Below are 120,147 nucleotides of genomic sequence, written 5' to 3' on the forward strand. Positions count from 1 at the left end.
AACTGCAAAGTTACTTCTAATGAAAGCATCTGGTTGAAGGTTGCCTGATGCTCTGCAGACATATTTTGCAGATGTATTTTTCCTAAATAGGATTTGTAGGCATTCAGGGAGTTGATCCGATAGATGACCCTTTGACGTCCATTAGCATAGCACCTCGTTCTCGTCGTACTTTGTATGTCAGACAATGGGAGTGGACATCTCACCTGCTTTAAAGGTGTGGCGTCTACATAGTCAAGCTAATGTGGCAATCCCAAAACTGCAGATGTTCCAGTTGAACCAGTTCAAGTGGAGTCCTGTGTTGTTTCTCTAAACACAGACTGGAGGCTTGTCATTTCTCATGTTGAGAGATATCTGGTGTTCGTCAAGACTTCATTTAGAAAAGAAATTACAGAAAGACATGTAAAAATGACACTGTCCAAGAAACACAGCCTTACAGCCAAAACAGCCAATATTCCAACTTTAAATGAGTAATCAAAAACAGACGGGGGAGAAAGAGACCTGGAAATAGAAGGGGAATGCAATGCTGAGACAGATCACATCCAATGAGTTAGCAGCACTCTCTGAGTAAGACAGCATTTTAAATAAAACATGAAAGCTGGAGAGGAAGGCACCCGTCCTTATACAGCAACTTGTGACAAGCCATAATATTCTGAGAGACAGCACACTGAGCTCAGACCCATCCCCAGGGAGACCCATCCCTCTCCGTCAGCCAGACTATGTATCAGAACCATCAAAGACTGTCATTCTTCCCACAACATCCACATATTTCCAGTGGAGGTCAGATTGACCGTTGAGGTTGTAAGACACTGATAAGGTAACGTCTTATGAGCAGCAAAAAACTACAACAACCACATTCCCTTTCTCTGCATGTTTGAGTGCCATTCACAGAATGGGACCAGAACAGTCATCAAGATGTCAACCTTCAATCGAGAGAAAACATTATTATAGTCATTAGGCTGAGACAGAGAGGAAAATCCTGTATCAACTTTGATATGAGCATTTAAATAAGTTATAGCTAATCTCTCTCTCCCTCTCTTTCTGTAAAAACCATATGAACATTTTTAGAAATCCCTGAGTTCTGCTGATGTGAAGAAATGGATGAAAAATTCATGCTTGTTTAAAAAATTCAAACAGATGTCCTGGACTTTCACTACATAACCAATACAGCTAAATTATTTAGTACTTAGGATGCAAGCATGGGGAATTTGGGAGTCCGGACTGTGCAAATGAAATGCAAACAAAAGGATTACAACTTGTGTGACAATACCTCCACAAATAACCGTAGTAGCTTTACATGTCCAGCAAAGACACAATATTCTCTCAGATGTTTGACAAAGCGATGGAAGAGGATGGCAGCCTGATAGGGTTCAGGTTTTGATTTCTTGTTATTTTTTTCTCTTGTTTATTTCAGCTGGATTGATGGAGTGTGTTGAAACTTCTGCAGGTGATTCTACAGAGCTGGTCCGTGAACGCACCAGCAGAGGGAGACCACGTCACACGACAGCGCTCTCAATACTGCCGTTTTTATTTCCCTGTTTATAATTCAGCCACAAAAACGGTGCAATTCACAAACCAACTGTGTCAGCGCGGGTTTATAAATTTCTGTCGATCAGATCAAATTGGGGAGCAGATTTAAATATTTTTTTTTTTAAATCGCGACTAAAGAGCAAATTTAACGATCACAAAACTTTATTTTGAAACATTAGGTATTTTTAGTAATCGTTTTACATGGTTTGGTAGTTTATTCTACCATGTTGCAAATATTTCCTAACATTTAATAATGCTAATTAAAAAAAAAATGGATCAACTATAACGATTAAGGGTTAAACTGCGTCGGAAATAACACTCAAATCCGAAACTGTTCCTGATGAATTAGTCGGGTTATTTTTGACTCATTGTCACCGTCTTATTTCAAGTCTGCCCTCCACAGGTTGGTTTCATGTCGTCACAGATTTGGAGGTTTTCCACGACGCGACGCACGGATCACACGCCCGCTCTCCGTACGCTCCTGCGTTCTGCGCACTGCGTCATGGCGACGGCGGAGAGAAAGTTACGCATTTACTAATCGGAGTTTATGGACTATAACTCTGACAGTCAGCACATAGGAGTATATATGTGTGTATATGTAAGTATTCGGTGTTTTTGTTGACTCTGTTTTTCAAACAAGCGCCGTAGTGTTCCGTCTGCTGTGGATGTTTCCTCTGGCGGTCTTACCTGTTCAGACAGGTGAGCTGACATGACACCTGTAAGCAATGAGCGTGTTGTGTTTACTCCCAGGCTTCTTATGGGCTTCCACCGTGTCAGGCCATTTAATAATTTACAGGGTGACTTTACAGTGTTGATGTTTGTGATACAGCTGGAAATAAGTGACATTGTAAGTCTTTGATTGTTGGATTTCTGACTTGTCTTCTTCTCTCCCCTCCTAGTATGGTGGATTACAGTGTTTTAGGTACAAAAGAAGTTGTACTCCAAAAGACAGCTGTCCCTGTTAAAATGGAGGAGCTGCCTTTGATGGCCCTGCTGGAGTGTCCTCTGTGTTTCCAGCAGCTGGACGTGTCAGCTAAGGTCCTGCCCTGCCAGCACACGTTCTGTGTGTCCTGCCTGCAGAGACAAGAGGCATCCCATTCCCAGCTGCTCTGTCCAGAGTGTTCTGCTCCTGTTGCTGCTAGGACAGTGGAGGAGCTTCCTTCAAACCACCTCCTTGTGAGGCTTATAGAAGGGCTCCAGGCCTCATCGGGGTCCAGCAGGGACAAAGACACAAACCGCTACTCGGTGCCGACGGTCAGAGCTGGTTTGAATGTCAAAGAGAAAGAGCAGCAGCAGGAAATCAGAGTGAAAGAGAAGCAGGGGCCCATGGAGGTCAGTACAACACCCCACACACAAACCCAATCCTCCACAAAAGATGATGCATGTTTTAGAGCAACTTTATCTCCACTTTGAGGTGCAATTCTGTTTTACATTATTCAATTAGCGATGTAACAAATAAGTGTTTCTATTACAGTGAGTGTGGAGACATTATATCATCCTGATGGACATAGCTGATTGTTTTACTGTGAAGAAACTCTTCCAATGCAGAGGGGTTGTTGTCTTACAACAAAGAGTGATTTGTTCAGTGGCTGCCAAAATGGGATTAGGTTAGCCTGTTATTCAGACATTACAAAATTGCCGTCCATTTACCAAAACCTAGCATTTTGAGTTGAAAAACGAGTCCTCTGTTTGTGCAACATGGATAACAAGCAAGAAATCTTGAGGATCCCAAGTCACAGGGGCGCTTTATTGATGAAACACAGTCAAAAATATGTTGCTCAAGCTGTCCTTGTTGTTTGGAAAAACAAATGTTTAGAAGATCAAATAGAATTCCTAATATTCCCTAACATGAGAAACGGCACCTCTGTAGGACATGGGAGACGTGACCATAAATTCATGTGGAAAATGTATTAAACAGTTTTTGTCCCACCTGAAAAGTCCTGATCTGAGACAATCACCCTGAGACAAGGAGCTTAAGTAACCATGGTAACAATAAAATTATTCAAATAACAAAAAAATAAAATAAATAAACTTTTATATATATATATATATATATATATATATATATATATATATATATATATATATTTGTGTATATAGTTTGTGTGTATGTATACACATACAGTATACTGATATACTGATGACTGAGTGAGAAGTGGAGACATTTTATCCTGTTGTTATACATGATGTAGTAAAATGGACAAATCAAAAGAATTTCATTGCTTTGATGCACACATCATAAAACTTTATAATGCCTTAAACCTTTCCCATTATATGATTTGTATTGTAGCTCAGAAACTGAACATGCTAGTAATGTTATAAACAGGACAAGCAACAAACTTCTCCACACAAATGAGTAAATGACAGTTGCATCATGGCATTCATGTTGTTTTGGCAGGCATGATAATTTAGTCTTTCAAATAAAGCTGTGTATGTTCGTTCTACTAAATGCTGGTGAACCACTGTGTATGCTCATCCAGTTTACGAGGGGGTTTCCACTTTATAATAAACTTATTATGTTTCTGACTTTTTCTGGTGTAGAAGAGCTGGGTGTGACTAGATGTTTCCTCTGAAGTGTGAGCCAGTGGTATGTTTTTGTCCTAAGAACATAGAACCCCTGTACTTCTCCCTGTTGTGATGAAAGCTGAGGGTCATGGGTGTTAAGAGATTAACAGAGTTAATGTAGAGAACGGACATCTCAAACCAATTTAAGACCATGTAGTCAGAGTTGATCAGTCACATTGACATGAACTGTTAAGTAAGGTAATTATGGTCAGGACCAAACTAAATGACAAAAACAAAACAAACAATAAGCTAAGAAAAATCATAACCCTTTGCTCACAGATTTGAACAAATTTGCCAACAGACGTGATGGAATATACTTTATTTAATGCATTTTCTAACAAGTAAAAAGTTTTGTATAACTGCTTTACAGGTCCAGGGTAGCATTTCCTAGTACACAGAATAAGATATTATTATCCCTTGTGCCATAATCCAATGTATGCAGTATGCTGTATTATCCGACCTAGACATGATCCACCAGATGATGTGCCGAGTCATGACTCTAACAGCTAACCACAGACCGTAGCATATCAGAGGCCTGTACCATAAAGTTTGGTTAACCTAGCCAGGCTTCCTCTTACTTATCTGGCTTCACTTACCGAGACATCCGCCCTCCGGATTTTCGGTACCATAAAGCCGGCTATCAACTCACTAATTCAATTCAAGCATGTCCACTCTAGATCTGTGCGCGCTCACATAAAAAGAGCGGAGTTTGCTGCATACGACCAATCGCAAAAATGCAACAAACAGGCCCGAGCAGCATATTTCACAATGGAGGAGCAAACAATAATAATTAATGAATACGAGCAATACAAATCAATAATCCAGGCAAAAAGCAACACAGTTGCAGCTGCCAAACGGCGCAAGGATCGCTGGCACAAAATCGCCAACTGTGTCAATGCGGAAGTTAGTGCCATTATAATATTCCCCACTATGACTGCACTTGTATATCTGACTACAGTAACATGTGTGTGTTCCATAAATGTATGTGTGTACGACATTTTTAGTTATGGCATGTGATTGTAGCCCCCGCGACTTTATGAATAGCTCTACATACTGTGTTCTTACCGAGGTTTTCGACATCGCCAACAGAATACATAAAAGTACCTATGAATGAATGAATGAATCCATGATTTACTTAAACAAATAATTGATTAATGGCATTTTATCAGTGGCTTGCTTGTAACCCATCCAACGAGGGATTTAAGGACATCATAATAATTACGAACATCACTAAGAAATATATTAACTGGCAAAAAACCTCTGTGCAATGCACACTGTCTGCGGGACTGTCAGCGTGTGGTTGTGGTGGTCAAAGAACGTCTGTGATGCACTGAAACATTTACAATTGTTGATCTGAGACCTCAGACTTTAGTGAGTAACCTTGAAAACTCTTTCAGTTAAATGTACGCCTTACAAATGATATGTAGGTCAGATTTTATCTTGAAGAATGTTTAAGCTATAGTAACTCTGAAGACAGATAAATGGCTGCTGACCTTAAAATGAGAGTCAGTCAGTAATCTGTCTCAGGAATCGTTCACCTCATCTTCAAAGAGTTTAATAAAATACCCTTTATAAGAACATGACATCATAGACAAGAGTAAGTGGTGCGTATTTAAAAATCATTTGTCTGTGTAAAGCAGGTCTGTGCGACACATTGTCTCCTATCAGAGACAATGTGATCAGAGGATGGTGCCTCACAGTGAGTGAACGTCATTGCTGACTATATTCTCTGCTGTTGTGAAACACACAGAAAACTGTTTTCTTAGTTGTCCACGTCTTTAACTTTTGACGTGTTTCTCTGTAACTCTACCTTCAATTGAGTTGAGTTCTTTGCACTAGTGCCAGTCAAAGTTTTGAAAACTCTTGATTCAATCCATCCATGATTATTTAATCATTAAGCTGCAAAATGTCACGTATGAAATCATACAGTCAGCAAAAAAAATTAGGATAAGATTTGTGTTCTCCTTTTTTTTATTTTGAAACTTTAGTTTGTGATGCGTTTTGCAAGAATTACCACTAACAGGTAAAGCTTAATTAACTTCTTTCTAACTGCCTTTCCTTAATGAAATGCACTCCTGTTAGGTGATCGTTAGTATCTCATGCTTGTTTGCTCTTATCCTGTAGTTATGATCATCCCAGTCTTGAACGGCAGTGACTACAGTTACAGATGTTAAACTGGATCATGATATTTAAAAATGTGTTATCCTCACAACAAATACGTTTTCTCAAAAATCCATTCAAGATAGGCGAATGAAATTTTTGGTGCTTAAATGTCATGTTGTACATTGATTCTGTTTAAAAATGGAGAGGAGTTACAGCCCTTTATTTGAAGGACAGAAGAGGGTCGTTTACATTCTCTGACTTATCGTTACACACTTCCTGCTTCATCCTACGGTGTAGTGTTATGATAGTAGAACAAAAGGAGCCTCTCTGAGTAAATGCCTAGGCCTTATGTCAACACCAGCGTACACTATGAATACGTCAAATAACGAATAAGTGACTGTCTCTGATCACTGACTGAGGGTTAACTGAAAGAAGTGTTAATTGTAAAGTTTCAAGTCAGCGGAAGCTATCATAACAGAGAAATATGGCCTTACACATCACACTAAACATGCCTGTGCACCGATAAGAATGTCAGGTATTCATTCAGCACAATTTCAGTTGAGAAAATCTTGAAGTTTGTCGCTCACTTTTAGCACATGTCCTGAAATTGCACATGAATGTGTTGAACAAATGTAACAGGTGTCATGTTGTGTCTCTGTAAAATACCTGGTCACAGTTTCTCACAGGTGAATCAAAGGACAGAATAAATCTTTGTGTTTGTGTGCAGCCCATAAGGTCTTTACATCCCCAGTGTGTAATGAAATTTGGTATTGTCATCTTTGGAAAGCTATATCATCATATTAAATTAATATACCGATTTATTCGACCGTACAGTAGCTGATGGATGACTTCTGTCTACTTTTCAGCTCACTCTCAGGAATCTGATGCATAACCAGCAAGGAGATTTGTCAGGAGAGCTGGTGCTCACACCTGGTAACAGCCCAAAACAAAAAGTGACTGAGAACAGGCACCATGTGAATTCCCGTGATGCTAGCGACGTGTCCAACATGCTGCAGACCATCAGCCAGACGCCTCAGATGCAACCCCTTCAACAAGCTCAGCCTCCAGCTCTCTGCAGGGCTCTGTTCAACTTTAATCCCAAAGAGATGAATTTGGAAGACAGTGAATGTTTTCTCACCTTCATCAAGGTCTGACTCTTAATCTACTGTGTTAAATTACTTAAGGGGTATCCTTTTTAATTGGTGGAAAAAGACAAGCATTATGCTAAAAAAAAAATCTCCAGGAAGTAATGACATGCTAACTAGTCGGAGAGGATCCCCTTCAATTATACTGAATATTCTGAGTATAGCTATTTAATTTTTTAAGCTAACACCTTAAACCCAATTTGATCTGAAGCTGAGCTGTACCAGAGTGAGTGGCTTAAACAAAACCCTGACTAGAACATTTAGTGACGCCATAATTAATTCATAGTTTCACCCTGACAACACTTTTGCCTTTGATAATCGACTAAATAATATGTTGACTCTTGAACACACAGTAATACTTTCACCTCTGAAAACGACACTCGGCACGTAGTAAGCAGTTTGGAAAATCTGACACTTATTGGTTAAGTTTTTAAAGCTAAATTTTTGCCTGATGCGTGGTTTCAGTTGCTTTCAGTCCACTGCATTGTTGCATTTGTTGCTTCATAATGTGCTTAATGTTCTACGAGGAACAGGACATGGTGCAGGCTGGACAGTCTATTACTCTAGTCTATGGCCTGTTGTAAGGAATGTGGCTTGTTTTGCCTTGTTGGAGGAAACAGAGGTTCCTGAAAAGGTGTTATCCTGATGGCAGCGTACGTTGTTCCAAACCCAGCAGTTACCTCTCAGCACTTACCTTTCATTCAGCAGCTGTCCCCAAGGCTAAAGAGAGTTTGCTGTAGTCAGCTGCCTCCTGTAGTCATTGCTGTCGCAGCCCTGATTTCAGGTCAGACATTTATTTCATGGTGTAGTCGGAATCCTCTGATGATGAATGTACCTAGGTACAGCTTGTTGTTTTGGAGGATAGAATTTTGCTGTAGCACACAGAGCTCATCTATGACCTTGACAAGACCCAGAATCCTGTTCATTGAGTCAGATTTAATGTATGTGCCCTGCCTGTAATATCTGACAGATAAATGGCAGCAGATCCTAGCAGAGGCTCTGCCTGTGGTCTGGATCACTGGGTCATCTGTACCTACTCGGGTTGATAGCAACAAACTTCCAGATAGTCTGGTTATCCCACGACTCTCTACAGCATGTCTTCACTAAAATGCTTGAATTAGCAATCCTTAAGTGGCTGTTTGTCAAGAGACCATATGTACTAGGGGTAGCATCTGAATGACGAGTAGAGGAAAACCCTGTCAGTATACATAACATTCCAATTCAGTCCTCCCCCAAAGGTCCTCTTTAAGAGTTTTTTCCTTTCCATCTCCACAAGCATAGGGAGACCAGAGGCAAAGACTTTCCATTCTTTGTTCTATTACTGTACTTGAGATATATATCGAGGCCCTCTCAATTGCTGAGCAGTTTGTCTGGGTAGGCCATTGTCCAAGGTTAGGGTTAGCTGTACTGTACTATATGAACACACTCCATCCATTGGCAACATTCTGCATGTGCAGAAGGGGCGGCAGTGGTAGAGCGGGCCGTCCACTTATTCAAGATCAGCGGTTCGATTCCCGCTCCTCCCGAGTCATTTTGTCGTTGTGTCCTTGGGCAAGACACTTTACCCTCCTTGCCTCCAGTGAGGCACTCGCTGGTGTGTGAATGTGTGTGATTGTTCCACTGGTGGTCGGAGGGGCTGTAGGCGCAGATTGGCAGCCATGCCTCCGTCAGTCTGCCCCAGGGCAGCTGTGGCTACACACGTAGTTACCATCACCAAGTATGAATGAGGAGTGAATGAATAATGGATCCAATGTAAGGTGTCTTTGAGTGTCCAGAAAAGCGCTATATAAATCTAATCCATTATTACGGTATTATTATTATTATAACTCTGGCTGACGTTTGTGTAGCTGTTACGTGGTCTGCTCCGTGTACATTTGCATGCAACCCTTCTGCAAAGCCAGTTTTTGTAACTATGAGGCAGAGCGCTTCCGATTTCCCTTCATGTCCGGCTGCTGGACTCATGATGATTAATTCCTGTTCATATGTAATCTGTAGCTGGATGAAGCGATGGTCGCTTCACTCACAGAACAGGAGTTACAGTGGAACAGTCATACGATTTGCCCACTTTACAAAGTGTTGAAGTGTTTCCCATATTTGCTTGTGAATGACTGAGTCTTCAGGGATTCCCCTTTCACACTTTATCATGATAACGTTACCTTTTACGAATTAAACTTAATTTTTTATCTGTGGAACGATCCAATAAGGTTTGTCTAAGTCCACTCTTTGAGACACATTGCTGCCATGAAATTCAGAATAAGATTTTACAAAACTTGAAGACGACAAGATGCCATGTTACGTGTGTTATCTCTATGCTGTTGTCTATTTATCTGAAAGTCAAAGGATTAGGAAGTTACCAAATTATCAAATTCATTTTGTTAATAGTTACTGAGTGCTCCAAGAGTTCGTGTTGTGTAAAATAGCTGATGCTCTCGTGAGTTCAGTACTTTAGTTTGACTGTGAGCGTTCTTAATTATTATTAGAAGTAGTAGTAACCTAGTAGTAACTTAGCCCATTCAGCATCTGTCATGTATGGCACTGTCGAACAGTTGGTTTTTGGAAAGTCGATGAGTGTATATACTTTGAGAGACTTGTGAACCTGGAGGCTCGATTCACTACTGCAGTGGTTGTTCCTTACCCTGAAGGATTTCTAAGGCAGTTATGTAAGGGCCTCAGTGCTCATGTTCCAACCATCAATGCAAACTTGTACTCTGCTTTCGTCAGTTTTAATGCAGATGGTCAAATGATTTTTAGAGCATGGCCTGACCACAGAAAAGACACTGTCTGTAAATTCTGCAAATTTGGGGTTCAAGGACATTTTTATTTCACTTGTTTTATATTCTTTTTACCTCTTTCTAAGAGTTCTCTCTGAGTGTGATATTTATTCCTGGCTTACAGGGAGACATCCTGTCTGTCATCAGGAGGGTGGATGAACACTGGATTGAAGCCAAGCTAGGGGAGAAAGTTGGAGTTTGCCCTCTACAGTTTACAGAGGTGAGTTCCTCTTAGTTCCCTCCTTCTCTCTTCCTTCCCTCATTGTTTGAATGTGAGTTGCGGCCTTTCAAGCATTATCAAGGTTGACACCTGCTGTATGGCACTTTGGTCTGATGGTGTAGTTCATGCCTGCAATGAATTGAAGAATAGATGTCACTGGAAGTCATTAATTCCAGGTCACCGCTCAGGTGGTATCTGGATTTTCATTTAAATTTTTGATTCATAAATTTCACACCTAGACTAAGAAGTTCTTGGAAGAAAGTTTGGCTGTGGAGCTGTGCTTATTAATATGTGACCAGGCCTTATTGAGTTGTCATTTATTTTCATGTAATTCTTGCTTTAGTGGACAAACTTCGTCCATGCCAGGATTAGGTTTTTTTTCCTGTAATAGGTATAACAAAGAGTCACTTGTGATCTGCTTTGATTTTTTATTTTAATTTTCCTCTCATGCCTCCTTTTGTCTCACATCCACTTTTCCTAAAGCTCCGCCTCAGCTTTGCTTCTCATCTTTTTCAACCTCTGCTCTATTCTTTCACTTTCCTCCTTTCTTTGCACTCCTTTCTGAGCCTGCCTCTCCTTGTTTTGTGCAGCCAGGCGTGAGGACACTAATGCTTTCTCTGCTTGGGTAGCATAACAGCACATGACTGTGGGGAGTGAAAGCATTAACCCTGCCACATCTGTCTGTCTGCCTGGCTGTCTCTGCAGCTCTTCTTAGCACCAGTCTTTCATTCTTGGCTTATTTTCTAGTGCTTATGCTCATGTCTTCCTGCCTCCCTGCCTGACTGTCCAACAAGTTGTAGGGGTGAGTGGGGTGGTGATAAGTGGGTGTATTTAGACAGGGTTTTCGCTGATCAGCAAAAGCAGAGGTTGACAGAAGCAGGTAGAGGAGAGTTGGCTGAGCTATGACTAATATCTATGTTAGGATTCATCTTGATTTCTACTTTAGTTACTCTTCTATGCATTCATCTTTTTCAGCCAAATCCAGTGGCCGTCAAACTGCTAGAGGGAAAAAATCGGAAAGGGAGTGATTCAGCAGAATTTCACCACCGGACTGGGAGTGGAGTTAAATCCAAGGCCGCTGTCATATCCACGAGGTCCACGTATTACGGAATCCCTCAAGTCCCAGCGAAGACCTCCATCACCAATGCCTTGCCCGTCTTTAACACTTGGAAACAGCCTGCAGCCAATAGCGTCAACTTTTATCAGACTACCAAAGGAGAGACAACCAACATCAGCAACTTCAACCACCACGGTCCATCACACCGCCTTTCTGGGCCTCCTGCTACCCGGGGCACCTCTCATCCCTCCAGAGTGAACTCTCAACGAATTAGACGCCACTCCGAGAATACACACAGAAACCCGTTACAGGTAAGTCATGTGCCAACATATCTCCCTCTATGCATGCTATACGGATAAGAAAAAGTTGTTAAATTAATTTTTATCATACTATTTGAGCAGAACTGCCTTGTGTTGTTTGCAAGAATTGGTATTAACCGGAAACATGTGGTTCTGAGATAGCTGATGTTTTCATTGGAGTTGCTGAGGGATCAAGTTGTTCCTTGGGGTTGCAGGGAGGGAACTGTGACACTAAGTCTGAGGAATGAAATGCATCACCCTTTTCTGGCTGTTACATTATTATAAAGCTTTCTTAAAGTCTTCACAAATAGGGGATAGTGCTAGATGTGAAAGGAGTGAAGACCTGGTTGAGAAGACTGAGACTTTAAATATTTTAATCAGTGAACATAGGGTAGGGTTTTCCCCAAACGACAGTCTAACAGAGTGTCTCCTTCTCTGTCCTTGGCTCAGATAGAGATCTAATCCTTGAGGAAAGTCGTATAGCTGTCCTATTCATGCAGAGAAAAACTGGAGAGAGAAAAGAAAAGCTTGTGTGAAATAAAAGGTCTGAAAGCATCAAGTATTTACGGCACAATTAGTCTGTGAATTTAACCTTGCTTTATAAATTTGTGTAGTTAATACTGGTAATCAATTATTTTCATGTTGCCAACATGATACCTGCAGCGTATTTCATGTTGCAGATCAATGGATCATGAACATCTTGAAGAAACAATAATTTATTGGGCATTTTATTCATATTTAATATATTAGATGATCACCACAAGCAACAGAATGCAAATACTGTAAAATTCCATGCTGTAAAAATACATTTCATAACTCCAGTTGTAGCCAACTACTGCCAAAGTGGAGTGCCGACATAAAAGCCTTTGAGTTTTCTTAATATATCCTGCTGCCAAGTGCTCCCACCTCCTGAGATAATGATTTCCTTTGATTCATTTCACAATTGCTTGCTGACCCTGTAATTATACATGTCATTGCAGAAAAATGATAAACTTCTGGCAGGTTGAAGAAAAACAGGGAAAGGAAGGGAGGAGGTTCAACACTTGAGAACAAGATAAAAAGCAGAAAGGGGTAGAGATAAGACAGGGAGTGCATAAGGTGACAGGAAATGTTGAAAAAAGATGGCATTACACTGGGATGAGAACTATTAAATAAAATGTTCAAGCTGAAAAAAATGGGTAAAACACAAGATGAAGGCAAAAGAAGGCAGTAAATGAGAGATGTTGAGAGTGGGAGGCTTGAGAGTCTGCAGTGTGCTCGCTTATCTCTCTCATGCTGATGATGATGAGTCATTGGTAAAGTTTGTTACATAACAGACCTCTCTCCTCTGCCTTCAAACATCTTCCTCTTCACTAAGCAGGTAACATTCACTTTCACATCAGTGGGCCAGTAATAGCAGACAAGCCATGCACTTTCCCTTTTAAAGGAGAGGAAGGCTCCGTCCCTGAAGCTGAGGCTGAGTTCTACACTGACCAAGCCAACATACATGCTATTCTTAGTGCTACATGCCATCAGCTCTCACCTCTGGCTCTTATGTTTCACAGACGAATACAGTTTTCCACCAGCTGCAGCCGAAATCATGAATATTAATGTAAATATTGGCAAGATTATGTAAAAAAGCATGGAAATAAGGCCGAATTTAAAACGTCACATGCAGTGTAGAAAGAACTATGCTACTTATTTGGTATTTTGATATCCAAGAAGCCTGTCAATTCACCAAATGGAGATGAGTGGGTTCTACAGTATTTCAGCAGCATACATTTGAGGTCCTAATAAACAGAATCCAAAGAGCAAAAGCACAATCAATTTCCATGAAACAAGAAACAATCCAAAAAAATGCCAAAAAACAATCCACACACAGAAAAAATTCAAATGTTAAGAAGATACACAAACTGACAAAGGGTAAGAAAAACATGGATTAAATTGGGGCAGGTAACAAGAGGAGATGATAGGTGGCGCAAGGAGGAGGAGACAATCTGAGACCGGTGGGAATGATCAGACGGTCCTAATGGAGGGAAAATGGGCAGGAAAAACATTACGGAGAGCACAAGAAGAGTGAAGCAATGAAAGACAAACATAGACATGTTGACTGGCTGTGTGAGCAAGACATCAACACCTTTTGTTTACATTAACATGTGAAGAAACATTTATCTTTTTTTTTACATTATCTCTTCTTTCTCACAGAAACAGTAACAGTTGACTGTATGTGTTCAAGTTACCCTATGCAGGATATCCTGGGGAAAAAAGAAAGTGACATTCCAGTGAAGTGCACTATAAATTGCTCTTAGTCATCAGTTGTGATTTATGACTTTTGGACGTTTGTGGTCATGTCGTTCTCTGCTGTTGTTCAGCTATCTGTTTATTTTCTGATTTTTTTAATAGTATTAAGCTTTTTTGTGGGTATCAATGAAGTGATTTCATTCTAGCCAGGCTTTTACAAAAACTAAATCCAGGATAGTACAGTATGTGTAATGATAGTATTATCCATTGACTGCAGTATTCGCCCCGGAATTTTTTTCATCAGACTCTGTGTGTGTGTGTGTGTGTGTGTGTGTGTGTGTGTGTGTGTGTGTGTGTGTGTGTGTGTGTGTGTGTGTGTGTGTGTGTGTGTGTGTGTGTGTGTGTGTGTGTGTGTTCTATTATAAGCAGTATTTGGTACATCATTTGATCCTGTGAACATAACAGGACCTCCTCTGGACCAGAATACGTCTGCAGCATCAGTTACCAATATGCCGAGAAAAAATATAACCACATTCATGACACAGTAAACCATATTCTTAACATACCTCACAACCCATTTGTCTCACTTCACAGTTCACAGCTCAGGTTACATGTCAGTGCCTGTGGCTCTCTTCTGGTCTCAGTCATTCATGGATGGACTCTTTCAACAATTGCAGCTTCGTGTGTTTGTTTGACCGAGGGGGGAACTGAGTGACACAAACACACCAAGCGGACAGGGCTAAGTAGAATTAGAAGTAGGAGGTGTGGTTGTGTTTTTTTGTGCTTAACAACATAACTACTGTGAAACAATCTCAAAATACTGTTTTGTTCTCTGATTCCCTGCTTGGCTCTCTTTAATGCTGTACCTGCTCTTTAGTCACTCAGTGGGCACTGAGCATAGGTCAATGCTCAGACAGCAATCAAATCCTTTGTGGTATATCAATAACATTCTCTTGATTGGTTTATTTATGTGATTCATACCATTTTGGACTTGATTTGTCACATTACCAAAAGTCTCCATATAAATAAAACACTTTTTGGTAGTTGCATCTCACCATTGCACGGCAGCAGCATACATGGAGCAGGCTCAATGTGTCTGGCAGAATAAGGATAGAAAAAAGGACTAATGCAAATTAAATCATTAATACATGAAAGAAGTAGTATTCTTGCTTTTTTCTTGTTCAATCTTGTATCATTTGTGTTCTACTACGGTTATAGTTAGTATAAATGTCATGTAATATGATTAATAATATATCATTAAGCTATAGATTATGGTGATGTTCCTCTGGCCACTCTCCTATATGAGGAAGAAAAATGCAACTGTTTTTAACCTTATGACTTTTTAGCTGTCTGTCTCTATATGCGTGTTCTACCTGTCTGTTGTCTGGTGTACCCTAGTGTGTGTGGTGTGTCATCTATGGTGTAGTTTGTGGCCTTGTCTTGTCCTTTGTGTATTGTAGATCTGTCTTGACCAGGACTCCCTGACAGAGGAGTTATTGTGACTCCATGGGACTTTTACCTGGTTAAATAAAGGTTAAATAAGAATTAATTTAAAAAAAAACATGCCAAGCCTGTGTGTCTTTTGGCATTATATCTTTATGTCACCATGAGTTACTTCTGCTTCAACGAATAGCCTTTGACGAGCCAATGCTTACAGTAATAGCTGAGTCTTCATTATAATTGTTTAGTTTTTGTGTGAAGCACATTGTAGCTTAAAAGTGGGAGAGCTGTAGGATCTACATTCACGCTATACAGAAGAATCCCCGGGCCACCATTAATGCTTTGGTTGAGAGGTAGTGTTGTGAATAGCAACAAGCCATGGTAGATGTCTGTCTCTCTGCCCGTCTGTCTGTCGACCCATAGCTTCAGGATATAATATTTCTCCAAAGCAATGTATGAATTGAATGAAAGTCAATGACTTTGCAAGTGACTTTTCTTTCACCACAGTATTCAATGGTGTGCCATGAAATCTGGTAGCACAAGCTAATTTCATGTTTTTTTTTACTGTCTGTGGGTCTGAGAGGACTGTAATTTCATCTGTGTTGTATATCATGCATATATGGTACATTTGACAATAAAGTTGACTATCACTATGAATAATGTTCCATACATGAAATGTAATTACTTTGGCTTATTCATAATTTGTAATGAGTGCCGCCATTTTTCCATAATAGAATAGCGGCAATAGTAATGGCATTCTAATCATTCTCAGCAACACACTGAGTCATGCTTGAGTTTGCTGAGTTCAATATGAAGTCACACTAAGACTGTTAACATGTTTGAGCATGTGAGCAAATGTCATCTTGCTTCAACAATGTGGATTAGAAAAAAAAATTTTTTTTCCCACGATTACTAATCTAAATTTGTCCCCCAATATAAGAGCTTGTTAAACTTCAGTGTGAGATTCTATCAGGGTGCAATATATCATTGTTTGGTCACACTTCCCAGTAAAGTGGGTCTACCAACACCCTGGTACAGGTGCTGTGTAGCCTTTTTCACAGAGACATCTGTATTTTAATTTGATCTCATTCTTTCAAAATCACAGCTTTTAAGTATTTGACATTCTGGTGTGTTCTTTAACTATTGCTTTTTTAAAATGATCTGCTTTGCGTAATGATAATTCAGAATTCTTCCAATTACAGAGCGTGAAGAAGATGACCAACGAGGCTCGACCCACAGTCTCTATGGCCCTGATGAACCCCCAAAGGTCCTCTGTGTCTGCAGATAGCAAAGCCCCTTCTACGCAGCAGCTGTCCATCAGTGTGTGAGTAACTACAACACTATATTACATAATGTCAGATCGATTTTATTAACATCAATTCAAGATGTGAGTACATAGATGGCATGAAATGTTCTGTCCATGCAGCAAGATCTTCCTTTCATGTCAAGAAATCTTAAAACTAGTTAATATTTTGTATACAAATAAGTTGGGTAAGGTTTAAAGAAAATTAAACTCATATTTCAAGATCTAAGATTTTAATACCTAGTGAGCACGTAGTATGCTGCAATGTTTCACATATACTAACAAATCCCTCCTCAGGTGTGCTGTCCTCTACTCCTACAAACCACGAAGGCCAGAGGAACTGGAGCTGACGAAAGGAGAGATGGTAGGAGTGTATGGAAAATTCAAAGAAGGCTGGCTGCGTGGGTTATCGCTCAGGACGGGCAGTGTGGGCATTTTGCCCAGCAACTACGTCTCACCTGTGCTCAGGTGAGAGGCTGTGATCCCTGATTGCAGAAAGTGGGAGTTGAATGACATTTGCATTCAGAGAGTAACTGATAAGGGACAGGATGATATTTCATAATGCAAACTTTTAAATGATTAATGAACAGAAATATAACACTGATTCTGGGTCTTGATTTTACTGTTTTTTTCACAAATTGCTCCATCGCCTCACTGCAGAACCTCGGCCAGACTTCTGGAGACCCAAGAGGCGAATGCATCCTCTCAATACAGCACAGTAATTGGAAAGAAACCCGCAGCTGCCAAGAAACCTGCTGTGGTCCTTGCTCTTGATAGGGTAAATGCTGATGGAACGATATACTCAACAGGGCAGGTCCCATCTGTGCCAAATGGAGCGCAGCATGCAGTGTCATCTGCTGCCAATGGAAAAACATCACTCCATGGGGCATCACAAGGTTGGGATGCTGTGAGACGAATCTTTAATCCTCATAGAGGTGGGAGTTGAGCAACTTTATTGTACATCTAATTAAGAAATAAATGCATTTTGAGGAGTTGTAAAATAATGTTTTGAAATGTTCTGTTCCAGGTTCAAACCATACGTCCAATGGGAATGTTCCCTCCAACTCACAGCATTTTACACAAGTGCAGGCGTCTGGCTACTCACCTGCCCTGCAGAGGAAGAAAAGCATCCTGTCTAACTTTAGACCACTGGGCTGGATGACTGAGCCAGCAGTGCCCCCTGCTGCTTTAGTGCTGAAGGACAGGGATTTCACTGTTCCACAGGAGACATTTCCACAGGACAGACAGCCGTCCAATGGACCTCAGTCAATTCTTGTCAGACCTGACTCACACAAGAACAATATAGACAAGGTAATATTAGTAATTTTAAAAAGATTTTTTGGGACTGTCACAAGTTTGCATTGCTCATAAACTATTCCCGTGATCACTATTGGACATGTGCCTGACAATAAACATTCTACTCCCCTAGCCAGCAAAGTCAGTGCGGTTCCTTACAGATGAAGCCTCGCCTACTCTAAGGCCCCGGACCTCATCGTGGCCATCAGGAAATCCGGTTCAATTCAACTCCAGTGCTGGCCCCCTTCCATTAGAGGTGTGGGCCCCATCTCTCACCCTGGGAAGAGACGGACCAGGGTTTATTCTCAAAGATGGAAAAGTAGCTATTCTCAGGAATGGCCTTGAAACAACTGCTTTGGATCTAAATTCTAACTCGCAGAAGACAATGTCTCCACAGTTGTCTCTATCAGCAGCGTCAGCTCCGTTCAGCCCCAGCAGGTATGCTAGACTTTATGTTATGTTTCTGAATGTGTGTCATAACAATAAAGAGCTGATTGATTGTCAGACTATGTACACTTGAAATTATTGATATTGATTTGACTGACTGGATAAAAAAATGCATTTACTTTTCTTTTATTGCAGACACAGAGTGACCGCAACACATTTAGCCCAGACGGACTCAGAGATCAGTCTGCTCCAGGGAGAGGTGGTCCTCGTCCACAGACCTCGACCCGATGGGAGGGTCCTGGTTACTCAGGAGAGCAGTGGGCAGACAGGCTTATTCCACTGCAGCGTTCTTCAAGCCCTTGAGAGACTCAGCTGACTGTGTTGTACTACTGCAGTAGATTGTATTTCTATATTACAGGTGGTCAAACTGATAAATAACTCAACTGATGAACAAGATGTGTGTAAGATGTCGAAAGGTTGATACTGTCAAATGACAATCATATGAAGGAGATGTTTATTTTTGTCCTGAGTTGATATGAGTGTGTGGTTAATATACATATAAAATTTTCTTTCAACATAAGCACATGTTAATTACAGCTGTACTAAAAGATTTTAACCAGAAAAACCCTTGACTGACTGTTCCTTGTTTGAAACCCTTACAACACATATTGGTTAGTGCCTTTGTCAAAACCCACAATGAAAACCAACTATATTTAAAGAAACTTAGAGAAATTGTGAGGTTACAAATCTGTAATGCTTATGTGATAATGAAATATAATTCTTGAGTACTTTTCTTTTGTTCTCTTATTTCAAATGAGGAATATCGTCCTGTCTTGGATGATAAGGTTTGAATAAAAATGCAAAGCCTTTGTTAAAAAGTAAAACCAGAAAAGTATTATTAGTGATCTATTCTGTATCTAAAGTAAAGAAGAAGAAGCCAGTAAGTCGATGCAGTTACGCCTTGCTGTGTTTACGGATGGTGTCTCTGCATTGACTGTTGTTCCCTCAGCGCTGCCTGAACTGTTATAATACAGTAACCGGTTATCAGCGGAGCTAAACGCAGTGATTTCTCTGACATCCGGGGAACTGTCACGCTGTTCCCCTCGTCGGCTTCTTTGAGACCCCTCCCCGCCTCAGTCTGCAGCGCATGCGCACTACGTCGGGGTTGAAATCAGAACCGGAATTGATCGTGTGATGATACGAGCTTTAGACTGGCATTTAAATAATTTGCATAAGCTAAACAAACGACCGTAAAACTATAAACTACAATATCTTTTATATATCTTCTCACTATGCCGGTAAGTCGACGCCGTTACGCCTTGTTCTGTTTGCTCCCATTGGCTGTTACTCTCTTCCTCAACACTCCCTGTGATGAGAAGAACCGTTAGCACCGTTAGCCGCTAATTACCAAATTCCTGTGATATAAAAGGATCTGTCATACTGTCCCCATTGTACTTTGTTGTTCTGGAGAAATCAGTTAACATTAAGTGTTCCGATGTTGAGGTTATGCATATAATTTTGCAAATTAGTTGAGACGGCCCTTTAGCTAACCTTAGACCGGTGAACGTGAGCCACCATGGTAACCCAAGCAAATGGTAAAAACAAAGCTAGCAGGAAACGCTCCAGGGGCTCACGCTAGCTAGCATATGACTGAGCTTTGACCGAGTCATTGAGCCAACCTGCAGTCTGTCTGTGCTCTTATATTCACGTTGACTGACTGAAATCCTACGTTTGCTGCCGTACAGTTTGTTTGTGTCATCTGGCATCACATACAGTACTCTTCTTCGTCATCACGTATGTGTCTTGAATCCTTTTCGTAGACCAACAAGCTTGAGAAGCCTGACAAGCAGGATGCCAATGACAACGTGAAGGTGGTGGTGAGATGTCGTCCTCTCAACCAGAAAGAGAAGGTGATGGGCAACAGACAGTCCGTCATAGTGGACGAGATCCGTGGTACCATCACAGTCAACAAACTGGAGGCTCCCAACGAACCACCCAAGACCTTCACATTTGATACGGTTTTTGGACCAGAAAGCAGTCAGCTGGATGTCTACAATCTCACAGCCCGGCCCATTATTGACTCTGTTTTGGAGGGATACAATGGTAAAATATACATGATAGTACTTTTTATTTTAATGAATAAACCTTTATCGTAAAATCTGCTACACCTGTGTAATGACATCATTAACTACAGTATAAATTATTATCTTGATCCATAGATTCACCTGACTATCAATCAGCTATTACTTAAAGATTAGTAATTTCCCATATCAATTGTAATATAAGAACTGCTTATTTCTATTTAGTATTGGCATTCTATGTTGGATATAGTTGTGTTGCTTTATGCCCTGTTTTTCGTTTCAGGGACCATTTTTGCATATGGGCAAACTGGCACAGGAAAAACATTCACTATGGAGGGTGTGAGGGCAGTGCCTGAACTGAGGGGGATAATTCCCAACTCTTTTGCACACGTTTTTGGCCACATTGCCAAAGCCGAAGGTGACACAAGGTAAGAAAGCATTTATTCACTATTTTATATAAATAACATTGGAACCAGAATAATATCTTTTTCGGAAAAGGTTATGGTATTCTGAATACAAAAGGTTTAAAATAGGCCATTCATTGACGCTGCGCCTTATAGACCAGTGTGCCTTATAGTGCAAAAAATACTGTAGGTTCGTTGTTGGCAGACAGTTTAGTTCCAAATTAAGTGCAATAAAACTCTGCACATATACGGGGTCTTGTTAAGGGTTTCTCATTTTATCAGGGAAACATTTCTTTATAAATCATGTTTTGCCATTTGAAGTTTTCACATTCTTCCTTTATTAGACTTTGAAGACACATTTTTAACTTAACAGGTTTTTGGTTCGTGTATCCTACCTGGAGATCTACAATGAGGAAGTGCGTGACTTGTTGGGCAAGGACCAAATGCAGAGGCTAGAGGTAAAAACAAAAAAGAACAACAAACGATTAAATCCAACATGTGAATTAGTACAGTGATTGGTAACAAAATTGTGCAGAACAATATGTCATGAATGACATTACAGGTATACTATTCAAAGAGGGCCGAATAAATTTGCCCCTATTAATTGATACCAGGACGAGTTTTCCATAATAAAGTTCTGTTCTTTTTTGTAACAGGTAAAAGAAAGTCCACATGTTGGAGTGTATGTCACAGATCTTTCTGTGTATGACGTGAATAATGCTGATGATATGGACAGGATTATGACAATGGGCCACAAAAACCGTAAGCAGAAAACCAACTGCATTGATATTGAAGTAGACACATAAGAAAATATACATAGTTTTCCTTTTGCTATTTTATTTAACTGTGCTTTAAAAAATATTATTTCTGCTCAAATATTAAAGTGAATAATTAATTGTCGGTATGTTATCCTGTATACTTTTATAAGTCATGTTCCCAGATTAAAAGTCATTTCACTGTGTTTAGGGTCGGTTGGTGCCACAAACATGAATGAGCACAGCTCCAGATCTCATGCTATTTTCACTATTACCATCGAGTGCAGTGAAAAAGGTGTGGATGGAAACCAACATGTACGCATGGGGAAACTTCATCTGGTTGATCTTGCAGTAAGTGTCTTTGGCCAGAAATATCTGTGTGACAATGAACTATGAAGATTAGATCATACAGATTTCACTTTAAACAGGATATAGGCCCTGTGATGACTCGGCATCTCACCTGGGGTGTACCCCTCCTCATGCCCGTACTCAGCTGGGATAGGTTCCAGCAACACCTGTCACCCATATTTTGGATAAGTGGCTGAAGAAGAAAGGATTATGCTGAGGAAGATGAATGAAAGATATATGAATGCCTGCAATCCATCTAACCACCAGTAACCAATCTGCTGTCTTACAGGGTTCTGAGAGGCAGGGAAAGACTGGTGCCACAGGGCAACGTTTAAAGGAAGCGACAAAGATCAATCTGTCTCTCTCCACCCTGGGTAACGTCATCTCTGCCCTGGTCGATGGCAAGAGCACACACGTGCCTTACAGGAATTCCAAACTGACACGTCTGCTGCAGGATTCCCTTGGAGGAAACTCCAAAACTATGATGGTATCACAATTTCCCCACTGTGGGACAATAAAGGATTATCTTATCTTATTTGAAAATTTAAAGAGTGTACTAGAAAAATACATGCCTGACTTTCAAAATTTAAGCTTAAACGTTCTTTGAAACAATAAAAATCTGCTCTCAAAACACAAATATTCATGTTGACATTTTTAACATTCATAAATATAAGAATGTTACTCTTCTTTGATATTACTAGATGTTACTGACTCATTTTTTCCTGACCAGTGTGCAAATATAGGACCTGCAGATTATAACTATGATGAGACCATCAGCACCCTGCGCTATGCTAATAGAGCTAAAAACATCAAGAACAAAGCCAGGATTAATGAGGATCCTAAAGATGCCAGACTACGCCAGTTTCAGAAGGAGATCGAGGAGCTAAAGAAGAAACTGGATGAAGGTAATTAGCTTGACAAAATCATGTTTTTTGATTACAAAAGTTATTTAAATTATTATTTAGTATTTGTCATTTTGGTTATAGGTGAAGAGATCTCTGGCTCAGAGGGTAGCGGATCAGAAGATATGGATGAAGGTGATGATGAAGGGGCTGATGCAGATGGCCACAGAAAGAGAAGAGGTAAGAATTTTTAATTCATCATATAATGCAGAGCTGTGCCATATAGAAAACATGATGGAAACTGGGGATGCAACCTTCTATACTTTTTTTCATGTAATTATTTTCTGATGAGGTTTTGGTAAGCTACTCGGATGTGCATCCGTGTCATTTGTATCTTTCTCAATCTCTTATCAATATGGTAATTCCATGAATCGGTTTTCAGTGTCACATAATTTTCGCACTGATTTGGATTTGAAGACACTAGTTAGATAAAGGACTGGTAAGAAAAACATCCTTCTTGCTGAGACCTGAAACTGATCATATCTAATATTTTTTGTTCATGCTTTTTGCCAGATCAAAAAAATCAATAATGCCTATGCTTGTATAGAATATGGTGAAAACATGAATATAACGGTTTTGCAGAGACATGGCATCACTAATCTTTGACAATACTCAGTTTTTGAACACTTCTTGTGTCTTCCAGGTGTCTCTGGTAAAGATCCAAAATGATTAAACTGAAACATACAGAAAGGCCAAAGCTTGCACAAGAAATATGTGTGAAACAGGACAGACCAATAAACTTTTTGTGTGTCTTAGTATTGTAAATGAATATAAATCTTTGATTAGAGAGGGAACAAAAAAGTGATATTTTAGGCTGACTGCACATATTTCACATGCATGGTCTTTCCCAGAAGTAATTGAGAAATCCTTGCTGTTTTCAACCAAGTTTCGTTAGGAATCAAAAAGTCCTTTGATAAAAATCCTGTACCTGCCCATTTGTAGATCTCTATCCTCCTGTCATCATTTGATGACATTTCATACTATTCAGTGGATGTAAGTAAGGACACAGTTTGTCTTTGTGTGTCTCTTAAGGGAAGAAGAAGGTTTCCCCAGGTAAGATGATGGAGATGCAGGCAAAGATTAAAGAGGAAAGAAAGGCGTTGGAGGCCAAGCTGGACATGGAGGAGGAAGAGAGGAACAAGGCAAGAGCTGAATTGGAGAAAAGGGAGCAGGATCTCCTCAAGGCCCAGTGAGTCCATGAATGGAAAATGGTTATACATATTAAATACATGTTAAGTAATATGTTTAAAAATTGTTGTCGCTACTTAAGTGGAGCGCAGGTGGCTCAGGGGGTTGGAACTTGTTTTGGGAATTGGAGGATAACTGGTTCTAATGGCGGTGCCCTCACCCTATGCCTTTGTCTGCACATGTTATGAGGCCCCTATATGTACTGTATATGCTTGTGTGTGGTTTGTTTAGTGGAGCCTGTAATAGGGTGAAAATGAAGGTTTGTTATCTCTATATGTACTGTGTGCTGAATGCTCAGTGACTCAGATTTCTATTTCACATCTCTTAGACAGGAGCATCAACTTCTACTTAAGAAACTGTCTGCCTTAGAGAAGAAGGTGATTGTGGGCGGAGTTGACCTCCTGGCCAAGGCTGAAGAGCAAGAAAAACTTTTGCAGGAGTCCAACAATGAACTCGAAGAACGTCGCCGCAGAGCAGAGCAGCTGCGGAGGGAACTGGAGGAGAAGGAGGTAAAGATAATGAAAAGGAGAATACTTGTGTCTGCTTTACACCGTTCTCAAAAATCCTCTCAAGCTAAGAACTACTTCACTATACTTGTGTTTCTTCACTGCTCACTTTCCCTATCGTACACAGCAAGAACGTTTGGACATAGAAGAAAAGTACACTAGCCTCCAGGAGGAGGCACTAGGAAAGACCAAGAAACTGAAGAAAGTATGGACAATGCTGATGGCTGCCAAATCAGAAGTACGCATACTTACATTTTTAGATTTAAGAGCCACTGACAGTGGTGCTGTATACAAGGAAAGTTTAGAGCATGTTGGCTTCCTTTTCAAGAGTTGATTTGATTCCCATAAATAAATTACAACTGTATTTCAATCAAAGCTTGTAGTTTGTGTTGTAGAGAACCAAACTAATTCACTTAGATCGTTGTGTTTTATCTGTCAGATGGCAGATCTGCAACAAGACCATCACAGGGAGATTGAGGGGCTACTGGAGAACATCCGCCAGCTGAGCCGAGAACTGCGACTTGAGATGCTCATCATAGACAACTTTATTCCCCAGGAATACCAGGTATTTTCATGTACTCGGTTTCATTGCATCTGATTTCATCATTTTGGCTTTGCACGTATTTGTGTGGCACTCGCTCTAAAACCACTACACTACAATTATCATAATGGCCAATCGGCTAGCAAGAGCTTGTCAGTATAAATGATCCGTTTCTGTTGCTAGTAGGTTACCATTTGATGAATAATGTCTCATATCCAGCATGGTAAACTTGATGTGGTTTGGGTCATGCATAGTAGAGTAATAACTTTATCATAAAAAGTCACAATTTTGTGTGGCGGCTTTTTCAGTAAGCCTCAAAACCAAAAAAAAAAATGTTGTCCGCTTACTGGAAGGTTGGTGGTTCAAGCCCCCAAAGATGTAGCATTGAGCCAATATAGTACTATAGTCATAGTCAACTTTATTGTCAAATGTACCATATATGCACGACATATGGCACAGATGAAATTACAGTCCTCTCAGACCCACAGGCAGTTAAAAAAACACACAAAAATAGCAAAAAAAGAATGAATACGCACGTTAAGACGCCACACTCTCTTCTGTTTCTCTCACAAACTCCCAAAACGTAACCCTGGTTATATTATGGTACACAAAAGCGTGTACATATATAAAAATGCAAAAAGAGTGATTGAAACACAAGAAAGTTGCAGACAGCAGTATCAAAGGTTCAGTAACTGCACTCATACATAATTAAATTCACAAACCCCAGTTAAAGAAAATATGTAACACAGGTGGGAGCACTGCAGAAAGTAAATGCTTTTGCTTGCATTTAGAAATTGCATTAGCAGATCAAAGCTTTGTTTTGGCGAATATCTTTGTCATTTTAAACATTTTTGTGACAATCTCTGTACATGTTTGTAATTTTTATGTTTTTTTGTGTTTATCTGTCTAGGAAATGATAGAGAATTATGTACACTGGAATGAAGACATTGGAGAATGGCAGCTGGTGAGTTCACTTTCAGAATACCTTTTTTGGCAGGCTATTTCTGAAATTTATTTTATGTCATATTTTTGCAAATTGTATTAACATCCTGCTGACAAGACAAGCAGATGCCTTCGCAAACCACCTGGGAATCAAAGAAAATAAGTACACATACAAGAAAGGAATGGAATGCACACCCAAAATTGAACAATATTAACTGTTAATTGTTTTACCTGTGAAACACAAGGTAGTGTGTTTATATTTACAAGAAGTTGTTGTGCGTATGCCATGACAAGTTTTAGAATATTATATTTTGAATTTTTTAACCTAAAACTAGCTGTAATGAGCTCAAAAAAACCCTGAGCCAAAGAACAGCTGTTTAACAAGCATGTTCAACTACTAAAATAAAGTACACATCCTCTGCATTGAGCAGTGAAAGACTCACTTCAGCAGCTGGGCTTCAAACACCAACTGACCTTAGTGAACAGTGATTGTCAGGACAGGTCATGTTTGCAAAATGGCATTCATTTGTGAGGGCTATTTTGATTGTACTTATATGTTAGAAAATTTACTAAATTATTTCTGTATCAGTAAATACCAAATTAAAAAATGAAAGAAAACATCGCATGTTGCAAACCAGCTCCTTGCACATATTCCCAATCAGAAGCTAAACCCAGTGTAGTTGGGTTGTACAGTTTGTATATTTGGGAAGCGTGGCTTTAAATGGAAACCTGACTGTAAGGGAAATGATGTGTAATTTTGCATTTTTAAAATCTTGTTTTTGTTGTTTTTTCTACTCTTTTTCTCTTTTTTCTTTCAGAAATGTGTGGCGTACACTGGAAACAATATGAGGAAACAGACACCTGCTCCTGATAAAATAGAGAGAGATGTGAGATTTCTCTACACTGTTATTTTTGTCATCTCCCTCCTTGATTAAGTGAACGTGACCTCAATGTTCTTCTGCTTATGCATTCTGCAGCCGTTTGAGGTGGACCTGTCCCATATTTATCTGGCCTATACAGAGGAGAGCATGCGCCAGTCACTGATGAAGTTAGAGCGACCTCGAACCTCTAAAAGTGGCAAAAGTGGCCGGCCCAAGACTGGAAGAAGGTATTGTAGCTACGAGAGACTATTAACCTGCTGGCGCTACACATCCTATCATTGATATGCCCGTCCCACTGTATAGTTTAGCACAGGTTGTTCCATCAGTGATGAGCTGGTGACTCATTTCGGGGGTAAATCAGCTGGGATAGGTTCCAGCATAACCCAAGTGTTCTCATTTGCATGCGTCCTTGGGTCTTTGATGCACATTTTTTGACAGGGAAGCATGATCGTCAGACAGCGTGTGTCTTGGGACATGAGCTTTAAATGCATTTCCATTGAACAAAAATATTCAGAATTTTTCCATTTCTCCACTTATATTTCGAACCCGGAAATCGCCATTGTTTTCATCTCACGCGAGTTTCTCGCATGAGTTTCTCGTCACGAGACTCACCTGCATGATCCTGCCTTATTAAAAATTGACCAAACGGCGACACAACGTCTGCTCGTTTTACAGGCTGCAGTGAGAGCAAGGAGTTAGTTAGACCCTCCACAGCCAGCATAAGCTGTCGCTTATGATTGGAGAGTTCTGTTGGGTTTCTCTGTCTGTTGAAGCACTTTGAAATGTCTGCTGATTAAGCAGATTAAGCGCTACACAAATAAAGATTGATTGATTATTACCATGCCTCTGGAAAAGATGCAAAAGTTGGAGAAAAACCAAGTGAGTGCTTTCTTGAATAAAAGGAAAAAACAATCAAAAGTTAATGAAGAAAAAAGAGATCTATTACTGACAGATTTTACTGAAATGTGTGTGAAGACGGCTGTCAGCTTAGTGCCAGTTCCACAGGAGAATACAGTATATGGATTCAAGCCAAAGAAAACTGTTGAGTGAAAAGCAAAAGTTAAAAAAAAACTGTATTACATCTTTCTTAATTTTTTTTAATGATTACCAATCTTTAATGTTTTGATAAATCTAATGTATAATTTTACTTTTTTCATTTTAATTAAACAGTTATGTCATTGTCATGAATAAATCATTAAAATTAACAGTTTAGTTTTTATATTGTACTATTGGCAAAACTCAATCCTTGCGTACGCTTCTACCATATATTATCGCCCTGTTATTACTTTTGGGATGCATAAATGTCATGTTGGGATGCACAATTTTTTCTTGAAGCACATCTCAGGGATGCAGTAGTTCCTTGAACTAAAATGAGCTCTGTAACCCATGACACATATATAGCATAAGCTGCTGCAGACAGGATGATTATGATCATTAATTATTATTAATGTTTTACTCATCATTCTAGAGTTTTCTCATTTGCAACATTTTCTTCTGTGGAACTAGCTTAACGCACTTTTCTTTACACTTGTATTGTAGCTTTTGTTGGGGTTTTTGACCAGAAGTCACCAGACCTCGTCACCCACAATAGCGTGTTGAATCCAGAAACGACACATGAAAAAGTTGTAAAATTTCTGCCAATCTTAAGGTTTATTGAACAGACAGAATACAGCAGTCTCTGCAGAGAGTTTTATAATTGTCTGAAACAGTACCTAACATATGTCCATCTTACAGAGAACACTGAGACTTGTTTATGTTAAACTATTATAGACTCTGGGACGTTCTTCTGCACAGCATTTGTCCCTCACTGTGATAAATACTGTAATGGGGCCTCGCCATACCAGTGCTGTCTATGGAGCTGTTTGACACTTGTGTTTTGACTCCCTTATAAAAATGGGTCAACTTGATTCTGAAGGTCTATGCTAAAATAGCAAAACTTTGAACATACATATGAGAACACAGCATAATAAATTCAAGTGATTTGACTCCATTATACTAGTTAAACTGTGACTCAAAGGAATCTGTGTTTGTAATAGCAACAAAAAAAAATTTCTGCGATCATCTGCTCTTACGGGCAGCTGATCAGCTAGAGTAGTTGATTAACCGTAACATCTGTACTTTTACCATATCAACTCTTGGTTTGAATCAGCTTTTTACGTTGTAGATTATATCAAATAAACAGATGAGGAACTGAAGGGTTATTGGTTGTTTTTTACCGTCTGCACTGTCTGATTTGTCTGTTTACATCAAGAGTTAGCTTTATGGTTTCATGTATTTCATCATGTATTTCTATTCTGAGAAATGAGAATGCTGAACATTTCCTGAAGTTATTGATAACACCTATCCTTTACCATTCCCCACACAGACAAAGATCTGCAAAGCCAGAAGCGGTGATCGAATCTCTTCTGCAGTGAAGAAGACGAGAACTTGATATCACTCCAGCTACAGCGTTACTTCAGTGCAAGATGTAATAAGTCCACTATTAAGAACTCTACACTGTACAACTTTATTTAAGGGGTTTCCTAAAATCACTGTATAGATTAACAATGCTTTTGGCTTGTTTTCTAAATTAGAATGTAGGACTTGTCAGAGGAACACCGTGGAAAACTCCTTTAGGTGAAATTCATGTGCATGCTGGTCACATGGTGTGTTAGTGCCATTTACTTATCTGAGCAGATTATAACTGTGTTGTAGTGAAATACACTTATTGTATGCCTTATAATGCACTATGGTTACTGTAGTATTTTATTTTGCTATGTTCTGTGCTGGAAACAAACTTATTTTTTTTTGCATATCATGTTTTCATCCAACAAACCCCTGGATATTTTATTTATTAAATTATTTTACATGTTTTACCTCATGTCACTGCTCTCTCTATCTCATTAATTCAGTGATATTTCTCATTTGTCGGATTGAAAAAGTTGCACTATTGCATATAATAGTTGTAATTCAATTACTTGTGACTTACATTTCGTATTGTTTAAGAATCTGTGAACCCAGTAAATAATCAATGCTCTAAAAACAACCTTGACAAGTCTGCTGTGATAAACGTTATTGACTTTAATAACAAACTGTCACATTTATTACATTTCATTTTAAATATAAATAATGACAAAATAAGAACTTTCGTAAAATAAATATGAACTTCTCCCCAAAAAATAACTTAGTTATATTAAATAATGTTACTTAAATAATGCATATGACGATCCATAGTAATTGATCTTATGCTTCAAATCGTTGGGCACAATTAATGGTGTCCTTCAGAAGCTGGGTTAGAGAATAATCTTGATGCCCTGGCAGGACACAGCCGGGCTCAGTCTGAAACAAAATAATTTTTGACAGTTTTAATTTGAAATATTTGCAAATATCAAATTTGCAAATCTAAGTACACAATGTTAGCAATATCACAATGTCAGCAATTGATTAAAAAAACACATCTCAGAGATACGGCATTAAAACCTTACCTTGTTTTTGTTGTACTGCATAATGTGACGAGCGAGAGAGGTATTTCCTAAATCACTTTGTTCCAGCGACTTGAGAGCATAACAGAAGAATTCCTTCTGTACATGAGAAAAGAAAGGAAAGCTTGATTACTGTAGTTTTAATAACTTAAATTTTGGAATTGGGAATTAAACTTGAGAAACCATCAAAACAGAATCTTCCATCTGTCAAATGTGAAAATACCATTGTGAAAAGTTTTTAGAACATACCACACATATTGTCTGGTTACGTGGCGGCTTTGGGACTTCTTTACTAATCTGCATGAGAAGATAAGAACATTAATAAATTACAGTATAAACAATAAATTCACATTTCTGTGTATTTCTCTTACTCCTTCTTCGAGCATGTTCCTTGCATCCCTCTCAATCAGACGCAGCAGGATTGCTCGGTTGTCTATTGCCAGTCCCAAGACTACCGCCAGCATCATAATCAGATGGAGACTTTGAATAGTGAAGTTCTTCATGTCTTTGAAAGAGATTGAAGCAGCACCGTCAGGCTGAGACGAACACTTGAGAATAAGCTCATTGACTCCTGCTGTACGTTTTTATCGTCATCGTAGATACACATAAGTAAGAGGAAGAACCAAATATGGCCCAAAGGATGATGTTAATCTGTCCAATCTAATGTTCCATCAGGTGCTAAAGTTGGTACATATGACCTATGGTGGAATTACCTGACAGTTATAATGAAAGTCCTACCAAGTATCACTATTCTCCATCTCGTTCCAGCATCTAATACAGGGGAAAAAGCTAAAATGAATGATGACCCTGGTAAATTAAAGTCTGACCATACACCAACATGCAGTCATTCTTAACAAAAGTTTTAGATTACTTATATCACTAGTCAAAATGACCTTGCTGAGTCGGCACATGGGTGCCTTTATCTTAATCTGAAGAGGAAAAGGTTAGTTACAAATAATTAGAGTAAAGGGCATCACAACTAACTTTACTTGACTGACTAATAAAACTCAGTCAATGGAAAGTTTTGGTTTTCGTGAAAGATTTTGACTGATTTATGTAACGGAAATTTCAGCTGATATTTCTGCATGAGCTAACATATTGATATGTCTAAATTTTTCATTATATTTTATGTTATGTTATGCTATGCAATATTTTCACTATTGAACCAGCAGCTTACTGTATTTTGAATCAGGAGATACTTAATCATATGTAGTTCAGGATGGGCAGAAATGTCACATTCTTTTATTTTAGTGTAACTATAATGATAAACTTCTGAGAACTTATTTTTCAGAAGGCATGCATACTCTTATGACACATATTTTTTTAACCCATTGTTAAAGACTAAACTATTGGTGGTCAAACCTTGTCACACAGAGGCAGCATTAAGTTGTGTCTGCTTGACATGTTTAAGATTTGTTAACCAGTCCCACTAAGACAAATTCATCCTCAAAACATCTCAGATGTCTTCATTTTGAAAACTGGCATAGAAAGCTTTAAATCATATAACATTTCACTGAAAAAATTGAAAAAATTCAATTCAAACTGCAAGACACAGAAAAATGATAGGATAGAGTAGAGCGCTGCTTCTTACCTTGTTCATAAACTTCCTTCTGCATTGTCCCGTTAGGGGCTGCCACAGCACGCCATCCTTTCCCCCCATTTTTTAAGATGAACCCATATTTGTTTGACAAGTTTTGTATGCTGGATACCCTTCCTGCTGCAACCGTCAGCATTTATCCGGGTTTGGGACCGGCCTACAGTTGACACTGGCTTGTGCCCCGTGTTTTTGTACCTAGTTACTACATTAACACATTACTCATCTGTGTAAAAAAGTAGTTAGTTAGTTAGTTAGTTAGTTAGTTAGTTAGTTAGTTAGTTAGTTAGTTAGTTAGTTAGTTAGTTAGTTAGTTAGTTAGTTAGTTAGGCAGGCAGGCAGGCAGGCAGGCAGGCAGGCAGGCAGGCAGGCAGGTAGGTACAGTAGGTACTTAGTTTGTGAACGTATTAGAAAGTCTGAGGATAGTCAATTCAGTTTAATATTCAGGGTTCTGAGCCAAACCCTCTACAGCACACCTTATTTTATTTTTTCATTACTAGAAGAACCTCTAGTAGCATAAAATTTATTTTATTTTTAATTACCGTATATGAACTCTAATAACTGTTAATAACAATGAAACTTTTATGTTTCAACAAGGCCTCAAATTTTCTAATTGAAACCTTTATCTTTAACTTGTTTGTCCATATAATTTCTGGTCTTCTTTGATGGTCCTCCATTCATGTTGCACATCTGCCCATGATGGTGAGAAACTGTCCTAAGTGGGAATGAAAATGGTAGATTAGTTGAATGTATGGCCTTCTCATATGGTAAGTATATTCTTTGAGTCTTGTAAACTACTTTTTACTTATGTAATTCCTTATGTGATAATGATAATTTGCTCACAACAGAGGCAAGTACTGATGGGTCTTTATTTGCAGGTCCTATTTATGCTCCATAAAGACCTTTAAAATATTAACAATATGTCCAATATATTGTTATTGCGATTGTTAAGGTAGCTTTCCTCAATAATTAAAATTAGTTGAGATGAATAACATTATTTATCAATATTAATTGATTTGCTTTAAGAGGATGGGTCTAGGTTTGTTGAATCTTAAAAGTGATAAATTAGTTCAGCTTTTGCATCAAAATAAGGATGATTGTATTACGCAGATGAAAACTAAATGAAGATGCCCACAGGGAAACAAATAGCAGCCCAGGACTGACGTCACCACGATTGGGGTGCATCAACCCACTCAGCTGATGTTAAAGATAAGTTGCAAGATAAGTGGAGAACTTTACTCAGGAAAGTCGAGACGTCATGCTCCAGTTTGTCAACTAACAGAGACCACATACAGAAAGAGGGACACATTCCAGCAAATTTCTGCCATATATATATATATATATATATATATATATATATATATATATATATATATATATATATAGAGAGAGAGAGAGAGAGAGAGAGAGAGAGAGAGAGAGAGAGAGAGAGAGAGAGAGAGAGAGAGAGAGAGAGAGAGAGAGAGAGAAAGCTCCTCACCATGCATGGAGGGTTTCCCCCCAAGTCCAGCATCCTGAGGCTGTACACTAAGCGGAAAGAGGGAGGCCGAGGACTAGTGAGCATCAGGGCCACTGTCCAGGATGAGACATCAAAAATCCAAGAGTACATCAGGAAGATGGCCCCAACAGATGAACTGCTCAGTGAATGCCTTAGACAGCAGAAGCCTGAGGAGGAAGAGGAGGAGGAGGAGGAGACGACATGGAGGGACAAGCCCCTACACGGCATGTACCACCGTCAGATAGAGGAAGTGGCTGATATCAAGAAGACCTACCAATGGCTGGATAAAGCTGGACTGACAGACAGCACAGAGGCACTGATCATGGCAGCACAAGAACAGCCCCTGAGCCAACATCAGGAAGAAGGAACATGAAAACATTGAGAAGTATCAAGGGTTGAAAGAACAGCTGAAACAGATGTGGAAGGTTAAGGTTAATGTGGTCCCCGTGGTAGTAGGAGCACTTGGGGCAGTGACCCCCAAACTGGAAGAGTGGCTCCAGCAGATCCCTGGAACAACATCTGAAGCCTCAGTCCAGAAGAGCGCAGTCCTAGGAACAGCTAAGATACTGCGCAGAACCCTCAGACTCCCAGGCCTCTGTAGAGGACCCTAGCTTGAGGATGACACACATATACCACCCCACAGGGGTGAGAGGGACATTGACATTTTTATATATATATATATATATATATATATACACACACACACACACACACACACACACACACACACACACACACACACATACACACACACACACACACACACACACACACACACACACACACACACACACACACACACACACACACACACACACACACACACACACACACATATATATATATATTTATATATGATATGTAGTATGTCCAATTGGGATTTGGGTACTTCTAGTCCATACTGGGTACACATGTTCCTGTACACTATCACAGCTACTTGGTTGTGCCTTTCCATGTATGCTGAGCTGGCGAGCATCTTACACCCTGCTACCACATGCTGGATTGTCTCTGGGGCTTCTTTACATAGCCTGCACCTTGGGTCAGATCTACTGTGGTAGATATTGGCCTCTATTGCTCTTGTACTCAGGGGCTGTTCTTGTGCTGCCATGATCAGTGCCTCTGTGCTGTCTGTCAGTCCAGCTTTATTCAGCCATTGGTAGGTCTTCTTGATATCAGCCACTTCCTCTATCTGACGGTGGTACATGCCGTGTAGGGGCTTGTCCCTCCATGTTGTCTCCTCCTCCTCCTCTTCCTCCTCAGGCTTTTGCTGTCTAACGCATTCACTGAGCAGTTCATCTGTGGGGCCATCTTCCTGATGTACTCTTGGATTTTTGATGTTTCCTCCTTGACAGTGGCCCTGATGCTCACTAGTCCTCGGCCTCCCTCTTTCCACTTAGTGTACAGCATCAGGATGCTGGACTTGGGGTAAAACCCTCCATGCATGGTGAGGAGCTTTCAAGTCTTAATATCTGTGGCTTCTATCTCCTCCTTTGGCCAGCTTATGATCCCAGCACGGTATCTGATGACTGGCAGTGCATACATGTTGATGGCTCGGACCTTGTTCTTGCCATTCAGATGACTTCTCAGGACTTCCCTTACTCTCTGGAGGTATTTGGCTGTGGATGACTTCCTTGCGGCCTCCTCATGATTGCTATTAGCCTGTGGGATTCCAAGGTATTTGAAGCTGTCCTTGATGTCTTCTATCCTGCCCCCTGGTAGGTCAACCCCTTCAGTTCTGATCATCTTGCCTCTTATTGATGTCATCTGGCCACATTTGTCTAATCCGAATGACATCCCTATGTCATCGCTGTAGATCCTGGTGGTGTGGATCAGTGAGTCAATTTCTCGCTCATTCCTGGCATACAGCTTGATGTCATCCATGTAGAGGAGATGGCTGATTGTTGTTCCGCTTCGAAATCAGTATCCGTAGCCACTCTTTGTGATGATTTGATTGAGGGGGTTCAGGCCTATGCAGAACAGCAGTGGTGATAGTGCATCCCCTTGGTATATACCGCACTTGATGTTAACTTGGGCAATTGGCTTGGGGTTAGTCTCCAGGGTTGTCTTCCACATTCCCATTGAATTATTGATGAAGGCTTAGTGTCCTGTTGATCTTACACAGTTCCAGACATTCCAGTATCCACGTGTGGCATTGAATCATAGACTTTCTGGTTGGTCTGCCTGTTCTTACAGTCTCTGTACTGCTCTGTCCACCAGTAGCTGGTGCTTGGCTCCCCTGGTGTTACTACCAACTCCTTTCTGTGTCCCACTCATATATTGATCCATGTGCCTACTCATCTTAGCTGCCATGATGTCTGACAGGAGCTTCCATGTTGTACTGAGACAGGTTATTGGCCGGTAGTTGGATGGGGCAGATTCCTTCTGTGGGTCTTTCATGATCAGGACTGTCCTGCCTTCAGTCAACCATTCTGGGTGCGTCCCATCCCTTAGCAGCTGGTTAATCTGTGCGACTAGACGCTCATGGAGTGCTGTCAGCTTCTTTAGCCAGTATGTATGGATCATATCGGGGCCCGGTGCTGACCAACTCTTCATCTTTGACACTCTTTCTTGGATGTCTGCCATTGAGATGGTTACTGGTTCTTCTTCTGGGAGGCAGCTGTGGTCAGTCCTCAGGTCCACTAGCCACTGGGCATCGGTGTTGTGTGATGCTTCTCTTTCCCATATGCCCTTCCAGTATTTCTCCACCTCAGCTCTTGGTGGGTCTGGCCGGATGCCATCCCTGCCTCTGAGAGTACACCTTTGCTGGTTGAGTGGAGAAGGTCTTGTTTATTCTCCTGGCCTCAATCTCCTTGGTGTATCTCTTCAGTCGGGCAGCCAGAGCCGTTAGTCTCTGTTTGGCAGTTTCGAGTGCTTCAGGTATGGAAAGTTTGCTGTATTTCCTGGGTACCCCTTTATTCACCATGTTCCCCTTCTGCAGCTCGGCTAGCTGGCTGACTTCTCTCTGTGTCGCCTTTATCTTAGCCTCTAACCGTCTCTTCCATGGAGGGTATTGTTTGTTTGTTATGCCCTGTGTTGATCTTATATCCCAGCATCTCGAGGATTTCTGTTGCTGTACTGTGAATCAGCTTGTTGGTCTCAGTTATGTTCCCTGTGGGGATGGTTGTCTTTTACATATAGTGATATACAGTATATACATGTATGTGTATGTATATATATATATATATATATATATATATATATATATATATATATATATATATATATATATTACAGTACATTACAGTAAAACAGATTTGTCTCATTTTTGTAGATAAAAAGGAACAAAAAATATCATCCTCCTGATGACAATCCAGTCAAAACGGACACCGTTTGAAACATAATGGTTTTGATAATATCGTATTAATAACAACGTTTGAATGAAACGGGACTCAAGCAGCGTTCCCACTCACAGTGGAAACACTCGTGATTTGGCTCCACTCACATCGCGAGAGCATCCAGCCAATAGCAGCGCTCCCACCGTGTGGACGATATGCGCCATTTTACTGCGTCTACAGCCATCCGGCAAGATGGTCCCCTCGCTTTGTCTACCCTGACCGGAGTTGTTCCGCTGTTCTCTGCCTCTTTTTTTTTTTGCTTCAGTAACATCGGGAATCTGTAGTTTTGATTGATCTGGATCAATTGTACACCAATCGAAACGATAACCTATTAATCAAGAGATGGCAACGGTGAGAAGGCGGTAAGAAGCCCATTTAGCCCGTTTGTTTAGGTAGTGGATCGTACGTTGAGTGCTGTGATGCTGTCGCTAGCTGCGAGCCGGCTATGAGCGCTTCATGCCAATTCGCCAATTAGCAAAGCTAGCTAGTCCTAGCTATTAGCTGCCGGTAGTACTGTTATATAACTTCCATACACGGATATTCAGGTAGACATGTACGTATTTTAGGATGTGCCTCAATTAAATCATTTTTAAATAAATGCTCGTTTGTAAATAAGAAATACACACTAGTTTAATCGTGTTCGCAAAATGTTGGGTGGGTTAGTTGTGCTGCTGTGCCAGGCTGCGGCTGACACGCGCCGCGGACTCTTGTGCTATATCCACAAACAAGGAAGGCCCGTGGCCGCCTTCTCCCTTGCATGCTCATGCACTGCGCCTAGTGTGCACTGGCGAGGTTGCAGCATTGCCAGGGCAACACTGCTGACCGAAAAGAATAGTTTTGCATTCATAGCCGCAGCTTCACTTGTCAGTGTTAGCAAGTCTAAACTTGACATATCTGATCGTCACGAGTTGTAGTTGCTTCGTGGAGTAGAGAAAAAAAAAATCAATGCAAAGCTGCAGATTCAGAAGCGAGCGGTGCTTGTTCGGAGACAGATAGCTGTTTTCATGAAGTGGCACAGGAGTGGGGTACATTGTCGGCCTTGTTGCCCCTGGCGGGACTGAGCGATAGCTGGACGCGGAATAGCGAACTAATCAGCACATTATGATGACGCAAATCCACAATACAAACAGCGATGCCTCCGGTGTTATTCTCACTTCAGGCGCAGATTCAATGCAGTAACGATTAGGAAGATGCAACCGAGCTGTCGATTAAATGTGTTTTATGAAATCCTTTTTTTTTTTTTTTTTTTTTCAAGGCCAATCGAAACCCAATTGTCGCATTTGATTTCTCACAGTTTCTGTGGTTTTATTGTCAGTTCCATGTGTAGTAGAGGTGCTAACGGAACAAAAAATATTTTTCAGAATTAAATATTTTCTTCATAGTTATCTAATATAGAAAGTGTTGTGATTGCAAAAATAAATTGTGCAATTTTAGAACATCTAACCTGTTGGTGGTGGTGTGTTCTCTTTATAGTTGTGTATTAGTTGTGTATTTATGTCAGGCTATCTGGAATCAGACTATACTATAGATTTTTGAGGCATGGCTGCTTAAATGAGATAAACTGAAAATGCAAACACGAGCCATGGAAATGGGAATAACATAGAATTATACATTTGCATTGGAACTTTATACAGGGATGCAATTCTTTTGATAAATGACTAACTAACTAGTATTTTCATCATAAAATAGATCTTTTAAATGTCTCTTCAGGTAAAATGAGTCTGCCGCTTTCTGAATCAAACCTTGACCAAATGGCAGACATTGCAGAGGAGGTATGTGTGCAACGTCAGCGTCGCATAATGTTCAAGTTTTAGCTGTTTTTCTTTGTTGTAAAGCTCTAATCAATCCTGTTTTCTCACAAGCCTGGCAGCTCAATGGAACTCATGAAGCCCACCGCATCGCGCAATAAGAGGCAAGAATGAGTTTATTATAGTTTTATTGTGCTATTTTGTAGTTGCATGGTCTCCAGAATGTTCTCATAGCACAGATTAAATAATCAAGTTGTTTGTAATATCTTTTACAGGAAGTGTGGTCCTGTACTCAAGCACATAAGACCAAATGAATCTGATACCTCTGCTGAGAGTGAAAATGAAGAGGCCACCTCTGACAATCCTTCAGACAATAACACAGGCAGTGTATCTAAAGGTATGCCTGATGGAGATACTTGTTTGTTTTGATCAGGAAATTGTTGATGGCTGTTGTTTTTTTTTAGAGTTTTATTAATCTTATTTTTAACCACTGTCTCAAATAAGGCACTTTAGTAATGAGGCCAGCTGGAAATGAAAACAAAGGGGCCATGAAGCTCAGAGTGGATTTTAAACAGAAACACACAGGTAATGTGATTTCATAATTTGGAAACTACAAACTGGATGTGTTCGGTACATGAATCTTGACAGTGAAGTATGTATTGCAATTTAGTATGTATTAAAGTTTTAAATTTTATCCCAGATGATACTCTGCAGAAGAAAGTGAGTTGCACGGCTTGTGGAAAGCAAGTAAACCAGTTTCAGCGCAACTCTGTGTACAAGCATCCTGTGCTCAAAGTGCTGATTTGCAAGGTAAAGATGTTCAAAAACAGTTTGCATAGTTTCATTGTCATACCAATGAATTTCTTCATCAACAATTTCCAGTTTTAAATTCTAGAGGTATTTGTGATCACATCGACTTCTTTTCCTCTAGTCATGCTACAAGTATTACACAAGTGATGACATCAACAGAGACTCGGATGGGATGGATGAGCAGTGCAGGTATATTTGACACAAGGTCAACTAAACATAAGTCATAATTGAGATAGTAATACAATACATTTCTAGCATTATATGTTGTTATTATATCTTATGTTATTATATGTTATTATATGTTATGGGTCTTGTAAACAAGACATAATATTGCTGTAAGCCTGGTCTTATTTGTTTTACAGCAGTTTTTGTTTTTATGGTAAATTGAGTGCAGTGTTCATGACGTGCGTATTTTTGTTGTAAAAAAACATGAGTGCTAGTGCCAACACAGCATCCATTAAGCATCTTACGACTCATCCTTGGTATTCAAGTCACACATTTCACAGCAGCGTTTTCCATCATATTACTGCAAGTGAAAAAAATGTGAACATCAGAGAAAAAAGTGACCGTGCCATACGTAGGATTTGTTTAAGAGAAGTATATTCCGAGAAAAGAGTAAAATTCCAATGCTTTTTTTGTAAAACATTGTGTGATTGTTCTTGAATCATGATATAATTTGCATTTTCACAATAAAACTCTATTAATTTTGGTCTTCCTTCTTTCCCAGGTGGTGCGCCGAAGGTGGCAAGCTCATTTGCTGTGACTACTGCAACAATGCATTTTGCAAGAAGTGCATCCTGCGCAACCTAGGCAGGAAGGAGCTGTCAGTCATTACTGATGAGGATTCAAAGTGGCACTGCTACGTGTGCAGGTCAGAGCCCCTCCAGGATCTGGTCTCCAAATGCCACAGCATTTTGGAAAAACAAGAACTTGTGCTACTCAAGCAGCGAAAAATGGAAAAAACAGAGGACCGTGAGAATAAGAGACACAAGAACAAAGCAACAAAAGAGCACAAAGCAGTTGTCAACGGAAAAGAACACATTGAAGGCTCAGGGACCATGACATTTACCTACAAAAAACTACAGGTACCCAAAGAATTTATAAAGAAAGCAAAAAAGCTCATTGAAACCACAACAGGACTAAACAATACATTTATCCAGTTTATCCAGCAAACAGCTGAGGAGCAGGGAGATAAGTCGATCAAGTATCGGCATTTGAAAGCTTTCAAGGCTGTTCTCGATGATTTAAGAAAAGCCCACAATGCTTTGGAAGCAGCTTTGGTACCTGAGTTTAAAAGCATGGAGGTGCAGAATGGAAACGAAGGGCAACAAGTTGTAAAGAAGGCCTTTGACTTTGTAGTCCCTGTAGAAAATGACCACATGGAAGAGATGGACACATTTGACGAGGATGATGGGGCAGAAGAGCTGGATGAGGATGAGAACCCGTCCAAGGATGATGAGCAAGAACATAACAATGAAGAACTGTCAGATAACACTGAAATTAAAGACATCCAATCAGAAACTGATGCGACCAAAAAGACGGCTCAATCTGAAGTGTGTGATGATGGACTTCTGTCAGCTGGTGAAATGTCTTTAGATCAAGACATAATGTCAGTGCCTCCTTCGGTTCCTGAAGAGTTGTTTCAGATGGTGGAGAGTCTCGCTGATTCCTCCATGCTCTTGGAGACTGCTACTGATTTGGTCACAGACACTGAAAAAGACACTGAAAATATAAAGGCAAATGGAAACTCGACAGACACTCAACTCCCTCAGCCCAAGGTGAAGAACCTCATAGTTAAACTGACTCCCGTCCCAGTTGTAACAACCTGTTCTTCAAGGTCCCCCAGCTCCAAAAACAGAGAGGAAGATGAAGAGACTCCTAAAAAGGCCAAAGAAGAAGAAGAGGAAGATGATGAGAAAGATGATGCATCCGAAAAAGTAGATGGGGCAAGCACCCCACCACCTAGCCGTCGATCTAGTCGAGTGAAGACCACTCCTTTGAGGAAGCAGGCTGAAAGTAAGGCTAAGGAAGAGTCCTCCGAATCAGAGTTGGATGAGGATAGCAAAGATAAGGCCACCCCCTCCAAGAAAACTAGAAAAACACGAAAGGATGATGGGGAGAAGACGAGTGCTTCCGAGAAAAAGACTGTGGATTCGGACTCTGATGAAGTTCCTAAAGCATTGCTGGAGAAAGCTGCAGCAGTCCAAAGCACAGATGAAGAACAAGGAAGTGCTAGTGCTAAAAAACGTTTATTCAAATTAAACAACACCTCCATACAGGATAAAGACAAGGCATCCAAACGCAAAAGAAAATCTCAAAGCTCTGACTCGGATGAGAATAAACGTAAAAAGCTATCTAAGAAAAAGGTGCAGAATGACTCAAACTCCTCCAGCTCTGACTCTGAGCAGGACAAGAAGTCGAAGAGTAAAGTCAGCCCGGCAAAGAGGAGATCTAGTCGTGGAAAGAAAAAAGAGGAACCAAAAGAAGACGCAAAGTCACCTGAGAGGGGCAAGAGGTCTTACGAAAAGAAACGTAAAAGACAGAGCTCCAAATCAGCCACAAAGCAGTTGTCCTCCAGCGAGGAGGGGGAAGACCTGCAGGCTGAAGGTGACTCCAGTGAGGACAGCGACGCACAGAAGCTCAAACCCATTGTGGAGGATAACGTGGTGGGAGGTGGTGGACCTTTCCATCAATCATCAGGTAATTTGATGGTGCCCAGCTCAGCATCTGTCACTGACACTCCTGACTGCATCATCCTTGAGTTGTAGCAAGAATTCAGTATTTTGGGAACTACATACATTTTTCTCTCATCAAAATGAAATGAAATTTCTCGATCATAAATCTGTAGCTGTGGCCAGCAGCTTGCTAGCTTATCATGAAGTTAGCATTGCTCTGTGCAAAATACGGTTTTCTTCATCTTCAAAGTTAAGTTATTAGTTTGTTGGATTTACCGATGTTTGCCTTACCAAAACTGAAGTAAAGAACTTTCAGAGAGATGTCAAATGTCTCATTTGTGACTTGTAGTGCGCGCCCATTAACATCATTTGTGTAATTTGGTTGTTTAGGAGAAGAAATGGATGATAAAGAGGCAGTTTCTCAGGTTTATGAAGATGATGATGATGATCCTGAAAACAGGTATGTAGAAAACAGTCATTTCAATGTTTCAGCGACAGTGAAAGCAGTTTTTCTTATATCATTTGTACTCATAATACTTTCACAACGAAAAGGCCGTTTGGAAAAGAAACCAGTTGTTTGTTTCTATGACAACACCCCACAAGAGCTATCGCTGTAGTCCACCCCGGTCCTTCAGGTTGTGGGTAAAGAGGAGCAAAGGGGTGTGCTTGTTCTGAATGATGAGTAATGCTGTGTCAGTCTTTGATTCCAAAGTCATGACTGTGAGGCACCCCAAGACTCTGTGTTTATACAAGTAGTAAAGGAGTGCATCCCATAGTGACAGCCCACTCATGTTAATCAGAGACGAAGCTAAGGTACTGTGTTTTCTATTCACCAGGCAAAAGGATAAATTTGACATTCCTGTAATCAGAATAAAGTTACTGTAATTGCTGTGTTTAACTACCACATTGACTGTATTTTCAGTTATATTTGATTAACTTACAGTCAGTGTTGGTGAATAAGTTTAATTTTTTCAAGATAATCTAAAATATTTTTCTTCTTTTTTTTTTTTACTGAAGAATTGCGAAGAAGATGCTTCTTGCCCAAATAAAATCAAACTACTCTTCTGGAGCAGAGAGCTCCTCTGATGATAATGAAGGAGCAGAAAAGGATGAAAAATCCCCTAAGAAAGTTAAAACAGAGGATGCAGATAAAGAGGATGAAGAAGAGGAAGAGCAGCAAGGTAACATAATTACTCAACATACGTATGGTTTGTCAAAAAATTGTTCGTCGTGTCAAAGTATTTTCTCCTCCCTTTGAAGATGAGGATTCAGACGACTCCAGTTCTGATGTCGAAGTGAAGAAGCGTGGCAAACGCCACAAACTGCTTCGGCATAAGCTGTCTCTGAGCGAGGGCGAATCAGGAGAGGAGAAATCTACCACTAAAGAGAAGAACGCAGGAGGCAAGAAGAAGTCACGGCAGAAAGGTTACCTGAGTTTTTTATTCGCTTTGTGTGTTAATGCTCATATTAGTACAGTAATAATGGTGCCGATACCCGTCGCAGTCAGATAAGACTGACCTTTGTCTTCCTCTTTTTTTTTCTGCCTGTCAGTGGGCAGCGATGACTCCGACGACTCAGACTTTGAGAAATCAGGTTCCAGCGCGGAGTCTGGAATAAGCGAGGAGCTCAGTGAATCAGAGAATGATGGGAAACGTCGAAAAACTAGGTGAGAAGAAAGTCCAACATATCAATGGCAGAAATGTATCGCTGCTATTGTGTCTTCAGTTGAGCTGCAAATGTTCATGTGACTTATGATTTCTCTTTAGATCTTCAAAGAAAAAGGATGAGGAGAAGCAGAGAAGTTATAAGCAGAAGAAGAAGCGTCGTAGGATCAAAGTTCAGGAGTCCTCGTCCAGCAATGAGAAGGTATTGAAAATGGGGACCACTTGGCAGGGGTCTTGTAGTAGCTCTGGACTTTCCAAAAGTTTTTTTCCATAACAGGATTTTCCAGGTGAAGGAGATTGGCCCCCAGTCTGTTTTCTAGTCAAGTCATGCATGACACAAAATGTTATTGGAACTCACCCCTCGAGCATCTTGTGAAAATTATTGCGGGTGCAATTAATCATTGGAAGTGAATTTTTTTCCCAAGGGCTAGAGATCAGAGGGCTAAACTTAATGCTCATTTCCACAGACTGGAGAGGAGGGCGATGAAGGAGAAGATGGAGAGGATCGCAAGGGCCGTAAAAAGATCCGTAAAATCCTTAAGGATGACAAGCTGCGGACAGAGACCAGGGATGCTCTGAAAGAGGAGGAGGAGAGGAGGAAACGTATTGCTGAGAGAGAAGAACTCAGGAAGAAACTACGAGAGGTATGGAAAAAGAAACTGACTGAGTTTGAACCCCTGAGCTGCTCTGGTCTCAACAGTATGATTGGTTGGTGGCGTGAGAGAAAATCCTGCATTACAGGTTAAATCCTGAAGTTTTATCTGTCATGATAGCAGATGGTGTAATCTACGTAAGCAGTCTGTGGCTTTCTTTAAAAGACAGTGTCACATGCTATTTCTGCGTTTCCGCAATTTGAAACTTGGAACTTTGGGGCTGAGATGCTTTCAGTCAGTTTGGTGCTCAGTCTGCTTTTGTTCAGAGTTAACAAAGAAAATGTTTGCTCATGTTATGTTGACTCAAACTGATTCGCCATTTTTGTTAGTCGCATCAGAGGAAATTTGTCCTTGTCCAAGCTCCAGTAGAAGTTGGGTAGGGAGAGAAGCTGATGTTGAATCATGTCAATAATTTCTAACTCCTCTCTTCCACTTCTTTTGCAACCTGTTGTTGTGCTCTTTAGATTCCAGAGACCAAACAGTTCCTTTATATGCAAATATTTTCATTAAGTCCCCACAGAAAAAAAAGAACAGCTGTGTGTTATCTGTGCTCTTGTCAAATGCAGCCGAATAAAAATCAACAGCACAAGCTTTAAATGTTTTCCCCATGTCTTGCTATAAGTTGAGCTACCTCATAGCTGGCTGTGGAAGGATTCTCTTGTTTGCTAGCTGCCGTTTGTTTAGCTTTCGCTCAGCGCTGATGCTTTTTGTTTTGATCTCTTGCAGAATTTTTCATTCATTGATGAAAAATCTTCTCGAAGGCAAAGCAAGATGAATGAATGAGATTACTGTGTTGAGTATTCAAAGAGTTTCAAGAAGTACTTGGCTGCATAGATGGCCATTATACAAACGTCAGCTTGCTTGTACTATTTAGACCATCACAAGATATATCTGATTTCAACTTTGATGGCTGCTCTTTGAATCGTGGTTCAACTTAAAGTAAAAAGTCATTGTTTTAATTCATGCAGAATATGCAGGATTTTGCATGGCACAATGGCACATTTGTGTATTCTCATGACATGAAAGAACTGTGAAATGCGTACAATATGTCGTCTTTTACCCGTCTCTTCTTGTAATCCTCCAGGAGATGGTGGTGGATGAAACTTCCCAGGTGACCTGTCCCATCACCACCAAGCTGGTGCTGGATGAGGATGAAGAAACAAAGGAGCCGATTGTGCAGGTGCACAGGAACCTTGTCACAAAGCTCAAACCTCACCAGGTTGACGGTAAGGAAAGTTAATTCAGCCAGAGAGCACAAACCTCCCTAAAGGCATCTCAGTTTCCCCAATGTGTTATTGTATGGAAAACCAATAGTCTGAAAGTCCGACTCTTATTAAGATCATGAAATCCTACCTCTAGAATTTGGATTTTGTTATCTAGTTATTGAAGAAGAATTTTCCACCCTTCTGTCCGTTGTCATGATAAATCTAAAGTTTATGGGTAACTGATAAAGAATTCTAAAACTGATTTGTGGCTTTGCGTTTAAAAAAATTAATTGGGGTCTTTCTTGTCATTGGTCCAATCCTCCAATGGAGTTTCAGGAAAATGTTTTTAGTAGTTTTAATGTCAAAGCACACAAACCAGTGGGGGTGAAAGCTGGACCTGGTTGCCAGAGGTCAAGACTCTCATATGCTCATGCAGTAGTGTGAGGCTTCCAACCTTTGTGTTTTTGTTCTCATTTTTTTGCTGCAGGGGTGCAGTTCATTTGGGACTGCTGCTGTGAATCTTTAAAGAAGATTGAGAAGTCTGCTGGATCTGGCTGTATTCTCGCCCACTGTATGGGGCTGGGAAAAACTCTACAGGTACGCCGGAGACAGGAAAATGAAAGTTATACTGAAGCATGCGTCTTAGCTTGGATGTAAATGTATTCCCCTTGGACAGTTCTGTGCTAACCTTTAGATGAGGAATTTGTTTTAGTTACCGGTAAATTGAATTTGACAAGGAAAGCTAACCTAAGGTAAAGCTGCAGTAGATAATTCAGAATGTGGTATTCCGTTCTCTCAGTCGTGCGTTCGATGGGTAATCTGAAGAAACAAATCTGACCCTAGACCAGTGGTTCTTAACCTTGTTGGAGGTACCGAACCCTGCCGGTTTCATACGCTCACTCACCGAACCCTTCTTTAGTAAAAAAAAATATTTTTTTTCCAATTTAAGACATACGTACAGTATTTTTCGCACTATAAGGCGCACTGGATTAAAAGGCGTACCTTCAATGAATGGCCTATTTGAAAAAAATGTTCATATATAAATTGCAGTGGATTATAAAGTGCACTGGATTATAAAATGCATCTGAGAACTCATCTTCAATGAATGGTCTATTTTAAAACTTTTTTCATCTATAAGGCACATTGGATTATAAGAAACTGAGGAAATTAAAGGCTTTTAGGTGCGGAAAATACTGTATATATATGTTTTACTGGTGTATTTAATGAATTGTGCATTAATGTCACCTTTTTCAAAGAACAAAACCAAGACAGTGCATGAACTCACATGAAATGACCTACCTGCAAATCAATATGACTTCAGCTGTTGTTATTGAGAGACCAGTTCAGATATGCGTGGCTTCACCTTGGCAAGTGCTACTCTTACGTCATTTCCACAGCAAAGTCTGTTTCTGTTGTTTTCCACGCAGCTTAAGGAAGTGTTACTTTACTTTTGCCAGTGCGAGACTAGAGTTGCTCAACTTGACATTGCAAATCATGCAGAACGCTGACTCCCATCACGTTCCGTTATACAGTACATGTAAATTCATGTTGCACATATTCGTCCGACCACTTTCTTTTTTTGTTCAACATAGTTACTATGAATTAAAATATTAAGAAAGCAATCACATGACGTACCATTGCGACAGGCATAAATCGACTTATGAGTGCGCAAAATCCCACATAGCACATGTAGGCTAATTGATGTAGCATGATGACCTGCAGCCGGTGATGGCTAAGGGGACGTGTCATCACAAATTGACACGATGTGTCAAACGTACACCTGACACATCATGTCGGATGTTTTTCTTGACCTCCGTCTCCGCCGAACTCCTGAGAACGACTCACCAAACCCGTAGGGTTCCATCGAACCCAAGTTAACCACTGCCCTAGACCCATGTAGTGCCCCTAATACCGTTTACAAGAAGCTACTGCATATGAATTAAAATAGTGAAAGGTTTACAAAATATACATTCACAAATAATGGAACTACATAGCACTAGGATTGTTGTGTTTTTGCTCTGAAAAATGTGTTTGAAAAACTTTCCTCTTTCAAATTGTGAAAGTTCATGTGTGAACTAATTTTTTTTCTTTCGAACTACACTATTTTTGTGCAGACGGTAAGGTGTAACTACATCCACCTTGGGTGACTTGGGTAACTGTACATAGTTAGATAGTCACCCATTCATGAGAAGAGGCATGTTTTGTCTGTTATACACAAAGAGTTCCAACACAAAAGCGCTCACAAAGCCTTAAGCAGCAGGGTCGTGATTTTTGGGGATGAGATTTGGGAGTTTTTCAATACAAAATAAAAGTACCGTGTAGTTAAATTTTGAGCTGAAGGCAGGCATAGCTACACCTGATAACTAACACCAAACAACCTAGATGGTTAAAGAGCAACAAGGCTAAAAGGAAAAATGTCTGTTTTCCAAACCTGCAGTACAAGAGCCTGCTAGTGATGACTTTGTGTCTGCCCACTGCTCAGCATATCTAAGTGTAGTTCCGCTTTTGTCCCGTAGGTGGTGACATTTCTCCACACTTTGCTGCTTTGTGAGAAGCTTGAATTCACCACGGCTCTGGTGGTTTGTCCCCTGAACACTGTCCTGAATTGGCTAAATGAGTTTGAGAAGTGGCAACATGGAATGAAGGACGAGGAGAGTTTAGAGGTAAGGATGCTTTTATAACTTTAAATTATTCCCATTCAAAGGGGTTGCTATTTTTTGTATGTTGTACTTTTGTATTTATACAAATGCTGAATGTTTTTTTTAAAAGTATTATCTTTTGTCTTGTCTTCCAGGTGACTGAGCTGGCCACAGTAAAGAGGCCACAGGAGCGAGCATATGCCCTGCAGCGATGGCAAGAGGATGGGGGTGTTATGATCATGGGTTACGAGATGTACCGAAACCTGACGCAGGGCAGAAACATCAAGAGCAAGAAGCTCAAAGAGACTTTTCAGAAGACGCTGGTGGATCCAGGTACAGTAATATGTTTGACCTGTTGGAATAATTAATAAAGATTTAAGTTATGAGTAATTTGGTGCCGTATAAGTGACTGACTTTCATCCTGATGTGGTCAACTGTCACATATGGCATTAAAAGGATGCATTCCTACCTTTGGGCTCAGGCTTTCATATTGTTCATTCATCATCATGAACACAAGATGATTACAATCTTCTTGTCTTCAGCTGTTTATCCAAAGTACGGTCAGGTTGCCGGAGCCTATCGCAGTTGATTTCGGACGAGAGGTGGTGTACACCTCGGACGATTGGCCAGCTCATCACATGGCCACAGATAGACAAACAAACATTCATGCTCAAACTCACACCAACAACCAATTTAACATGTCTAAACTGAACGTTTCTGGTGGTAGGAGAAAGCCGGAGAACCCAGATAGAACCCACAAGAACACAGGGAGAACGTACAAACTCCACACAGATGTGGAATCCAACCCGGGAGTCTGACTCATCGAATCCTTAATTAATGCATCTTCTAACAACTACAAGATGATGTTAATTGTGTGGGGTTATTTTGGAATGTTAAGCTCATAAAAGACTAGTTGTGCTTGTAAATGAAGGTGAGGCATGGCTGTGATGTAGGTGTTAGGTTGTTTTTGATTGAAGGTTCATTAAAGTGTGGCTGCAGTGTTCTCGTTTGCGTGCATCCTCGCGTCTTTGACGCACATTTTTTGACAGGGATGCACTATCATCAGACAGCGTGCGGCCCTGGGACGCAAGCTTTAAATGCACTTCCATTCAACAAAAATAATCACAATTTCTGGCATGGCTAAATATCAACACCCAAGACAAAATCCAGCTTAGAAAAAATTTGTGGAGAAAGCTCTGTCGGCTTGGTGCAGTGAACACAGGAGAATATATGAATTGAATGCCAAGAAAACTACTGAGTGAAACGCAAAAAGGAAAAAAAAACTATTACTTGTATTATCTTTCTTGATTTCTTAAACTTTTTTTTTTTTAAATAATGACCAATTTTCTTTTTTTTTCTTTTTTACTGAAACAGTTATGACATTGTTATTGATAAAATAGTTAAAATTAAGTTTGTTTAGTTTTTATATTGTACTATTGGCAAAACTCAATCTATATGTACCTTTCTACCATATATTCTGTTATAACTTTTGGGATGCATGGGATGCAACGTCATGTTGGGATGCACAAATATTTTGTTGAAATGCATCCCAGGGATGCACTAGTTTCTTGAGGTAAAATGAACTCTGGCTGGTCAGTGTTTGTTTTTGGGTTTTTTTACTTTGCAATTATATTACAGATTGTCATCCATAATAAATTGATCCCCTAATGACACCACCCATATGTGGCATTTGTCAAATTATTTTTCTGCTATGTTTGTGTTTGTAGAAGAGTAAGTGGTAATGATTTTGTGTGTGATTGTTAGTATTTAGTGAGATTAACCCACATCTATGCAATAACTATTCGGTGTCCGGTATTAAAGACGTCCACATGTCAGAAAAGAACTTAGACCAGCTACCTGCTCCAGCTGTCTTGTGAGAAATTTTCCTCTGGTTGTACTTCAGCCTGTAATGAGCTTTTTCTTCTTTACCTTCACCAGGGCCAGACATAGTAATCTGTGATGAAGGTCACATCCTGAAGAACGAAGCGTCTGCAGTATCCAAAGCAATGAATTCCATTCGGACGAAGAGGAGGGTTGTACTGACCGGAACACCACTGCAAAACAACCTTGTTGAATGTGAGTCTGCCTGATTATAAAGACTGTGTTAGACAAAACTTTTGTGTGGTTGCGTTTCGATGCATCTGAAACTTGTGATTGATGTCTTCCTACCAGACCACTGCATGGTGAACTTCATTAAGGAGAACTTGCTGGGGTCTATTAAGGAGTTCAGGAACCGCTTCATCAACCCCATCCAGAATGGTCAGTGTGCCGACTCCACATTTCAGGATGTCCGGATCATGAAGAAGAGGGCTCACATACTTTATGAGATGCTGGCTGGCTGTGTCCAGGTAAAAGAAAGCTGATTGAAACTATTTATGTTCCCTTTCACATCCCTTGATTGTGCCTCCTAAACAGAACAATCCCTTTCTGTTTCCCACAGAGGAAAGATTACACTGCCCTCACCAAGTTCCTGCCTCCAAAGCACGAGTATGTGTTGTCAGTCCGAGTGACTCCGATCCAGTGTAAACTCTACAGATACTACCTGGAGCACTTCACAAGTGAGAACTACGCACTAACCCACGCTCTAGCTGTGTTCAAAATTCTCAAAAGGTTTCAGGCGTTAGGAGAGGTGGAGCCCCTAGTGGCTGCTGAGAGGGTTTTTTAATTGTCAAGTCTAGTTACCCAGACAGGGATTTAAGTGTAGTTGAACACTGAAACAAATCAATGGAGAATTCCACTGGAAAACAAGCACAGTCTCCTACTACTAGGTTAAACCTTACTGCTGGAGTCTTGTTTCTCTTGAGTTACCTCTTGACTGGATGTTATTTATTTTTTCGATGGGCGGAAGGCCTCTCTGATCTCTTTTTGTGCTGTATTGTTAAGTCATTTAGTGGACTTTACTCTTTGTGTGTGTGAGTGAGTGAGAGAGAGCGAGAGAGTGGCAGCTGGCAGAATGCTGCAGGCACGGTTTAAGCCCATTTTCCCACGTCTCCCTAATGAAGAGCTCTGGGAGACAGAGAACAGAGGGTGGGGGAAGGTAAAAGGGGGGTTAATGTGGAGGTATAAAGGAAAGGGAAAGAAATTTAGACTGAGGAGGGGCCAGAGGTTTTACACTAAAAGTGAAAACAGAGAACACTTGAGCCGGCATTTATAAAGAGGAGTGATGGGGGGTTTGGTGGTTTGTTTCTGTGGCTCATTAGTCCAGGTTGTCCACAGGGCACAGAGCTGATGTTGTGCTTGGCTCGGCACCTTCACCCTGGTGTCTTCAGGCTCAAGAATGGCCACGCGTGTTAGTTATGTTAAACCTACTCTAACTTTTAACTTCACTGGATCAACATCGAACAGATGCCACAAACTTGTTCGCAAATGCAACAGTTGAACAGATCAGACTAGAGAAGTGTGATATATATTTTTTATTTGAAAAGGAATGACTTTGCGACAGTCTGTCCTTAGTCAGGTGGTAAGAGGTCAACATCAATGTTTTGTTTCACCGCCCGATTCACACCAGTCTATTTATGAAGAGATTGAGGGCATGTGGTCGGCTATATAATGCAAACACACATCCATCTTCCTCCAACCTTTCCCTTGTCTGCAGGTGTGGGGAGTGCTTTGGAGGGGAGCCGGGGCCGCACGGGGACCAAACTCTTCCAGGATTTCCAGATGCTCAGCAGAATTTGGACGCATCCCTGGTGCCTTCAGCTGGACTACATCAGTAAAGAAAACAGGGTAGGGGCGGGGACGTCGAGATGCAGCTACACTAAACACCAATCCAAAAAACTGGGAATACATTTGTACAAATTGTACCCATGGTGGAATAACAAAAGAAATGGCGTGCTGACAGGTCAAGCACAAAGGGAGAACATAATGCATACTGCCACAGTCGGAAAAAAACTTTGCTATTATGCATCTGCCGCTCAAAATCCAGTGTTAAGTTATAGTTATTACTAACATGGGTGTCCTTCTCTCCCAGGGTTTCTTTGATGAGGATAGTATGGATGATTTTATCGCCTCAGAAACCGAAGAGTCTTCAATGAGTCTGACCTCTGACGATGAGAGAACGAAAAAGTAAAATACAGGTTCCACTCTGTGTCTCCTTGGTGGACATTTATGCAGAGATGACCTCAATTAACTGCCCTTCTCTCTCTCTTGCATCTGTTTCTCTCACTGTCACTGTCTCCTCCACCATTCCTCCCTCCCAATAGGAAAAAGAAGCAAGGGAAAGGAAAAAAGAAGGGATCTGATGATTCGGATAGTGATGACGTGGAGGTCATCAAGGAGTGGAACAGCAGCTCTCGTGGCAGAAATGGAGAGGGTCGGAACAGACCAGAGCCTGTAAAGGAACGTAAGTTGGTTGGTTGACCACGTGGGGGCTTTTCTGGCAGTCAGAGGAGACAGATCTACATGTAGGGGGAGATGTCGATTTTTGTGCTTTTACTCACCCATACATTCAGAACTTCTCACAATTGCTGGCTCCTGGCCAAACAGATGACTTTTTTTCTCATTAAATAGCATCAACTGACAAGTTGTTGATGAGCCATGTATTATTTTTTTTATGCAAAGCATCCTTTACTTCATAACAACGTGAGCACGGTCATACAAAAAAACTCCTTTCTGTGTGGATCACTGCTGAGTCCACGCGGCTGTAGCTTTGTGCTCAGTCCAGAGGTTGTGTCCTAGAAAATTGTGTTCAATGTGTGAAGCTCACCCTGTGCTTGTTTGTGGATGAGCAGAAGCACAAAGCCACACAAATCAGTTAAGTTGATGAGAGATACAGCATTAAACATATTATCATTATTATCATGTTGATTTGACCCAACATTCTACAATTATTGTTGTTGAGTGGTGTTCAGAGCACCAATTGTAGATCTGTTGACAGCTAACATCTGAGTAACGTGGCAGAAAAAGGCCTCCTGCTGAAACTGTCTGTGATGCAGACCGTACCGACTGCACGAAGTGTAACCTTTTCATTTTTCGATCAGCTCCTCCCCCCGTCAGCTCCACGCCAGGAAGTCCCACCGCTGACTGGCACAGGGAGTTTGTTACTGAAGCTGATGCCGAGATCTTGGAGCATTCTGGAAAGATGATGCTTCTCTTTGAGATCCTGCGCATGGCAGAGGAAGTAGAAGACAAAGTGTAAGTGTCTCTTTCCTGGTTGTGAAAATAAAGCCTTGGTCTTTGGTGTGACTGACAGTTGTTTGTGTTAATCACAAGTCATTGTTACAAAGAGAATGAAACTTCTTTACACTGAAAACCAGCAAGAAGCAGCAAGAAGCTGTGATCTATAAGAGTTTGTGTTTAGCGAGACATATACAATGAAGTAACATGGAAAACAGTGACTTCTGTTGACATGTTATTTATCTCATCCTCTCTTAGGAGGGTGAGGCTCTGTTTCCCCAATGTAAAGAGTTTTTTTTCTCACTGGATTTTCTTCATTTAGTTAATCCTACCTACTTTTAAAGCTTCTTGTTGTGGTCCACACAAATTATTCGTTATTGAAATGTCACACCGCTGTCCTGTCCCACTGCCTTGTATTCATGCAGACACCTGATTTGAGCACTGTTACTGCCTTCTGACAGAACCCCCTTTATGGTGGTTTCATTGTGTTCATACTGAACAACTGGGCAGAATGAGGGGAGAGTCTGTGCTAAAGGGGCTTGAGTGAGACTAGCTGTGCTGTCATGACTCTGATGTATCTGCTGTTCTCAGGTTGGTGTTCAGTCAATCTCTCATCTCTCTGGACCTGATCGAGGATTTCTTGGAGCTTTCTTCCAGAGCCGAGGATGATGACAAAGTTTCTCCATACAAAGGTGTGGTCTTTTATTTATTCATCGAGTTTTCACCATATTAAGCTTTTTGTATGGTTAACAACATAAGGTGGAACTTTTTTGAAGGAAACGAGCTGTAGACAGATGTAACAATAACAACTCCATCCAATGAAGTATTTTCTGAGGAGATGTAGGGTTCGACTTCTAAGACTTCCCACATGCATCATGTATTCTTGTACACACTGATGTGCTTATTACCCTTAAACACACGCAGACGCACATGTGCACGGCACCGCTGGTGTAAGGTCATGTTCCGAATTAAAATTCAGCAGCTGTTTTTACTTTCATTTCGAAAATGATTAGACCTTGACTTTTTATTCCACAAAAAAAAATGTTTGCTCAAGGGTTTGTAATTTGTAATGAAAAGATCACAGTGCCGTAATTGGAAACATACTGAATTGTTGGTCGTGAAGGCTAGTGGGTAGTGGGAGGTTGGGGGGGTGCCATCTTGAAGGCTAAACATGACTGGCTTCTAACCAACACAACCATCTATCTTCTTGGTGACAGGGGAAAGGCCTTGTTTATGGTGACATGTGATTTTGAAGGTTTGGCGGATGTTAAAGAGTCATAACAGATTATTAAACTGTCAAATATGTGTAGGTGACGGCAAGTGGTTCAGGAACATTGACTACTATCGCCTGGATGGCTCTACCAACGCCACCACCAGAAAAAAGTGGGCTGAAGAGTTTAACGACACCAGCAACACAAGGTAATATTTATTTTCAACGTCACATTTTCACTGCTGAAGCCTAAAAATAAAAACTATTCCAGAATTCATATCCATGAGCTAACCCCTCTCTCCTCTCCCACTCATGTACCCATTTCCAGAGGCCGGCTGTTCCTCATTTCAACACGAGCCGGCTCTCTTGGCATCAACCTGGTGGCCGCCAACAGGGTCATCATTTTTGATGCCTCCTGGAACCCCTCCTACGATGTCCAGAGTATATTCAGGGTCTACCGCTTTGGCCAATTCAAGACAGTCTATGTGTACAGGTTTCTGGCCCAGGTACGATGGTGAAAGCTGTGTTGTTTCTATGCTGTGATTGGTGTCTGCTTGGTGGTCATGACTCCACTTAGGTCAGACTGTATTTTTAGCATACTATAAGGCGCACCTAAAAGCCTTTAATTTTCTCAAAAACCGACAGTGCGCCTTATAATCCAGTGCGCCTTATAAAGTGGTACCTCTACTTACAAATGTCTCTGCGTACGAAATTTTCTACTTACAAAACGCCTCAACAGGAAAAAATTGCCTCTGGTTACGAAAGAAATTTCGAGTTACGACAGATGAAAACACAGTATGGGCTGCTACTCACAGCTCCCACAGGTTCCTGAACGCAACATTCTCATAGCTGCTCTGCCATTGGCTATTACCTAGCATCCTGGCATCCCATTGGCTAAGAGGGACCTCTGTGTGTAGCTAGATCGTCCTCGTCATTCCGCCCTCGACACATGATGTGTTCTGATAGTTTTCCGTAAATATATTAACTTTTAGAGTATTCGCTATGGACCCCAAGAAAGTGACGGAGGAAAGAGGAAAAGAAAAGACCAAGAAAAGAGTTTTTTTGTCCGTACAAACAAAGCAAGAGGTCATAGAAAAGCATGAGATGGGGATGCGTTCGGTTGATCTTGCCAAACAATATGGCCGTAATGCATCTACAATCGCCATATTATTAAAACGAAAGGAAGTTTAAGGAGTTTAAGGCGTCACATGGGTGATTGGAGAAGTTCAAAAGGAGGACTGGAATTCAGTCTGTTGTTCAGCATAGTGAGGCAAGAGCACATGAACCAAAGAGGGCAAAAAACAATGAGGACAGCAGTTAAAAGGTAAATTACCGTCATTATTATTCTTTACCCTATTCTTGGTTTTTTACGTTATGCACAGCTCTCATTTATTGTGTAATAATCTAATTGTAACATGTATTTGTTACATGTTTTGATGCATTTTTATACTTTATAAAATATTAATGTCTGAATTTTGGGGGGCTTGGAACGGATTAGGGCATTTGCATGGAAAACGCGTCTCTACTTAAGAAATTTCTTGCAGAACCAATTAATTTTAATTAGAGGTACCACTGTATGTGAAAATGGTTTTAAAATAGGCCATTCACTGAGTATGCTGTAAAACCAGATACGCCTAATAATCCAGTGTGCGTAATATATAAAAAAAAGTTTTGATTTAGGCCGTTCATTGAAGGTGCGCCTTATAGTGCAGAAATGACTGTACTCCTATTTTTCAGCAAATCCATTGTCCTTTTCATGTTAAATGACTTCTAATTCTCTCTCTTCTTCCAGGGGACAATGGAGGAGAAGATTTATGACCGCCAGGTAACCAAACAGTCTCTGTCATTCCGAGTGGTGGACCAGCAGCAGATTGAAAGGCACTTTACAACCAACGAGCTGTCGGAGCTCTACACCTTTGAGCCGGACATGCTGGACGATCCCTCAGGGAAGAAGAGCAAGAAAGCTACACCCTTGCTTCCTAAGGTAGAAATTTACGTCTTTATGTTTGCCGTGTTTGTACTTAAAGTGGTGTGATATGCTGTTGTTTATGACCAAGCATATTTTTTTTTGTAAACGGTGCATACTATTGGTATTGGATTTGGTTAAACTTAATGAGGTTTTATCGTTGACCTTTGACTGATCCCCAGAGGAACTGAGGAAAACAGGCTGAAACACATTAACAGTAGTAGAATAGACTCTCTCACTCGGCAAACATGGCTCAGAATGCCACTTGTTTTTCCAGTCGTGCATGAGTAGTGTTTGCTTTCTTTTGAAGTTTAACAGTTTTGCGATAAACTGTTATTTAAACTTAATTCCAGCTTGTATCCTGCTTGGCTTTTCTGGGATCTTTCTACTTCTTCTTGTTTCTTTTCATAGTCTCGCAATTGCCTTTTCACTCTTTAATGCAGGTGCCGTGTCACGATTTGAGCCCCCTGGGGTTTAATAAGAACACATAGCCCTTAGATGGGCCATCCAACCCAGCACAGCTGCACAGATTTGTCTGTTTACTGCTATTTACTAAATAGTCTTCTCATTGCAACACTGCTGCTGCCCAGTTATAAACCAGCACTCTTTTTTCGTCAGCCATTCCTTCTCTGTTCTTTGAATTACTCCACTCTTTTCCCACTCATTTTGTTTTTACAGTCTCTGGGTTTATTCAGATCATCTTGAGTGGTTTTTACCTCGTTGCTGTAGTTGTTTTAGTAAACAGAATGAAAAAAAAAAGACCACATATCCCACCCTCTTTCCTTTTTAACTGGACAGGCCAGAGGCCCTTGAGTGCTTGTTGATAAAAAAATCTGTTTTCCATTTCCACTTTCAAAAGTTCTTCATCCCTGTTCCCTTCATGGGTGTTAACAGGTAGGAGCGCTGCAGCCTGCACTCTCCTCACCTTCTATGTTCCTCTAAGCCAGTCTAGTTAGAGTACAGCAGGGCAAACCTGTGGATGTGAAGAGGAAAGATGTGTTCTCCGAGCCTGGGACGAGTTGCACCATCTTTAATTAACCCAGTGACATTTATGTGACACTGCGTTAAATAGACTGAAAAGTTCTTTACTAGCTGACCTGTATTGGCCGGGGGGGGGGGTTAACTGTGATGTGGCGGCAGGACTTGGAGTATTATGGAAGGAATTTGCCATCTGGAATGATTTGAAGATGAGTCAGACACCCTCTGTGACTTTCAGCCAACAATCTTCTGGATAGATAGAAAATGATTTGAGGACATTTTCTAAATATTCTCCTCAACTGGCCAGGCTGAGAAGCGCGGTTTTCTCAACCACAGAGGGCACATAGCCTTTAAACCTGGTTACGATTGATGTTAATATTTGGAAAGCTGAGTTGAAGTATCAGTGTCTACATCTGTTAAAGAGAAGAACAGTTAGAACAAGTGCAAATTCCCTCCAGCTTGAAGCAGCTTTTGAGTGCATGAGACGGATAGAGTGGTGGACCAACGAAAGGCATAGAACTGTCTGACACGACTACAAACACTCCTGTTGGCTGTGAATCATCAAAGAACCAGTTGTCCCATGCTGTAATCATATCTCAAGAAAAAATGTTTTTTTGTGCTAATTTACTTTTCTTATGAGTGGAGTAGGAAACATTACTGTTGTAGAACCACTTCCTCCATTTATTTATGCTGTTCACAAGTTTGTTTGGTGAGGGGTCTCCTAAACGTCTGTGAATTATCTTTAGAAATCTTCTTCATTTGCTGCCTCGTCAGTCTGCCATATGTCTTCACATTAAATGAAGTTACATATTTATTTCACACGCTTTGAACCCTGCGGCATAAACAACAATGCAGTTAATCTACAGATATACAGTTTATGGGCTAATGGTCTCCAGCAAGCGCTCTATGAAGAAGCACAAGTGCGAGAGAGGTGGAAAAGATAACACGGTGAGGAAGATGCTACTGCAGTTTGATTGTGTTTTCAAATGACATTTTGCACTTAGTGCAAATGATTGAAAACATGCAAAGAAAGGCATGTGGTAAAGATTTTAAGTTAAAGCAATCAATCTGTCTAAGTTTGAAATATAGCTGGTTCATGTACGCTTGTCATCAGTGGACTGATGGAGACGCGTCGGAGAGGGCAGCGTTGTTTTCCTGCCCTGTTAAAGGCCCTGTTTGAACGAGAACGGTAATTACGTTTTTTTTTAGATCTCATCTCATGTTACAACACCTACCTGGACAGGTGCGGTCTACACAGTATATGCAAGAAGTTTTTCTTTCAAAATTTATTGAGGTAATATTGAAGTTCACTCAATAGTCCAGACATTACAACACTGACACCCACCTCCACCTGATGGGGGTCACTCCCCTTCAGTGTCCTTTACCTGCCTAAATCTGTCCGTGGATGCTTCCATGCCATCTTGTATTCCTCATTTTATTTCTACTTTCCTCACTGAGTCCACGCTGAAGTCTTGGTCACACACACTCTTATCCCACCCCATCCTTTCCTTGCCTTCATTGTGACCATCTGTTGCCCCAACTCTTCACTCTGTCTCTGAATGTTCAAAGCAAGCTCAATAAAGTTGTTTTTCTTCTCCCCCTGGTCTCCCCTGCCTGATGAAGGGTTATTATTTAAACCCCTCTGTTAAAGTAGGCTCTGTGCTCCTCAGAAATACTAATTGGAGACAAAAGAAGCTGGCGTGCTTCCCCCTAATGACAAAGAAGATCTCAGACATGAGATTTTTACTCACTAACCTACCCATCCTAAGAAGCCCTCCACTATTTCATCTACATCACACACATCTCTTCAATCCAACATGCGTCTACATGCACCATGACGAGTGAACATGGCATTTAGGGTTTGTTTTTTTTTGAGACATTCTTTTAGGGCATTGCTTGGCTTCACGTTGTTGGTCAAGCTGCAGCCTGTGGGCGTGTCTCACTGTACGTGCTCTCAGCAGGCGATGGCCGCGGTCGGTCATTAGGCTCTTTCAGGTACACTGACAGGAAGTAGGAGGCTGCAGTTTGGCCACAACATAGAGAGAGGCAATAACCCACACCACGTTTGTCTCATTAGAGGTAAGAATTAAATTTGAGCTTAAAAGACCCCCCACCCACCCCCCTTCAGTAACGTTCAGTAGATCTCAACTGAGGGTTACTTTATGATGAGTTGCCCAAAATCATTTTCTTCTGCTTCTGCTTACCCACCGTCATAGACTTGGGTAAGTGGTTTTCTCATTTTTCCAGAATCCTTTTTACCAACTTTCAGAAAACATGCCTGAGCCTGTCTCGTTGCAGGTGGAGAGAACGCTAATGATAGGAACAGTCAGCGGAGAGCAGTGATAGTTAGTATGTGCTGCTTTTTCACTAAGGGCACAGCACAAAATGCGCTACCTTCAGTTCCTTAGTTCGTACCTGTGCAGACCCCCAAAGGGTGTAAAGTGTGGTGCTGTGGGTGGGAAAGGCTTCCTGATTTTAAGCCTAGCCCCCACAGCGGAGAGGATTTTGGCAGAGACCCTGTTTGGAGCAGGCCAGTAGAGATATGTGTACCACTTGTGTGCAGCTGGAGCAGAGTTTTGACTGCCTGTTTAGGTATGACAAATATCTCAGCCCCTCACATTCCTCCTGTTGGGGTACCCCACCCCCCCCACCCCCTGTTGCTGTGGTTAATGCACCTGTGCATCACAAACCGTTTCTCTCAGCCAGTCACTTTGAAAAATATTCAATAAACCCCTGCATGAGTGAAGGAAGTATCGTATTTTCTGGACTATAAGTCACATTTTTTTCATGGTTTTCCCAGTCCTGTGACTTATACTCAGGTGCGACTTAAATATCAAAATATATAATTTCACATATTTGTTAATTTCACACTGACAGCTGTGAGAAGACACTCAAGGACTGTGTGCCAGTATCTCCTATTACTCCTGTACCACTGACAGTTAAAAATTTAAGCATCAACTTATAAAGACAATTGAGAAAAACTGAACATATGCTCCAAAAAGAAAATCCCATTCTGCAGACAAGCTGCAAGTAGTGAAATATGCAGCTGAAAAGGATAATGGGGCAACCGAAAGAAAGGAGTGAGCGAGAAACTTGTAAGGGACTGGTGAAAAGTGGAAGATCTTTACTCCTTTCTTTATTGTTCAAATCCCCAAAGCATATTTCCAACCAGTCTTTGACCACTGATTTACATAAATTCCTCCTCTGTGGAGCTATAATGTTAATAAATGTTCTATTACAGTGGCAATCACAAAAAAAAGAAAAGAACCGTAATTATAGAAGCGTGCCTTAGCAATTAGGACAAAACTGGTGGTTTAGGTACAGGAAGTAGGGTTAACATGGATGATAATGTTCTCAGCTTGAGAGAATATCTGATAATGTGACCAAACATCCTGCATTGATACATCCTAGTGGGTGTTTAATAGCATCAGACCTTTTATAGTTCAGTGCCACATAAGGTCTATTGGTAAGGTATGAGTTGGGGCTCATGCCAAGCTATAAAATCTACGTGAGGCCCAGCTCCAAGGCTCCCAAGTTTAAACATCCTAATTCCAAGCTGTGGAGTTATTAGAAAAAAAGAAAAAAAAGTTGCTCAACATTTTTTAATGAACTGCTGGCAAGTCTTCTATTTTCACAATATATGTATGGACCAGAATTTGGGTTAAGAATGAAATACATTTTTCCTTCGATGTAAAGAAATGGAAAAAGGTTTCCAACAAAAGTACCGGTAGGTTTAATTATTATTGGGTGTCCTGTGTGATGAGTATGTCAAGTTTTCTTTCTCTGCTGATACCTTTGCTGTTTAGAATAAAGACAGCAGATAAACTGACCCAATCTGACCCTTATTGATAGTATTTCTGTTGAGTTTATACTCCTATTCTGACAGCGAGGACTGTCAGAATGGGATCTTTCTGTTTGAATGTGACCAACATTTCCAGCTGCGTTTAAAGGATGAAGACAACCATCTTCTTTTTACATCTGAACACACACACTGAAGTTCTTCTGTAGATATCACCCTGTTGTAAAACTCAATTGTTCTTTCCTCAGAATGCAGAAGTCTAGCGGGGTGATGAACCTCTTTCTGTCTGGGCATCTGCCCTTCCAGCATCTGAGGCGCCGTCTCTTAGCCCCCGACTCACCCCTTACTAGATCAATAGGATTCTTCTTCATGGTTTTAAGTGAGACTTGCCCACACGTTTGATTCTCTCAGCAGATGGCAGCTTTTCCCCCCACAGATGACTTTAACTTTTATCATTAACTGCAATAAAATTCAGATACTGCAGAGATATTTAAAACAATCTAGATTCAGGACTTTTTTAGATGAGTTGATCGACATGAATGTTTTTTGTAAAATTCAATGCTTATATTTAAGCAAAAGAACCCAGAATGAATCTCTTGTTCAGTTGTTGTCAATTTAGTAAATTGAATAGCTGAGCCTGCTTACTTAATTTAAGAAAGAAATGCAAGATGTTCAAAGTATTACAGAAACTCCCTTGACAGTTTCAAACCATGTTAATTCCCAATCCCTTGTGGTCGAGTTCTGTTTTTGTTAGCTTAAGTCTTCTAAATGAGGAGCAGCTTCCATCCCTCTGGTCCAGACAGAAGAACAGATCAGAGATGTGATCAGTCAGCTGAGTTCATATCTGGTTGAGTCAAACAAAATAAATTGTTCAAATGATTTGTAGAGATAAAATCTTATATAAGATGCCTGCTGGCCTGCCTCAGATGCCCAGACATGTAGTTCCACAGCTGTGCACCCCTTACAACTAAAGTCAGGTAACCTACCTGTGACCTTTATTTCCCCACGCTCCCGAATATCAGAATAAACCACAATATTTGCCTTTTATGCTACTTGGACCGACAGGTCCTTCTGTACTTGTGTGTCCTCATTAGAGAGCCGAGCAGCAGCTGAACCTCTGGCTCTGCCACCGCTTCAAAATAGCTGCTTGTTCGGGGGTGGCCTGGTTTTGTCCTGATTAAGTGTGATGGCTGGGAATCATAAACATGTGTCAATGAGAAGCACGATCCCGTTCAGGGCACAAGTGTTGGAGGTTGATGTTTGTGAAACCCGCTGGCCAGTCTGCTCCTACCTGTTTTAACCACCTTATTTGTCACTCTCCATGGTTGGAAGGCCTAAAAATAGGTTGGGCAGTTTTCTTGCAGTCCATTTCTCCTCCTTTTTAGGTATCCAGTTTCACTGCATCTGGTCTGGTGTTTATTTTGTGTTTATTCAATACAATGTCTGCAATCAATGCTTAATTTCGTTGTTTGGTCTTTTCTGTTTTGCCCTTTTTTTCTGACATAATGCTGGTGACAACTATGATTAATTTTATTTGCAACCCCACACTCTTTGTCACTGTTCAAAGTGAGTCAGGGGAGGGGACCAGAGCCCCCACCGTGTGAACAGGCTCTTGTGGAGGTTAATGATGCAACTTCTGTATGACATTATTTCCAGATTGCAAAGTTCCAGTTTAATATAAAGTGAAGTAAAGACAAAGAAAAGCAAACGTGCTGCTGAGAGAGTAATTTAAACCATGTTGTGAGGAGAGCCTGGTCCAGCTCTCTTAATTTTACTCAGGTATTGTTTTCAATAACAATGTAGCCATGGCAATCAGTCCCCCCCCCCCCCCCCCCAAAAAAAAGCATCATTTATTCATGTCCGTCTGTTTTGAGTTTTCTGTTATAGGTAAATTCAGGAATTTTCTCCCTTGTCACAACTGTTGTGTGTGGGGTTTTTTTTTTAGGTCTGGCGGATTTAGTTGTCTTGTTTGCCACTTAAACAATTTGCTGTAGACTATTTATAAAGTTAATGCAGAATTTGTAGCTCCAGACTCTAGAATCAAGATTGTGTCGCTGTTCAAACTAAAGCAGTGCTTTAATTCACTGCAGATATTCTGTCCCAGACTCGGGTTAGTGCTAGCACCTTGAATCAGTGTTATTGTTCATTATCCATCTGTCCATCTTCTTGGAGACGAGACAACCGTAATTACCTCGTCTACACACACTTTTCGGTTCTTCGGGTCACAGGTGTTGCTTCATTCTATCCTAGCTGCAGTAACTTAGTTACATCGGTGCCTCACCGTCAGCGATCAGCAACCGTAAAACAGTTTAATGATCTTTTGTAGACTTATTTCATTTTTTTTCTAAAAGAATTTGTACCTCCATTCTGAATATAATGTGATGTTGTTACTGAAGAGGTCCTTGCGACCTCTGTCATCTCCACCAGAACCCGTGATGGCTTTAACGCCCCTTTCGCCCTTTACATCTGGTTGTCTTCTCTGCCCTAGGATCCTTTCTTAGCTGAGATGCTTCAGAACAATAAGGACCAGATCGTGTGTTACCATGAACACGACTCCCTGCTGGACCACAAGGAGGAGGAGGCTCTGAGCGAGGAAGACAGGAAGGCTGCTTGGGCAGAGTATGAAGCGGAGAAGAAGGTAAGCAAGGACAATGAAAGCACTCACACTGACACACACGTGCTTAACACCGGTGGATCAACGAAATGATCTACCAGTGAATCAAGCGGCTTCTTGACCTCCATCATTCTAAAGTCACTAACATCTGGTGACTTCAGTTAGTCGCTTTCACACTCACCATTAATGTGGTGATTATTTTGGCCTTCAATCAGGCGACTAACCTGCAGTTAGTATTGGAGACAGTCTTCTCTTTTATTCTCTTGTCATGTCCTGAACTCTTATCATTAGGTTAATTGTGGGAAATTAGTACACAACTACTTAGTTGACTGAGTACTTATCAGTCATTTTATCAGCAGTACAGTATTTTCCACACTCAAAGGCACACTAGATTATAAGGCACACCCCCAATGAATGACCCTGTCTCCCCAAAGAATAAATAAACAAATAAAAAATCACACATAAGGCGCACTGGATTGAGGTTACAGCTGAAAGTTGAGAACCCAATGAATGGCCTATTTTAAAACTGTTTTCATATATATAAGGCGCACTGGATTATAAGGTGCACTGTCGGTTTTTGAGAAAATAAAGACTTTTAGGTGCACCATATAGTGTGGAAAATACTTTAATATCAGACATTGAATGGTTCTGCATCATAAACATGAGGATTAATGTTCTAGGAGCAGGTTTCTCTTTCTTAACTTAATCCTGGATTCTAATTCACACTGATTACATTTCCCTCCCCTGCACTCCTCTGCATGCCTTCAGGAGCTTTTCCCTCAGCGCTCCTCTGCTTTTTAACTCATTGGCTGCCAGCCATTGCCAGAGCACAGTTCCCCATACTGTCAGCATTTTGGAGCATTTTGACTGATTTTTGAAGGCCCACAGAATATTGAGTTCTAGGACTATATACTTGAAACTATCAAAGTGTAGACTCTCTGCATTCATCAGGAAAACATTTTGTTTCTAGCCTCTTGCGTTCTTTAATTATCGGCAGGAGAACATAGGTTGGTTTTAGGAAAATAGACTTGTTCTTGACCAAAGCCGTAAAAAACACCGTGGTATATCAAGCAGGACAGTGACTTTAATGCTAATTTTTTTTAGCTTGAGTGACACTTCAACCAGGTCAACAGTTGTTTACTTCTATAAATCAACTCTGAAAAGTAGGCGTTTGATGGCAAAATAATTTATTTGCAAATATATATAACTATGTTCAACATCTACGCGATCATCTTCGCCGTCTCTTACTGTCTTATTCTCATGTAAATTACCTTATCACTTGTCCAAACGCAAGACTACTGCCACCTACACGGGCTCAGTTCACACATACACACACACACACACACACACACACACACACACACACTGCTGTAGGAGTGTGATGTTGATGGGGGAGCTCTGCCATATCGTCCTGTTTATAGACGTCAATGGCAGTGAATGTTCAGATTTGAATCGATGTCTAAAGAAGTCAATGGCAGACAGTGAGTTATGAGAACAGAGGGTTCTCATTCACAGGGAACAGTGGCGCCGGCGTCCAACGTGAGCTTTTCAGATCCACTCGTATCACTGAAATCTGAAATCATACACTTATGAACCCCGAGCTGCCACGCTAGGCTGTTTAGCATCACTTTGTAAATGATAAGCTGTGTATGAGAGACTGTAGAGTAACCTTACCTCCTAATGTCCTCACAACTTTAGAGTTGGCTGTGTGCATGAATATCAGATTTTCAGCTCAGGAAATGGAAAAAAACTGAGAAACAGATCAGGCCTTCAAACCCAACTGGCCTTCGTTCTCACTGGGAAAACTTCAACTTGGTACAGAGTGAAGCGCGCTCATCTAATAAATTTAGATTTCAGACACGGTGACGTTGGAAATGAGATGAAGTGAAGTCTGGATTGTGTGACTTTCTGTCTGCAGAACGTCTGAGGATGGAGCTGAACTCCTAGTCGCTTCTTTTTAACTCATTTATGCGAGTGTGTTGTGGTTATTTTGAGGTTTTGTACTGTTAAATCCTGCACACCTGTCTGTAACCAGCTTCAGAGACCCCACTGGCCCCCAACACACACATGCACGCACACACACACACACACACACACACACACACACCCTCCCTCCCTCCCTCGACATACCGGATGGCCAGATTACAGGGCACAAGAAAGCCATCTGCAGCAGATGCTCAATTACACACAAACATCACCATCCTCCTGGCCTTTACTGGGATGAGACTGTTTACTCGATCTCCCTCTTTCTCTCTGTCTGTCTCTCTCACGACTCACACATACAAACACACACTTTTGAGGGACGTACTGGAATAATGAAGTTAAGGAGTTTAAAAATTGGACAGGATTATTGACTGACTAGAGAGTGTCGTGTTGTCCATTGTGTATTAACACCTTCTTCTGGACGCCTCCTGTCTCTCAGGGTCTGTCCATGAGGACCAACTACCAGTCATCATACGCTCAGATGGACATGGGCTCCTCCGGCTTCTTCCCCATGAACATGGCCGCTTTGGCCACCATGACCAACCAACAGCTGGAGGTATGTAATGAGCTCCACATGCCCCCCCTTATCCCCCCCCCTCTTCCCCCACAGCACGGCGCCTCACATTCTCCAGACCCCACTCCTAATTGTGACAGCGGTCTTGTAGCTGACATGCCTGCACCGCTCCTCCACCAGAGTGTTGGTAATGCTCACCGTCTGGGGCAGCAGCTATTTATACGTGGAGACACGTATGACTGAGAGGACGGGGGCTCCACAGGGAGACGTGGGGGCTTCACTCAGTGTTGGAATGGAGAATCCGTGTAGACAGACTGTAACCATGCCCCGCTCTTCTGGTCATTACCAAATGACTGCTAATATTGATGTTATCAATGATTTTGGTTAAAATAGTCTACTGTCCCCTTCAAAATCCTTTTACGTTTTTTTTTAAAAAGTGAAAGCTATATTTTAATAAGATGGTTCAGGGTTTTTTTTATATGTATGAAAACAAACAGACTTAAAGGCGCATCTACAAGGACTCCAGTTACGATGCATAGCTGTCTGTTGCGTGTAATGAAATGAGAGCAGAAGTGAAAAACAGAATATAAATACACTATTCTAAAATATAAATGTTAACCTTATATGTTAGCAAACTAGACTTTTCTCAAAGACAGAGCTGCTATTTGCCAGGAAATACTCTGCCAGTATATCAAAAATGAGAAAAGCTCATTGTTTCCTGTTTTGTCATTCTTGTGTTCAGGACCTTATAAACCAGGGACGACAGAAAGTCATTGACGCGACAAACGCGTTAAAGGCTTTACCACGAGAGCCGCTGGAAGATACCATCGCCAGAGTGGTGAGTGTCCAGCCTCCAAAAGTGTTCTTGATAGAGTCATCTTTCGTAGTAGACGTGATGCTGGTGGAGCGCCTCTTTCAGAACGAGCTTTCCTCTCTTCCCACAGTGGAAGGATAACCCGTCGCTCACGGAGAGTCAGGTCCAGTCCATGGCGCTGGGTCGACAAGCCAGCGTGGAGCTGGAGCTCAAGCGGAGGGAGGCCGTGTACAGGGACGTCCTCACCAGGCAGCAGTCGGTAAGAACTGGCTTTCTCCTAATGTTTTTTTCATGCCTGTGATACATTCAGCAGATATAGACATTGAAACTGCTGTGAACCTCTGGCATGATGTCAGTCCTCTTCTTCTGAGAACTGCTTGTGTGACTCGGGAAATAAATATAGAAAAGAACCTCAATGAGGCGCCACTGGAGTCGTGTCTTAGACTCGCCGCTCACGAGGACCGTATGGCTGGTCTGAACGGTTAACAACGGCGCCAAAAGGGAAAGCAAGAGTTTCCGCGATACACGTGTGCCGCTCTCCCAAAAGTTTTACTTTTAGTCACTAAATCACGTCTGCTGCTAGCATACTTGAGATTGCTGAGGTGGGCAGGGTCGTGGAAGAAGAACCTGGTGAATGTCCAGCTGTATTTACAGGTGTTTCACAATTGAAAGATTTTAGTGTTTGACCTTTATTTCACAGCCACTCTTTTTCTTTTATGAATTGTTGTCTACTAAATGACAAAACATTCTTCTCTGTTTGTGTGTGTGTGTGTGTGTGTGTGTGTGTGTGTGTGTGTGTGTGTGTGTGTGTGTGTGTGTGTTCCAGCTGATGATGGTGGTGCAGAAGCTGGTCACCAACAGGAAGATGCAGGAGCAACAGCTGGCCTTGGCCAACCAGGCCAACTACCTGAACCAGCTGGCCATTCAGAACGGCATGATCGGAGGCAGCGGCATGAGCCAGATGGACCTGCTGGGTCTTTACCAGCAGCTCCACGGTCTCGGCTCCCATCAGGGCATGGGCAAGCATCCGGGGCCCTCCAAGGGCCTGTAGTTCAGAGGGACACCTTCTCAATTGCCACTCAGCCATGTGGTCCAGCCCCCTGAAAAAAAATGCACTGAGACCTCAAGCTCAAAGCAAACTGATGCACCAATCAAGAGTATGAAGTAGTTTTGAGACTAGGCCTCTGTCCACGGGGTCTTCATGTGGGATAGAGTCTCACTTCTTTGTATAGGTCACTGACAGAAGGTGGAGACTAATGTATAAATGACTGTGAAAGGACTCCATTTGAAATTTCAGCAGAAGCAAATTGTATATACTGCCTTACTCTTAGTTCTGTATTTTCATTTTTCATGTATTTAAAGACAAAAAAAAAAGAATTCAACCCCCAATGCTTTTAAGCATTGTATTGTTCTCCCCTTAAAAAAAGGGCGTCATTATTTAAACACCTTTGTTTTTATACTGTTTGAAATACCAGACCTGAGTGGGACCATTGGTGATGGGGGGTCTCTGGTGTGAAGTTTAGCCCGAGTAGATTCCTTCACCAATAGCATAGACGGCTCACGGCGCTGCGTAGTCCTGCTCTTTTTGGGAGATGTAATTGAAAAGTTGACAAACAAACAAACAAGAAAAAAAAAAAAGGCCTTATAATATTTTTTCTTTAAAGTTCTTTCTGTAACGATCTGACACTTAAGATTTGTTGAGTACCTTTTCTATTATGCTCTTAAGTGTTTACATTAGTTGTTTCTGAACATGATAATGGAATGCTTGTGTTGTTCAAAACTGCCTGCCGGTTCCCTAAGACCTTTTCCTAAAAAGAATTTCATTGTCACACGTTGGTCTAGCATAGCATTGTGCGTCCTGTTCATGGTTTATGTTTCACTTGCATTGATCCCAAGGTAGGGTGACTGGGTTTCACAAAGCACAATCAGTTCAGCCACGAGTCAAGGGCCCAAAACTGTTCCTTTCATTTGCCTGTCAAAGTTTGAAATGTGTGTTTCACGCTGGATTTTGGCTGAGCTGTGCCTTCTGCTTTGTGAGAAATGCCTTCTGGATGCTGTAGTCTCACCAGGCTGGCCCCCAGACTACCTGTGTTCTACTTTGGCACATTTTTTTTTTTTGCTTCTAAATGCTTAAACTGGTGTAGCTGTTTATTATGGGGAATATATCCAGTTCTCATTGGTGGCTCCTGTGTTTGCACAAAATGTATTTCATAAGTGTAGAAAATGTTTTTGACCCTCTTTTAAGAATGTTCATATAGCAAATACACCAACATGGTTTGCCATGACTGATCTGCTATTATCTTGATAAGTATTTAATATAACATTTAATAAAGTGACCAAAAGAGTGAACATCTGTGGTTGAGTGATTTGCAGAATTGAAATGTTTTAGTCCATTCCTGTGCTCTGACTGAATTTATCCAGAGATCCTGTCTTTCTGTTCGGAGTTTTTAGCAGATCTTTATTACACACCTGTGTTATGTAAGTGAAACCTCGCAAGACATTCTTTCAGGGTTATATCAATATTAGTATTAGGTTCATTTGAATATTGGCTAGTAGTTGAGGGAACAGTTCCAGTTTTCTGTACACCTCAGATTGGTGTTGAGGAAGGCAATAAAGCTATGAACAGTTTTGATCTTCAGTGATCTGAAGAATAGTTTCTAAATGAAAGTATTCACGTTGTGCACCTGTTATGTGTCACGTTCTAAAGGTTAAATCAGGAGAGAGAAGTCAGTTTTATTTTACATTAAAGGAGTCATTTATAAGATTAGGTGGAATTGTATTGCTGACATGCTACTGCCTGATAAATATAAATCTACAGCACATAAAGTGTTAGTGTTGCTGAGGAAAGAGCAAAATCTATAACCAGCTAGCCCAGCTCAGGCAACAAACCTTTCTGGTACCAGTGTAGTCATTGTGTGATGAACTACATGACTTTTAGACTTTTCCTACAAGCTGGAACACGTTATGAAAGTGTGAAATGTGTTAACCACTTCCTTTATCAATCTTTTCATTATACCTTTCTACAGCTGTGCTTGCAGCTCCAGTATTTATGCTAAGCTAAACTAACCATCTCATGGCTCCAGTTCAGTCAGCTGACAGACATGAGTGTTATGGACCTCCTGTAGTTCCCAGAGCAAAGCATCCTCACTGAACATGCGATCGATCCTCCTAAACAAACCCTGTTTGTCGCTGTGCAGAGTGGCTTAACTTGACACCCACAGCATTAAGTGCTTTTGTCCCACTCTCCCCTCAATCTTTCATCTATTTTCCCCTCTCCTGGTATTGTTTTCATTTCTCAGTCTGCCAGGGTTTTCCCCTGCATGTCTTTGAGTTTTCCATTCCCTCCCCCCAGGGGACCTTGCTCTCACAGCTTACAGATATCTGCCAGTGGAGAAACATTACAACTATTGCAGATGTTGAAATGTTGATCCCATCCCCTCTCAGCCCCAGATTACCACCAGTCCAGGTTTGCAGCACATCCCTGCTGGTTCACTGCGCAATGTGCAGCTGTTTCTGTCCATTGAAAAGCCCTGCTGCAGATCGCGCTACAGTGGGGTCTGTGAGGCCCCTACAATGAACAACCAATCACTGCTTTAATCCACGCTGATGTGCAAAGCCAATTAGGAGTCAGGATCCAGTTGCGTAAGGAATCTGATTTTGTACGGTGGATGTAGGCTGACTAAGACCCTGCGGAGACAGAGAGGGTCTGTGCACAGTGCTTGGTAATGGCTTTATGAGAGTAAACTGGCATGGGATCGTATGGAGCACAAGACTGGGGAGGAATCTGCTCTTTTTAATATATTTTTTGGGTCGGGACAAAAAGCTGTCTTCATTGGAATTTTAGATGTTACATTTGATGTATTAATAGTGAACATCATGAATAGAAGTCTTAAATTCTCATTGTCTTACAACAACAATGTTTAAATATTTTATTTCCCAATAAAATACAAAGGACATTTCTAAGTGACAGATTTGTTCATGAGCGCATGAAAACCAGAAATGTCACCCCAATGAGAATAACCTGGGATCAGCTGTCAGCAGCTTTCTTGGACATGCTGTAACGTTATTCTGTTATCTGGATAAAAATATCTTAAACAAAGGCCGTCAGAGGATGAGGCACCTCGCTGAAGTGACCTCACTACTGACCTCACAAAAGTTTATGAATAATTGGCCTGGAAGGTGTAAAAAGAAAGTCTCATAAACCAGAGAATTTCAGCTTTATCTCCCCAAAGATGGTGTAGTTTGTCAGCACTCCCACTGCTCCAGGCCCTCTGAAGCCAGATCTAAAAATCTGAGTTCATATATTCATTTGTAAAGAAATTATGTCATCCAATCTAAAAACTCACACTGAGAAGAAACTATGGATGATGTGGGAAAAATTTAGTTTTCATGGGAAAGTTTTGAGAATGTCATGGAGTCGCAAAAAATATGAAGGTATAATAAATAGTTGAAAAATTAGACATTTTAGGTACAGGTACTTGTATGACAAATGTCTTTTTAAAATGCTGATGATTTCTGAAAAAGCAAAAACTGCAAATCCAAAATATTTTTGATGTTTGAATTTGAGTAGTTGTTTACATGGTCGACAGACAGACAGACATCATCACATTATGTGCCAAGAGGGTTAAAAAGGAAGAAATGCAACATTCACACAGGTTCTATATCTGGTTTTAATTGGTACATCACATTTTTATGAAAGCAAAAATAGTCTCTCACAAGGAGTTCTCGATAGCAGGACAATTTTATTGTCATGTTCATTGCAGATTTTTTGTTTTTTGTGTGTAATTTCAGTAGAATCTACAGTCCAGGTAACTTCAAGTTCATTACAAAATAAAGTCTTTGCAATAAATAAATATATAGATTTATATTTATACTTTATATGTAGAAAATAAATATATTGTACATCTCATAAATAGGATTACCCATATGTACACCTCAGCTACTTGCATTTTTAATAATGTTCCTGACACTCTGAACATTACAAGTCACCAACCTTTATAAAAGCCATCACTTATTCTTTACAACCATGGTCAGAAGTGCTTTTGTCCAGAGCTTAGTTGTTCATTTTGCCTATAATTCCTACTGGTGGATGTTTCATGAAAATTTGATTGATGACTTTGTTCGTATGGGAGATCCAGACAACCTACGGCTGGGTCTGTGCAGTAACTTTCCTCTCACACATTTATCGTTGACAGTTTATTCCCCATCATGACATTCTAGTACCTGACTATTCCATCCTGTCACTTAAAGGTAGCACATATTCTGTGTATTTCTGCATCTACTGCTGCATATGCCCTTTATTACATGTACCATGTCTATGTGTAGTACATGACAAACGGGACAACTGCAGTGCTGTCTATACTTTGAACCTCCTGAAAGTCTCCTCCCTGTGTCCTCAGTCAAAATCTAAAACAAAACAGAGAGCCGCGACTCCACTTGGCATCGCACGTCACTCCAGTATGTATTGACCTCTGAAAAAGTGGTTATTGGGATTAACATGGCACCTGATTTGATCATCCTGATCCCACCGCTCCTGGGCAGCATCCTCCATCCATGTTCGCAGTGCTTTTACGAGATCAATTTCCCTCTTCTTGAAGATCACAAGTCCTCTGCCAATGCAAAGAAAGTGACATCCCAGGAACATTCACAATGTTTATGTCAGTGCTGCAAGATGCTTGGCAGTTGGCTGAGGTTGCAAACATATGACCTCAGGAGGAGCTGAGGGTAAACAGTTCTGTGCCAGGTCCAAAATATCCACAACATCCCCTCTCTCCTCTTCTCTTCTTCTTTCTCCTGACCCCAGCCAGTTTCCCAAGTGTAAGCACTGGTCACCTGTACTGGAATAAGTCCCTGTATGCCTGAGGGATCTTCTCTATCTCCACTGGTCTGGGTAAGAAGTGGGTGAGTTTCTGGTGCTTTTTAGTCCTGCCACCCTCCCTCGGCGAGCCATCCTTGTTTAAGGCCACGTAGTAGAAGCGTCCTGTGTCTGTGTGCTTGTATAGAGTGGAAGCATAAGTGTTGTACCAGTTCTCTTCAAACTGCTCCCTGAACACACATTCTGCTGTCAGTTTCTTCTGCAAGTGAGAAAACAACATATCAGTCACGCGCAAAAGTCTCGTCCACATGGCACCAAGAACCAGGATGAAAAAATTTTCAAATTCTGCTGAGATTGAGACACGATGATGAATTCCATTCTTCCTGGTTTGTCAGTTTTCTTTTGTTATGCATTATATCAACTAACCAAAACTGCACTTGAACGCTGAAATGAACCAGTAGAAATTAATTCAGGAAGGTGCTCATTATGGTAAAGGAGGAAGGTCATTATGAGTGGCTGTTCACTCTGCTCCCTCTCTCATTCCTCAGACTTGCTAACCTCTTGGAGAATTATTTCACTCCCTGTGATGCAGGAAGAATCTACTGCCATAGAATCTACTCTCTCTCTCTCTCTCTCTCTCTCTCTGTCTGTCTGTCTCTCTCTCTCTCTCTCACACACACACACACACAAATACAGACACACACACACGGACACACACAGCAGCTCTCAAAGCCTCAGCCTCCACTGACAGCGCAGCATGAGCGATGGCTGTGAGTTCAGCAGGTGAGAGTGTGCTGGCTGAGTGAGTATCTGAGAACAATAAGAGACATCAGGGTTAGAGCTGCTCTCCCGCCAAGACCAGTCAATCATGTAACTGTTCTGCTAGAGGGTCGGACTTCAGTTGAGTTAAGGGTATCACTGAGTGCTGAATACACATCCTTATTTTAAAGGTGTTCCACACATCCTCCGTTCTACCTTCAAAATCCTTTCCAGGAAATCTTTTCTTTGGACCAGCATTCTTTTTGGCTCTGAATACGTGGCATCTCTAAACAGAGATCAGTCAATCTCTGCCTTTAATAACACATGTTACAGTTCCAGTGAGTGTTTCTGCAAGAGTCTCAGTTTTTATTCCAACAGCAATTTTGTTGATTGGCTGTCAGGCTGTGCTCGACTGCAGCGCTGTGGTGAAGCTGTTGTCTGTAAACACAGCCCAGAGGGCACATGACTGGGCCAGCTCCATCCCAATACACCCACACACACACACACTCACACACACACACGCACACACACCAAAAACCTCAGTGGATCAAAAGCCTGTCAAGGTCTTGCAGTCGTGGGACAGTTCTACCTGTTACCCCCCCCCACCTCTTCCCTGCCCCCCTCCCCACCTTCTGGCCTCTCAGTCCCAGACAGACGCGTCAACATCGCTATCTCTGCCTGTCAGGTGACTCAGTCAGGTGTGCAATTACCCCCACCCCAACAATCACTGATTCCTACTGTCACCTCCCTTTGCACCCCCCCCCCCACCTAAGGTCAAAGCTCCAGGATGCCAGACTGATAGCATGCAGTAACAAAATCTGCACTTTCAACATAATGGCCAAGCTTAAAAGTAGCCTCTGTTCCAAATGTTCAGCGGCAGGAGGAGCCTGAGCCCTGAGAGGGCCTCAGGTAATGCCCCGGGACACCTGATACAGGTAACCCCCACATATTTCCCCTTCATTGTCTTTATCCCCCCCCCCCCTTCTCTCTCTCTGTTTGTCTGTCTTCAGATAGCAAACATGAGTTAGACAGTCAGCCAGGATGAAAAAGAATCATCTGTACCTGCTGCGTTTACAGGCAGTGGAAAAGTACCGGATATTTATTCTGTATTTAACACTTCAGTCCAGCTGTGCAGCGAGAGGTAATCTCCCCTGAACTCACCCACACCACACGTCTACAGTGACTCCAAACGTTCCTGTCCCCACTTTGGGAAAAATGTAAATATTTCTGCACGTCTCAAAACTAAATGAAGAGGTTGGTTTGCTCTCTGAAGCAGTAAAACTGGCTTTTTCTTAAACCTTCTCACAAGGAAAAGATCCTATTTGTTTCTTGTCTTTTATAAAAAATAATCCCTTCCTGGTTGTTCCATTTTATTGACATAGATGAAGATGAGCAGCAGAGAGTGAGACTTTAAAAGAAACTCATATTTGTTTTATCTCACTGTGGTTTTTCCCATCTGCCTTGATAACAACGCTGTCTCAGATTTCTCCTGAAATCTTATTTTTGACAGCACAAGTCGACTGATACATGTTGTAAAGCATTTTTCTTTCACGGTGGCTGTAAAATAGTGTCTTCTGTTTTGCAAGTCACGTGGATCAAGTCCTAAACTTGTGAATGAGAACCTGGGCTGTTCTGTGAGGGTGGGGCTGAGTGAAATAAGCTTTCTTTCTTTTTTTTTGACTCACCGACCCATAGAGCTCTCCTTTCTCATTCATGCCGAGGTAGAGTCCAGCGTCCACCCCTCTGATGCTGACCAGACCCACCGCCAGACTGATGAACTCCAGGATACCTGAGGTCACACAGCGTGCACACACAATGCACAGAAACCCATCAGACACACAGCAACAAGCAGTTTCCATTTATTTGACAGCAGACCAGTCAAAATATGCACAAGTGTGTAGGCTGTGGGCACAAAAGCTTTATTTTTACGACTGAATTGGCTGAATTGTTCATTTTATCATTTGCATTTTCAAGTTAATATTATTTCTATAAAGAACATCAAGCCTCTTCTCATTTCAAGGTAAATAAATAACGTTTATTTCACTGATTGCAGCAGAAAAGACAAATAAACCAGACACAGATTGGCTTCTTTATATTTTCAGTCTGGTCTCAAGGACAATATATCACTCGTTAATCATAAAAGGTTGTGGTGTCTACAAATGTCTTTGGAACTTCCCAACTGGTAACATATTCAGACTGAGAATGGACTTTTATGAAGCTGAGATGAGGGTAAGTTTTTAATGGGTTGCTGACTCACAGGAAGTTACAGTAAAGTGAACATCCACTTCAAAGGCGAGGAAACAAGGTAAAATTAAAAGCTATTGGCTGTTGTGATGCGGAGCCTTAGTCAGAGAGGATCCAGCTGGCTGTGCTGACTGGCAGAGACCATCTCACCGCCACCTGGTCCCCATCTCCAAGACCTCATCTGATGCCAGAGGATGACAGAGAACATCCCTCTAATCTCTATGTGGGGTGAAGAGTGTATTTTATATCCCTCTAATCAAAGCCATTTCTGACAAAGACCTTGCATTTTTAAAGTGAAGCCAGAAAACAAATGCGCGGACCACCCATTCTTGTAAACCGGCTTGTTTGGGCCAAAAAAGCAAACATAAAACCTTCCATGAATCCTTACTATTCCCCGTCTGCACCTGTGAGATGACTGCATGGACACATGTTCGTCTCTGCACTCTGACCTCATTTGTGTGCGCTTCTCCCCACCTCGCCCCATTGACACTCATGGTACCAAATGTTTAGAACTGGAGTTGTGTGCTCATTGTGGGAGAGACACCTGCCTCCCATGCGCCTCGGGGACCGCCAGACCAAGGTGTGTGGCTCTCCTCTCCTGCGCGCTGGGTGACGGTGACGCACGAACGTCCACTGGGGACGTGCGGTAGGAAAAAAGCCTCATAATTAAACTCACTTTATCCACTTTTAGCGTGGATGAAGCGAGTTTTACACAGCAGTAATATCAAAATTAAAAACTATAATTTGATGATTCTTTAACTTTTCTTTTTTTTAAATCCCAAATTCACTCAAATTTATTCTTATTCAATGTATTATTTGTGTTTAAGACGAATTCCAATAGATTGGTAAAGAAGTCTCCTCACCAAATCGGCTGTGATCCTGTCTGGTCCCATGCACAGTCCCATTTGGGAATATCTCCAGCTGAAAACCGGTCCTGCAGTAGAGCTGCCGCCGCCTCAGGATCCCCTTGAGATGCCCGAAATCCGTTGGCGACCCCCGCTGCAACCTCCCTTCAATCTGCCCCAGCCGCTCATTCAAGCCCACTGGAGACTCCGGCACTGGAATATTCCCGAGTGAAGGAAAACTTTGTAAATCCAAGTCGATTGTCCCCAGAAAACTCCCGACCTCTGCCATTGTGTGCACAGCTGTCAAATTAAGCGACGGCATTTAAAAAAAAAAAAAATCTACGGCGATTCAATGACGGGGGGAAAAGTTGACACGAATCCGGTCCATGTACGCACAAAGCGTCTCCAGCGCGCTCCGAAGCAGAGGCCGCCTTTCAAGTTTATTGATCGTCCTCTGCTGCAATCATCAGTTTGATATATCTGTTTATCTGGTGGAAAGACTCTATTATATACATACTCCTAACGCATTCTCACATTGGATATTCACCCACAAGCCACGCCTGGCTGGCATCCCTTCTTACGCGCATCAGTTTCCTCACTCAATCCCACAGTCCAGCTTTTACCACTGATGCTGCCGCTGTCTGCGCGCTGCGATCACTGCAAATCCAAGCCCCAGAAGTGTCTTCTCGGAGATCCTGCGCTCATGATTGCGGTCCGAATCTGTCTGATAATCCCACATAGCCTATCCAGGAGCAGGAAACTCTGGCAAGAGTTTGTATTCGGAAATGCGATAGATGTAGAAGGAGAGATCATCGTTATTCAGACACAAATGCGTAAACCTTGAACCACTTCAACACAAAAGCAATCCATAATTGAGTGACTTTTTTTTTTTTTTTGTATTATGGAAACCATAATAAAAAAAAAAAAGAAATCTCAAGCATCAAAAGACTCTGAAACTATAATATTATCGTGTCATGTTGGAGCGATCCAACGTCCTGAACGAGTGGCAGTGCCAACCGCTTCATTTGGACGTTTTCATGAACGCGTTTTCTCCACCTCTTTTTAGGAAACAGGTGCTTCCTCGCCCCTCAGCACAACGTTTGCAACGCGCTCCAGCAAATCAGCAGCTTAACCACTTGAACTACTGGCAAGGAAGGGAAAAAAACAAAAAACAACTCAAGTGATGACGTGTAGCACCAACTCTGACGGGCGCAGAGGCTCTAGAAGTCCAGTCATCACCAGCCACTTGTTCACTCTGCGTGTTTTTCTTTTTTAATTTAATTCAAGTGTTTCTTTGAATAAGAAAGCTGAATGAGAATAAAGCATGATGATAACTTGTGACCACGCAGACTTAAGTAACTTTTCTCACACATAAAAAAACAAGTACACCAACATGCAAATGTTAAGTGGGTTCTTTATTTCTGTGTGAGTGTTTAATCCTCAGTGTGTTCAGCCGCAGTGTGTTTTCCCATTAGTTATCTGAAGTGGTTTTCGGAAGCCCCCTTCCTGAGGGGTAGCTCTCACCTCAGAGGTTCTCACCTCAGGCAGGAGCAGCCTCCCTGTGTAGAAAAGTGATTTATGACAATGTCTTGCCTCATGAATGTGTCAAATAGGATGTTAAATCACCCGATATATAAATATAATGATAGTTTTGAAGTTATTGTCAGATTTGAATATTTTTGGCTTCTTATTCTTTGGGTAATTCATCAGCTTTTTCAGCCGGTGGAGAAATCTGTTTTGAACTGGATGTGATTGGCTTTCTGAACAAGATACAGTCTTACTGACTCTCTAAAGCATGCAGGCCTTTTTGGTGCCACTAATTATGCCACTATAAATCTTAGGGGTGTGTCATGGCTGCATTGAAGTCAGAGGAGGGATAGTGGCTTTCAGCTGGTACAGGATATGAAAAGGTGGTGTGGGTGATGAATGCCCATGGGCCTCTCCTTGATGAATTGGGAACGGGGTTGACGAGGAGTCAGGAATGGTCAGGCTTTGTGTGAACAGACACCAGGACCCTCGTTGGAGAGGACAATGAAAGGAGGATTCGTCTCAGTTTAACGGGTGGAAGGAGAGCAGATCCAGAATGAACAGAACGGGAGAAAGAGAGAAAGAAAGCGAGCTGGAGCAAGTGGAGCAAGTGAAACAGAGGAATAGAAAATCAAAAGGAAACATTCAACCCCCATTTTTGTTTTGCCTTCTCATGTGCACGGGTCTGACTTTTACTCACCGTACATCTCCGGCACTCTAAAATGAATTCACTTATAAAAGCTGTGAAAAATAAAACATCTCGAGGCAGTAAATTTATATTTAATTTTTTTTACTTTGGTAGCTATTAGAGTTACATCTCATGCTGGCCAGCTATATTTTATAAGTGACATGGCAGATTTATAGACACACACACACACACACACACACACACACACACACACACACACACACACACACACACACACACACACACACACACACACACACACACACATGAAATCCAGCCTTAAAATGTTCCCATATGCTGAGAACTTGCAGAGGATATAGAAATGAAGATAACGACCTGAAGTGCACGGCTGCAGCTTTGAAGCTGCTCCCCCATGAGTCACGAGGGGGGGAGCTGAAATTGAGAATGAAGTTACACTTGCAGTGGGGATTGGGGCTAATTAAGTGCCCCACTTGTTTATTTGGATTAGCCTAACTTTATTTGTATCCTCTTCAGAGAGGTGAACAAAGGTCTGCTAGACAAATAAAGCTGGTTGTTGTACAGATGGAGATGTGTGCCTTTCTATGACGGAGAACATTTGTCTGTGTTTTGTTGAGTCGTGTTCAATCTAAAGAAACAGTTTGATGTTTTTGGAAATCCCTGAGCTGTCAGTTTGAAGCTGCGGACTAACATGTCTGGTTAGCATGTCTCAGTATTAGAACTGAAATCAGAGGTGAACAGGAAGTCTGACTTAAAAGAAATAAACAAAATCCTCATACAAGCATCTTTAAAGCTCATCATATCTCTTTTATTACATCTGTACAAAAATATATTTCCTGGATCTGCTGCCTGGAAAGTATCGCTCCATGAATTTTTCAAGAAGTAGCCTGACTCATGATCTGCTTGAAAAACGACACATTTTTACAATGACAGTTTTAACATATTATGTAATTGGTTAGCAGTTTCCCCTGTTTATCTGCAGATATTTTATTTATCTTTATGTCACACTAAGCTAACAAGCTGCTATGACTCCATGTTTGACAGTGATTGGCTGAGAGCGGTGTTAATATCTTCATCTAAATCCCGGTAGGACAGTTTAATGTTTAATGTTGTAATGACTTGATGTTGTTGGATTCCGTTAAAAACATATCTTCAGCATCAGAGGTACGTAAAAAGTCATGAAACAGAAGCCCCTCTGCCTTCATACTGGTGATAGTGATGCGACCATCTCCCGTGATGGTTGCCCAGTTTAGAAGAAAGGCCTCCTGCTGCTGTCGATGGCTCGCACATAATTATCGAGCCCGGATCAGGTTCCTCCAACCCCTCTTAACCTCAGCCGGGTGAGGGCATGAAGAAACGGCTGACTCCATGTCAGCGGTTATTACGAACGAAACCTCGACTCTCGAACCGCCCGGTTAACCAGGTCGCCACCTCTGCATCTCCTGGGCGGAAAAGCAACAAGCAAAGTGTGACGACCGTCAACTGTGGCTTCAGAGCAGAGCTGCGAACCCCCCCGTTAGAGAAAGCAGAGGAAGGACATCATCTGTTCTTATTTTACCTTTTGTAAAACAGCATGTGGAAAATGATCTTCGCTGTGAGTTATTTGCAGAGCTGGATTCCGTGTTATTTCATTTCCTAGCAGAGACATAACAGAGAGGGTCTCCTCTTTCACGCAGGTGGTCCATCGGCCTTGTTCAAGGGCGCTGTGTGCACTGGGACAGGAGTGGGGTGGGGGAGGACACAGACAGATGCATGCGAATTTAGGTAATGGTGTAACATTTCAGCGCCTGCTTTCCTTGGCCACCCCGTGTAAAGATAGTGTTAATTAATTTGTTTGCTTTGCTTTTAAGCACTAACGAAAGGAGCCTCCAGGTTTTGAGAAGCCACCAGTATGCAAAGGAACACAGCCTAAAACCAACATTTGTTGTACAAATTGCTTGCATATGTTCTTGGGAGAGGGGAGAAAGATCCTTGTCATGACAGACCAACAGAGATGTCACACAATTCTTTTTTCTTCTTTTTTTTTAAAACTCAAAGTCAAATCTTGGTAAGAATATTTTAAATTTGTCTCCAACATTTTGGTTAGCAGTTAATCATCCGTACTCCAAAACCTGTGGTTTTTGCTGTTTTCATCAGATGGATGACTTTAATCTAAACTAGAGCTAGCCTCTTTCACCGCGGATTCTTTTGGTTTACTGTCACAGCCAGTCGTTTATGACAGAACGGACATCTTCAGTTCGACAGAGGTGGTGATAATGGCTCACCAGTCTAATTAACTGCAGTGTCACATCAGTGCGCTCCCGCTCAAGCAACGACCAGCTGACAGGATCTGTCACTATTTGAGCGATGTTCCACCTGTCCTTTCTGTGCTGATGACTGAGGCGTGGCGTAATAACATCAATAACAGCTCGCCTTGTGTTTCTCTGCTCTGCAGCCCTGTGGTCTGACGTTAGAGAGTGTGTATGCGTGATCATGATCCAGTCTGATGAGGGAACAGGCCCTCAGAGCGAGACTATTATTCTTACAACAACACAGAGCAGGAATCTACCCTCAAACAGATGTTAGGAGCCCTTTGTAGAGCCTCTGGCATGAAGCCCAACCCTACCTATCTGCACAGCTATTTACATGGCAATCCAGCTGCTCAGTCTCTCCTTTTCTTCTCTCTTTTTCTTCCACCCCTCCCTTGCTTTTGCCTACCCCCCCCCACCCCGCTCCACTCAGCCTGGGTCTATACATTTACATTCCCCCTATTTCTCTTCCTCCCTCCCTCCTTTACCCCACCCCCCACCCCTCCTCACTTTTGAAATCAAATCCCAGCGCTCCTATAAACTTTGATCAATCAAACATTATAATTTGCTTAGTTGTGGAGACAGTGACACATGATGCAGGTTCGGTTACACACAAATGAAAAAGGCCAGGCATCCTGCATCTCAGAATAACTCGGTGATGACGCAAGACTTTGTCCCACACTTTATATTTACTCATTCACTTTAACAGAAAAGCCAAAAATATCCCCGAATCTTTTACCTGCTACGCTGACTTATTGTCCCCTGTAGTTAAACCAGATGTGGGCTGGAAGCTTTTTTAATGATGACCATTCCTGGAATCAAATGTTAGATGCTTTCTCACCAATCTTGTGAGAGGATATAAAATACCTGTGTACATATCTGTTTTAGCTAAGATGGACCTGTAATATGTCCATACCTGTAATAGTTGTTTTTTTTAAACGTCTTTTATCTAATTTTTTATTTAATTTATCTATCAAGTTCAGAGATGAGTTAGAAGAGTTACTGTAGCAGATAGGGGACCTGACTTTATGTTTATTTTCTTAAAAATAAAGTATTAATATGTTTGCCTTTGGACTCTGATCCCACATATTACATTTCAAGATTTGAAGAATAAAATCCAGTGTTTTCAAAGTAAGCTTACATAATGGTTCATTACAGAGATAAATGGTCTCTTCTCAATTTTCACATAACTAAAATATGACAAATGTGTGTTTAGCTCTTTTAGTGCACAAATTATCTTTTTATTTTACTTAAGAATTGCAGGTCAATCCCACAAGGGAAAACTAGAATAAAATATATTTCTTGGATAAGCTTTCTCCACCTTTCTAAAAAATGTGAACAGCCCTGCCTTCAGCAGAAACTAAAAAAAAAAAAAAAAATTCCGCATTTTCTCCAGTAATAATTTTTGTACAGTCCCTAAGAACAGGTCAGACTTAAGTCATTCTTAAGATTCTCCAAAGAGTGAACGAGCTATTGAGAGAAGATGTATAAGACTAATTTATAATTTATCAACTTATTTATGGCAGATCTGTAGATGAGTACCTTGTGTGTAACCAATGTATATTTTCATATTGTATATTATTCAAAGTGTTTGTATTCATAAATCACAATAATTCAAATGGTGTAGAGAAGCAGAGTGGATGAATCTGGTCCTCATTAGCAGGCAGCTCAGTGGCAACATTATCATAAGATGATAATTAGACAAGCAACCTTCATGCAAATGAAAGGAAATGACATCAAATTCCTTTGGGGCCTCTGGAGCAGGCTGGCTCGTCAGTAGAGGGTGCTGATGTTTTCCCCTCTCAGACTCCGGCCAACATCTCAGATTGCCTCAGAATCATGCAATGTCACGCTATGACAAATGGAGATACATTAGTTAATTAAAGTGGGGAGTTCAGAGTGGGGTGACGCAGGTCGTCTTTTTCTTGCGTTCAGTCTGAAACATTTCTCCGTGTCACGATGCAAAGGCAGAGTCAGGTCCAACTCCCTGACTCTCCTGGCGTGGTTGGATGAGTTCTCTCTCAGTTTTTCTGTAATCAAGGTTCAGCTCCTGACGTAGTCGTACTGTTATTCTCCCCTCTGTTGCTGACTTGAGTGAACACTCTGATCTAGTATATTAGGGGAGGTAATTTACAGGCCACAGTGATTTACTATTTGCTTTTGTGTGAGTGCTTAAAGTTTGTTTGCCGAGTAGAACTAATAGAATTCATGCTTTTCGCGTGTTAATTCCACTGTTTTCCTCACAGAGATGTTTAACTGATGTGAAATAAAAGAGGAAATACCAAAGTAATTAATGGGGGCAATGGGTTCAGTGTTGATGACTTGTACTGAGAGGCAAAAATAGAAAAGTTAACCACAGAAGCCCTGTTGTTAAACAAAGTCTCCAAATTCTTTGTCTTAGATGTTATGGGAGTGAATAGTTGTTGGGTTGATTCAGCCTGTTTGCTGCCAGAAACCAGGCTGGAGGCTGAGACAGGTGCATTGGTTTATCACATCCTGATGAAGGAGGTTGAGGGCCAAGATGTTGTCCTCAACATGTTGGAAGTGTTTGTTCACAGATGGAGACATGTGCTGGCAGGCGTTAGCTCACTTTGTCCAGAGACAGGAGGGAAAAAGGATGAGGTGGAAAGCAACATTTAATTTCTAACGGCACGAAGGACATATAGATGGAAAGGCAGAGAAAGACAAGGGGGAATCAATCAAGATTTAATTTTAATAATTGTATGTCCGAGCATTGCAGTTGTAGATGATATATTTTAGTGCTTTAAATGCTTTTTGTGTTTTAACTGTCAATCCAGCGTTAAAGAAAATAGTCGAGACTTTGTTTATTCACAGGTTTTGACTCTAATATCCAGCTGCAAATTGTGCAAAACCACAAGCAGGTTACAGATTTTCCCTCAAGAAAACATTTGTTTCATCCAATGCCTGTCATACTTTTCAAGTTCTTCTTAGTCACATATGTTCCTCTCCAGTCCTCCTCTATCTGTGTTTGTATCACAGCCTTATTTCTCTTGTAAGGTCATGCAGCTACAGCTGGCATCAATATGGCAGGGCTTTTTCAAGATGTCCAGCACTGGAAAGTTATATTCATAGGGCTAATCAGTTTAAAAGATAATGAAAGCAAAGATTGTTTACAGAGATTAGGTCTTTGGAAATGGAGTAATCAGTGCTTTGAAAGGGTATGACAGCGGTGGGCTGGATTGCTGTCTGTAGAAACTGAGCAACGGCGCTCTGACTCTCTAACAAGCTCTCGGAGCCCTGATGTCATCACAGATAGAAGATAGAGTACCTTATCCTCTATTCCTCTCCATTTGCTCCTCTTTGCTGGAATGAAATTACTCAACGTTTAACAGATGGGGCACCTGTCAGCCAGATGTTTTAGAGTAATGAACAAAATGTAGGATGAAGTAAGCGTTTTGACAAAAATGTCTGCAGAAAACTTAATAATTGGCTTAATTTCTTCATAACCTCAATTCTTATTGTGCTGTGTGATTTTTGTGGGGATGGATTGATTTCCATCATAGCAGAGATAATGGATTATTGTCGGAAAACAACATACTGTAGCCCATGAAGTATTTGCATAACTATGGATTATTTAGACTTAAACCACATTAGCTGTAGGCCAACAATCGTGTTTACTAATCTTGGGGGTGGATCTTAATTTGTGTGGCTTTCATGGTGTTATTTGCCTGTGCCATTCGATCCGGTTTCCACTTTATTGATTGGAGAGACACATGGGGCCCCAGTTTAATTAGGGAGGGGTTCCCTCATAAGAGCTCACCCCAGAGAAGCCATGAAAGTAATGATCAGTATCTTAAATCTCATCCAGCAAGGGGGGGAACATATGTTTAGGATTTGGACTTACATGGTTGCCCCTTCACCAGCCAAACACAACTTGTATCCTCTCACAAACTGTGCAAACGATGAAAGTTTGTATTTAGCAACATGTCTTTGGACAGAAAAAAGATCTGTGAGATAGATTGATGTAGGGTTTGTGTCCAAAAAGATAGTTTGTGTGATGTGCCAGGAGGCAGAGCAGCTTGTTTTGGCTTCGGATTTGACTCAGTGTTTGGCTGTTCACAAGCTTTTCGTTTTGTTATTGAAGGAAGGAAGAGGGGGACACCAGATGTACGATCACCCCTCAATGCTTGTGACTTTTGCTCAAGTATAATGAAAACTTCTTCTACAAATAAACAAAGGTAAAAGATCATTTAGTAGCAGGCAGACCATAGAACAATAACAAGTGTTTTTGGTGAGGGGGATTCTTCTGGAGGGAAAAGGATGGGTGTGAATCTTTTGTCTTGGTCTGAGTCTACTTTTGGCGATGAAGTGCTGTCAGTTGAAGAGCCCAGCGAGGATAAGCCCCAACCCTCCGTCTCTGACCAATGGCTCTGGCATCCTCAGCTCTGGCACTGCTGTGTCTTTGGGGAATCGTTACTCTGATCAGAATAAAAGGCAGAAACCTCCTATAAAGTCTCACAATAAGGTCAGATAGAGAAACCAAATGTCATTTATCTTTTCCACTCTTTCTGAATGCGCTCACCTTTTTTTCCTCTTAGATACCTCTCTCTGTGCTTCTCCTGTCACGCTATGTTGCTGTCACTTTCTAAGCCATTTTAAGACCAATGTAAAGGTTTGGGTTTGAGAAGCACCGCATGTATTCCTGTGGTATCCATTAGTGTAATGCCGTTGTTTAGGAAATATGGCCACTGATTGTGAAGGAGACTCTGACAGTGTACTTGACAAACAGTCGACTGATCCATTTCCTCCCAAAGAGGAATGACAGAGGATTGCCTTTGCTGCGAGCGGCCCCATTGTGCGCCTTTAAGAGCTGATAGTTGGGTGGTCTGTCCGTCAACGGCAGATTTGGGTTCTGGCCTGAGAAAAGCAGCTCACCCCTATCGGTTTCAAAGAGTGAAACCCAAAGCGCTGGCCGCTTTCTGCCCACTGCAGCCTCATGTGCACAAAGACACCTGTTGTTTGACTCTCGTACAAAGGCTTAATCAATCTAGGTGTTTGCAGTCAAACAAACACAAATGTCATTTTCTATTCAGTTTGTTAAGTTTCACCTGAAGAAAACATGTTTTGTTCATTGGTAGTCATGCACTTGGCCGGTTGCACTGATTGGATAATAAAGCAAAACCACTGATTACAAGTTTTTTACTGCCAGGTCTCACACCTCACAAGGTTGTGAAGATGTTTGAAAGTCATCTGATTTTCTGTATCTGCAACATGAATAGGGCTGTAAAGCATAGATAATCTGTTGGCTGCTTATAGAGCAATGAGACGTTTCAGTTCTGCAGGACACCAGGATGAACTAAACTGTCCTTCCTTTACAGGAAGTCCTGCAGGAAAGGACACTTTCTAATCGGTGTCTCTGTAGTCCACATACAACAGACCACAGTGATTAAAGACCTGCCTGACCCTGTATGTGTTGGAAAAGTGTTTTTTGTTGTTGTTGTTGTTTCTCATTTGTATGTGTGTTTTTAATTACACTAGGTAATTTATTTCATCAAGCAAAGCCAAGTTGGGATGATCTTTGCTTGTTGCTATTTCAAAGGCCCTGCAGTCTGGTCTTTGGTTCAGGGCTACTTGTCCATCTTACTTTTTATTTATGATGAGGAATGACATGCAGAGTAATTTCAGTGATTATCTTTGGACGACACTGGTTGATTGTGTTTCTACTCTCGGGAGCAGCAAGTGGGCGTCGCCAGCTCATGAAGGCCTTGATGAAATTCTTCTTCCAGTTGAACACATTAAACCCAAATTTGATTCTTTTTAAAAATCTAAAATCACCACAATGGCACTCAGTGCATGCCTAAATCAATGTCATCATTAAAACCTGAACTTTCAGAAAAAAGTTTCCAGGGGTTGGGGGAGAGTCAAACAGCAGAAGCAAATCCACGTCAACCACGGGTTGATTCCAAACATTGGTGTGATGATGATGCTTTACTCAAATGTACCTAATTAAAATTATGAGCAAAAACACAATTATTTATAATACAGATTAGGATTATTATTCATCTAAGTGTAATGTTGAACCTTTGACAGATACATGAATTCCACTATTCATTCTCCATCGTTTCAACTACATTTTGGCTGCAATGGCGTGTCTATGCTCCTCTTCATCGCTATAAGGCAGTATTGGTTTATATCCACTGTTAAATTTAAACTTTTTTTGAAAATATGTTCAAAAAAAGTCCCATCTAATGAAAAAAGAACAAAAATTTGATTCATGATCCACCTGTAAACAAATTTAATCCAAATCTATTGACAATTCTGAACACAAGCAGCTTTAGTAACAAAGAAAACAAACCAATTTAAGTGATCACACAGTCTAACTGCAAAGTAAAACACCTTTTAGATTGTTAAACGTAAAATGTTGAAAAATTGTGATTTTTATAATTTTTGCTGGCGGCACGGCGGCGCAGTGGGTAGCGCTGTCGCCTCACAACACTGCGGTTCCGGGTTCGGGTCCTGCTCTGTGCGGAGTTTGCATGCTCTCCACGTTTCTGCGTGGGTTCTCTCCGGGTTCTCCAGCTTCCTCCCACCTCCAAAAGCATGCACTTCAGGTTGATTGGCCAGTCCCACTTTGCCCGTAGGACTGAGTGTGTGTGTGAATGGTTGTCTGTCTTTGTGTGTGGCTCAGCGGTGCACTGGCGTCATGCCCAGAGTGTCCCCTGCCTCATGCCCTATGCCAGCTGGGATAGGCTGCAGCTCCCCGTGACCTGCTACGGCGGATAAAGTGGCAGAAAATGGATGGATGGATAATTTTTGCTTTATTTCCATTGACTTTATTTCCATCAAATGCACAGCCAGCACTGCTGCTGGCTGTGCATTTGATGCTTATTAATCCAGCGGCTAAACAGTGATTTTTAAGACAGACGAAGGCTTCTGCGGAAAGATGAGATTGGTTTCTACCTTAAACCTTTCCAGGGGAGGCAGATATGAATAGCTGTGGTAATTTGATGAGGCACTGCCTCTCCTTTAGGATCACACAGTGAGAGGCCTTGTTTACATGCCAAATGGATTTGTAGAATCAAATAGAACTTTTCATTTCCTTGTTTAAATTGACATGCAGGGGATTAGAGAGGGGAAAAATGTGGATAAAGATAAAAGTAGTTATGAGACACACTGCGCACGAACAAAAGACCTTTGGTTTAACTTTATAGATCGCTGTTGGGTAGAGACCAAGTGAGGTTTTTTTTTCTAATTCACTTCAGGGAGCATTACACAAAACATATTAATTGCATTAAATTATTATATATAAAAGATTTGAGCTGGTGAGATAAATCAAACAAAATGTCTCCTTAAAGCATCTTCCTGAAAGAAAAAAATGATCTAGAGTCAAAGTTTGTACAGTTTTAGCAAAATCAAAAGGTCACTGTCCCAATGATTGATGTAAAAATTATTTCAAAATTATAAACCATATTCATAACCACAGCAAAATGGTAACTTATACATTAAAGTGAATTTAGGTGTCACCATCAGGGTAGGATTAACACATTATGTCATCAGTCATTGAAGACACTGACAGGAACACCTGAGATTGTAGTTTGAGAACATGATTCATACAGTTTTCATTTAAAAAGGATGGTGCAGTCAGGAAATGAAATGATTAATTTAGATTACCATGAAGTTTTTTTGGAGGTGAAGTGCTGGATGTGTTCTTTTTACATTTAGTGTGCATTAGTGTTAATGCTGTTGATTAGTAAGCTTTAGAACTATAACTGAGAACTGGTTCCGAGCTGAATTAACCAGTTAAATAGAAGTTAAATACATTTTTCTTCATGCAAAATAAGATAGCAATGTAGAGACATACATATTTTGTCCACCCAGTATCTTACTCCAATTACCGTATAATGTAAAGTCAGAAAATTAAATGGAAAATTTAATCATGTGTTCTGATTTACAACACTTAATAATAAGTTATCCAAAGCTGTTTAAATCAATCCACTGGACTTTAAGAAAGTTCAATTCTACCTGGGGCCTTTGTATGTTCTCTGTGGGTTCTCTCCGAGTTCAACAAAAACATGCAGCTTAGGTGAATTGGTCACTCTAAATTGTTTGTATGTGTGTGGGAGCATGAATGGGTGTTTGTCTTTTTATGTGTGGCTCTGCGACTTATCCAGATATTATCCGACTTATCCGAAAAACAGCAGGACCAGCAGGAAGGTGCCCACCCTCTGGAAAACGTCGTGCATCATTCCTGTTCCCAAAAAGAACCGGCCCAGCGAGCTGAACGACTTCTGACCGGTGGGGCTCACATCACATCTAATGAAGACTCTGGAGCAGCTCTTCCTCAATCTCCTCAGGCCTCAGGTGCAACCTGGCGGGGACTCCTTACAGTTTTCCTACCGGGAAAATGCGAGCCCACTCGCATTTGGACGGGGAAAGCGGCACTTTGAGGATCCTTTTTCTGGATTTTTCAAGTGCTTTCAACACCATCCAGTCATGTATACTGCAGAACAAACTCTTACAAATGCGAGTGGACCCCATGACTACATCACCAACAGACCACAGATCGTCAGGCTAAAGGATGCCACGTCTGATACTGTGGTCAGCTGCATCGGTGCTCCGCAGGGGACTGTCTTGTCCCCAATCCTCTTCACTCTGTACACAGTGGACTTCTGCTAAAACTCAGAACTGCGTCACACCCAGAAGTTCACAGATGACAAAGCCATCTTGGGATGTATCAGGGACAATGAGGAGGAGGAGTATAGATGCTTAGTGAAGGACTCTGTTGACTGGTGTCACAGCAACAGTCTGCAGCTCAACACCTCCAAAACTAAAGACGTGGTCATTGACTTCAGGAGGGGCAGACCCCAACCTAGACCAGTTCTGATAGGAACAGAGGAGGTAGAGGTTGTACAGACCTATGAATATCTTGGGCTGTGGCTGGACAACAAGCTACACGAGGCAGCTGTACAAGAAAGCACAGAGCAGGATTACTTTCTGAGGAGGCTGAGGGTATTCAACATCCGCAGGAAGCTCCTTTGGATGTTCTATCAGTCTGTGGTCGCCAACGTCCTGTCGTTTGCTGTGGTGTGTTTGGGAGGGAGAGTGACCAAGGCGGATCTCTCCATGCTGGCAAAGCTGATCAGGCAGGCCAGCTTAGTGGTCGGTCAAGTCTGATCCGGTTCTCAAAGCTCTTCAACTACAGGGAAAGAAGCTGGCTCAACAGCAAGAGGAGCTTACGTCCCTGCGGGGCTGTTCTGAGAGGACATCAGGACTCGATGATGACATCTTTGGGCTCACAGGTCAGTCAATTACTCAGTCACCTGCTTCGAGAGGCGCCTGCTGCGGCGGTGTCTACCCCGGCCACTCTTCCAGGTTTTCCCTCTGACTCTCAGTCACCGACCAGCGCTGCTTCTTCCTGCTTCCAGCTGTCCGTCCGGAGCGATTTTCTGGGGAATCAGGTGACATGAGACCATTTCTAACCCAATGTGAACTAAATTTTGAACTACAGGCTTCGGCCTTCCCCACAGACCGAGCCAAAGTCGCGTTTATCATCTCCCATCTCACTGGGCGGGCAGAGGCGTGGGCCTCTGCCAAGTGGAACAACAGGTCGACAACCTGCTCTACCCTCGCCAGTTTCATTAGAGCCTTTGAACAGGTGTTTCAACACACCTCACCGGGCAGGGAAGCTGCCAGGTCACTACTTAAGCTGAGGCAAGGTAAACGCAAGGTTTCTGACTATGCTATTGACTTCTGCACCCTCGCCTCAGAGAGCGAGTGGAACCCTGCGGCTTTGACAGACGCATTTTTTCAAGGACTCTCTGAAACTATTAAGGACCAGTTAATTTCTTTCGATATACCCGAGGATATAGATTCTCTCATTGCCTTGGCCATTAAGATAGACAAGAGAGGCGCCGAACTGGACCAGGAACGGGGACAACTTTGGGTTCGCCCATCGCCACATCGCGGATGGAGGAGCGACTCCCAGGACCGGCCGAGTCACATTCGTCCACTGGCAGCCAGCCTTGTCCCCATCAACCACCCCATGGAGGAGCCCATGCAGCTGGGTCTTATGCAACTGTCCATTGAGGAGCGTCTCTGCCGACAAAGGGACGGCAGGTGCTACAACTGTGGACAGCTGGGACATTTTGTGATGGTCTGTCACATCAAGGGAGCCGGGGCACAGACTAGAGATCGGCTTAAGGTGACCAGGAGTTGTGTCATTGGGAATCCTGCCCAATTCCAGCCCCTGGTTGAAATTGTTTCTGACTCTAATTCACTTCTGGTATCTGTGTTCATCGACTCTGGGGCCGACGCAAATTTTATGAACTTTTCCTTCGTCAGCAGACTGGGGCGAAGAAAGTTTGCTCTCCAACGCCCTCTTGAGGTTAAGGCCGTAGATGGTACCCCTCTGTGCTGGATAACTCATCGGTCTGTTCCCTGACTCTCACATGGAGACATTAATTTTCCACATTTTGACTCTATGGCACATCAGGTAATTTTAGGACACCCATGGCTGATAACGCACAATCCAAATTTTGACTGGTATAATGGCAAGATTACCTCCTGTGAACCAAGTTGTGTGGATTCCTGTCTCCCCAAGTCTTCCTGTTCTGCCAGTCACAGATCTCTCAAATCTTGACTTAGTTAATGTTTTGCCATATTACCATGACCTTGCTGAAGTTTTTAGTAAGGCTAAGGCCACGTCCCTGCCACCGCACTGTCCTTATGATTGTGCTATTGAATTGTTGGCCGGTAGCACCCCATCCAGGGGTAGGTTGTATTCTCTCACTGGTCCAGAACGCAGAGCTATGGAAGACTAAGTGAGTGATTCTCTCGCCACTGGGATCATCCGCCCCTCCTCATCCCCTGCCCCTGTTCTCATCCTCCCGGACCCCATCCAGCAGTTTGTGGTAGAGGTAGACGCTTCTGACATCGGGGTTGGGGCAATCCTCTCTCAAGTCAGTTCCAAGGACGGTAAGCTACACCCTTGTGCGTGTCTGTCAAGGAAACTCTCTTCAGCTGAGCGTAATTATGACATTAGTGACCGCAAACTGCTGGCTGTCAAGGTGGCCCTGGAGGAGTGGAGACGCTGGCTGGAGGGAGCTTCTCAGCCTTTCGAGTATGGACTGATCATAAGAATCTGGAATACTTAAAGACTGCTAAAATACTGAATTCTCGACAGGCTATGTGGGCTATCTTTTTTAGTCGTTTTAATTTCAAGCTCTCCTACCGACCTGGTTCAAAGAATGTAAAGCCTGATTCCCTTTCCTGTATGTTTGCTCATAATCATGTTGATTCGGAACCCAAGATTATTTTACCTGAGACTTGCTTTGTCGCTTCTCTTTCTTGGGAAGTAGAAGGCAGGGTTAAGTTGGCTGCTGATGGTGTCACCATTCCTCCGGAGTGTCCTGATGGAAAGCTCTTAGTGGTTCAGGCTCTCAGGGGGAAGGTGATTCATTGGGCCCACACCAATAAGACTGTCTGTCACCCTGGTATCAATAAGACTTTGTTTGTCGTTCTACACCACGACCGAGACCATCATCACTGCAGACCTGGTGACGACAACGCTGAGGAGGCTTCGTCCCTACAAGGCGGCTGGACCAGATAAGGTCTCCCCAAGACTCCTCCGAGCCTGTGCTTCGGAACTAGGAGACCCCCTGCAACAATTGTTCAACCTCAGTCTGCGGCTGGGGAGGGTCCCGTCACTGTGGAAGACCTCCTGCATTGTCCCTGTACCCAAGAAAGGACGCCCTACTGAGCTCAACGACCACCGACCGGTCGCTCTTACCTCCCACATAATGAAGACCCTAGAGCGACTGGTCCTGGAGCTCATGCGTCCACAGGTGCAGGGTGCTATGGACCCTCTCCAGTTTGCCTATCAGGCCAAGGTTGGGGTTGACGATGCTGTCATGAGTGCCTTCAACACCATCCAGCCCCAGCTCCTGCAGGATAAACTGACCTCCATGGCTGTGGACCCCTACCTCGTGAGCTGGATTACGGACTACCTAACGAACAGACCCCAGTACGTCCGTATGGGGGACTGTTTGTCTTCTATGGTGACCAGCAGCACGGGGGCGCCACAGGGGACCGTTCTATCCCCATTCTCTTCACCCTCTACACATCAGACTTCAAGCACAACTCGGATACATGCCACATACAGAAGTACTCCGATGACACCGCGATAGTGGCATGTATCCGGGAGGGTGATGAGGGGGGGTACAGGGCACTGGTGGCTGACTTCGTGGAGTGGTGCCAACAGAACCAGCTCCAGCTCAACGTCTCCAAGACAAAGGAGATGGTTCTGGATTTCCGGCGGGCACCTCCCTCTCCACAGCCGGTGATCATCAAAGGCAGTAAGGTGGAGGTGGTAGAAAACTATAAGTACCTGGGACTGCAGCTAGACAGCAGACTGGACTGGTCACTCAACTCCAACTGTGTGTACAAGAAGGGGCAGAGCAGGATGTACTTCCTAAGGAGGCTGGCCTCCTTCAACATCTGTCCTAAGCTCCTTTTCATGTTCTAACAGTCTGTAGTCTCCAGTGTGCTGTCATACGCCATTGTGTGTTGGGGTGGGGAGGCCAGGAAAAGAGATATGGACCGTCTGAACAGACTCATCCGCAGAGCGGGCTCAGTGGTCGGGCTGAGCCTGGGCTCTGTGGATACGCTTCTGGAGAGCAGGACCATGTCTAAAATTAAGGCCATCATGAACAACACCAGGCACCCCCTACACACCACCTTCTCCCAGCAGAGAAGCACCTTCAGCGGCAGACTGCTGTCACACAGCGCCTCCACAGAGAGGCTGAGGTCCTCCTTCGTGCCCCGTGCCATCAGGGGGTACAATGACTCTCTCAGGAGGAGCGGGGGGGAGGTGGCAAGGTCAGCACGGGGTTGAAAATGGTTTAATTTAATTTAATTTAAATTTAATTTTATACTGTTGTATATTTATATATATATATAATTTTTTTATACTGTTTTATATTTTAATTCAATTTTATACTGTTTAGATTTTATTTTATACTGTTTATATTTTAATACTGTAATATTTTTAAATTTTATACTGTTTATATTTTAGTTATAGTTTAGTATATAAGTCCTGTTAGTGCTCCATGCATGTGTCTGTCTGTTAGTGTAATGTATGTCTTGTGGTATGTCCTGTGATGTCAGTGTTTCCTTTTCTCCTGGTGTTTATCCAGTATTATTTGTTATGTAATGCCTGAGCAGTGGATATATGCAATTTCCTCCGGGATTAATAAAGTATCTATCTATCTATCTATCTATCTATCTATCTATCTATCTATCTATCTATCTATCTATCTATCTATCTATCTATCTATCTATCTATCTATCTATCTATCTATCTATCTATCTATCTATCTATCTATCTATCTATCTATCTATCTACAACTTTTTTGGTGGCCCAAGATGACAAAAGATGTTACTGACTACGTATGTCAACGCTTGCCCTGTTTATACCAGTAACAAGGTCTCTCACCAGAAACCTTCCGGAGAACTCAGGCCCTTGCCCATTCCTCATCGCCCCTGGTCCCACATCTCCATGGACTTCGTCATGGGGCTTCCCCCCTCGAACGGTAACACGGTGGTTCTGACGGTGGTGGACAGATTTTCTAAAATGGTTCACTTTCTTGCTCTTGCCAAACTCCCCTCAGCCAAAGAAACAGCTGAGGTCATGATGTTGAACATTTTCCAGATTCATGGTTTCCCCAAGGACATTGTCTCTGATCATGGCCGTCAGTTTGTCTCGCGGTTCTGGAAGGAGTTCTGCAACCTGCTGGGTGCCACGGTCAGCCTTTCCTCCGGGTTTCATCCACAGACCAATGGGCAATCCGTCTGTTTCCACTGGTTTGTTACCCTTCCATATTGTTCATGGTCATCAACCATCTTTGTTTCCCTCTGTCAACACAGAGTCTTCGGTGCCCTCTGCATTGGCCATGGTGAGATGCTGTAGGAGAACCTGGGAGCGGGCCCGCCAGACACGGCCAGAAGGTCTGGTTGTCTACAAAGAACTTACCTCTTCGAGTGGAGTCCGAGAAACTCGCTCCCAGGTTCGTCGGTCCGTTCCCCATCGCCAAAGTCGTTCATCTGGTCACAGTCCAGCTGAAGCTCCCAAGGTCGATGCAAGTCCACCCACGTTTCATGTAGGCCATGTCAAGCCTGTCAGGACCAGTCCTCTCGTTCCTCCGGCCAGACCCCCTCCACCTGCCCGGTTCATTGATTGCGATCCGGTGTTTACTGTACGTCGACTCCTGTCTGCTCACCGTCAGGGCCGGGGGATTCAGTGCTTGGTTGACTGGGAGGGCTATTGGCCTGAGGAACGCTCCTGGATCCCATCCCAGTTCGTCGTGGACCCCTCCCTCATCCGAGATTTTCATGCCGCCCACCCTGACGCTCCTGGGCCTTCAGGGGCCGACCCTTGTGTGGGGGGGGGGGGGGTACTGTCACGATCCTGTTTGTTAAGTCTTTTAATTTGCGTCCCTATGTTTCATGTCTTGTCTTCCTGTTTTACTTTGTGATCACTCACCGCTGTCTCTGTTCCAGGTTCCTGTCTGCCCTGCCCCCTCCTCGTCTGCGTGCACCTGATCCCTGATTGTGTTTCCCACACCTGTGTCCAATCACCCCCCCATCAGTCCTGCATACATTTCCCCTTTGTGTCTTGTCTCGTCGCCAGTTCGTGTAGTTCATTGCTCACGTCCAAGTCTTAGTCATAGTTCTTGTCATAGCTTTTCATGTTTGAACCTTGCTTGTTTTTTGACCTTGCCTTTTCGCCTCCTGCCTTGGATACCTCTGCCTGGATTGACTGCCTTACCTGTGTACTGAACCTTGCCTGAAATAAACCTTGTATTCTGATTTTACCGCTCAGTGTTGTGCACTTGAAACCTGCCTCCCTGCGCTACGTTCATGACATATCCAGGTTTATTTATTCATGCCCTCTTATTCCTAAGCCCATTTATGTTTCTGTATTTGTATATTCTTTTATTTGGTGGGTTATTTATTTATTATTCTCTCTATTTGGTGGGTTATTTATTACTCTTTCTATTTGGTGTTGGCATTACCTTCTGTGTGTCTTTTCTTTCTGTGTACTCACTGTGCTGTGTGTAGTGTGACGGAGAAATTAATTTCCCTGATGGAACCTCCTGAAGGGATGAATAAAGTCCTACTCTACTCTCTCTCATATGTAATACGAAGTTTAAAAGATATTAAAAGTTTAAAAGATATTATAATAAATCAATATTCTACAGTATACAAAAACAACTTGTGACAAGCAACGCCACATGAAACTCTACTGGGCACCACAGACCAACAAAGCCACTTCATTAATAGAGGGCTATTTTTCAAGACAACGTATTTTGACTTTTAACATGCTTTTATTGGCTCTGAAGTGTGAAGCACAAATGAGGTTATTAATTATCACAGTCCCTCAGCTCCAGTCACAGCAACAGCTACATTTCATGTGGGACTTGCAGTCAGTCTTGTATATAAAGCGAGACAAGAATAGGCTTTTCGGCCTGAATGATCTGTTGCTCCCAAGTCCGTCAGAGAAACCAGACAAAACCTTTTCTTAAATACAGTATCAATGCCAAATCTAATGAGAAGTGAGCTACAGTTGTTTCCTCATCTCAGCTACATATTCTGACATGACTGGAATATATTCATGCTGGTCTTTCCTGCAAGAACTCTCTCTGACTCTGATTCATGTTTCCATTGTCGCCTTCCTGCATGAACCAATGATGAAACTGTTCGTGTCTTCACATTTCTCTTTTAAATTTTATACTCTGCCTATGATGTTTCAAACAGCATGGAAACTCAATGCCTCCTTAAAACATTATTGGACAAACAGGGCTAAAAAATGATTCAATAGATACTAAATTTAGCTTGTTGATTAGCTAAACTCACCCACTCACCTTCTATAATGAAACCCAGCTCGTATTCGACTGAAAGTGATATGACACAAGCTGTGCTTGAAATGTTAATGTAACACTGTATGAATGACAGTGTAGCATTCATACACATGAATTTGGATTGCAGAAACATGCAGTCTGACATTTCATTCTGGATACTAAACGTTATGCAACAACTCGCGCTTGCATGCACAAGATTTCTCCTTGCACAAGGCTTGTCTTTAGGTTAAACAACAAAGGTTTCACTCTCTAACAACATTGAATCTCTGGGTTGCAGATAGCTCAGTGAGTGGAATATGCTGGCTATATAGCAAGGCTATTGTCCCTTAGCGGTTGATGCTGTCTTGCGTGCACCTGTTGCCATTCCCCATTTGGAAAATAAAGAAGGAAGATCTGTGGCTTTTGCTATATCTGTCAGTCTTATGCACCTGCCGTAATGACTAATTTTTATCACTAAAATAACTTTACTCTGACCCAAACCCTAACCTAACCTAACCTAATCTAACCTTACCTTACCTTACCTAACCTAACCTAACCTAACCTAACCTAACCTAACCTAATCTAACCTTACCTTACCTTACCTTACCTTACCTTACCTTACCTAACCTAACCTAACCTAACCTAACCTAACCTGACCTGACCTGACCTGACCTGACCTAACCTAATCCTAACCTAACCTAACCTAACCTAACCTAACCTAACCTAACCTAACCTAATCTAACCCTAACCTAACCTAACCTAACCTAACCTAACCTAACCTAAACCTGAACCCTAACCCTGACCCTACCTTAACCCATGTTCTGCTCATTTCCAGCAGTTGAATGTTCATTAAACAGACAGAAACGAAGCAGGAAATTTCATTGTTAGGTTATATAAAATAAGTAGCTGATTAGATCGAGGAGAACAAGTGTTGTCCCAGCCATTTTTCAAAGGAAAATGGGTTGTGTGTTTAGTAAACGATTATAAAGGTGATTTTAAATGGTAACTCACAAATTCTCATGTTACCTAGTCCATTGATTAACCACTCCTGCTTGGATGTAATACATAGTGATGCTAATACACTACTAAAAGGTAATTTTTCTAATCTTACATTAGTCTACATTCACAATGTTTAAACAACTGGGGAAAGGCAAACAAAAAGAAAAGACGTGATTTTCTTATTAGAGCACACCACTTCAAAGTGTGGAGAACCCCAAAGCTTACAGGCCTGCCATGTCTAGTAGCAGTTTCCAAACCATGGTTGGAGGACCCAAGTTCAAGGTAGGAAATTAATGAAGTTATTAAGCCATAACGAGAAGAGCAGATAGTGGGTGACTCGAACATGTTGTTGGGGACAGAGGAAATAGGACTGGTGGTCTGTAATAACTACATTTCCTTCTGTTGAATTCAGTGTTAGGATGATTGAGACAGAACACACACAGTGGCAGCTTCTTCGGAAGATATGAGCACAACCTTTGAAGTGACTGCTGACAGTAGTTCATATATCTGGCAATGGTTTTGTCAGCTGGACACTCGTCTATAAACACATTCCAGAAGTCCAGACATAAGCCATTTTCCAGAGAAGGTGGAGAGCAGTGATGCTAAAATCACAGGCTTGTTTAGGTTTTGCAGAGTGATCACTGCATTATGAAACTTAACGTCTCTGACCCCGGGGTCTGGAAATGCCCACGTGGACACATGGCTTTTTCATTGTCCTCACAAAGCCTGCGTACTGTCTGCCTCCAGTCTCTGTGTCTCAATCAGAGACTCTGACACTGCTCTGCGGATGCACCTGGAGCAGCAGGTTTCAATCATACATCCTCAGCTTTGGAATATTAAAACAATGACAGTTACACTGAATGGGGCTAACATCTTTTAGAGCACTGCTCTGTGGTACAGTATCAGGAGTCACTGTCTGGACATGGTGTGTAGTCAGTCAGAATCAAACATGACATAGCCTTTTATGGAGTGGGGGGAGGACATCACGCATTTCTTGTTTGGGGAATGAAGGTCTTTTTTTGAAACGAAAGGCTGGGACCAAGAGGTGCGGAGTCTGAAGGTGACTTTTGCCTTTATTCTTAGCTCTTGCGTAGGAGCACAGACTCGTGGACTCATGAGCCTGACAGATGTGACCGTGTCTCTGTTCCTTGTCCAGGCGACCATGGCAACCGCTCAGTATTCTTTGTCAGAGGTTCAGAGCAGCGAGTATAGGTTATAGGGCCTTACGTGCGCCCTCCCCAGTGTTTACTTGTCATCATGTCAGCATGGGTGGATGTTGGCTGAAAACAAGAAGCAGATCATGATGTTCAAGACTGATTGAAGAATGTGCGTTCAGTAAAGAAGACTCTATTAGCCATTGGTGTGAATTTAACATTTGTTCATTGAGGCCAAGCCTCAAATAAATGAGGGGTTATCTATAGTCCTCTAATTAAAACCACCTTTGTGGTTGCTTGTCTTTCCCTCCATCCCTCTCTGTCTGTCTAGTGAGTGATTTCATGACTTTTGTCCACGGGCGTCACAAGAAACAGATGTGAGCAAGATTCCTGCTGGTTTCTGTTTTAGATCGGAAACCTGGTCGATGGTGTGATTGATGACATTTTGCTTGTCTGTGAACATTTTCTTTATTCAATTTATGGGGTGTCTCTCTTTCAAAACACCTGCTGCGATGGGGCAGATGTCAACCAAACGCTACCCCTTTGTCTCTGACATCAATGCGCAGTCAGAACTATATTTTGGTTACTTGATGTGTGAGTTTTTTCAATGTCTTTGAAACAGATAAACTTGTGCAATAGATGAAACATTTTGTACTTAAAGGTAGAACACTATCAATCATCAATTAATTCCAGTATAACATTGTCTTATAAAATGTGACTACTTGCCGGGATGAGAAATCAGGAATATATCCTGAGTAGCCCTATATGTTTTTAATTTAGTCCTAAAAAAATAATCACACAGCTAATGATAAATTTACAGATGATAATTACTGATTTACAGTCGAGGTAGAAACTTTTCTTTTATCATTTAGCAGTTAACTGCAGCAACATTTAATCAAGAGTTTGTTTAACCTGTAGTTAACCTGATAACTCCTAGAGCAACTCTGGAAAGCAGAATGATCCTCCAGTCTTACTGCGGCTTCAGAGCTGCTGTCACTTCACATTAGATCTAACAGTCAGCTGCACCGCGGGCTGGTCTGTCTGGCAATCAGCTCCACAGTCTGAAACACCTGCTCGTGTTAGACAGTTTCCATGGAACAATACAGTAATTCCATCAGGAATTGATTGGGTTTGGGAAGAAAGAGGGTGGGGTGGGCTGGGGTGGGGGGACAAATATGCACCAGCACATACAGTAGACTCGATTGGAAAGAATGCCGCTGTTTGTTTTTTCAAGCTAGGGATAAGAACTCTCCCCTTTCGCTGCTCAAAGACATTTTCTGATATGAACCTGAGGAAACCTGAAGTCTGAAGACAAACCTTGACGAGGCAGAGCAAAAATAATAGATGAAGCCTTAACTCCTTGTACAACTTTTGTATGTTAGTGGTATTTGCTGGAAGATATGCTTACTGGAAGATGTGAACCTCTTTTTTAAATTCCTTCCAAACCCAAAGAACTCCCTTCAAACAATCCATGTAGTTGTAGTTCTGCTCAAGACACCTTTATTCACGAGTGACATCTTTGCTGACATACACACATAGAAATGCATACTATCAGGTTTCAGTCGACACAGCGAATGAATGTTATTAAGGAGCTTTAGAGAGGCATTCCTCCAGCAGAAAAACAACTCCTCACATATGCATAATCACACCAGAAGCCTGTTACGTGGCTCCTCTTAATGCAGCTGAGGACAGTGTCTCGCTCAAACTGGTTTTGCCTCTGAACATGCAGTCTGAATTCCTTCATTCCTTTCAGAGCATCCTTCTCATAACATCCTTTTTCTGTGATTGCTGTTTGTTTGACCGTCCGTCAGAAACAAAAACTATGGCCTCTAGTGGTCGCCAGAGAAAAAGATGTGCTATGTGATCGAAAACATGAAATGACCGCCGTATATTTTTAATAATAACATGTTTCATTTGGTTTGCATCATTTTTATTGCAGTGTGCAGTAACGACTGACAGTTTGATCATGACAGTCAGGTTTAATCAATAACCAGTGATGCGTGTGCAGTGGAACTTTCCACCTGACCAAGGAGCAGGTTGTCATTTTCCTGATGTGTTGGATGTTTACATTGTCTCCTCAACCTGCTAAGACATGAGTCTCCTCCTGCTCCCAAGTATTCCCACATACACACACACACACGCATGCACACACGCACGCACGCACGCACTTACTCACGCACACACACACACACACACACACATACTCTTGTGCAAAAACAATTTCCCCTTGTGTTGATGGCTAAGGGAGAAAAACATTCCTCAGTCAGGAGGTGGAGGTGCCCTGAAGGATTGTGTGTGAGAGACAGGAGAGGAAGGAGTCATTTCACTGCACAATTTTACCCCAACAGAACAAGGGATACATTCATTGTAATCCTACTTTACCTGTACACACAGCTACATTATACACACAATCATCAGAGATGTACTTGCGCTGCATAGCAAGGACAGGTGGATTTCACCTTGAGTTGGTTCTTCAGCTGATGCCTTTCCATACACGGGGTGTTCCATGTTGCATGAGGACTTGAAATGAAATAAACATGTAATAAATATATTGTCAAGACAATAGCAAGCAAGTTCGCTCATGCCTGCAACTGGCAATGGGAGTATTTCTGAAGGCTTGTCACTGTTTCTCTACTTAAACACCTGTGACACACAGTATGAGCAAAGCCTGGGAAAACCAAGGTTGTGGTTCCCTTGAGGAAGTGTGTGTGTGTGTGTGTGTGTGTGTGTGTGTGTGTGTGTGTGTGTGTGTGTGTGTGTGTGTGTGTGTGTGTGTGTGTGTGTGTGTGTGTTGCGGGCATGTGTGAGCCGCAACAGAAGTGTGTGTTCCTGAGGTGTATGCCATACAGCATAGTGCATGGAGCTCAGGGCTGCTAGGGACTCCAGTGTGTGTTCAGCTGGACCTGCAGGATGTTTTTATAAGGGAGGTGATCACCTTCTGCGTGCGCGCGCGCGCGTGCGCACACACACACACACACTCACACACACACACACACACACACACACACACACACACACACACACACACACACACACACACACAGGTGCTTACAGGCTTCAGCAATGACGGCACAGGGTTATGTGGTCAGCACACCACGTAGTCGCTGTGCAATATGTTCGGTATGCGGTGGGTAGGTCGGTCTGGTTGCAACGCTGAGGCCTTTCCTGTAACCTCTGTCTGATTTCTGCTTCATGGCAGTCAGGTTGTAACGCCTCCTGCTCTCTGCTGTCAGTCTGTCAGAAAGCTTGTTCAAAATCCAGAGGTCTGGTCTGCCCCGCCAGGCCTCAGAGGGGCCTCCACTCACAGGTTTCCCACAGGCAGCGGGAGGAAGAGGAGGAGGCCTGACACTCACAGCCAGTTTGGAGTACTTAGAGTAACTGTCTTGCTGTTCCCCGCCAGGAGGAAAAAATAAATAAATGAAGAGAACTCCACTTCATAACATTTTAATTGGCTTTGGAGGCTTAGCTGTGGCTCGCCTGTGGTTATCGCGGTCAGACAAGTATGGAGCGCAGCAGCTACTGGATTTCTTAGCCTCTCAAACACACTCACGCTCACCATGAACACACACACACACACACACACACACACACACACACACACACACACACACACACACACACGCTGCCTTTCACTTGCTAAAGGCCATGAGTGCCACACCACAGACGTCGGCATTTCCTTTGACAAAGCCTCTTGTCAAAATCTAACTCTCTCACAGTGTTAGAATTGCTGCGTACTGCGACGAAACATTTCTGTGAACCCGCCACTAGCCAAAACTTATCTTCCAAACAAGTCAAATCAGACTGTAAACACACAGGGCTTGTTTCTGTTCGACCTCCCGTCCTGCTGCCTGTGTGTGTGCTGAGTGTTTTGATGTGTTTTGACTTGAGGCTTTCGCGGTGTGTGTGGTTCCCATGCCATTTGGAGCTTCACTGGATGGGATCCTGTCAGCATAGAGCCTCACTGTGATGAAGCCTCTATGTGGTTTGTGTGTTTCTAACATTTGGTTATAATAAGGATTAAGTGGTGTTTTAGATTTCTGTTAAGATTTTACAAAAGCCGGTACAAGTAGGTGCTTGTGTTTTGACATGCAAATGTTTCCTGGTTGCTTATGCAGTGATACTGAGAGATAGAAAAAGACTCCAATTAGAGCCTGAGCTCATGTCACACATCTGCTGATCTCATCCACCCAGCTCCAGGAGTTTCCTACCTATTTATGAGAAAGCCATCCATCCGCCTTCACGCCTCCTAATCCCCTAGCCTCCATTATCCTTGGGAAACACGCTGTCACCATAGAAATCAAGAGTGAGAAACAGAGAAACAAAACAACTACAATGGGAAGGAAATGTCAAAGAAGAAAACAGAAAAAACGGCAGGAAATGATAGTAATGTATACAGCTTTCAAGGATAAATTGATATATATAGATATACATATCTCTCTCTCTCTCTCTCTCTCTCTCTCTCTCTCTCTCTCTCTCTCTCTCTATATATATATATATATATATATATATATATATATATATATATATTTGTGTGTGTGTGTGTGTGTGTGTGTGTGTGTGTGTGTGTGTGTGTGTGTGTGTGTGTGTGTGTGTGTGTCTGTGTGTGTAAAAATAAATATAGAAGAATAAGCCGCTAAAGCAGAGTTTTGTCGTGGATTGTTGGTGTAGAGTTGGTCTGCTCAGGAGAACGGATTTCCTAGGCTCTTTATATTTGACGGTTGAGTGCATTTTGGATAAAAGAGTCAGAGGTCTCTGGGTAGAAGCTGCCAATTTGACAAGCTACTGTAGTACGGATTCTCTGAGTGAATCCCATTCCTGAGGATGCCGGAAGAAAATACAGACCTGTACAGTACAGTTTGACACACTCACACATCTTGGTGGAGATTATTGGGGGCATGCATAAGATGGAGCTTACTTCATTGTGCATCAAAAGCATTATGCAGTGCAACCGTACATCATTGTGGTTATTATGTCTTTTCTGCTATCGTTTCACTGCTTTGTCTCCTCTATCTCCATCTCCACTTTAAAACAACACAAGGTAAGTGCTGATACCACTCTGACTAGAAATATCTCAAATCATCTGTGCCTGTAGAAACCACAAGTTATTAAATACATAGAAATGCACACAAAATAAAGTCTCCGGTGAGTATTAAATGCCTTTTAAATGCAGACAAATGCCAGATAAATGCATCCATGAGATGAACGAATTAGTTTTCCGCACGCGGAAATTTTTCAGACTGCTTCATGTCATAAGGACAGTGAGTGAAAGTAGCGTGACTGGGACAGATGGTGGTGGGGTGAGGGCGAACACGTTCCTGTTTTTCTTCTGTTATTACGGCAAAGGTTAAACCTCCAGAAGACCGGTTGCTGACTTGCTGATGGAGAGAAAACATGATTGTTCACCAGTCACATGTGTCATAAAAAAGAGACACCAAACCCTTTGTAATGAGGATTATGTGTCTTTTCCACTGTTTCATTTCTCCACTCTATGACATTATGTGCTCTGAGAGAGCCTGCATGTATCTCTCCCACCCCGACTGTCTTTGTTTGATTATGCACGTGGGCCAACTACCTTGACTTTCCACTTTGTACTTTGATATTTTTACTGGTCAGAGTGGATATGAGCGCCATTGGCCAAAGCCCATAAAACTAGCACAACTATGTTTCATTGCACTACAAGGTGTGAACTAATAGAGTCCCAGTGTTTGGTAGCAGAGGAAACTGGAAGTGAACTGCTGGACCTTTACAATTCTCAGCAGACAATTAGTTATTTAACTTTCAGTCAGTTGTTTGTCGAACTATGTGTTTTATGGGTTGGACTGATGGAGGCCATTGGTGGAGTCTTTTAAACGGCCGTGTGAAGCTGTTTACTGCTCAGCATATTAATTAGTTTTATTTGCTCTTGCAAGCAGCATGAAGTCATATAAAATAGCAACAGCCATGTATGGAGCTTCTATCATATGGTGAATACACAAACTACAAGAAACCGCAAACTGATACTGTCTACTGTTAAAATGTGTCTGAGAAACTGTGAGAAATAGAAATGTAAGACATGTTGCCACAAACAAGAACAGCATGTTATTAATGACACATTCTGATGAACAAACCAGTGAAGACTTTATTAATAGCTCACAGAGCATTTGCTAATGATTTATAAATCGTAATGAAATAAAAAAGATGACTACTGTGCTTTAGTTGAGTCTTAATAACTATAATATAATATTTTTCTTCTGGCCATGACTCTCCTGTGTTTTTAAAATGTGAATGCAGCCAGAAGGTTCCAGGTTTGATTCCTGTCTTCTTGCCTCATAGCAAAAAAGTTTTGAGTTAGATCACTTTCTGTGTGGAGCTTGTATGTGTTGTGTGGGTTCTCTCCAGTTCTCCGGCTTCCTTCCACCTCCAAAAAACATGCAATTCAGGTGAATTAATCATTTCAAATTGTCGTTAGGTGTGAGTGTGTCTGTAAGTGGTTGTTTTTGTCTTCATGTGGAACCACATTGCACTGGCGATGTGTCCAGGGTATACCCCGTCTCTCACTCATAATCAGCTGTGATTGGCTTGAGGAGACCCGTAACCTGTAAGGAGGGTCAGCTGCTGTAGATGAGATGATTGTGGTCGTCTTGTATTCAAGAAAATGGATGGATGGAAAGACGGACAGATGGGTGGATGATGGACGGATGGGTGAATGGACGGATGGATGGATGGATGGAATGGATGGATGGATGGATGGATGGATGGATGGATGGATGGATGGATGGATGAATGGATACTTCACCCATAGAGAGGGTAGGGGTACATTTTGTAAGACATGCAATATTCTGGTTCCTTTGAGACAATAATGAAGACTACGTTATAGCTAGAAATTTTAGAAATTTTAAAACATAAAACGTCACTGTTTTTATTGAATTTGCTTTAACTCGTGGCTAAATGTTTACTCTCGCTTTGTTTTTAGTTTGTTTTTACCAAATGTGATAGCTCTGCTTCATTCTCTCCTTGAAGCTCCCGACACTTGTTGGGTTATTTCCTGATGTGTCTCTTGCAGATGTTGGAGGGTATGCTGGATGAGAGCTTGTATTTGACACCCTGGGAATTAGACCCAGCTGGAAAGAGAAAGCTTTGAGCAAAAGAAAGAACATTAAAGAGTCAGCGAAAGAGACACTCAAAGCTTTTAATTCATTCATAGCGCAGTGAAAGTTGCCAAACTTTAAGTGCCAGCATGGATTTTTTTGGGCCCCTGGGGGCCCGTCAGACACTCCGCTGCTATAACCAGGTCCTTTTGTTTGATGTTGTTGATTCATTTTCCCATCTCACTGCTTTCCTCACTCTCTACCTTTTCTGCCAATTTACAGTCAGTATCCATCTGGTCATATAATCACATGTAACATAGATGATTATAGATGTGTGTCTGTGTTTGGCACAAAGTGACACTGGGTGTAAATGCAAAGTGATTACTGGAGCAAGCACTGAAATAAGGCTTGGCTGTGTGTAAAGGAAACATTAAGTGTACAACAAACACCACAAACTGCAAACATTACAGTCACATTGTAATTTTACAGCCTGTTTTAGTGTTGCTCATGACTTTAATGTAAGAGTGAGGCAATCAGTGCGGGTGAAGCTCAGGAATCCAAATGAACTTTGAAGTACACATTTGTGTAACGAGTTTTCTTGCACGCCAGGCAGTTAATTGTGGGGATTGGTGGACAGAGCAAGTCCACAAAGCCTGCTGCGCTGTCAGAGGTGTTTGCAGGCTGTCTGAGGACTGCAGCTGCAGAGATTATATGAGTTGGAGCTACAGCAAAGAGAAGAATGTCAGTGATCCTTGAACAGTCATGACAGTCAAAACTGTTAGTTCTCTGAATAACCTTGTTCCTCTTTGCTAGCCAGGAAACTGATAAATAATGTGATGGTTCTCTCAGTGTCATTTTAACCTCCGCTTCAGTTGACAAAACCTCTCGGACTTAAGATCCAGAAGCATTTTTTGAAGGTATGGCAAATATGTGGACTTAGATAATGGGTACTAGGTTAGGTATGGTTAGTAGCTGTTAATGGCTAGCTCAAACAAGAACAAAATAAACTGAAAGTGAGACAGGAAGGTCAACCATATATGAAGTTCAGCTAAACTCAAGTGTAAAACAGCAGACCAGATACCATCACTGCTGTCTTACATGTCACACATCTTTTGTCTATTGAATGTCTGTCTCTGTAATTTCACTCACCGGAGCAGCGTAAAAGTGCTAAGAACTTGTTCAGTGCAAATAAACATTTCTCCAACAACGTGGAAATGGGTCATTGTAGCAATGCTATCACCTGATCTCTGTGTAAAAAAGTCAATTGGGATGTTGTTGTTTTTTTGCCAGGTTTTAAAGGCTATTTTACAGTGGAACTGTTGTAAGTAAACTTTGACATGGTTCTTGTATGGTTCCAGAGTACAGAAAGCGATAGACAGAACAACAAAAAACTACATTCGACGGTCCAGTTTTGTTTGTGCTGCAGACTCTGTTGTCTGCTGCTGAATTTATTGATGCTCCTCCAGTGTGAATTTCCCTATCAATACTGTAACCGTGTTCAGTGGTTACACTGCCCCCGACTGTCTTTGCTGTTCTTCAGTGTTTATGCAGGACTTCTTCTAAAACAATGTTGTGTGAACACAAAACTGATTCATCAGAGCCCATTAGCAGACAAACATCACTGATGTTTTAATATTAGCTGTAGAAACCATCTCTGTTTGCTTCCTGTTTACTGAAAGTTTAAATTTATCAATTTGCTGCTGAAGAGCAGAATATAACTGAAAGAATTATTTTTGATTCAATTTAATTCATGATAAATTAAATTTTTTATCACTTTGCATCTGTTAGATTCATCTACAGACATTATCGGCTGGACGTGTTCAGAAATACTTTAGCTGTACCTGTACCTGTACCTGTGCCCACACCTAACAGTTATGTTGTGGCTCCTGGAGTGCACCTGCAGGTCAGGACTCTTTTGTTATTCTTTCCAGATTAATTTTGAGAAGATACAGTCCAGCATAGTTTTTTGTTGCAGTTCTTTTTGTGTTTGGACAGTGTCGGTGTTTCTGAGAAACAAACAGACACATCATTGAGTGTGTGGTCCTCCTAGTGTACTTCTTCAACACGCTGAAAAGCATAAAATGGCCCTCAGTGGACCATGTCTCCACACTGCCTATCACTCCATTACCAGCCACACCGCTTGACTCAGACCAATGTGCAAAACAGCTGTGGAAAAGTCCTAATGCCTTTTCTTTAATAGAGAGTCCCCTTAGAAATGTTTTTCCCTCCTCTCTCCGTTTTTATCAGAAATATAGAAATACCCACCCACCTCTGTCATGTCAGATTGGTTTCCCTCCAAGTATGACATGATGGAGATCATCTGGATTGAATTAGGGTGTGGCACCCTGTGGAGATAGAGTTGACGGGAATGTCATTACTGAATCGATAAAGCCTTGTTAGCAGTTTAGGCTCACAATGTGCAACAAACACTGGGTTTGCTCAGTAGGATGCAGTCCCCAGGATCAGAAAGAGCCACTTCACAATGACGGCGCACCATTTTCCTTAAAGGAAGCCCTGTCTCCTCCACTCCACCCCACACCAGCTTCTGTTTCCGGTATGTTACTGGCAAACTACATGTCGCACAAATTTCAGCACAATTGAAATTTTCTCTGCTGCTACCCTGACTGGGAAACAAGATTGATTCTGTCCAACAAAGCAACAGCTTCAGTGTGTCTGGACCCATTACAGTAGCTAAATCTGTTACTTGAGAGACACAACCCAAATTATTCAAAGCTGTTATATATTTGTAACAGATCTTCCTTCTTCCAAACTATTAACAAACCACAATTTAAGATATTTTTTTACATGTGCACAGAAGTTCACATCCACTTCTGTTAGGCCTGAATACATTCTTGAATGTCTAACACGCACATCAGTCCCATTCAGCAAAGCCAATAGAAACAGTTTTGGAGCCATATATGAAAATGTGTACTAAGGAAATTGATTTTAATTGTTTGCACATTACAGACGCAAAAAAGCTTTGATACTCTTAGTAATGGGAAATAATGAACATCTACAGAGAACAGTAAATAAAAGACTGAAGTGTATTTTTCAAAAAGTTCTGACCTGCAATCATGTCCGATGTGGGACATAACATGGGGCACCTTAGCCATTTTAATATTAGAGAGGATGTCATGAAGTGAAGAAAGAACGATGGTCACGATTCCCCGAACATGTCAGTTGTACTGTGATGCAACTAAATCATCCACTGTGATGGTACACAGATCTAATTTTAATACAGGGGATAGTGCTGAGGGAAATTCATCACTATACTTCAGAGGGTCAGGACCAGTGAGTGCAGGCCTCAGAGATCTACATTATAGTATAAATAAAAAGAACAGCACATGAAGACCGTTGTCACACACCACAACCACATGCAGCTCATGTAGAAGCACTATTTTTAAAACATGATTACCTGAGTCTAGCGTTCTCAGAGGAAGTGGAATATTTGAAGAAAACTACTGGAGTTAATGTTTGACAAATGTTTAAAATGTGACTTTTTAATATTTCGCAAGTATAAACAACAATGTAACATGGCATTTACCTTCTCTGTTACATGGAAGATTCTATTGTCAATGACAACAACAATAATAACAGTAATGATAATAATAACAATTATTATTATTATTATTATTATTATTATTATTATTATTATTATTATCATCATCATCATTGTCATCATCATTTTTGTTGTCGGTATAGAGCATCTGTGCTGTGTTTTTTCTTCTTCTTTTTCTTCCTCCAAACAGGCTGAGGTGTTGGTGTATTGGACTGGTGCATTCCTAATAGTATAGAATGAGTGATTTGAGCTAAATCAGGGTTATAATCAGGCATCTTACTGCACTGCTCCACACTCCATTACTTTCATTATTGCTTTATAAAAATAGTGTCCGTGGCAGATTTTGAACTCCGTGGAAAAGGAAAATGATGCAGGAAAGTGGAGTCCAGTGGCACGGCACAGTGTTACTGTTTGAGAGAAGAATGTTGAAGGTGTTTGTGGGTCATCGCTCAGTCTTTTCCTGCTTCAGATACCAATTGTTTCCATTTGTCCTCTTGGAGCTGCATCTATAATATCTTTTGAATGACATTTGCTTTTTTTCCTCGTGGGTGATTAATTATGAGAAGATTTCCATGTTCCGTGTTAATCTCTTGCCATGTGCTTTTGTCTCCCAGTCAACCATAGTACATTTGAATTTCCAAATAAAGGGTGATGTGTGACACCTGGATTAACAATACTCTCCCCGCCTGCCTCTGCACCTCTGGGTCTTTGCACCAGGACGATCTTTTCTATCTTAACCCATCAGAGTTCATTTATAGCAGATTTCCATCCTTGTAACTGTTTATACACGCAGACATAAAAGCATAGCTGAAATAGCTGACATTTTCCTTAAGTCTTGTTTGATTATGTGAGAAAATTCTAATGAGAGACATCAGGCTTGTTTTCAAGTTCTTCTTGTGCATGTCAAACAGTCCCAGGACCCATCAGGCTTGTTCTCCCAGACAGTCTTTGATGCCAGTACAGAGCAATCAGATTAATAGGCCATGGCAACACTAATGAAACATTTTAAAAGGAGAAAAACATAGGCTTGAGGAGCTGAATCAATATCATTAATCATAGACAGGAATCTGCTATTAATGGTGTCTGTTTTCTATTAGAAGTTGAACATGGACGTTTAGGAGATGGGGATTATCAGGCTGGCGCTGTGACCCCAGCTGTCCTCTGCATGACCAAGCACAAAAGTTCACAGTTGTGCGTGCAGCAGAGATCACAGCTGTCACTCTGTCATAAAAAAAACAACAAAAAACAACATCCACACAGCTCATCTCTGTCAAGGTTATGGCACATGCCTGCAGGTGCAGTAGCAAAACAGAGCCAGTAAACTCAGCCTATTTGCTCATGTATTGGGAGGAGGAGGTGATTGACCTTTATTCTAGACGCAGCAGAAATGCTGAAGGGCAGATGGTGTGGGTGCCTATCAAAAACAGACACTTATCATCCTTCCACAGCTCAAGGCTTTTTCAGTTGAGATTCCCCTCCTTTCAGTCTTACTTTGCATTATATGGTCGCCCACTTCAAGGTGTGTCTTTCACCGACGTGTAGCCGCCCCTCATCTAAAATCTCTGTGGTTGTTTCCGTTTCTCCTATTCCTGCTTTGAATGTAATTATATAAATTGGTGTTTGTTATTCAATTATTGTTATTTCTTTTCTAAAGGCTGATACAATATTACAAAGCAGTTAAATCATGAAATACTTGGTTTTGACCAGCATTAACCACACAAGTCTCAAACTGTAAGATAAAGCAAATCTCTCATCATCAGTGGAAGAGCTATACAGAAAAGTTTTAAACACTTTTTGCACTGGTCTCTTGATCATTATCTGATCAGTTTGAAAATGAAGCTGAGGACCCTAGTTTGATTTGGTCCATTCTGACCTGAAATGTTAATTTCAGTTTCAGGGAGACCAAAAGCATTGTTGGAAAAACCTCATAAGGCAAGGGAGAGACCTTAGTTGTCTTTTTTTTTTTGTTAAAGCATTGGCAACGTACTGTATGCCTTGGTTAGAGTTTGCAGTGGTGGCTAGGGTTAGGGTTGGGGTTAGGGTTGGGGTTGGGGTTAGGGTTAGGGTTAGGGTTAGGGTTGGGGTTAGGGTTAGGGTTGGGGTTAGGTTTAGGGTCATCCATACATCCCAACAAAAATTTAAGTACCAGTAAATCAACCGTCAAGAACTTTAAAGCCTTAGGGTTGAGGTTAGGGTTAGGGTTGGGGTTAGGGTTAGGGTTGGGGTTAGGTTTAGGGTCATCCATACATCCCAACAAAAATTTAAGTACCAGTAAATCAACCGTCAAGAACTTTAAAGCCTTAGGGTTGAGGTTAGGGTTTGGGTTTGGGTTGGGGTTAGGTTTAGGTTTGGGGTTAGGGTTAGGGTTGGGGTTGGGGTTAGGGTTGGGGTTGGGGTTAGGGTTAGGGTTAGGGTTGGGGTTAGGTTGGGGTTGGGGTTGGGGTTAGGATTGGGATTGGGATTAGGGTTGGGGTTCGGGTTAAGGTTAGGGTTGTGGTTAGGGTTGGGGTTAGGGTTTGGGTTAGAGTTAGGGTTGGGGTTACGGTTGGGGTCAGGGCCATCCATACATCCCAACAAAAATTTAAGTACCAGTAAATCAACCCTCGAGCACTTTTAAGCCTTCCTGAGTTCAAATAATAAAATAACAGCATGAAACCAAAACCAATGAGTGAAAGATGCTATATAGCTCTGAAAAGCAGTGGAGAATTGCAGACTCCAGTTATCACAGTTTATTTGTGATCCATTGAAAGGTATATGTAATTTACATTAATGCAGATTATACCATTTTCGGTATCATTTTATTGAGAGTAATTATTTCTGTTGCTATTCTAAGCATCAGATCTTGTTTTAGAGAATGATAAGGGAACAAAATTAAAACTCATGAACAATGAAAGATCAATTGAGCACTGGTTTAATTAAGCCAGAGCAGAACAGCCCAACCTCCACTTGCACAACAGAGTGTAGCAGCTGTCCACCAGTGGCTATCCTTCCACCAGAAAACAGGCATCCCACAAAGACTCCGCTTAACCAAAGGGAACTACCTCAAGTGGAAAGTTTGTCATGTTAATGTGCTCAGGGACTGCAGGGAGAAGAATGAAGGGTGTATGGCTGCTGAGGCTAAATAGTTAGGCTGTCGTCCCAGCTCATAGTTTCAGCGCTGTTGCATTTAGGCAGTGTGTCTGTTACTTGCCAGAGGGTGGGAAGAGGGAATGGGGTACACAGGAGTAGTATGAACCCTCTCCCTCTCCTCCATCTGCAATTCTTGACTTTGATGTAGCACTGCTGGTTATGCCATATTTTTCTTGGCTATTGAATTAGAATGGAAAATACAATGTAGCTAAGTTCTCGTTGCTTCCCAACTGCATATATTTAACTTTTTATGTGACTTTAAAAGATGGAGGAACTATTTGGAGGTGACACTGGAACTCTAATTCCACCCTAATCCCAAACTCAACACAGAGCTCTTTTGATAATGAAAAGTCTCTTCCACACTCCTTGACACTGGAGCTCTCCTTTGTGTGGAAGTAGTGACATCATCACTAGGAGATGTGTCCATTATCAGCCACCTGGTGACTTGTGGTCCGGTTGAATTAGTTGTCATGGGAAGGAAACACTGCTCTATACACAATGCACATCTTTGCAAGGGAATATCATGCACTGGCACTAATTTTACACAAAAAAAAGGAAAGAAAACTTCAACAATTCATAATCCAATTGAACAATCACACATAATGTGTTTAGAAAATTTTGAAAATGATCAATTTTGCTCTCAAATTTAACATATCGTATGCAGTGAGGTGTAGGTGTGAATGTAGGTGTAATCTAAAATCTCTGGAAGTGAATGTATGTCATTTGGGATATTATAGACTGGATGAGGACTTACAGTCATTCAAAGACCCAAAGGGACCCCATCTAAGGTTCTATTTGGACCCATGAGGTTCTCTTTCCAGGCAACTGTTGGGCTGGCCGGTGGCTCCTGACAGCAGTGGGACTGTAAGACTGGATCTAGCACAGGGGGAGTGAAGCCAGTTGCCAGAGTTTACATGACACTGCCAATGGAAAGATGGAGTGTTTAAAATACATTAGTGGAAAGACCTTCAATGAAACCAATTTTCCACTACTGATAAAATAAGCTGATGACAATAAAACCTCTTTACACTTGTAGAAAACTATGGAATGAACTCATTAAGTCATTATTAATGTGGTAATGATAGGTCACTGTGGTACAGGCTGAGATATGCTGACATAGGTTTCCATAAGGATGGTACAGATGGGTTTTAGTCCCCAGGGAATAAATATTGTTTGTAGTTAACCTTATGCCATTTTAACACCATCATGGAATATCTTTTGAACAGTTGGATGGTTGCAATGAAATCCATCCATCCATTCTGACTATCAAGGGTTGGGTCGTTTTGGTTACGTCTCTCCAGCAACTGTTTTCTGTCCTTCATGGATGTTCCTTCAATGAGTTCCTATCAAATGGTCCTGGATCTTCGCTTGGGTCTTAACCCACTTCAGCTTGTCAGCAAACCTAAGGGATGGACCCTCTGGGCGTCCTAATCAGATGCCTGAAGTACCTTCAGCTGAGTCCTTTTAAAGTGAAAGAGCAGGGGCTCCAATCAAACTCCCTTGATGTTCCAAGGATGTGCAGTGGGTAGCACTGTTGCCTCACAGCAAGAAGGTTCTGGGTTTGATTCCTTTCTGTGAGGAGTTTGTACGTTCTCCCCATGTCTGAGTGGGTTCTCTCCAGGTGCTCCGACTTCCTCCCACCTCCCCACATGGATGGATGGAAGGATGGATGGTTTTGCCTCCTTCTAAACAAAATCTTATTTTTGCGTCACTACCTACAGCTCATGACTTTAGGTGATGGTTGGACATCTGTAATGTTGGACATTCTCTTCTATTCTAAGGGCGTTCTATTCTAGACAGTCTGGTATAATACATTTTGTGTAATACTAATTAGCTAATTAGCAAATGTTTCAATAAAAACACAAGTATCATTATCAATATAGTCAATGTGAAATGACTGCAGTGAATGACAAAATAATTGGTGACTTTTAATGGCAACAGGCTTTAAATAATTTGTCTGTATCAGATGCAGTGATCTGTCCAGGAGTCTTGGCTGCACAGGCAAGATGAGCAACATGTGGCTCCAGACTCCTTCTGTTACATCCTTACCATTCATACATTCATTCACTGTCCACCGCTTGTTCCACTTATGCAGGTCTCTGTGATTTCTGGAGTCTAACCCAGCTGACTGGCGGGCAAGAGGTGGGGGACACTCCGAGAACAACACCAGTGCACTGAAGAACCACATTAAAAACAAACAACCACGCACACGCAAATACTCATACCTACAGGCAATTTGACCTGATCAATTCACCTAAGGTGCATGTTTTTGGAGGTGGGAAGAATCCAGAGAACCCGGAGAGAACCCACACAGACACGGGGAGAACATACAAACTCCACACAGAGTGGGACCTGAACCCAGAACCGACTCCCTGTGAGGCAACAGCGCTACACACTGCGCCACGCCGACGCCACATCCTTACCAAACCGATCAAAATATGACTGTTTTGTTAACCTTGCGCATGAAAATGGATTAGATCAGAATTTTTTCTATCCGTTGGTTTGATTCTCCTAATATGGTTCACAACTCAGCACACAGTGGTGTGAGTTCTTACTGAATTCCCAACAACCTTCTTTCTGTAATAGCGTGTAACAGTGAGTATGTAATAGAGTGTAATAGTGGATAATCATTAAATCAAACACTATTTAGAGATGCTGAAGAAAAATATCACAACAGGGTCATGCAAACTAGGTTAGATAAAGCAAAAAGATAAATGGGTAGATAAAGCAAAATTATACTAATTGGATAAAGAGAAAGACAAGAGATAAGAATTGGGTTAAGAAAAATCAAACAGATAGTAATGATCTACAAGAGTTTAGAAATGCTGTTATGGTGGTAAAAGAATGGTGTACAAATGTTAAAGCATACATGCAAATATGTGTTTATTTATGTACATTAGGAATACTTAACTGTTTAACTGAGGATAGCTCATAGTTTGTGTACAAGAGATAACTGAACGAACGTGATAGAAATGTTTATTACGTTAACTGATTTTGGATTTATCACAGTTGTAAGAACATGGTTATGATGATTGTCGTTTATGTCATTGTTTTTATTTGTTATTTGAAAACAAAACAATGTTATTTTGATTGTTTATTCACTTCAGGAGTTTTTGTTTATTGCAATATGACAACCTGTTTAGATGCAATGATATCTGTTTAGATTAAGAATGTCTAGATCTGTACATGAGAATATGGATTGGTTTGGTCTGCGACCAGACAGGAGAGATTTGCGGGTTTTTGTGTGAAAAAAGGGGGTTGAAAAAAGGAGAGCAAAGACAGACGAAGAAGTTGGTGAGCGTCGCGTGGACGGATGAAAAATTAATAAAATATACACCTGGATTAAGAAAACGGCATTGCTCGTTGGTGATTTTAATCCCACCTTTTTCCGGAGTGTAACATTTCCACCAGAATACACCATCTATTCACTGCTTTAACCCATATGTCAGCTCCCCACTCATTCACAAATCTCTTTAACCAACATGCTTTATTGTTTCTCACTCTCATTACTCCTCAGTCATTTCATCCCTTTCTCCATCCCTCACCCTCCCACTTGCACCTCTTTCTGTTCTATTTCTACTGTATATCCACTCAGTCAAGTCTCAGACCGACTCCCTGCCCTGTGTGTTAAATTGGAGCATGGAAACAGATTCTCCTAAGTACCTGGTCTGGAATCTCTTTCACAATGATAACTCCAGACCCTTTCCATGCAGAACTGGGAAAACAGTCAACCCAAAATCAAATTTTCAGAGAGGAAAGAAAAAAAGCAGCCACTAAAGACATTTTTGCAACCTTTGAAATGAGGTATCTTCACTGATAAGTTCATCTCTATGCTCAAGGCATCTGTTAGAATATTTATGAGCATATAATCCTGGAAAGCATCTGTTTGTGTGGTTCAAATGGGTTGTTCATAAATTACTATAGGCTGCAATAGCAGACAAACTGCGGTCACCCACACTTCCTATGTGCTCTTTCACAGCATGCTTTTTGTGTGGTCCATCTAACATAACTGCATGCTATACCTTAGGGTTGACACTTCAGTTAATCTTTGCCCTGTCACCAACCACTGGCACCTCCTCAGGTGAGAGCGAACTCATGGCAGGGAAGGGACACTCAGGAGTCATTCACACAAAACATCAAACCTTTGTTGCAATTTGAGTTTTTAGCAATTCATAATAAGTCTTCAAGTTTATGCATGCAGTAATTGCTCCATATCCCTGATACTAAGAGCATAGCACTGATAAATAGGGGACATGTGTGCATATAGACTCAGAAATGTGTATTCATGAGGATGAGGTGCAGACACACATTGTGAAGTAAGATCCAGTTCCATATAAACCTCATGTGGTTGTGTCAGTAGGGTTGGATCATCAGAACCCAACGAGGCCTTCTGCTGTATCCCTCACTATATTCCCTCCTGCACCATCAGTGAGTAATCTGTTTTCTGTGGATGCATGGGGAAAAATGCTTCACATATTTGTACTTCTTATTGCTGTAATGTGTTCTTACTGCTAACTCTATCTTAAATACCTTTTATGCAAGCAGGAGGAGAAAGTCTGATTTCCTTCATCTACTGAAATTCATATTATTCAACAAATGTCTACACAATAAATGTTTAATGAGTGTGCTGTTCTTATGGTGTGACTGTGTCCATGTGGAAAGAGTGCAGCATGTCAGATCAGTGTCTTTGGGGAATGATGGTGGCTGGAGGTCAACATGAAGCAAATGCCATGCAAACATGTTAGTTAGCTGCCCACTGTGTCTAGCGCTACACTCTTTCCTTTCCTTAACAACCACTTCTTTGTCACTTGGCCTAACAACCCATATAAACAATTATGTTTTTTGGAAAGTCAACCACAGGTAATGAAAATTAGTTTTAGTGAAAGGATTGTCTTTTGGTTTCCTGAGGAGAAAAGGGTCATCTCCATGAGTATTTTCCATATCATTTTGCCAGTCATTAGCCAAGAGTTAGTTAAGTTTACTCAGAGCAAAAGCAGAGGTTTCACTTTCAAAGGGGCCCTTGAAAGGAACAAAGCCGCCTCAAATGCCCTTTTTGATGTTCTAACCACAAATTTCTAGACACAATGTCTTATTTTACCACTTGGCAAAATGCAGTTAATCCGTTTGATGACAAGTGCAGAGATTAGAAAAATAATGATACAGATTAAGGGTGTTTTTAGTTTAGATCCTATCTGCCTTTCTGTATCAAGGCAACGAAATGAGGTCCATACAGGTTCTCATGCCAGAACACAGAAATCGCACACAAACATTGTTTAGTCATGCCTTTATTAAAATACACATAGCACTTCTTCTTGGTAGGGCTATTGCAGTGTCTCTGATTGTTGAAGACACACAGATCCCCACCCTTGAGAAGATTTATTTTCACACATGCTGGGTGAGGTGTCTACAATTCCTCCCCACCCTGTCATTGTTGGTTCTACTGTTAAGTGTGAATATGAACAGAGGCCAGGCAGAAATGTATTCTTGTTTCAGGGCTTCTCCCGTTCTACTGAGTGCCATTTGCTGATGTCACAATGGTTTTCCCGACGTCTGTAGTGTACTATGTCCATCTGTAGAGAGAGAACCAGACCTGTGGTCATCTTCAGAGTCAGAACATTTGACTACATGATGCAAAAAGAGACAGAAAAGGTATCCAACATAACTTATTCATGCATGCATAATGGACCAAAATAAGTTTCTAGGCAGTTCTCAGGGCAATTCCATGATGTTAATAGGTTAATGGTAGAATGCATTAAGTCTTTTTCTGTGTTCTATTAACTTCAATTGAAAATGACTTGTGTGAAAATGTTCTGGGAAGTCCTAGCTGTGTTTTCTTGTGCGGGTCTGTCTCTCTAATTACTCCTATGCTCATGTCTGTTTTTACACACACACCTTTTGTCTGAATGTGGGCAACAGTAAGTCTGTGATCACTTGGACCCATACCAATGACAATATGTTAGGATGAAAGCAGACTTTCCAGTATATATTGGGAGTCACATAGTGACATTCCCATCCAGACACCGAATCACACACTGAATGGATTTGGGATCTGATCCGATTGAATTCTACTTCACGTTGCAGTGTTGCAAAAAAAAAAAAACAAAACAAAAGAGAGAGAGTGCGACACTTATATTTGGCAAAACAAACAGTACCTCAATTCCTATTTTTCACCCATATACAGTACATGCATGAGCTTTGGTGCTCCATCACATGCATGAATGAAATGAATGAATCACCCTCCTAAGTGCTTAGCATTATTGGCATTCCCTGAACCATCCGTGACTGGAGAACACAACTGCATGACAGGAGAGTCTCAGGGGTCAAATGAAATGCACACTCTAAGTGCCACTTCATCTTCAAGGCATAACAATGAACAGCAGCTCAAGAGCAATCTCAAATAACTCTGGATTGTGTCAGCCATTGTGTTCCCTTCTCCAGTTAATAAGCCTGTATTGTGGTGCTTTTCAAACCAGGGTCTTTTTACACTTTTCTGCAGTCATGCATAACTTCTCTTCAACTTGGCACTCCTCTAGTCTGTTTATTTGGACTAACACTGTGGTGGCATGGAATGCACTGCCAACATACCTCACTCACAGACACCTCCAAGAGAATTATGCTTCAACCTGCTAATAGAAGCTGTTGGTGTTTTATTCTTATGTGGGGGTTTTGATTAAGGGTTCATTACTGTTTTGTTTGTCACAGCAGCTTTGTAGTGGATGGGGATTGCTGCTCTGCTGATGGATGGATGGCCCCTCCCTGATTCCGGTGATCAGTCGAATAAGAGAAGAGCTGTCATCACCCAGACGTCAACACTGTTGCACAAAGAGAGACAGAGGCAGGAGGAAGGGGGTGCAACAAGAACAGGAACTGGGTAGAAAGCCAGCAGCAGATGATGTGTTGAAGTGGGAGAAGATTTCATGGAAAGGAACAGGCCTAAAGAGTGGAGAGAACATACTGTATGTGATTGAGGAGAGGAGGTCAACAATGGGCGAAGCTCACCTCACACTGCTGTTCAAGAGAACAAAGCAAAGAAGACGTCAGCATTACGTAAAAACAGGAGATCAGGTGGTTGTGTGAAACA

General features: G+C 41.6%; 4 protein-coding genes across 6 annotated transcripts; 3 read left to right on the top strand and 1 right to left on the bottom strand.

The window, feature by feature from the left end:
* Positions 1–1,935: 1,935 nt before the first annotated feature.
* sh3rf2 (SH3 domain containing ring finger 2) lies at positions 1,936–19,126 on the top strand. 2 transcript variants are annotated; one of them, XM_068325250.1, is made up of 11 exons: positions 1,936–2,226; positions 2,427–2,859; positions 7,062–7,343; positions 10,236–10,331; positions 11,307–11,699; positions 16,550–16,671; positions 16,948–17,118; positions 17,311–17,585; positions 17,678–17,961; positions 18,080–18,384; positions 18,529–19,126. In XM_068325250.1, the coding sequence occupies exons 2-11, from the start codon at positions 2,428–2,430 to the stop codon at positions 18,707–18,709; spliced, it is 2,541 nt and encodes an 846-aa protein (XP_068181351.1). In that variant the 5' UTR covers positions 1,936–2,226; position 2,427; the 3' UTR covers positions 18,710–19,126. The 2 variants fall into 2 exon arrangements, with proteins under 2 accessions (XP_068181351.1, XP_068181350.1); XM_068325249.1 differs by having other exon boundaries at positions 1,937–2,125.
* Positions 19,127–19,490: 364 nt separating this feature from the next.
* kif3a (kinesin family member 3A) lies at positions 19,491–29,718 on the top strand. Its single transcript, XM_068325251.1, has 17 exons — positions 19,491–19,631; positions 20,154–20,436; positions 20,698–20,842; positions 21,192–21,276; positions 21,475–21,580; positions 21,785–21,924; positions 22,211–22,408; positions 22,652–22,826; positions 22,908–23,003; positions 23,856–24,012; positions 24,340–24,520; positions 24,645–24,755; positions 24,957–25,082; positions 25,969–26,022; positions 26,819–26,887; positions 26,978–27,108; positions 29,247–29,718. The coding sequence occupies exons 1-17, from the start codon at positions 19,626–19,628 to the stop codon at positions 29,293–29,295; spliced, it is 2,112 nt and encodes a 703-aa protein (XP_068181352.1). The 5' UTR covers positions 19,491–19,625; the 3' UTR covers positions 29,296–29,718.
* A 7,226-nt stretch (positions 29,719–36,944) lies between these two features.
* Positions 36,945–69,520, top strand: atrx (ATRX chromatin remodeler). Of its 2 annotated transcripts, none has more exons than XM_068325252.1 (34): positions 36,945–37,131; positions 38,480–38,541; positions 38,632–38,681; positions 38,793–38,914; positions 39,022–39,102; positions 39,218–39,327; positions 39,449–39,516; positions 40,055–42,027; positions 42,393–42,462; positions 43,020–43,183; positions 43,263–43,427; positions 43,554–43,668; positions 43,769–43,868; positions 44,134–44,310; positions 45,404–45,545; positions 46,012–46,121; positions 48,041–48,187; positions 48,319–48,496; positions 50,102–50,239; positions 50,336–50,511; positions 50,604–50,721; positions 51,759–51,889; positions 52,134–52,228; positions 52,366–52,505; positions 53,143–53,296; positions 53,870–53,970; positions 54,589–54,697; positions 54,817–54,994; positions 56,281–56,472; positions 63,720–63,869; positions 66,268–66,384; positions 67,085–67,180; positions 67,287–67,415; positions 67,983–69,520. In XM_068325252.1, the coding sequence occupies exons 2-34, from the start codon at positions 38,485–38,487 to the stop codon at positions 68,205–68,207; spliced, it is 6,078 nt and encodes a 2,025-aa protein (XP_068181353.1). In that variant the 5' UTR covers positions 36,945–37,131; positions 38,480–38,484; the 3' UTR covers positions 68,208–69,520. The 2 variants fall into 2 exon arrangements, with proteins under 2 accessions (XP_068181353.1, XP_068181354.1); XM_068325253.1 differs by having other exon boundaries at positions 36,945–37,120.
* Positions 69,521–71,816: 2,296 nt separating this feature from the next.
* Positions 71,817–77,962, bottom strand: fgf16 (fibroblast growth factor 16). Its single transcript, XM_068325550.1, has 3 exons — positions 76,838–77,962; positions 75,416–75,519; positions 71,817–73,230 (listed from the first exon to the last, which is right to left on the bottom strand). Exons 1-3 carry the CDS (start codon positions 77,139–77,141, stop codon positions 72,985–72,987), a joined length of 654 nt encoding a protein of 217 aa, XP_068181651.1. The 5' UTR covers positions 77,142–77,962; the 3' UTR covers positions 71,817–72,984.
* Positions 77,963–120,147: the final 42,185 nt, after the last annotated feature.

The sequence above is a fragment of the Antennarius striatus genome, chromosome 10 (genome assembly GCF_040054535.1).
Source record: "Antennarius striatus isolate MH-2024 chromosome 10, ASM4005453v1, whole genome shotgun sequence".
NCBI lineage: Eukaryota > Metazoa > Chordata > Actinopteri > Lophiiformes > Antennariidae > Antennarius > Antennarius striatus.

What these genes read in the sequence shown, in the direction of transcription:
- kif3a (XM_068325251.1), top strand. An exon ending in GACAATGGGCCACAAAAACC is followed by an intron (nt 21,581 to 21,784) that starts GTAAGCAGAAAA and finishes CACTGTGTTTAG; the next exon opens with GGTCGGTTGGTGCCACAAAC. An exon ending in CAGGATCTCCTCAAGGCCCA is followed by an intron (nt 24,013 to 24,339) that starts GTGAGTCCATGA and finishes CACATCTCTTAG; the next exon opens with ACAGGAGCATCAACTTCTAC.
- atrx (XM_068325252.1), top strand. Translation starts at nt 38,485, where the DNA reads ATGAGTCTGCCGCTTTCTGAATCAAACCTTGACCAAATGGCAGACATT. An exon ending in TCAGGAAGAAACTACGAGAG is followed by an intron (nt 44,311 to 45,403) that starts GTATGGAAAAAG and finishes GTAATCCTCCAG; the next exon opens with GAGATGGTGGTGGATGAAAC. An exon ending in CTACACCCTTGCTTCCTAAG is followed by an intron (nt 56,473 to 63,719) that starts GTAGAAATTTAC and finishes TCTCTGCCCTAG; the next exon opens with GATCCTTTCTTAGCTGAGAT.
- fgf16 (XM_068325550.1), bottom strand. Translation starts at nt 77,141, where the DNA reads ATGCCGTCGCTTAATTTGACAGCTGTGCACACAATGGCAGAGGTCGGG. An exon ending in ACAGGATCACAGCCGATTTG is followed by an intron (nt 75,520 to 76,837) that starts GTGAGGAGACTT and finishes GTGTGACCTCAG; the next exon opens with GTATCCTGGAGTTCATCAGT. An exon ending in AAGGAGAGCTCTATGGGTCG is followed by an intron (nt 73,231 to 75,415) that starts GTGAGTCAAAAA and finishes TCTCACTTGCAG; the next exon opens with AAGAAACTGACAGCAGAATG.
- sh3rf2 (XM_068325250.1), top strand. Translation starts at nt 2,428, where the DNA reads ATGGTGGATTACAGTGTTTTAGGTACAAAAGAAGTTGTACTCCAAAAG. An exon ending in CACACAGAAACCCGTTACAG is followed by an intron (nt 11,700 to 16,549) that starts GTAAGTCATGTG and finishes TTCCAATTACAG; the next exon opens with AGCGTGAAGAAGATGACCAA. An exon ending in CAGCAGCTGTCCATCAGTGT is followed by an intron (nt 16,672 to 16,947) that starts GTGAGTAACTAC and finishes ATCCCTCCTCAG; the next exon opens with GTGTGCTGTCCTCTACTCCT.